The 136,359-nt window shown below is 38.7% G+C and overlaps 8 protein-coding genes and 1 long non-coding RNA gene across 17 annotated transcripts in view; 5 read left to right on the top strand and 4 right to left on the bottom strand.

The window, feature by feature from the left end:
- The first annotated feature begins 28,483 nt into the window (after positions 1-28,483).
- On the top strand, positions 28,484-44,171 carry LOC115427277 (endothelin receptor type B-like). 2 transcript variants are annotated; one of them, XM_030145779.1, is made up of 8 exons: positions 28,484-28,678; positions 32,670-33,188; positions 34,419-34,531; positions 35,459-35,663; positions 40,981-41,130; positions 41,229-41,362; positions 41,479-41,587; positions 42,622-42,768. In XM_030145779.1, the coding sequence occupies exons 2-8, from the start codon at positions 32,796-32,798 to the stop codon at positions 42,766-42,768; spliced, it is 1,251 nt and encodes a 416-aa protein (XP_030001639.1). In that variant the 5' UTR covers positions 28,484-28,678; positions 32,670-32,795. The 2 variants fall into 2 exon arrangements, with proteins under 2 accessions (XP_030001639.1, XP_030001640.1); XM_030145780.1 differs by lacking the exon at positions 28,484-28,678 and having other exon boundaries at positions 32,796-33,188; positions 42,622-44,171.
- A 5,824-nt stretch (positions 44,172-49,995) lies between these two features.
- Positions 49,996-58,155, bottom strand: polr1d (RNA polymerase I and III subunit D). Its single transcript, XM_030145720.1, has 5 exons — positions 57,654-58,155; positions 57,011-57,108; positions 56,555-56,631; positions 54,125-54,207; positions 49,996-50,256 (listed from the first exon to the last, which is right to left on the bottom strand). The coding sequence occupies exons 1-5, from the start codon at positions 57,837-57,839 to the stop codon at positions 50,209-50,211; spliced, it is 492 nt and encodes a 163-aa protein (XP_030001580.1). The 5' UTR covers positions 57,840-58,155; the 3' UTR covers positions 49,996-50,208.
- Positions 58,156-58,267: 112 nt separating this feature from the next.
- On the top strand, positions 58,268-63,049 carry sybl1 (synaptobrevin-like 1). 2 transcript variants are annotated; one of them, XM_030145718.1, is made up of 8 exons: positions 58,268-58,415; positions 58,772-58,952; positions 59,435-59,492; positions 59,710-59,847; positions 59,958-60,048; positions 61,485-61,552; positions 61,738-61,830; positions 62,039-63,049. In XM_030145718.1, the coding sequence occupies exons 2-8, from the start codon at positions 58,807-58,809 to the stop codon at positions 62,105-62,107; spliced, it is 663 nt and encodes a 220-aa protein (XP_030001578.1). In that variant the 5' UTR covers positions 58,268-58,415; positions 58,772-58,806; the 3' UTR covers positions 62,108-63,049. The 2 variants fall into 2 exon arrangements, with proteins under 2 accessions (XP_030001578.1, XP_030001579.1); XM_030145719.1 differs by having other exon boundaries at positions 58,314-58,420; positions 58,770-58,952.
- Positions 63,050-67,456: 4,407 nt separating this feature from the next.
- Positions 67,457-71,891, top strand: LOC115426635 (uncharacterized). Its single transcript, XM_030144756.1, has 2 exons — positions 67,457-67,978; positions 69,706-71,891. The coding sequence occupies exon 2, from the start codon at positions 69,794-69,796 to the stop codon at positions 71,795-71,797; it is 2,004 nt and encodes a 667-aa protein (XP_030000616.1). The 5' UTR covers positions 67,457-67,978; positions 69,706-69,793; the 3' UTR covers positions 71,798-71,891.
- LOC115426640 (uncharacterized) lies at positions 70,142-74,926 on the bottom strand. 2 transcript variants are annotated; one of them, XR_003936376.1, is made up of 3 exons: positions 74,851-74,926; positions 72,782-72,866; positions 70,142-70,461 (listed from the first exon to the last, which is right to left on the bottom strand). It is a non-coding gene; the product is annotated as an uncharacterized LOC115426640 (long non-coding RNA). The 2 variants fall into 2 exon arrangements; XR_003936375.1 differs by lacking the exon at positions 70,142-70,461 and having other exon boundaries at positions 72,587-72,866.
- mtus1a (microtubule associated tumor suppressor 1a) lies at positions 73,062-94,041 on the top strand. Of its 4 annotated transcripts, XM_030144761.1 has the most exons (13): positions 73,062-73,083; positions 73,298-73,525; positions 76,137-76,229; positions 76,637-76,750; positions 81,311-81,528; positions 86,911-86,977; positions 89,683-89,897; positions 90,158-90,263; positions 90,365-90,438; positions 90,541-90,633; positions 91,363-91,482; positions 91,563-91,660; positions 92,960-94,041. In XM_030144761.1, exons 1-13 carry the CDS (start codon positions 73,077-73,079, stop codon positions 93,186-93,188), a joined length of 1,662 nt encoding a protein of 553 aa, XP_030000621.1. In that variant the 5' UTR covers positions 73,062-73,076; the 3' UTR covers positions 93,189-94,041. The 4 variants fall into 4 exon arrangements, with proteins under 4 accessions (XP_030000621.1, XP_030000622.1, XP_030000623.1 ...); XM_030144762.1 differs by lacking the exons at positions 73,062-73,083; positions 73,298-73,525 and adding an exon at positions 75,403-75,682; XM_030144763.1 differs by lacking the exons at positions 73,062-73,083; positions 73,298-73,525; positions 76,137-76,229; positions 76,637-76,750 and adding an exon at positions 77,188-77,782.
- A 2,695-nt stretch (positions 94,042-96,736) lies between these two features.
- Positions 96,737-103,191, bottom strand: pdgfrl (platelet-derived growth factor receptor-like). The gene is made up of 6 exons (XM_030144765.1): positions 102,941-103,191; positions 100,540-100,813; positions 100,321-100,472; positions 99,413-99,706; positions 98,199-98,335; positions 96,737-97,009 (listed from the first exon to the last, which is right to left on the bottom strand). Exons 1-6 carry the CDS (start codon positions 102,993-102,995, stop codon positions 96,821-96,823), a joined length of 1,101 nt encoding a protein of 366 aa, XP_030000625.1. The 5' UTR covers positions 102,996-103,191; the 3' UTR covers positions 96,737-96,820.
- Positions 103,192-105,295: 2,104 nt separating this feature from the next.
- On the bottom strand, positions 105,296-119,965 carry slc7a2 (solute carrier family 7 member 2). 3 transcript variants are annotated; one of them, XM_030144759.1, is made up of 12 exons: positions 119,703-119,965; positions 118,163-118,543; positions 117,911-118,066; positions 116,449-116,614; positions 114,949-115,085; positions 114,647-114,869; positions 112,619-112,755; positions 110,546-110,648; positions 108,908-109,116; positions 108,661-108,827; positions 108,435-108,543; positions 105,296-106,925 (listed from the first exon to the last, which is right to left on the bottom strand). In XM_030144759.1, the coding sequence occupies exons 2-12, from the start codon at positions 118,530-118,532 to the stop codon at positions 106,747-106,749; spliced, it is 1,956 nt and encodes a 651-aa protein (XP_030000619.1). In that variant the 5' UTR covers positions 118,533-118,543; positions 119,703-119,965; the 3' UTR covers positions 105,296-106,746. The 3 variants fall into 3 exon arrangements, with proteins under 3 accessions (XP_030000619.1, XP_030000618.1, XP_030000617.1); XM_030144758.1 differs by lacking the exon at positions 112,619-112,755 and adding an exon at positions 113,010-113,149 and having other exon boundaries at positions 119,703-119,964; XM_030144757.1 differs by lacking the exon at positions 112,619-112,755 and adding an exon at positions 113,010-113,149 and having other exon boundaries at positions 106,747-106,925; positions 118,163-118,540.
- A 5,726-nt stretch (positions 119,966-125,691) lies between these two features.
- mtmr7a (myotubularin related protein 7a) overlaps positions 125,692-136,359 on the top strand; it is an 11,890-nt gene continuing 1,222 nt past the window's right edge. Inside the window, exons 1-14 of the mRNA XM_030144760.1 lie at positions 125,692-125,856; positions 126,116-126,238; positions 126,910-127,072; positions 127,153-127,310; positions 127,389-127,517; positions 130,201-130,335; positions 130,526-130,658; positions 132,123-132,232; positions 133,213-133,338; positions 134,997-135,046; positions 135,131-135,331; positions 135,467-135,601; positions 135,696-135,822; positions 135,908-136,359. The exon at positions 135,908-136,359 is cut by the window's right edge and continues 1,222 nt beyond it. Of these exons, the coding sequence (XP_030000620.1) occupies positions 125,833-125,856; positions 126,116-126,238; positions 126,910-127,072; positions 127,153-127,310; positions 127,389-127,517; positions 130,201-130,335; positions 130,526-130,658; positions 132,123-132,232; positions 133,213-133,338; positions 134,997-135,046; positions 135,131-135,331; positions 135,467-135,601; positions 135,696-135,822; positions 135,908-136,252 (1,959 nt within the window). The 5' untranslated portion in view covers positions 125,692-125,832 and the 3' untranslated portion in view covers positions 136,253-136,359. The remainder of the gene's footprint in view (positions 125,857-126,115; positions 126,239-126,909; positions 127,073-127,152; positions 127,311-127,388; positions 127,518-130,200; positions 130,336-130,525; positions 130,659-132,122; positions 132,233-133,212; positions 133,339-134,996; positions 135,047-135,130; positions 135,332-135,466; positions 135,602-135,695; positions 135,823-135,907) is intronic.

Raw genomic sequence — 136,359 nt, 5'->3', positions numbered from 1 at the left:
AGTGTACTGCAGCTACCACCAGGTGCACATTGGGACATTTTGGATTCACTTTTGTGGTCTGTCACGATCTCCATCTCTTGGTGTCCATCATAACAGATGGCAGGGCGTCGACATGATGGTATCTGTGGTGGTGACAGGAAAGGGGCGTGGTCAGCAGCAGCTGGTTTACATTTAAGGCACAGACACTGGAACAGTCTGTTTGGAACAGAACTGAAAACCAGGAGTAAACAGGCCTGGTACAATGAACAGTCAGAGTGTTTCAGTTTCAGTCCTAAAACAGTATTTAGGACTGAAACACCGCATTCATCTGGAGAGATTTTCCTGTGAGATTTACTAACCCTGAAAGACATAGAAAAGTTTTTTTTGGCAACATTCAAATTCATTTTTATTTATGTCTAACATTTTCAGAGTGATTAATCACTATTTATTATTTTAGCATCTGCATTTTTCATAACAAATACAAGTATCTACAGCCACTGTCATTTGTCAAACTACAGGGGTTTTACCTCTGAACATCCAAATAGGTCATATCTGATGCTGATGAAACTACATTTTATCTTAACTTTTTTTTTTTTTTTGTATTGATAGGATTAGTGGTTCAGAAGTTATTTGACATTTTATATTAGTTGATGCTTTTGGTCACAGGCAGCTGTTAGGTCTTTTAAGGGTTACAGTGGGTGCAGTATATACAATAGTGATGTCCTGCATTGTCTAGTGCCAATAATTACATCATCATAGTTGCAACATATCTTAATCAGTTAAAAGAAAACATCAAAATACACAGTGTATAAATCTGTTAATGTATTTATGTATGTATTCTATAATAGATATTTCAAATATATGTCTTTGTCTTTTTATGTAACTAAACCACTGTTATTATAGATCCTGTATTTTAGAGAATTCATCAGACAAGGCTCTGCATTAAGCACATGATGGTATTGTTCACATGTATGAGGTTGGAACTGTATTGTTCCCTTTCATTTTGGTGAGCCCCAGACCAACATAAAGTACAAGTTACAAAGGTAACAATTACATCCACCTGACCACCAGTGAACTATTTTAGCATTAGAGCTTTGTAAGAATGTAGTTTAGGTTGTAGCTGTTTCAACCATGTGTTGAACACAGAAACTAGTAGAACTGAAGTCTAAAACATATATTTTGGACTCATATTACTTCTGTTATGACCCTAAATTTCCTGAGGGCTCTGCCCAAGGGATTGGTAAAATTCAATCTAATCTAATCTAATCTAATCCTAGTATAAAAATACATCTTTAGGAGGTTTCAGTGAATCTTGTAATTGGGGTTGAATGGAGAAAAAAATTAATTAATTATTAACTAATGACCAACTGGCACAAACTGATGATTTATACCACAGTGACACTTGGCGACAAAAAGAAGGAAAACGTATAAACTGTGTTTCAATAATATTATGGAAGGAGATGAAGTGGACTACTGGTCTTTACAGAGAGTGAGAGTATTGTTCTAGTTATTATCATTCTATTTATTATCGTGTCCTACATGTATAGAGTAATAAAATATATATATGTATATATATATATATATATATATATATATATATATATATATATATATATATATATATATATATATATATATATATATATATATATATATATATATCATTTAACCTGGTGATAGAAATTCATCCATGTGACCTACAGTGAACTGAGAGGAAATCTGATCAGTTCTTAGTACACAAAGATGACTGCAGAGCTGAACTTACATATGTGTGTGTATCCCGCTGTATTATACAAACTGTATTTCATGTCAAGCATGGTCATTCACTGAATAAATCATTTAATTTGGTTTCCATTAAGTACGATCGTGTGTTTCCCCACTTTCTCCACTAGCTGTTCTCACTCTGTCCACTGGGTGTCATACCACCACAAATATTGTACATTCTACTCTGTCTCAGTGGGACTTTTATCATTTTACAGCTTTGCTCACTCCTTACCTATATACACACATTTGTTCATATACAAGAAAAGAATAAGTTGCAGCAAATTAATGCAAAATGTACAGGTCATAAAACACTGATGCCCAGTATGAACTTAACTAAATAAACATGTTATACTCCCAGGAAAAGGAAAGTTTCTATATTCCATGATGTTTGGACCTAAGTTTAGTTTACAGGTTAATTGGAATAGAAACACACAATAATACAAGAGAAAAATCTCCTGAGACCAACCCTGATGATTAGAACATAGAAGGCCATTGTATTAGCGCTTCATAAACAGATAATATCAGCACATGATCCGCTCCCTTGAACATTTGCACAAAAAGATGTTTGTTTCAGTCAGCCAAGCAGGGCAATCTTAGAGTTGGGACAGTGAAAGTGTACCTCACGGGGGAGATAATGCTGTCTGGTTTGGCTGAATAGGAAATAAGGAAAGTCCCTGCTATATTCCTCCTAATTTCTTTCCAAGGAGGACACTAATAACAGTCCAGCTGCACAGACGAAATGCAGGAAGTCACATAAGACATTTAAGTTCTTATTTGTGACTTCTTTAAAAAGGTTTGGATTGTTTTTCTAGGCTGGAGAACTGTGTCAGTTTTGCAGCATATGGTCACCATGTGAACTCAGGACCTCCATAAGTGATCTACTGTCAGTGAGGATCATCAGTTGCTCCATAATGCAGCGAAAGCATTTTTTTTCTTAAATTCTTCGTAATGCATGACAACCGTGGTGGGATCTTAAAGCCACTATACATGCCTTAAATTATTGGGGGGGTTGATTTTTATGTGTCAAAGTGACTCCAACTTCTGCAGTTCATAAAGTTTTGGTGAACTGGGGCAGATTATACATCAGTATGTGCTGGAGTATACTCAATTTACTGTATTTGATTTGTTTTAGCAATTATTGGTATATGTCAGACTTCCTAAATGCTTTATTCTACATCTCCCATGAGGTTATCTGATAACATCTGCTGGAGCCTCCCTGACTGATGTATGTCTACATTCTTCAAATGCACTGCCCCTTGTATGTGCTGATACTTGGGTCATTAGCTCCACGACGGAGGTCATATGACCACTCCATTTTCCCATCCATCTGCCAGCAGGACTGATGGATATCCAGATGGACTCCTGCGCTGATTTTCATTAAACTTGGTGGACGGTATAGGGCAAGGGTCAAAGACAAACCCAGATCTGTCTTTGAGCAGATGAATTAAGGAGTCTGAAATTATTTTGCACTTTAATTTGTAGATAAGAGAGAACTAAAAGTGGTAAGAGGAAAATTGTAATACATAATCTAACCACCAACAGATGCCAACAGTCAATTTACAATCAGCTTTAAATCTTTCATCTATTAAGCTAAAGAAAAAAGAAAGCTGCTGATGTGTAGGTGGGAACACATCACAGCTTAGGGATCTCTGAAATGAGAGGAAGTGGCTCAGTTCCTTCATTCAGCCATTCATTTTCCAAATCACTTAGTACTCCAGAAGGTCACAGGGGTGCCTAAGGTAGGATATACACAGGACATGTCAGTAGGAGCAGCTCAGTTCTATGACAATCAGACAACCTCAAATATTTAACATATGATCCATGTAAATTACATAAAAACACCAGCTGATAAAATCTGAAATGAAAAAAAATATTTTGTGAGACAAGTGGGTGTTTGAAGTGGGTTCCCTGTTTGGCGGTTCCACAGATTGTCATATACCAACCCCACACCTACTTTTATTTGTCTTTTCTTCATTTAAAAATCAAAGCCAACGTTAAAAAGTCACTAAACACATCATAAACCTCTCACAATGACTGAGAAATCTGCCCCGCTGTTGAACTGATGCCTTGGCTCCGTGACTGAGGTTAAACCTCATTAGATGCAGGTTAGACATTTAGTGAAATGGCTAAGATTGGATTTCTTTCTCTATTTAGATCTTTCTTTCATTTTTGTCAAATTGACTTTTACCACCAGACTATTTTGTCTGTCTGGAATGTAGCTTCCACAACTTTTTGAGTGACTTCAGTGACTACTTATGATTACATTTTGTCTGTTCTAAGTCTAAGGAATCTACAACAACAACAACAACAACAACACACACAGCTTATTACAGTACACACAGTACAGTACAGTAACATAGAAGGGCAGCAGCAGGAGGAGTTTTTCTGAGGAAGTATTGGAGGAGTTAGTGGAGGAATGTTACTTATTTTAAAATAGTGGCATAAAATACTTTAAAGGGGTCATATTTTGCTAAACCCACCTTTATTAGTCTTTGGTACATTTATTTGCGTATTTGGACCTTAATAGTTCAAAAAGTTTGAATTCGAGTCCTACAGGTGCTGCAAAGCTATCTTTATATTCATCATTTCCAACCCCTTTCAATTCCTGCTTAATTTGTCACGTTTTACAACTAGTCACGACATTTGCACATATAAGGTCGAGACTTCCAACGAACATTTCTCTAAGTACACCATAATTGTTTATCAGCAGCAGCGGTTGTAGTAAAAACTGAAAATATGTCCAAACTTCAAGCCAATTACCTAAAATGTTCAGTTGTTGGTTGTATTAATGAGCACAAGTGGCTGAATGGGACAGAAACCATGGTCAACAACCTGGAGGGGGTGGGGCGTAGAGTGGCTCAAAACAACCTTCCTGATGTCATTAGTCAGAAATAGGGTTGAAGATGGACCTGTGGAGTTGAATTAATGAAGAATTCAGACCCAAGCATAGCATTTACAGTTTATGTAGACCACAGGGAAATGTTTTAAAATGCATAATTCCATTTAAAAAAGCAAAATATCGTTTCTTTAAATTAACAATATCCAAACTGTTTATAAAGGACGATCTGGATCATCAATGGAAAGTAAATGGGAACAGGAGGGAAAAGGTGCATGCCATACAGGAAGTAAAAGAAGATGGCACAAAGCAGATGCACAGAGAAGTGACATTCTGACATTCTGCACTGGATTCTGACTTCCATAATTCATAACACTGTGGTCAAACCTGAGTTGCAGATACATTTATTCTGTTCTTAGAATCAGTAATACAAAGGAAACATGGAGCACTGTCTGTATCAGCTACAGACCTAGAAAAAACACATGGGAATTTGATTGTCATTGAGATTTACTGAATTTCATTTAAGTTTTTTGGCATGAAGCCCCACTGCTTTATGTGAAAGTAAATCCTGTTTGTCTACTTCCTGATGAATGGGTAACATTATATTGGTGTCTCTTTCCAGTAATAGTTTAAGCACCAGGGACAACACAGGTGAGAATGTGACCTGTTTTGTTGTCGATCTGCTTTGATAACTCCTTCATCTGTAATTCTACATAAAATAAAACGAGTAGAGAAAGTTCTGCCTCTTTTTCTGCCTGTTCTTTGTTCTAAGTAGCGCCTCATGGTCATAAGAGCTAGAAAAATATAAAACCTGCTTTTCTTCTGTGTTAAATAATGGTCACAAATCTGAGTAAATCATATTGTGCAACTTGTGTAAATCTCCAAAATGTATGCCTTGAAATGGAAACTCCAACAAATACATATGCAACATAGGTCAGGTGCAAAGGTCTGTGTCTGTGCTTTTTCAATGCTAATTTTGTAAACTGCAACAGTAGTTTTTCAGCACTGGACTTAAAAGTCAAAGGTCAGTGTCACAGTATTGATCATACATTCATCTGCTGGAGTTGTTTATTGTTACAGAGAATAAAGCTGTTGTAGCAGATATTCGCACGCTCTCTGGGGTTGCTTTTTCTTGTATGTGTGGTTGAAAAATACTCTGGAACCAAAGAAAGAGTGGACTATTGGTCTGGTTCTGATGTTAGTTAAAGTTCATCCAGGTCCACAGGTGACATTACTAAACTAAAATATTTCAACAGAGAAGGAGCCACATCAAGAGTTTGCCTTAATGTTTTCTAGCAATTCTCACCTCTACACCAAATGGAAACATTTCACTCTCAAATGTGAGGAAAAAAGCAGGCCTAGGGTTAAACTGCATAACTTCATGCCCATAACTTCACGCCTGTCACAGTTCATAGTTGACTTGCAGTTAAGCTCTATTACAACCCTGACATTTAGCAAGACCAGACTTGATTTGCCACACAGCCCGGTTACCCTTAATAGCAACAAGCAGCCTGCAAACCCTAAATGCCAGTCAGGCTTAAACTGGTATGTGCACACAGTAATAAGAAATCCAAACTGTCAGTCAACATGAGCAGCATCACCTACATTAGAGCTTCAGGAATAAAGCAATCAGAAGTTAGTGCGGTCAGTAAACATAAGCCTGCTTTGTGCAGTTTATTGATGCTACATCACATGAGTTGTGTCTACTGGAGCTTGGATTGATCACATTGCTCTTTCAAATTACCTCCAAAATACATGAAGAAGCTCACATGCAAACAGATGATGGAAATGAGCATGTGTGTGCATATCTACATGTGACACATACATACTTAGTATATAACCATAGAGCTCAGATCAAAGACAACACACGGACTGCATTTTCTTGACTTCTATAGTGTGAGGTCAAAGGTCAGACCAAGGGGGGTTACGGTGGTTTTTGAGCTGCAGTTAGAACAAAGTAAAGCAGACAAACAGCTCACAGTTAATAGCAGCCCGACGCCTGAAGACCTGCAGAAGATGAGTCATGAGTGGCTTTTACTAAGATGTACGTCAATCACCGGTCGTTTCACTTCTCCAGCTGCTTGTTAGAAAGACTTCTGTCACATCATCTGTTGCAAACACACAACATCTTTGTTCTGATTTTCTCAATTTCTCTAATTTGATAATTGTGAACAGAGAAGCAGTATCGTTTGGGTCCTTGAGGTATTTTTATCAATTCTGTGACGCACACAGAGTGAAAGGACATAGTTTGTTTGACTGGTAAAATGTAACACCTCATCACTGTTCAAATCATATAAAGCCATCTGGCACTTGTAAAACTGATGTTTTTCTTCAAAACAAGTCAACATGAATGCATGTTTCAGATTTCATCATCTGGAGATATCACATTTCTAAAACATTTGAGGGTGGTTTTAGGAGAAGATCATTTATCATCATCATTTATCTAACACTGCCCACCGTGGGGATTCAAAATGCATCAGAATGGGGTTTTTATTGGATCAGACCTTATCAGACTGAAATAAATGATACTGACATGTGAATTCACTCTCACAATTAAGATGGAAGAATAGTGCTGTATTTTATTTCCTCTATTTTTTTTTTGTTTATAAATATCAGCCTCTACAAAGCAATCTGACATGTAAAAAAGAGGAATCAGTGGTACAGATGCAACAAACTGATGTGATGATGTAAAAGATGAAAACTTACATAACAAGAAGAAAGTTATGTAAGAGACACAACAAGAAGCAACATTGTTTTGATGATAGCTAAGCCACTCACAATTTAGACAGTTTGGCAAATTATGATGGATTTTTGTAATTTTGGTTCAGATGAGACATGAAATTGATTTTTTGGGGCTCAAAAAGTTTTAGAACAAGTGATTTGACATAGTTGCAAAAGCGATGAAAGAAGATAAAATACATTATTCATTGTTCATTAGTCCACTGAGCTTTAAATAAGCCTCTGCTCATTTAATTCTGTTCTTGTAATGGATAATCTGTACATTCATTTAACTTATTAGATGCTGTCTGTTTTAAATACTGTGCAGATGTTCTTTAAAGTAGCCATGAACCTGTCATTCTGCTTCCTGACCAGCTTGCCAGAAACACAGATTATACAATCACATCTTATCTCTGAGGTCAACAGGAACCCTCTTGAGAACTGATCTACATTTGCATAACATCAATGTCAAGTCTAAATCAGCCTGTGGAGATTTTCTAAGAGGAACTGATTTTGTGATTTTGTTTCTGCTTCAGTCATATCCATCATCACTCCATTTTCAAAGCCAATGTAGTCGCAGAGGTTTAAGTTCAGACAAACAGAGTCCGCAGCTGCAGCGTTACAGTTCCCGTCTCCAGATCCTCAGTAGGAGAGGGGATTTAGCGCCAAAACTATAAATGGATGTTTGGCACAAACCTGAGTTTGAAAACAATTTATTCACATAGAAAACCTTTTGTTCAGGGTCAAAAGAAACAAGCGCTCTGCGGCTCACAGTTTGAGTCTTTCACTGTCAAGAGAGGCAGAAAATGTCTTTGTAAGTCAATGAGGTGCAAGAAAAGGGATTTGAGTGTTTTACTGGAGCAGGGAGCATGGAAATTAAACAGAAGGCCGTAACTAACCCAGTGATGTGCAGTAAAACTGGGTCATTCTGATTTTATCCCAGTTCGAGTGAGTAGGTCAGTAGTTTTTGTCTTGTAGAAATTCTTCAGTGCCCACAGTGAAACATATAGGCCTGTTTAAATACTTGTTTTGTCTAAATATAAATGAGTCTGGGGCTGTACATGGGCAATGTTTAGGAGGTCATCGTTTCATCGTGTCATCGTTTAGGTGGACTGAACAGAGCTCTGTAAACACATATTGTCCCCTCTGAGAATTAAGCCCAGGTTTTCTCTTACAAACCCAGCCTCATGGTGGAAACATCTAACAAAACAAATCTGTAAACATCTGGAGGACAATGTACCTTTATTTAAGCATAATCTAGAATGAAATATTTAGATAATTATCTTATTATTTTCCTCTTCGTGTATTTCCAAATTCCAAACTCATGATGAAAAATATAAACATCTTTGTTTAATTTTTTGTTGTTCAAGTTCAAATGGCACAAAAATGGAAAAGGAAGCCCAACAAATTATCTGGATAAAGTTAAAAATGATCATTTTTGATTCCAAAGACAGGCAGTGGGGTCACCTACAGAACTAAGATGCAAACAGATATTTAGGTACCAATGTTGACTTACATCCAATTTACTTGTTCATACTTAATTCATTCCTTATTGTGGAAGAGAAAAGACCACAGCAGAGAAATTAATGTCACTGTTTCACATTATAAATAATAGATCTCCAAGCTAAAATCCTTAGATATATAACAAATAAAACTGTCTAGTATAACAAAAAATCATGGGTTCAACTCCCATCCATGCCTTCAATGAGTTTATGAAGACTTTACTTTCATAAGTATCTGTCTTTAATCTACAATTTCCCACTTTGGGATCAATAAAATCTATCTATTATTATTTGTATCACAGTGGGACTTCCCTGACTAAACAGAGGATAAGTAAATATGGAAGCAGTGAACTGAAAACTATTTGTTGTTCCCCTGCATTTATACACCTTGAATAAAAAAGTACAACAAGAATTTCCCATGGGGAGATGTAAATGATATCAATGTCCATGTCTGTACGTAAGCATGACGTTCGAGGAAAATGGCTGCTGTCCCATATGAATGTAGTAGAAGAAGAATGAAGAAGCATGAGTGTTTTCTGAGAAAAAATAAACAAGTCATCAACATAAAACACTATAGAGGCAGTTATCATTGATATACTATAGGTGATGAAAACAGTCATTAGTTTAGACAGAGTTAACTAGAAGCACTCAGAGAGCACAGACCTCCGCCAAGGCAGATCAGTGGGCCCCCGTGGGCCCCCCACCCCCGATCACCACCAAAAATTAATCATTTGTTCTTTGTGCCAGTATCAACATTTCCTGAAATTTTCATCCAAATCCGTCCATAACTTTTAGAGTTATCTTGCACTCAGACAGACAAACCTACGGCGACAAAAACATAACCTCCTTGGCAGAGGTAATAAATGATCAGCACAATACAGACTCTTACACAAACTTCACAAAAGCACATGACCGCCCACAAACCTTACATATGAACTCTTTAAATGTTGTCGTAAACAGATGTCTGCTTTTGTAGTAACAGAGTGAAGTAGTCGGTCATCCCATGGCCTGTAGGCATGTGCGACTCTTTTCTGTGGGGGAGGTGGTGACCACAGCGACTGGACGCAGAAGATGATACCAACAGGGGTTAATGTTGTTTACTTTCGTCTTCAAGTGGCCATTGTGTTCACTTCCACTCATCACATGACACCTGGTCACAGTCTCCTCATCAGGGCCATCCTCAACCCTCCACTTCCACCGTCACAAAGATGCACAAACACACATTCACGCACTCAGACACACAATGGGCTACTTGTTATCCCCAGCGAGTGTACAGGAAGCCTCCGCTCCAGATGCAAGTTTACTGAAGAAACCAAAAATCATGATGCTGGCATGGACACACATGGGCCTATCTGTTTAATTTTCTCATCAATATGTACCATTGATACAGCACTCATTTCCTCCGTTTAGCTGACAACGGTACCTCTTACTTGCAGCCAAATCATGTCATTACGTAAATGCACTGAAAGTCAACACAGAACACAGAGCGGTCAGTACTTCTGCTGCCTTTTATGCGATAAATTGTTGATTAAAAGTAGTGATCGACATCAACAGTGGTTAAATATCAAGACATGACTTATAGATGTTACAGTTGTAGAGGCTGTAATCAGAAGGACACCATAAAACACACATTATGAGTTTGTTAACCTATTTCTGAGTTGACATTTTCTTTCCTGGTTTTCCCATAATTAGATTGGAATTTATCATAGAATTAAATTAAAAAGATATGCTTACGGTATCAGAGTCGCCACTTTTTATAAGTAAAGGGTTCATATAACTGGAGTTAATATTAGATTTACCGGTGAAGACTATTTATCCAAGACCGGAGACACAGAGTCTGCGAGTTTGATGACATTTTTCTCTTGTTTGATAAAAAGTCATCCAGCATCGGTGTCTTTTTTAAATTACTTCTGCTCTCATTGCAAAATACATGTGGGAAATTCAGCCCTGGATCAAAAATAAGACTTGACGACTTGCTCACATTTTGCTCATTAGGTTTACTAAGACACTAATGTCAAACAACAAAATGACCCAAAACCACAGAAGAACAAAAACTAACCAACGCTATGGAAAGCAGGCATCTAAAATATGACAAGAGAAACACCAACTCACATACTTCTTCCCAAGTTCTTTCTCTCCTAGATGATGGTGCCGATGATGCTGCACGTGATTGTCATGCACAAAGAAAAGGAAAAATGTGAAGCAGATGTCCAGCTGGGCTTGTACACTCAGCCAGGTCCCCAGTGTAGCATCCATGTTGAAAAATGGGAATATAAACTGTATCAGGGATGGGGTTGAGATTTCATAAGAGACGACATTTCTTTCGACTTGGCTTTGTTGCTCTAAAATCCCATTCGGTCACTTTGGAGATCGATATGCACTCATATTGTGAGTTAACCCATAAAGACTCAGTGATACTTTGTGGCAGTTCCTACATGACTTTTTCTTTATATTTAACCTTTCTTTAATTATTTATCACAATTTATTATAATATAACCTTTTATATTTTCATTCATTTTCAGAACCCACTTTATCCTCATTAGGGTCACGGGGGTCGCCAGTTCATCACAGGGCTGACAAAAAACCACTCTCACATTCACACCTATGGGTAACTTAGATTAACCTATTAGTGCATGTCTTTGGATGGTGGGAGGAAGCAGGAGTACCCGGAGAGAACCCATGCAGACATGAGGAGAACAAGCAAACTCCACACAGAAAGGTCCCACCCCCATCGACTGGTGTTGGAATCGAACCCAGGATCTTCTTGCTATGAGGCACGAGTGCTATCCACTGCACCACCGTGTTTCCCATATCAGTGAAAACCTGGTATTTTACAAGATAAAATGTACTGATCATACACATGTTCATAAAAGCTCAGATTAAAGTTAAGTTATTATACCAACAACAGAGAAAACTGAGGAAACAGTGACTTTTCTCACCAAAATCTAACATTAACTGTTCATAAAACAAGTGTCTCTATCCACTGTCATTGATCCAACTCCATGGGTTATCCTGGCGAATCAGTGTTGTAGAAGATGACGGTGTTTCCACATTCACTACGGAGCCTCTGAACGTCCAAATGGGTCATATCTGATGTCCATGAAAAGATGACAAACTGCATTTTACACCAATTATTCATATGTATTAATAGGATTAATGAATTAACAGGTATTATTGAATTTCCCTCGGGATTAAAAAAGAATCTATCTATCTATCTATCTATCTATCTATCTATCTATCTATCTATCTATCTATCTATCTATCTATCTATCTATCTATCTATCTATCTATCTATCTATCTATCTATCTATCCATCCATCCATCCATCCATCCATCCATCCATCCATCCATCCATCCATCCATCCATCCATCCATCCATCCATCTAGCTATCTAGCGATCTAATCTTTGTACATCAGTTGATGAATTGGGTTTCCAGAGGCTGTTTGGGTCTTTGTGGGTTAAAATGGGAAAAGTTTGAGCCACAGCAGGATTTCACAAGCTCACAGCCTCCAGACGAGTGCACAAGAGCTGTTGGTCTAAATACGAGTGTTGGGACTCATCAGAATTTAAAAACAAACTGGTTCTGCCTCAGGGCAGATGTCAGATCATGTAAAATGTGGTTTTAAATTGGACTCAGCTGTTGTATACATACAGACTACGTGCTCCTCTCCAGTCCATCTTACTTCCCTTTATCACCGTATCAAAGAATCAGTCACAGTAAAACATCTTTGCCACAGAGCTACAATGTAGTCATTGCTGACCCAACACAACTAGCAGCTTTGTGTCTCTAATTACGTCGTCTGGCAGGCCATAATGGGACACATGAGAGTTTCATTAGGAAACCTACGGCAAGACCCTCTCATGCATAAATGACCTGGGGATTTGCATGAGTATACAAATACACAAGAAGCCTCAGCAGACAAACAACTATTGGAACACAAATACTCGACATTCCACTGAGATTGCCACATATACACATTTGTGGGCTTCAGAGGGATGGTTGAGTAGGTTTCCATTTGAAAAGAATCCACACTATTAGAAAAAATATTCTTGTGAATACTGAGAAACAAAAGTGGGATATGTAGGTCAGTTAGGACAGTATATGATTTTCCAGAAAGCTTTTGCAAACCCAGATGAACAGATGAAAAATCCCCTCCATCACCCCAGGACGCTGGTCAGCTTCCCCATGTTGTTGTCAGAAAGAAAAACAAAACCAGTGCACTCATGCAACAGGTTCAAATCCCCAAGACAGTGTTACTCAACACACATGAGAGTTTTTGTCAGGTTGGTGTATTTGTCTTAGTGCAGCTGTGGATTAGCATGAACTACACAGCCGAGGGAATACAGCAGACATTAAAACACAGAAACAGACAGAAACAAACAGAGCCAGATCACTGTCTGGTTGCAGGAGCCTGAATGACATAGCAGCTATTTGTTCTTGAAGAGGAAAATAAGAAAATGTGGTGTGCGATTCATGAAATGCGAGTTGACAACCAAGTCTGAGTGTTGTGATGAATCACGTTGAGCTTAATTTGCACCAGGCAATTTGCAATTAGCATAAGGAAACACCCCAATAACAGCAACAGACTCGTGTGCCATGTGCAACAAGCAGCAAAACCACTGCAATTCCACTGGCAATGATGCACTTTACTTATCACTGAATAGTAAACAGAACTATCACCAGAATTAAATCAGGGTCGAAAATAATGATCAATATGATGCCAATTTTAACATGGCATGGGATTGTACCTATAGTTGTTGAACAGTTTGTAATCTGTAGCAGGATGAGATTAATTTCCAACTGAAAAAACTGTATAAAGACAGAACAATGAGATTATATGAGAAGTTTTTACATTTTGCTTTGTATTTGTTTTGCATCTTGTGACATATGTATTTACTTATTTTGGTATCATAATTGTTTTGCATCATTTCATCAGGTATATATTTAACTATGTTTTGTTTGTTTTGTACTTCCTGGACATGTAGTTTTGCACTTGGTTTTGTATTCATTTTGTATTATCTTTAGATGTATTTTGTTTGGTTTGTATGACTTTATACAGCATGATTTTATTGCTAGTTGCGTATAACTAACCATTAAGGCTATTATTATTTAGAAGGGGGCAAGAAATATAAGATTTTCTTCATCCTGCTCCTTTTTGAGCATGGGTGTGTACACGTTTGTTCACCTGATGATTATTGAATGTCTGCTGATGAAATGCACAACCATGAATGAAATAAATGAAAATGAAATGAAACTTAAAACCGACTTCCTTCAATGTGAATATTATCTCCAAAGGGAAACATGAAATGGGAAAGGCAGCAACAGGTTTTGATTTACAGAGAAAGAAATTTTATTTAATGAAGTTTTGTTTTTTTAAAAAAAAAAAAAAAAAAAAAAAAGTTCACATGAGAGCAATCGGGTTGGAAAAACACAAATCGTGGCCAAAGATCAGAACTGAAATTAAAGGGATATGTGCAGATAAATTGACTTTTATTCCATTAAGCGAAAAGAAAAAAGAAAGAAAAAACATCAGAAAGAAAATCACTGGTTGACCATCAGAAGCACTGTCCTATATTTGCACCCTACACTGTTATATTTGTTCCAAAGATGTATTAAATTATTCCCAATTGTCTGTTCTCTTTATTTAATAGCTTTTATCTTGGTCACACTGGTTCCACTAGTGTATGTGGATATTAGAGTGCTTGTCCAATCATATTTCACCACGCTCTTGTTGCCAGGTAAAATAAATCTTCCTTGAGGTCTTCATCAACAGTAGAGAATCTGTCTCTTCAAATAAATGGAAATAAACCTGTTGCTTTAGTCTGTCATATTTCATATTGGCCACATGGGGGGCGATCTAGCTGGTGTACAATTACGTCAAATAGCGACTAATCAGAACAAGATCAGATAGGAAACCGCATCTGGAGAGACTTGCATTAACTAAAATATGTAGGTTTAGTCAAGGGAGTAGGTTTGATTCTGACATTGGTGGGGACACAAAAGTGCTCCAAGGCAGCACTCCTGAAAGTTGATGTTTTTTTGCATTTGCGATCATAATTTCACATCATGTAGAGCTGATCAAACAAGCAAACAATCATAGTCAGTCAGTTCTAGCCATTTTGTGGGCAAGATATGAATTTGGTGCCCCCCTCCCTTAAAAAACACACACATACACACAAACACACACACACACATACATATGGGGAGGGGGGGGGGTACATGAAGCATGAGAGGAGATGCAACAAGCAGCCAGCAGTAAACCACATAGAAACATATATAAACCACATAGACATAAATATATATATAAAACAGCCAACTAGAAGTAAACCATATAGAAACATATATAAACCACATAGAAACATATATAAACCACATAGACACATATATAAAACAGCCAACTAGCAGTAAACCATATAGAAACATAAATAAATCAGATAGAACCATTTATAACCCAGTCCATCAGCAGTGAACCACGCACCTTAGCAGATATGTCGTAATCTCTTATCTCTTAATCATCTACAGTTCCATTATTAGCCAACTTTGCTTCATTTCCATTCAGCTAGCTGTTGCTAATAACATCAAACATTTCTTAACATTATAAAAGGTTACACACCTCTATAATTGGATTACTTTTCTGCCTCCTCTTTTCTCCTCTTCTAAACTGTGCAGGTAAGGCCTTGGAAGGCCTTTTCATGGTGATAAAAAGTCTCATAATCTAATATTTAATCACATCACCCTTAGCTTGGATGATGACATTGTTTAGATTAATCTGTGCAATGTCAAAATATATATTTATGTCATTGTTATAGACACATAACATGACTGAACCTATAGCTGACCAACTGACGCTACCCCAGATCATAACATTGCCCCCACATGCTTGTACTGTAGGCACTAGGCATGATGGGTAATAACTTCATCACTCTGGAACAGGGTCAGTCTGGATTCATCGGACCACATGACCTTTTCTATTGAAACACAGTCCAGTCTTTATGCTCTCTATCAAACCTACAGTTTAAGAAATGAGACATTACTCACTGCATCTGTTAAAGAACTTGTTGCAGCTGAAACATTTTCATCACTGCATTAATTATCTAATGGATGGATCTGATTTATTTACTCAGTTTCATCTCAGTGGTAACTTTTATGACCAGGCTGTGTATAAATCTAAATATCAATTCATGTATAGAAATAGACTATGCCTATAAGTGGATGTTTATCAAATGAAGTCCACACTGTGAGATGTGCTTCTGTTTTATGGACTTGTTCATCATTCTGATAGAGGCCTGTTTGTTCTTGATTTCATCTTTATGTAACCACTTCCTGATTGCAGAAGAATGAAAGGGCTGTGTATTGGATAGAAATAATACGTCCCCTTTAAGCAATCCAACCACCAAAACATGTTTTAATATTAGTTTTGATTAGATTAGCTTTTGCAATAAATTAAAAGTATAATGACATTCACCGAAACACCAGCAAACCAGTCCCTTTATCTTCTTCCATCTATCCCTCCAGATGTCTTTGTGTATCAGTGGTTTCCTGAACAGGGACTTGGAGCAGAGGAAGTACCCACCTATCCTGGCTCTGACACAAGCTTTCTTTACATTCATATTGTTGCTAAATTCAGAGAAAAAAAAGGACCTTTTGCCCTGACACTAACATTGTGCTCCTTGAAAATGTTGACCCGCAAAAAACCGGATGCATGCTGCAGGTTTCCGAGTTGTTAATGTCAGCTGAGAGTCAGTGTTCCTGTTCCCAGGGTAGAACCGGGCAGGGCTGGTGGGAATTGTTATGTTGCAAAGTAGGATATAAAGTAAAATGATATGCTGCAACATTATGTTTCCTCTGTATGTTTCAATGATAAGTGGCTTTGGGTTATCACGAGACTGCAAAGGGAAACCATGTGAATTCTGCATTTAAAAAAAAAAGGTCTGTAATTTTGTGTGAAGTCACTTTCTCCTCAGATCAGTCATTGCAACACCAGCCCCCTCTACATCTGTCAGACCTCATAGACTTACAATAATTGCTGTAGACAAGTGTGGAAAGAAAAAGGAGGAGAGATGGCTGAGTCACAACGAATTTAGTGTTTTTTTCTTTTTACCCCACCTACCATGATAGCCCCCAGGTAATTTCTACTCTTCAGTAATGTATGATGTAGCCAAAAAGCTGAAACTAATGTATAGCAGATTGTGCCAGGGAACTGACTGCTACCAGATGTTGCTTTGCTCCATATCTACAGGAGATGATTTAAAATATCACTAAATCATAGTTAACTATAGTGTTTTGTCAACATTTGGCACAGACCTTCCATTATCTGAAAGTGCAAAATATTTATTATAAACAGCTGAGTCCGGAAACTTTCTCAAGTATAATTGACTTAAAAGATTTTGAGGTTAGGGAAATCGGGTTTTTGGTGCATGTGTAATATTTTCCTTACCTGCCAAAGGCGACACTTACAAAGTCAGTTAAAGAATTGGAAACTGAGATTTGTAGCCGAATAGCACTAGTCCAACAGTCCATCGGCACCTAAGTAAACAGGACTTGCATAACCAAGCTCCTTTGCAGCACTCCCCACTGTCTCAACCTGCTGCCAAATGCAACAGAATTATCCTCTCAGATAGCAGACAGGAAGAATGGATTTACTGGAGTGAAGTAAGAACATTAATGATGTTTTCTTAGACAGACCTATGATAATGTTGCAGGTTTTTCCATCACTGTGGTCCTTCATCTTTATGTATTTTTATAAATTTGGCTAACATTCAGGTTTATTAATTTATTTCTCAATTGATCCATTTTATGTACACATTTATAGCCTGGTCTATGATGACAAAGAGCTGTGGAGGACAGATCATACATCACTATTAAGGAGTGCACAGGTTGAACCAGTTGTTTTGGAACTACTGCTGCACACTACATCAAACTGTTAAAGGCTCAATGAGAAGATTTATGTGTATTTTTTCATGCTTCTGTTGTGGGCTGAAAGCTGGTCGTTTGTTGACTTTAGCTGACTCCTTTTTTAAGGAGTGATTGGAGTTGAATTCTGATGATAGTGAGGAACTAAAGCGAGGCAGTGAAGATCTTAGGGACAACTTAGAGGATTTTCACAATAAGTCGTCTACGCTGAAATTAGTGTTCAGGATCATGGATGTAGAGGGCAGGGGCAGCTTTGGAAAGAGAGAAATTGTTGGCTGATGTACCCCTGAGCAAGGCACTTAACCCCCCATTTGCATCATGGCAGCCCCTCCTAATCTGCAGTGTGTGGTGTGTTCCTGCATGTTCAGCTCGTCATGGGTTAAAAACAGCAGTTTAATTTCGGTGTGTAGTTCACGTCCATATGTACAATATAAGGACGAACCAAGATTCTTCTCCAGACAAACAAGACCGTTATTAACTTTGAAATAGAGTTTGCAAACATCAACAAATTACCAGCAGCTTGTAACACAAAAAGACTACAACAAACTTGACATGAGCATATGCTGATTTTTTTACACCATTTTTTACAGACAGAGATAAGGAGAAATGATGCCAGCATCTGAAAATACAGCCCTTCCTTCTGCAGTTCTAAACTCTAAGTGGAAAATTTAAAAAGACAAAATATGCTCTTCTTTTAATTAAATGCACACAATTCAGAAAACTTTTTGTGTAAATCCTCAAAAATGTCCAACTGACACTATTTAGGTATTTATTAGATTCTGACCTTTTCTTATCAACAAATTAATCTGCTCTCATCTTGTACAAACTCCAGTAATTCTAATGCTGCCTTCATGTGCTATGGGCCACATGGTAAATACTAGTTGTGAAAATTGCACATGAACACCCCCTCATGTTTTAAACTGGGGAACAAGGAAAACATTTTGATGGACGAGTTGCAGAGATGAAATTAACCTTTGAACTTTTCAACATGGCAGACAGCACTGAGGAATTAATCCCAAATGATAAACATTGCTTTTATTAGCTTACCAGCCGACAGGCCTTAAGCTATTGTCGTCATGTGGCATCCGGCGTCGTCGTCTGTCGTCGTCTGTCATCGTCTGTCATCATCTGTTGTCTGTCGTCCATTACAAAACTTTCAATCATCTTCTTTTCCGAAACTACAATTACGATTGACTTCAAACTTGGTATACAACTTCTTTACGATGATGTCAACAAAAGTTAGTGAAATTATTTGGATCTAGATCTGATTCTGGATTTGGTGCGACTTTGAAAAATTTCCCCATTATAAGTGATAGGAAGTGGATCGATACAATAACTCAGTAAATATAAATGACATCAAGTGTAAATTTCTCCAGTCCAGCCCTGATGGGGAGATGACCAAAACATAACAGCCACATGCTGATCAGGATCTTCTTCTGGATCCGGGAACTTACGGAAAATTTAACATGGGCTCTTATGGGGAAAAAATTTCAATCGTCTTCTTCTCCGAAACTACAGTTCTGATTGACTTCAAACTTGGTATACAGCTTCTGTATGATGATGTCAACACAAGGAACTGAAATTATTTCGATCCGGATCTGATTCTGGATTTGGTTTGACTTTGAAAAATGTCCCCATTATAACAGATAGGAAGTGGATTGATCCAATAAATCAGTAAGTATCACTGATATCAATTTGGAATTTGAATTTTTTACAGATCTGATTGGAATATGACCAAAACATGGGCTTTTTCTGTAATACAATAAATACACATAACTGGGAGATAATAAATGGCATCTGGATACATTTTCCAAAGCTTTTCATTTAGCCGGTAAGTTCCAGGGCCATTGGTCCTATTTTTAATGCTCTGCTGCTGTTTGCTGATGATTTTGCACATTTATACACTAAGCAACTGTAAAAACATACATTTAAAAATTTGTTAAAATTGTCATGAGATGTAGTCAGACACTTTAAACAGCTTCTCAGACACCATATACTGTTGTTCTTTCTGACTGATTGTACTTTCTCTCAACCACAGACCAGTTTATGAAAGCTGTACTCACAAACGTACAAACAGGGTAGGAGAGTGATGGGCTAAATTGTTAACCAAAAATGTGTAGGCTTTGTATACGTGACCCTCCCTTTAAAACCCCTGAAGTTAAAATAGGGAAAATGTCTGTAGCAAAAATGCCACACTCAAGTGCAGCCAACTGTGATCAAGCAGTTTGGATCCTGCATGCAGAAATGATGCAGACAAGATATTGCACATCACTTTGGTCTCCATCACTCCACCGTTCAAAATATTGTGTGTATGTCTCCCAGAATGTGTGCAATAAGAACAATAACTATGATTGGAAATATAGTCCATGAATTAAAAGTAAAGCATTCATGAATTTGATTATGCGTTTTTAACTTGTAAAGACCCAAACACCCACTGGTGACCAAAAATAATTTACTGCTAAAAACATTAAATAACTGTTGATCGACTAATCCTATCAATACATGCAAATAATTGGTGTAAAATGGAGTTTGTCATCTTTTCATAGTCATCAGATATGACCCATTTGGACGTTCAGAGGTTTTGCAGTGAACATGGAAACACCATCATTTTCTACATCGATTCATCAGTAAAACCCATGGAGTTTGATCAATAACAGTGGATGAAGAGACTTGTTTTTATGCTCAGTTAATATATTTTACTGAAAGTCACTTTTTCCTCCAATTTCTCTGTTTTTGATATAAAAACCCTAAACTTTAATTTGAGCTTTTATGGACATCAATCATGATCAGTAAATTAAATGTAGAAAAATACCTAATTTTCACTTAAAAATGCAAAATACAGACCATATGGATGATAAATCACTTGGAAAATCATTTGGAATCTGCCACGAAATAAGCACTGGGTCTTTATGGGTTAAAGCTACTTAGTGTAGTATACACAATTTGCAAAACAAAAAACAATTTTACAAAAAAAAAAAGAAAAAAAGAGTGGAGTTTGCATGTTCTTCCCATGTGTGTGGGTTCTGTCCATGTACTCTGGGTTCCAAAGACATGCATTAATAGTCTAGTTGGTTAAGCTAAATTGCCCATAGGTGTGAGAGTGATGGGTTGTTCGTCTGTATATGTCAGTGTATATATGTCCCTGCGACCTTCTCAAGGATAAATTTCAGAAGATGAATGAGTGAATGAATGGAAAAGAATGTTGGAGAAGATTAACTAATATGTCCAAAACTCTTTTACCCAAGTAGCAGGTCTCGATAAACTGTGTTAGCCATTATTTCATTTTGCCATAACAACATAAGCACTTGAACACAATGCATTGGTAATTTTGAATTCTCATGTGGAAAGGATTGTCTTCCTAATAGCATGGGCAGGCAGCATTAGAAAGACAGGTCTAAATGTTGTTGTTGTTTGTGAATTCAACACAGTGACCGCTGGCTATAAAAACCCAGATGAAAACACTTACTAGTCCAATGAGCAGCTTTCCATTGAAAATAACAATGGAAAACAGTAGATCCATGAACTATCCAGAGGTAAGCTCCAACATGTAACTCCAGCTAAAGGCTAGCACAAATTAGTGCCACAATTTCTGCTTCCTCTCAGTGCTAGAAGCCCGCATCAAGGGACTAGACACGCAGCAGGTAAGTCAGGTGTTGATCTGTCTAGAATGATGATAATTACTAACATCACTTTTCTGAATCACTCCATCCATGTAGAAACACTGGTCAAACTTTCCTGGTCCTGGCATTGCACATGGAGTCCACCTGTTTGACTTTATAATGCATGCTTTCCCAACAACTCCATAAGGTTCTGCAGAGGTTTTACTCCCTTTGGAACTCAGGAATGGGTGGTCCAGAGTGCAGCTGTTTCATGTCTTTATCAAAAGCTACAAAAAAACAGGTCAACATCTTATCTTTTATTGTATTTATGCACCAGATGCCTGTCTACTCTTATGGGAATGGTATTTGGCTCACAGACAGGTTGGATCTGTCTACATTTCTGTCATACGATATTAAATCTTTTTTTTTCTCTTTATTTTTTTTTTTTTATTGCGGGTAATAAGATATAAGACTTACAACTTTATCTTTTCAGAAACATTAGAAGCGCAGAACACTGTCTTTATAACGTGCAAACAGAATATTTTCAATGAGCTTGTTTCCGTTCTGCATACTGACATTGGTCATGAGGTTTTGGTGTCTGTTACTATGTGTAAATCCTTAGACATTGGAAATTTAAATTGCTCAGTATCTAAAAGTAACAGATTATGGAGCAGAAAAATCTGTTGTCATACACACAGAAGACCAGGGGTCGTGACCCTCTGTTTACAATTTCTTCCTTGGCCCTTTTTTTTTCTGACCCCAAGAAAATTGTTTTTATGCCTAAGTAGGAAATTACATCAAACCTGCACATCAAAAAATTATACCTAGGAGCTGGGGTGCCGTAAAGGGGAGGTAAACATGACAAATTCATGGGGCCCAGCATTCCAGGTGTAAGCGCCGGTGTACAACAGAGGCACAGAAGCCAGGAGTTGGACGTCCAAAGCGAGTTAAGTTTCACTTTCGGTTTACGCCAGTTACAGTAGTTACAGCAGTTATGGAATGCACCCCCATGTATACCCCCCCACACACACTCCAACAGATACTTTCTTGTAGCAAGGGCCCATAACGTTTACTTTCAGGGCGCCCACAATTGCTAGCAGCGCCCCAGCTTAGCAGTACACTTTTGCCATGTTTCCACTACGTGGAACTGGCTCAACTCGACTTGACTTGACTCTGGTACCAGGTAATATTCCTGGAGACCATTTCCATTACAGGATACTATTGACTTTAGAGTACCTGGACATCATAGCGATGCAGCACGCAACTTCCATGACGTCTACTCAGAGAGTTGCTGATAAACTCGGTGGTTGCGTGTTGTCCCATCGAGCTCATGCTGAATTTTTTCATCAGCCACCAAGGACAGAAATCTCTGAACCTCCTTGACCGACCACCGTGTAGTTTTGTGGGCTGCCATCATGTGGATTAACCTACCGGTATATTCACTGTAAACTACCAAATCTGTTTTTTTTAAATTGACAGGTTGCACACTGAAGACGCAATGATGCAGAGACAACTCTCTGACCAATCAGTGGTCTGCAGTGTTTACACATCACATTTTGGTATCTCTTCCCCGATATTAGAATCTCGGCAGAGCAGATACCAAAAAACTATCAGGTACCACATTCCAGGTCCTTTTATGTAATGGAAACACAAAAAGGCCGAGTCGAGTCGAGCTGGTACCACATAGTGGAAAAACGACATTTTTGTGTGGCCAAGTTGCATTGTGGGATGAGTTTAGATCGCAAACGCAGCATTGTAATCATTTAATAAGGAATCTCCTCACACTCCTGACAAGTTTTATTGTATGATAATAATAACAGAATAAACTGGTGAATCTTATCTACCAACAGCACACCTCATCTTGGACCAGAAAAAGAGAGAATCATCTCCTCCAACTTGAGTTCTGAGAACAATGAACTGCTGATAGATGCCAAAGCACAGCTAGTGAGCACTGCACCAGTGGAACTGTTATCAGCAGTGCCAAATTCCAGACACTAATAAAGGTGGCACAGAAAGCCCCACAAGGGAACAGTATTTTCAAAGCAGAATGCTATTAAATCTAAGCAGAGCAGTAATGATAATGAGGGAATACTTAGAGGAAAGCCACTGTTGTTTGAAAAAAGAATTCTGGACAATTCAAGAGGTTGGCAGTGTTTAATGTCCTTAAAGTCAACGAGGGCCGATCCAACTTTAATCTTAGATTTTATGAACATCAACATGATCAGGTGAATTAAATATAGGAAAATACATGATTTTCACTGAAAAAAAAGCAAAATGCACTGCATAATATTAGAGTAAAAGGTGATAAAACACTTAAGAAAAGTTAAAAAATAGGGAAAAATTCACCTGGGAACTGCCACAAAAGTAGCACTGGGTATTTATGGGTTAATGTATTCACCATGTGATGTATTTGTGACTATGAAGGCAGTAGCATATAATTCATCAAACCATTCATTTACCGTGTGGTACAGTGTCATGCTGAAAGAAATCCCTCATATCACAAGTGTTTTCCTTTGTCACCTGTCTGCATGCATTCTTTGGTGATTTAGGAAGATCCCATTTTAGCCATGGAATATAATTCAGAATTGATAATGACATAAAATCCACTGATAATAAGAATTGTGTTTTTTTCCCTGAAAATGACTTAGAGAATAGAGTCCATCATACTTCTAAAGTAGCTTAGAGCAGATTTCCTATTCTTCTGTTTCACAAAAGATAAAACATGCAAAATAAACAGTGGTTGTAACATTAATAAGTTAGCGTCCACTATTGGGCAGGACAAGCCAAGGGCAGAGAATCTGTAACTTCAACACAAAAGTTCATTAAATACTACACATTGAACCTGAAAGTGCTACTTTTTCACAGCCAGTATCTGTTCCTGGATCATCTCTGGACCTGCTGCTGTGGTCCTGCTTCTCTCATGCCTCTATCATCATTATTAATTTATCCATATAGTTATGGAAGTGATTATCATATACTTATATGGATGGTAGAGGTTTCTATTATTGGTACTAACAGTTGCAGTAGTAGTATATCCACTGATAGTACTTGTATTTGGAGTATTAGTGATAGCAGTTATGGGTATTTGTACTAGATATTGGTAGTTTTACTAGTAACAGCAATTCTAATTTTTAACAGTTATAGTTCACTTTGCTGTGCATCCATGTGTCTCTCCATATTTCCTCCCCTTTCCTCCCATCTCTCCCTCTCTCTCTTTTTCTCTCTCTTCCTTTATCCCTCTCTCTTTAACCCAACTGGTCATGTCAGACATCCATATTCCAGAGTCGGGTTCTGCTCCAGGTTTCTTCCTGTTTAAAGGAAGTTTTTCTTTCCACTGTCACCAAGTGTTTGCTCCTGAAGGATTCTGTTGGTGTCTGTGAACTGGCCTAAGAGTCTGGTTTAGACCAGCTCTAAATGTAAGGTGTCATGAGATAACGTTTGGTATGATGTGGCACTATATAATTTGATTGATTGATTGATTGATTGATTGATTGAATCCTTCCAGCATTTTTTCATGCATTAAAATGTGTTTTAGTTGATAGTGGAGATGTCATTATTTTTGAGATAGAAAACTCAAAACACAGGCACCAGATGAGAATAGAATATAAGACATAGAAGCAATACAAGGTTTAAGACACTCACTATTGCTTTTACAGAGCTTCAGGAGGGACAAATGCACACATTCCATAAACTGATCAGCTGAGTTCCCAACATCTGCCCTGAAATCTACAGCACTGTGCAAAAGTCCAAGGCCAACAGTAGGTTTATTGGTTTAATAAAGCTCTAATGACTACACATATGCATTTCTGAGTTTCTGTACTAAAATCCAATTTGGATTTAGGGGAAGTATGTAGAGCAGTGCTCCAGGACCTTCTCCAGGTTTCTGCCTGTTTAATGAACATTTTTCCTTCCACTGTCACCAGGTTTTTGCTCCAGGTCTGGTTTAGACCAGCTCTAAATGTAAAGTGCAAAGTGAGATAACTTTTGTTATGATGTGGCACTACATAAATACAGTTTGATCGATTGATTAATTGATGCATTCATTCATTCACTCATTAATTAATTAATTCATTCATTCATTCTACTTGCCAAGAGTATGCAGCATAGCCACGGCAGGTATAGTACTTGCTCAGATTTTCAGGGGAAAACAGTTTTGATCAATTTATCACTATAATTTGCTCAGGTGTTTTCAGAGAGTTTCCTCTTGACTTGATAAGTGACTATAGGTCATGACTAAAGGTTATGATTATAGTATCTCCCTCACCTGTTTGGAACCACAGTGAAGGTGGAACTAGAAATAGTATCCGACAGTCCTTGGTGGTCTCTGCTCCCATGCAGTGAAAACATCCTGAAACCCATGCTAAAAGGAGGGGAGTTGAGCTAATACTGTGGAAAAACAGCATTATTCCATCTGTTGACATTCTCCCAGTCGGTTTCAAAGGTTTTCTTAAGCCTCTTAAGAGTTCAGGGAATTTTTACAATGAATGTTCAACCATGTAATCCTATAAATGAGAGGGAAACATAAAAATCAGTCAAATATTAACTTCTAGGTTTTCACATGATGGAGTTCTGCACAGTTTTATCCAATATCCTTCATATAGTTGTACAAGCTATAGAGATTGGATTAGGCTTAAGGCAGGAGCACAAATACGAAGTAGAAAAGATTAAAATACCGTATTTCTGTTTGGTATAACTGTTGTGTGTAGCTATAGTGGGACTACATAAGAGTCAGTGGAATGTAAATTTTGTTGAAGTGTAAAAGGTCAGATAACTCAACGATGAAACAATGGGAGAAACAGATTTATGGGGAGTAACTAATAATTAACTGTGATGTTGTGTTGTTTTTGCACAGTCGATGGTTATTTTCAGCAGAAACAGTTGTAATGGTAAGTCAGTGGAAAAATAAATGAAGTGATAGAACTTTTGGTAATATTAGGTTTTTGTTGTTTTTTTTTTTAATCACTTCCAGAAAGTTCTGGGTTGGAACAGACACAGAGACTCTTTACAAATGTAAGAAGGGCATCTTTGTGACTCAGGGGCCATGTGGTGCAGAACAAAATGCCCTGTCCTAAAAATGTTCCTCAGCTTTGCCCGTGCCATGGACATCAGCCTAAAGATGTAGTGTTTTCTCATTCTGTAAGACGTTCTTTTTATAGTCACTTGTCTGGGTTATGAGATTCATAACGTCTACAGGCAGCGTACTGTAAAGTTCAAAGCCAACGTGTTTCCTGTGGAAAAGGATGAACTGTGTTTACGGACTGGGAAGAAGGTTTACAGTGACAATCCAACTGTGTCCTTCACCCAAGGCCACACAGACTACAGAGTAACGGGGATAACAGCACATCCTCTCCCTGTGTCCTTCTGTCAGACACACACATGTTTCACAGATTTACCACATACTTAAACTCTGACCTGAAGACAACTCTCAGTCCTTAAATTTAAGTGGGCATAAACTTCACAGCAGCTGATTTATATTCCCATAATGTAAGAAACGCACAGCCACAAACACAGGTGCAGAGCAACACAACATTGAACTGCATGTAACCATCAGCATAATGGTGATAATGCCTGATAATGATTTAATAATATGAGACTGTGATAATGACAGTAATGATGCACCAAGAATAGTCGCCTCCCAAAATAGAGCAGGGGATGGGTGTCATTAAACAGACTCAACTGAAAGCTTCTTTGTTTAGTGTGTGTGTGTTTTGTGTGAATTTGTGTGTGTCCATGTGTTTAATAGCAGCAGTGATGGTCATAATGTGAGGGGTAGGGGATTGTCCCTGTTTTGGATGTGTTTGGTATCTTTGTTTTCACATGTGCATACGTCTACTGGTACATTCATGTGTGGTTGTGTGTGTTACAAGTTTTGGATAATATAACTACTGTTCTTTGTATTATCAGTACAAGTTTAATGTAAAAGTATGTTATTGTCATTTTAATTTATCATTCAGACCGCTCTGCTGCACACTGCAAACTCCTTTTAAATGAACATACAGTGTGTTTTATATGTTGGCATGAGAGTGTGCTGTTCTCTGCACATCACATGACTTAAAGGTTGTCATTCTGAAGATACAAATCAAATGTAAGTTATTGAAAAGCTAGGTATAGCTCAATCAAAAGTTGACTATATGTTGAACCATGATTTTTTTTTTTTTTACCCCTTGACCAACTTTGGGCCGAAGGGGTATTGTAATCATTTTGTTGTCTGTCCGTTTGTCTGTTCGTCTGTCTGTCTAAACCTGGTCTAACCATCATTTTCATATAGAAATGTGTATATACAGCATGTGCAATGTCTTAAAAATGTAATGATGAAACAATACTAAAATAAGATTGAGTCAAAATATGCAAAAATATACAAAAAATGTATTAGATGTGGCAAGTTTTCTATCTTTACTTAATATCTAGGTGAAAATTGATTAAATTCGCTGAATAATTTTGGATAATTTTTCAAGAATATATTGATCCCAACTTTTTCGTATACATTTTTTATGTAACCTAAACCTACTTTTAGACTACATAACAAATGCATTATCTTTATTTTTCATTTTCCACATTATTAAAATGTTACTTTTTGTACTGATATTAAAATTCATGTTTAATTCAATTTAACTCGGGATATTTTTGTCACGTAAATGTTGCTTTAGTCTGAATTCAGCCCAGACTTGTGCTTTACAGTCTCTTGGGTGATCATTTGGCCTAAAAACTGCAGGAAGCAGATGTCGGTCTAGTGTGTTCAAGGCAGGAGACTGAAGGCTGAACTAAACTCCTGACAACATTTCATCACTGAAGTTTACAACATCTCAGACAGGACGGCCTCGCTCTGGCTCCACTCTGACCCCACGCTATTTTATTATTGAACTGTTGTAAAGTCTGAAAGTCTGAATCTGGAAAACTAATGTGTGGTTGCAGAAAGAAAGAAAGTGGAAAGAAAGAAAGGTGGAAAGAAAAGTGGAAAGAAAGAAAGAAAGAAAGAAAGAAAGAAAGAAAGAAAGAAAGAAAGAAAAGTAACCCTAACTTTGTGTCAGTGCAGTCTTACAGTGCAGGCTGTACAGAGGGAAGGATGCTGGTGTCTGGGATCTGATTGGCTGTCTGCGCAGCCTCCCGGCGCGTGCCTATAAAATGTCTGTGTTGTCCCAGGACGCGCTTCAGAACAGCGGGAGAGGCGGACGGGGCCGGGGCAAAACTTTAATACGGGTTGAAAACTCGACAAAGATACATTAGGGCCGGTTTTCAAAACAATCAGTAAAACAAAACAAAAACAAAATAAACAAACAAAACTAAAACTAAAAACAAACAAACAAAACCCAGCTGGATTACTAAATCGGGAAACTGTGGCTTTTACTTCAAGACAACCTAAGTCCGGTAAGTTTACTTTATTCTCATTTATTTTTAAATGTGTTTGAGCGTCGTTACGTACAGTGTATTATTATTATTATTATTATTATTATTATTATTAAGTTGATCTATGTCTGTCTGTCTTTGAGTCCAGCTGTTTTCAGATATCATAGAATTGTACAAAACTCATTCGTACTTTCCTCCAGTGACCAGATGTTTTACAGTCTACCTAAAGCAGCACAGTCTTGATCTATCTACCAGTCACAGGGTTTGCATACTTTTTCTAATTTCACGTACGGTGCAGCTTCGCGCAGCTTTGTGCATGAATTCGACATCAGGGCTCCACAGGCGCAAATAAATGTCGCACATGATGAATGTTCATACATTTTTTTTTTTTTTTTTTTTTTTTTTTTACAGTATAATATATTTGAGTTAAATCCATCCGAGGTTTTTTTTCTTTTGGGGGGGGGGGGGGGGGGCAGACATAATTCACGGGATCCTTTATGGTGCAGACGTCTAACTCTTGACCGAGAAACTATATTTTACACTTTTATGATGAATTTGAAATGATGTTCTAAAGTAAAACTGTCACAAACATGGAATCAGGTGCACTAAAGCTTAACTTGTTCGTATTTTGTTACATCTTTCTTCTTCCTAGAAAGAGAAATAAAGTAATGTGATGTGCAGAGGGTTTGCCTTTTGACCCACATACAGTGACTCCTGTTGTGAAGGTGAGGTGTTGCTATTATTGAACACCTTCTTATACTGTTTGTAGTAGTATTGTCAGATACACTGTTGCATTGGTGAATGGTGTGTGAGATACTGTATGTTACAGGCACATTGCATTTAATTGTACTGTTGTTTATTACTCTGCCCAATGTTAGAGTTCCAAGAGTTGCAATCATAACTGAACACGTTTTTCAGAACAAATAAGATTTGCATGTAGGCTATTTAAATGTCGAAATTAGTTTTAACAGTGATTTTTTTTTTTTTTTTTTTTAATCTTTTAGTAACCAGTCTTTAGAGAATTATAATCCGGCCAATATAACAACTATAACATGATTAAGACATGTTCAAAAAGCACTGATCTAAAATTCATGTAATTTCATGTAGTAATTTGAAAGAGCTGACCATCATATTATACTTTGTTGATTTAAAACTGCAGTTTATTCCCTTGGTTTTTGGGCCCTTATGTGAAGTGGTTGTGGATTGGAGTGTCAGGACAACATGTTATGTTATTAATCAAAAATGTACTACAGCATTTCCTAAATTTTTTTGGAAGATTTACACATTCTGGATAGCAGGGAGGTGTAAAAAAAAAGTTTTTGTAAGTAAATAATACATAATGTCGTATCATTTTGTGTCATTATTACAGTCCTATCAATGCACAAAACTGGGAAAAGTTATAGCAGATGATAAATACATGACAGCCCATTTAGTTTTAATCTGACATAGATTTTGCTGTATGTGTCCAGACAGAGTGTGCCTAAGCCTTTAAATGATAAGGAAAACCCTGCAAGTGTAAAACTTGAACTCCTCAAACAGGACATTCATTTAATCATATGTCCAAATTAAAGATTATCCATATTTATGTTTATTAAACAAAACATTTAATCCTGAGCTTTGGAGCAGAGTTCTCATTTATCTGCTGCACCTTCCTCATGTCTTCCTGTCATCCCTTTACTGCCTTCAGGTCACACTCACGGTTCCTGTTGTACTCTGAGGCGTCCAGAACTCAGCTCCACTTTCTCCCTCTTCTGACTTTCCTTTTCCCCCTATTGTTCTTCCAAACAGTACAGTAGATCAGGTTTTCTCTTATCTCAATCTTGACCTCTTTTGTTACCATTTGTTCGTCCACTTCTATGTTTTTAGCGCTTTTCAACGCTCCCTCCTCCTCCTCCTCGCCTTACTCCTCTTCCTGCTCTATCTTCTCACATGCAAACACAATGTTTGACCACTACTATCCCTTCCAGTTCAGATACCTCATTTGTCTGCCAACTTTCCATGTCTCTCTTTTTCTAAGATGTGGAGCCAACAGAGATGAGGGTTAGCAATGTTTCCTTGGAAAAGGCTATTGGATTAGGAGGATCAGCCCAATTAAAACTTAGCCTTCCAATTTAGTTTAGACAATCCTGTCTTACATAGCGTAATGAGCTGCCATCTTGTGCAGGGACTGGTTAAAACAAAGGGTTTATTCAGATGATGGAGGGGATGTGTATGGAAGTTGGCCAGACTTTTTCAAAAATGTATTTGTGTGCATGTTCATCCATGTGATTTTGCGTCTCTGTGCATGAACAGAAAGCATCTCTGTGCTTTCAAGCCACATGCAATCAGAAACTTCACATGTATTTCAGCATGAATGTGTGCATGTAGTGGGATTATTTCCATTCTTAGATGTGCTGTTGAATACTGTTTTGAGGATTTGTCCACAATCCTTTGCTTTTCTCAACCTCTGTGTCAAGAGGTTTAAGAGGTTCCCATGTTGTCCGGAGGGTGTGTGATTGTGTGTCCTGATGGCTCATCCAGACTGATACTGTTGCCATCATCAATCAGTTCATTTATCCCAAGAGTCGCCCCAGGGCATTCTGGGGGAGCACCACATGACTCTGTAGAGGCCCAGAGCCCAGCTAGAGTCTTCTGTGAGAGAAAGCATCTGTGTTAGATACACACACTAACACACATAGTGAAGCAATGGGCCTCATCTAACCTATAACCTCACGATTTCACATGTCCTGTCCTTGTCTGTCTCAACAGATCTCGCTTTTGTGCAAGTTACTTCATTCTTAGTAGTCTATGCAGTTATAATTCAAGTTTTAAAACTGTTCTCAACATACTTACTAGTATTTTACTGATGCTTATGCTATTTAGGTGCAGATTTTAAGTCATGTGCTGTCATTGTATGATATTCACAGTTAACGCAGACCAGCAGCCAATAGTGTATTCAGGACCACCTTAACTGAGACCAAGTCAAGACCAAGACTAGACCAGACAACCCTCAGGGTATTATGGTCGGCCTGTCATTGTTTACTAGGAACAAAAATGTGGCTTATGAACATTAATTTGTCTCCAATGTCGTGTCCCTACACCCCTAACAAAGCTAACAATGCATTAGCTACATCCCTGTATGCTAGCCACATCAGGGGTTTTCACTCCTGTTTAGGTGGCAAATAGCTGTGAAAAGTGAAAATAATGCCCTGAAGTATAAAGTATACAGTGGCAGAGGGCGATTATGAATAGGTGATATTTGCAAAATCTTTTGAGGAATCTCTGGGGAATGAAAACATTTCTGAAGAGTTTTGGTACTGTGGCAAACTGCTAGAAGTAGCTAACAAGCTTTGCTGGCACATATGTTTTAGTCTACGCTTAAAATGAGCCTTGTCTATGTATTTGGTAGGAGAAATGTAATTTTTTACTCTGACAAAAAACAGACATCTTTCCACTCCATTAAAATATTACAGATTCATTGTTGTTGTTTAATAAGATTTCAACAATAATGGCAGTGAGAAATTGTGTGTAATTTTTTTCTTTGTCTTTAACACAACTATGACTCAGTCAGAAAGTCAGATCACAGTGATGACGCTGACAAGTAACTCAGACAATACACAGGCAGTTTAGTGATAAGAGATGACTTCAAGACAAGATCTTCAAAGAGTGGTTTTAGACTGATTTCAAGACCAAGACTGTTCATGGGTATTTTTAACACAATTAAACAAACAAACACAAACCGACAAACACTACTGAATCACTATATACAGACTTCAATACTTTCAGTAGTCTAGAAACACAAATAGTACAAACAACCCATGATGCATTGCTCTCTGTAAAATACTATTTTGGTATCTGGACAATTTAAAGTCAGTGTGTGTATGTAAGAGATACTGTGTTTTTAAAGCATCCTTTGTGCAACAAGATGCAGCGATAAAGGGATAAAATGTCCAGCCAACTGAGACCAGACTCTAAAGTCTAGTAAGTTGTCTGTAGTTGGTCTGTAACAGTGTTTTGCTCTCTGTCTTTTCAGGTTGCAGACCCATGCTGCCAGGCCCAGACTGAGGCCCAGTGTGTGCATGTGTGCATGTGTTTTCGACCTCTGAGTATCTCTGAGTGAGTGATCATCTTCCCGTGTCAGTGCAAGGCTCGTGTCAGGATGAGGGTCGTCGCTCTGCTGTGTCTCCTGATGCTCGCCGAGGTCGGAGCCTCACGCATCATCCGTGACTCCCAGAGTGGACCTGAAGCTGCTGCCGAACTCCCCAAGAGCAACTCCTCCGCGCCGCTTCCACTCCCACCACAGCCAGGCCGACCCAGGGGCTCCTTCCCACCCATGTGCATAAAGCCCACAGAGATTAAGCATGCCTTCAAGTACGTCAACACCATCGTGTCCTGTCTGATCTTTGTAGTCGGGATCATCGGCAACTCAACTCTGCTCAGGATCATATATAAGAACAAGTGCATGAGGAACGGTCCTAATGTCCTGATTGGCAGCTTGGCACTAGGAGACCTGCTGTACATCATCATCGCCATTCCTATCAATGTTTTCAAGGTAATCACATCCTTTCCTCATGTCTGGTTTCACTTCCAGTCTGGTGTTTTTCTGAGTTATCAATGGTCTTTTCCAAGTCTTAAAAACCCACCACTTTTTGGAACAGATGACTGTGTCATAGTTTTGTTTTTCACTGGATCCAAAACATTCCTCTGTAACAGAGAGAAAATAAGATGCAGCCACAGTGCGTGTTACAACATGAAATCTTGGTTTAGCAAGTTACACTTAACAGCTTATGTAAACCATCAAATAAATCAAATCAATTACATGTTTTACTCCCACCTGGGCCTGCGTCTAATTCATTGTAGTATGACTTTAATTTGAAGCACTTTCATGGCTATAGCTGAGCCATCTGTGAACTCTTCTTGGCACATCCTGTGGTTAGCTTGAGTTTATTTCTAAGTTACTGCTGTGGTTTGTTTTTAGATTTAACATGTTATTTATGGGTCTATTCGTTTCCTGTTTTACTATAGAGAATAGGCTTAATTAGAAGACCTCGTTAAAACTAAAAACTATAAAACCAGAAACAAGAAAACAGCTATCGCAAGTTTCTGAGGAGAATCATGCCTTTGCTTTCCTCAACTATCTCGTGTTTGAGGTGAAAACTCCAAGCAGACATAAAGCAGAGCAAATACCACTCTGAGCCTCTATAAAACCAAGAGTTCAACATGTGAAATTTGTTTTATTTTCCAATCTGATGGAAGTTACATTGATTTAATGACACTGGAATGTTGCACTCTGTTATCCAGGCAAATCTGAGTAATAGTCACAACCAGTCTTTGCCTCCCAAGTCCTGTCCCACTGAGTAGAGTCAAAGAAATGGTACACGTGAAGGGAGTATTTTAAGTTGATAACGATGTGATGTAGAACAGCGTGTGTTGAATTTATAACAGGCGTGGTTTTGAAAGATGTAATCCCTGATTTTTGGCAAACACTACAGAAAACAGTGTTGTTTATGTTCACAGCTGACAAGTATAAATATCCCATGATAATCACATGTATAACATGACTGTTGATGGAGACACTGTCCTGAGAATGAACTGATATGATCCTCCTTGGAGATGGACTTTCACAGTGAGGAGTACCACTGTTATTGGTTTTGGCTTTGGCTGCTGTCATAATAATAAAAAGACATGAGGAAGAACCTCAAAGAGTCTGACCATGTGTTTACACAGGTGACATTTCTTCTATTTCTATTTTTCTCAAAATGGCTTTGGTCTCTGTCTGTAGCTCATAGCTGAGGACTGGCCGTTTGGAGTCTACATCTGTAAGTTGATGCCGTTCATTCAGAAGGCATCAGTGGGCATCACCGTGCTCAGCCTGTGTGCATTAAGTATTGACCGGTGAGTATCGCACATACAAAGAGGTGGAAAGAGCACACATATGTTTACTCACAAGTCAGTATGCATCTGATAAAGAATAAGTACTGATTTAACTTGTCTACTGCAATAGAAGTAAAAAAAAGTGCATGATCTGAAAGGTTATAAAAATATATTATGATGCCCTGTTTCTGTGATCCAGTCTACCTTTTATTCTGTTTCATCTAATGTTATTTACATTGTTTTTTATATTGTTGAATAAGAGCTCAGACTGCTCTCATTTTATGGTGCTCTCTGTACAAAATAGGCACTAAAGTATGTTTTGTTTTGTTTTTTTTGTTTATTTTAAATTTTCTGTCATTACCTCAGCCAGGAGGTATTGTGATCACTTTGCTTTGTGTGTTTGTTTGTTTGTTAGCAAGATACCTCAAAAAGTTATGGACGGATTTGGATTAAAATTTCAGGAAATGTTGATATTGGCACAAGGAACAAATGATTACATTTTGGTGGTGATCAGAGGGGTGACTGATCTGCCTTGGCGGAGGTCTGCGCTCTCCGAGTGCTTTTCTTGTATTGTTTTGTTAAATCTTTTTTCACCTTGTTATGTCTTTGATGTTATGGCATATCTCACCTTGTTTTGTTTGACATATGTGATATCCACTATGGGATTGTCTTTCCCATATGTTATTGTCCCATCCATTTAGGCTGAAATTGGTCTTGATGTTGGGAAAGTCAACAATGATGAAACACTAAAATAACTGATAATGAAGATGTAAGGAGTAGAAAGTACAAATATTAATATTATTAAAACATAGGAATTACAAGGAGAAATTGTGTATATATGACAGACAATAGTGGTTAAAAAGTGTGTGTGTGTGTGTGTGTGTGTGTGTGTGTGTGTGTGTGTGTGTGTGTGTGTGTGTGTGTGTGTGTGTGTGTGTGTGTGTGCAGTTACCATGCAGTGACATCGTGGAGCCGGGTGAAGGGAATGGGGATCCCTCTGTGGAAAGCAGTGGAGGTGACACTGATCTGGCTTGTTGCCGTGGTGCTGGCCGTCCCCGAGGCGCTGGCATTCGACATGTTGGAGATACCCTACAGAGGCAACAAGCTGCGTGTCTGCCTGCTGCATCCAGAACAGAGCACCAGCTTTATGAAGGTAGACCCTCTTTATTAGGTGGGAAATGCTTTAACGCCTAATTACTGCATTCCTGTGAGGCAGATGTCCTGCTGTGACTCCAAAAAAAACTATTGTGCATACAAAGCATGAAGAATTAATGAGGCTAAACTTTAAACAATATTAACTTGCCACTTTTATACATTTAGGAGACATCAAATGTAACGATCAAAACTTAAATAATATAATAAATTAATTAAAATGAATCAATCTAATGCAAAAAATCTGGATGCTATTTTAACACTAATCATTTTCAGATATGATAAATCATTTTTGTTTTGCAGAGTGGAGTCATTCAATCTATAACCCAATAGAGTATGTAAATACTTTTATTTTCCCAAAAGCATCTGGTCAAAATATTCTGCACGCTGATTTTGATCTCTTCATTAATCCTGAGCTAGAGGAAATACTTGGATTCTGTTCAGTCCACACCTGATGTTACTCAATATTCAGTGTCAACACAATGGTTCGCCTCAAAGCTCAATGCCTGAACGCCAACAAAGCAATTAGATAGTTGCTTTGATCAGGATGTCTTCCCTGTCCCCAAGCAATTAGAGATTCCAAACGACGTAATGCAGTAAAAATGCACTGCACACAAATCACTTGAATATGATTTTCATCAAGCTCTGTAATAAATCTGATTTTAGTCTGATCAGGTTCATACTGTCAACTGAGAATGTATACATTCCTTTTCTTTTTTGTCAGACAGATGAAAAAAAGTTGATTTTTCACCTTTACACATTGCACCAGTAGCCTTCTTCAGACGGGTCATGTGAATCTGATTTTAGCTTTGCTTTTGACACGATGGACAATTAATTATTAGTTCAAGGTTGAGAACATGGGGTGTTGTCAGTGGGGCTTCCCTCCAGTGATTTTATTCTTATTTTTGGGGTGCTGCAGGGCTCCATTCTTGGCCCACTTTATTTTACCTTTATAATATTCCCATTGGATCATCAGACAGTGAGATCAACTTGTCCTACAAACTTTCTGAACCAGGACAGGAAATGTTATTTCATTGTATATTCGTCTTTACTGCAGTTAAAGATAAGATGGTTTATAATAGGACCATATCAAACTTTGCTTGCTCTAGACGATTTATTCAAAGTCAGCTTTGTTGTTAGTTTTGCTGTATGTACAGCACATACAGAAGACTGAAATTCCAAAACCTTAAGGTGGAACAGGAACATAGTGAAAAAATGTTTTAAAACTAGAAGCACTCTGAGAGCGCAGACCTCTGCCAAGGCAGATCAGTGCCCCGGATTTGGATGAAAATTTCAGGAAATGTTGATACTGGCACAAGGAACAATTGATTAAATTTTGGCGGTGATCGGGGGTGGAGGGGCCACTGATCTGATTTGGCGGAGGTCTGTGCTCTATGAGTGCTTTTCTAGAAAAAAAACAGCGCAGACCTCCACCAAGGCAGAACAGTGCCCCCCCCCCCCCCACACACACACACACACACACACACACCACCACCACCACCACCCCTGATCACCACCAAAAATTAATCATCTGTTCCTTGTGCCAGTAACAACATTTCCTGAAATTTTCATCCAAATCTGTCCATAACTTTTTGAGTTATCTTGCACACAGACAGACAGACAAACGGACAAACAGACAAACCAATGCCGGCAAAAACATAACCTCCTTGGCGGAGGTATAAAGAAAATAAATAAAACACATGTTGCTGCACATGTTTTCTCGGGTAATAACCTTTGAGTACTTTTGCCTCAATCTCAAGTTCCATCTTAGGCGGCTGCTTTAGTTGTGGTTTTTCCACTTGTAAAGATCTCCAGAATTAGATCTTTTATTACTTATAATCTTCAAAGAGATCTTAATCTTTTTATCATTTGTCATTTGGATTATTATTTAAAGTTGTGCTTGCATGCCTTGGGCAAAATATGCTTGCACTGCTTCAGGGTGTCTTAAATGCAGCTGCTGTTCTTTTTTTAACCAAGTCAGAAAAACATGATCATACCCCACTTCATTTTTCTTTCCCTGAACTGTTTACTTTAGAACTGATTTTCAAAGTATTATCTTGATGTTTTAGGCTGTTGGTAGGCTCCTGGCTGAGTTTCTGCATCTTTACTCACTAGCACAGAGTTTTTGATTTTTGGATAAGGGACACTAGTTATTTCTTCAGGTTAAGGCTGTTGACCCAGAGCTTTTTTTTTTTTTTTGTCGGGTTTTTACTATTATGAAATCCTATCACTTCATTACCAACCCTTACATTAATTTTCACTGAAAGGGAGGGTCAATGTAAGGGACCTTTTCTTAAATACTTAATTGGTTACTAATTTTTTTCCTTTTATATTCTACTATTGTTCATCATTTTATCTTTTCTTTGACCTGTCCTGCTATTTTATTCATTCATTCTGTTTGAGTCCCTACTCAATAAATAGTGATTACAATCACTGTCACTATACATTCATTAAATTGCAAACATTCCCAGTATGTGGATTTCACCTCAGTTGAAATGCTGATATTTTAAAGCAGAATGTCCATCTATGTATAGTATTAAAGATTTGATGTGAAAGATGTAGGAGGATCCAAATGCAGAAATGGAATGCGATATCCATTACCACATTTGAGTTTCATTCAGTCTATCGTGCTGAGCTGTCGAATTTCTACAGTAGCTCAGAACAGATTGTGCATTTCATGTACAGCATCTGGCATCAGGGTACATTTACTGTCACCTGCTATGTCTGAGTGTAGAATTAACATTTCAACCACGAAAACACAGATTTTAGTATTTTTTAGCACCCATCAAAGGGGTGGGTGAGGTGAGGCGTACTCATTTGGTTGCAGTCTACATGTTCACTGCTAGATACCACTAAAATGTAGACATTAAGCCTTCAGTCAGTGAAGTTTAGCTTGATGTCATTAGAAAACAGATATAATTCAGACTTGACTGCTGGACTATCTTTACAAGAAGAATGAAAAAAAGAAAGAAGTGTATTGTGTACAATGGCCAAACCTAAATTGTATGAAGAAAGACAAATCTGGTTTTAACCCAATTCAAAGGTTCAGTGTGGAAGATTTGTGTATGCTTGTGTTGGAGCTAACAACCCATCCTACCTCCATGTTACCAGCCACAATTGTAATGGGGAGAATAGGACCCAAATGCAGAACTCCGGAACTCCGAATCAGTTCAAAAGAGTCTTTATTATAAACAGAAATAATAATAACAACCCAAGCAGACTGAATGGAATATAGTTCATTCTCCAGACTGGAGGCTTTAACACAGTCTCTGAGGCTTGAATGTGTGGTAAGGAGAAAACCAAATCCAGCTGAGTCCGCTGGCAGAGCTGGGGTGCTAACAAGAAACGTACGTGCAGTGTCTCGGTGACAGGCGAATAAGTCGTAACCAGGAATACAAACTGAAGCAGGGACAGGAAATGTGGCTGAAGACAGAAGGCAGGTGGGTTTACCAGGAGACAGGCGAAGAGATGTGGTCAGGCCAGGCAGAAGCAAAACCAAGCAGGCCCAGAGTCACAGAACTCAGGGTCATGGATAGAAAAACAGGTCAGGTTACCAGGACTGAGGCAAAGAGAGATGTGGTTAAAATCAGGTGGAGTCGGAAACAGGAAAGTGAGTTCAGGATAATGCTGGAAGGTCTGGCAGGTTCTGAAGATAATTTAGCAATGGGTGGATGAATCTGTGCTTCATAAATACAGGCCTTCTGATTAGGCACAGCTAGGAGAGACAGGTGGAATGGGTTTGGCTGATTAAGTGTGGAATGATGAGGCAGAGGACAACAGCAGGGAGTCCAAATCTCAAATCAGGTAATATAAGTGACAGGAATGATTTAGTATGTGAAATTTTAGTTATGTTAATCTAATTCAAAGTATTGAAATACATATAAGATTTGTTTGGGTGCCAGCTCATGTGGGAATGGTGGGAAATGAGCTTGCAGATAAATATGCTAAGAAAGCCTTAAAATAGGAAAGAATATTGGTACAGAGTAAAGCTGGTAAGGCAGAAGTTAAGTCAATTATTAAGAAGGAAATTACAAAGCTGTGGCAAGATAAATGGAATAAAGAAAGTAAAGGAAGAGAGTTTTTCATTATTAGTCCAAACGTTGGCTTGAGGCACTGGAGGAGCAGATGCAGAAGAGAAGAAGACTCAGATTAGGACATACGGAACTAAGTAAGACTTAATTTTTAATAGGAAAGCAAGAAACAGGAAACTGTGATAGATGTAATGTTCCAGAAACTGTAGAGCATGTGATTATGAAATGCACAAAATATAAAAGGCCAAGAAATAACATGAAGAGGAAAATAGAGGACATTTTTATAGACTTCATGTGATGATGTCTCTTTTTAATGTTTTTAATGTTGAATATTTAATTTTACCCTGTTTTGGTTATTCATTTATATTGACATACGTAATGTTGTTTTATTCCACTCCTTCATTTCACATTTGACAGCATCATGTTATGTTATTTCTGCCCTCTCCACTATGATAGATTCAAAGTTGGTTATTTGGTTAGTTGGATATTTGGTTTGTTCATCTCTTTTATTGTGTTGTGTTGTTTGCTATGTTTTTATTCTGCTGTTATGCACTTTTGCTTTGTCTGTCAAAGCACTTTGTAAACTCAACTTTTAAAGGTGCTATATAAATAGTTATTATTATTATTATTATTATTATTATTATTATTATTATTATTATTATTATTATTATTATTATTATTATTATAGGAGAAACTTTCAACATAAAAGATATTTTAAGCATATCATCAGGAGATAAAGTCAGTAAGTATCTGTTAGGGTATTTAAAAACAACAAAGATTAGCAATAGAATATAAGGAAGTTAATTATTAAGTTAATTATTATATATATATATTTTTTACATTTGATTTAATGTGTATTATTATAGCCTGTAAGCCATAAGAGGTCATCCACATCCAGATGTTTGTAGCCACTGTTAAAAAATAAAGAAGTAATAGTAGCAGGGAGTCCCAGATTAAACAAATGTTGCTGATGAGGTGACGGGGTCAGAGAGGAGACAGCAGTGAAGCAAAATGTAACAACAATAAATTGGTTCCTATGTAAAGGTTTCAGGTTAAAACTTGCACCTGAGTTTGTCATGGGCTTTCTTCTGCTAACCAACAACTTCAGAAAAAAAAACAAGATAGTTAGCTCAGACATATGAACAAATTATCAACTCTAAGCACAAAACAGGCAACACAAACTTTACAGAAGCACACACTCGTATATTTAGCTGTAATTATGTATTTAAATTTCATAGCTTAAATCATGTGACATCTGAAGATTGATTCTGTGTATTTATTTTCCAGTTCTACCAGGATGTAAAAGACTGGTGGCTCTTCGGCTTCTACTTCTGCTTTCCGTTGGCCTGCACAGGAATCTTCTACACACTCATGTCCTGTGAGATGCTCAGCCGTAAAAAAGGCATGCGCATCGCACTCAACGACCACATGAAGCAGGTAACGCATGTGACTGGCTGCCCCGCTGTTTCACAAACCTGTAACATTAGACCTTGGGGGCGTTCGGACACATCAATATTTGTCTTTTCTGTGCTCAGCGGAGGGAAGTGGCCAAGACGGTGTTCTGCCTTGTGTTGATTTTCGCTCTCTGCTGGCTGCCCCTTCATCTCAGTCGCATTCTGAAAAAAACAATCTATGACGAAAATGACCCCAACCGCTGTGAACTGCTCAGGTAAGCACGCAGATAGGTGACGCAACTGCATTTCATACTTCATGAGAACCCATTGTTCTCCAGTCTGTGACTTCCTGTGGTCTTTACTGTAAACTTTGCCCTCTTTGCCTTACCAGCTTCCTGCTAGTGATGGATTACATTGGGATCAACATGGCCTCCTTAAACTCCTGCATTAACCCGATTGCCCTCTACTTTGTCAGTCAGAAGTTTAAAAACTGCTTCCAGGTAAGAGGGCGAGTACACCGCTGATAAAACAGTGCTATTCACAGTCGACATAATGATAAAGATAAACTTTATTTACAACATAAGTAGGAATAAAATACAAAGGTGAACAAAAGGCAAAGAGAAACTACAAATTTCAACAGAACACTCCAGAATATCAAAGGCAACATGAGCCAAACAAAAAATAGAATGTACAACTATTTCATTGTGGCTCCTCAACAACACTTCATGTTCAAAATGGAGTAAGAAGAAGCAGAGCTTATATTGTCCTACCCCAGTTTTAGATGAGTAATATATACAGTCCATAAAAAAGAACAGGTCAGCACTCAGTAACTGAAAAAGTTATAACAAACCACAGAGAACAGAACAGAACAAAACGTACAGCTGTATTTCCTTCTTCAACACTTCCATTACCATCCTGGGTTAAACTGCTGTTCCTCATCCTTATATTTCTTTAAAAATTGTATTTTATATATTCCTTTAAACTGATTTATGTTTTTACTTTACCTATTAAATTGGGAAATAGTAGTACAGACAGACAGGATCCCAAACAGGGAAATAGTAGTGCAGCATGACAGACAGGATAAATACAATATAAGAAAAACAATACAAGAGCAAACACACAATATATAATAAATTAGTATAAAAAAACAGAACTGGTAAAAAAAAAATGTGGGCAATCACCCAGTAAGATGGAATAATAAACCATTAACAAACTAAATAAACTGTGCAAAGTATAATGGAATTTTCAGTAATATGGACAGTAAAGTGCATAGCTAAAATATGTCTAAAGGGTGGAGTTTATTATACAGTAAAATGGCATGTGGCAGGAAAGATTTCCTGTGTCTGTTTTTGTATCTGTATTCTTTTACAGTTGTTTTGACACCATGTATTTATAAATTCAGTTTCCCTCTTAGGTTATATCCCTCTTCTCTCTCTGAGACCAATTTCTGTATTTCATTTGGAAGTAATTTATGTCTTGCTTTAAGGATTTGTTGTTCCATAAACCCATTAATAACTGTGTTGTTGTCTTGCAGTCCTGCCTGTGCTGCTGGTGCTATAGAACATCTCCTCTGGACAAGCGAGGTTCAAGCAGAAGCTGGAAGGGCTCGTGTCATGGGAACGGACTAGACCGCTCCAGCTCCCGCTCCAGCACCAGTCAGAAATACACAAGCTCGTCATAAATGTAGACATCAAACCAGCCAAACCCGGTTTTCCATTCGTTCTCATAATGAAGAAACAACACACCAGTGGGGGGATAAACAAAGCGAGGTAGAAGTCACCCTACATTTATACAGGACTGGCAGCTGCCTGAAGGACTATGACAGAAGGATCAACCCAAACAGATGAAAGACAACAGGAATGTACCTATTCAGGCTGAATACGAACTACAAAACAATGACAAAACCATCATTACATTACATTTATACTCTGACGCTGAGGACTGAGTAGAGGACTTAAAGTATCTCAGTGGACCATTATGGTAAATAGTATACATTCATAGACATTGTTTATTCAAGCCACATGTATATTTATGTACAGTATTATTTACATGCAGTTTGCAGACTTATGATTATATCCGGCCCAAGGACTTTATGTATGAACAGCACTGATAAGTACTAACTGTTGTTGCTTTGATACCTCATGGGGAAAGACAGTGAGAAAATGTTCTTGTCTCAAAGGTTAGAGTACTTGGTACTAATTTACAATAAGAAAACCCTCATAAAGGACTAATAAATGGGTTATGATTAGGTTACAAAGTGGTTGTAAACACTTCATAAACCATTTTTATGCTGTTGTAACGCATTGAAACACTGATTCAGCCTTTAGTGTTAAGCCTCAGATATCATTGGTTACTGAGTTGCCGTCGTCTCCATCTGCAGCATCTGATATTTATTAATAAGTTATGACAATTTAACCACCACCAACACACCTTAATACTGAAGAAGTTTCATTTGGCATATTTCATTGTGGCATATCAAATGAATAACTCATGCCATAAAGCTCTGGCAGTATAGTTTTTCATATTTTACAAAAGTAATTGTACTAATTTGGATTAATAAAATACAGTTTAATGTAAGGGTAGGGCTGTGCAGTCAAGAATATGACATTTCATATTATCCTCTATGGATCATGTTGTTGTGTTATATGTAACTGTCCTTACTGCAGTGTTTGAGGTAATTTGGACACATTGTTCAACATGGATATTTGTACAAAATAAAACACACTGACAAAGGAAAATGAAGATAACAGAAATCATAAAGAAAACTAAATATTTTAAGTTTCTCATAAAATAATATAGTTATCAAAGGACACAAAGGACTGTATGGTCTTTTAACTTTACATGTTGTATTGTGATCTGTTCAGTTACCATGATATAAAATGACATACAGCAGATCTTGACCATATTGCCCATTCCTACTTATTAAGTTTCTTTCTGCCTATTATAAATATAATAACTCATTACTAAATAATTTCACATGCTGACAGATAAAGGGGTTAAAATAAGCAGTAACTTAATGTTGCCTAAACTACTGTATGAACACTGTTATTATAATTATAACTTCTTGTTTATTAATAACTTCTTGTATAATGATGATAATAATAATAATAATGGACTAGATTTCTTTCGCGCTTATCAAGGCACCCAAAGCGCTTTACATTATTGATCTATTATTCATTCATTCTCACATTCACACTCTGGTGGTGGTAAACTACATTTGTATCCACAGCTGCCCTGGGGTAGGCTGACAAAAGCATGACTGCCAATTTGCGCCAAACGGCCCCTCCGACCACCACCAAACATTCATACGCATTCATACACCAGTGTGAGTGACACTGGAGGCAAGGAGGGTGAAGTGTCTTGCCCAAAGACACAACAGACTGACTAGGACAGAGCGGGATTCAAACTGCCAACCCCTCAGTTATTGGACAACCCACTCTACCTCCTGAGCCATGGCTGATTAAACCACTTAGACTAACTAACAGCCAAATAATAAACCATTTACTAATCCTTTGTTAGCATACTCTTACTGTAAATCGGTACCAAGTGCTTACATGTTAAAGGACCAAACCTGTTGTTTTGCACAACCAGCCTGATGAATTGTAAGTGCTTACAACATGCAGCTATAATGTTGTAATGGTGACTGATTCACAAGCAAAATTGTGATGGCAATGCTGTGTCTTTTATGAGGTGAAGCAGTGATGTTTATGTAGTTTTTGTTACATGAAGTCATAGATTATAATGAAGTTTGTGTAAAGCGTTGAAGGCGGTAAAATATGGATGTATGTTCTGAGAAATCACTGGCACTAACGGAAGGGCTTTGATCATGAAAAATCATGTTAATGAAATCGTTATGGTCCTTAAAGAAAAGCATGTGTTGACCACTGCATAGAACCATAATCAGTAGCTGGTTTTCTGAACTGCATGCTGTTGCTGAGCTCCTGAGTAACCATACGCCCTGGTGATGTCACACAGGAGGGTAGAATGGGCCCCACTGTACGTCTTACAGTCACATGGACGCACCATCATCAGAAATTTTTTATCTGGAAATCACTGCTGCTTTAAGTCATGTGGAGGGCAGCTGTTGTCCGAGAACACTGACGAATCCCAGATGATTCGCATCCTGCTTCACAGAGGAGGTCATTATTAGTACTGTTATTATTGCAGCATTCATGCTGTGGTTAGTGTTCTCCGTTCCCCTATGGATGAAGTCCTGTCAATGTAGCTTCTATTTTTCTAGGAAAGTATAGCGGATTAAGTGGACTCCTTTAAGTGGGACTTAAAAAGAGGACTGATTTGGTGTAGTATTTTCATAATATAAGATACCTTTAGTTAGAATATCTGTTTGAAGTGTTACTCTTAAGCTACATATTTTTAACAAGTTAAAAATGAAAAAAAAAAAAAAAAACTTCTTGGCACAAAGAGAAAGTGCAGATAGTGCAGACTGATGTTAAATCTGTACCTGTGAATACACTGATTTGTTATTGATAATATAGAAAACACTACAGATTACAACTCATTTTCATCCAGACATATAAAGTTTTAAAGTGCTTGCCGTAGTAAAAGTAGATAAGGATCTACAACAAACATCCTCACTCTTAATGTTATTCCAATGATGTGCTATAAGAAACTTCCCTCCTTCACTATTAATTATTTTTCTAATATGCCTAACTACTGTGTTCAATTCCAACACCAAAGTAAGAGCCTTTTAGATGATCAGACTGATGTTAAGTGTCAGGACACGGTGTTTTCTTTTGGATGTTGTGGTAGAGTTTCATCAGCTGCACTCAGATCAGCAGATCTTGCAGTATTTGACTCATTAACTTGTTTTATTCATTTATGGTGTCTTTATTTCCCTTTTAGCCACATCTGAAAGTGACTCTGTACTGGAAAGTAGAGTAAATTTATAGAAGGACCACCGAGCTAGACATTATGAAGTACTATGAGGTTGGAAGATAAAAGACAATGTGAATACTGGCCATGTTTTTTTAATTACATGTATATGTACTTTTATGTTTGCAGTAATAAATATTATTTTATAGCAACTTTGTTGTTTGTTTCATTTACTCACTACTTACTGCACTACGGTCATTCCTGAGACTGTAATTCATTACAGAGGCGAGACAGTTCTCAGAAGTAGAGTGCTATCTAAGAGTTTCTCCTTTAAGTGTAGATCCTAGTAAAAGATAGAAGCCATTCACAAACATCTTAACCTTTCTGAAGGTTCCCATGGTGAAAAACTGCCATAAATAGGATAGAGAACGTACAAGAAGATGGGTTATTATAATTAATGAAAAAGGAAAAAATTATTTTGTTCACTGAAATATGAGAAAGTTTTAAAATATTACAATTAAATAAAAACTTACAAAGAACAATACAAGAATCAGCTTCATTTGCCTCAAATGTTAATGATTCATGAATATAGTGGCTTTGCACAATATATGACCTTACATAAACTGGTTTTGTAAATCATATTTGATGTCATGAATTTTATTGATCCAATCTTTTTCATATCATCATTCAAGCTGAAAAAAAGTAAAACAAATGAACACTTGTAAAGTTCACCAGGTTTGTTATTTTACCAGTGACGCATTTCTGTCTCCGGTTCAAGCAATTTTTTGTCATATGAACAGAGTCTACACTAATACTGACCTCTACATGTGGAAAACACGAGGTTCTGATCTTTTTGTGTCCATTTATTTCCAGTATTTTCCAGTTATCACAAAGACACAGATAACATAGGTCTACTATTTAAAACCCATGAAAAAAAAAAAACAAGCCAAAGGTGACTTTTGTACAGTATTGTCAAACAGTAGATCATATTTATAGACATTAAATTCTATGGATAGGCCTCTGGATTCCCCATCATTCTCTGTGTTTCATAGTTGCTCTGACAGTTTTCCTAAATCCTTGCTAAACTATAACTCCTTACTGGAAGTTTCTAGGCTGAGGAAGGATCTGTGTGAGGAACCTCTTGTCAAATGTTACTAATGGAGTCTCAGAGGCGATATATTTATATAATATATCTGCCAGAGGAGGTTAGGTATTTGTAAAGTACAAAGTTTACGCAAGAGGATGTAATGTACCATAAATATGTCAAATAACTCTTCAGAATACATGTTGTCAGTGGCTAAAACTAAGATTATTACAAATTCCTGAACTTCCTGTTTGACTTAAAGTACATGATAGTACAGAGCAGTGACTCTTGACAGGGGGAAAATAAACACTTATCTGTGTTATTAACAGTCTGTCAGAGGTTAAAAATGATGAGATGGGATTCATGTTTTTCCTTTTTTTTTTTTTTTTTTTGTTGAGGGAAAAGTTACACTTGGCTTACATCTGATTTCAGAGCAATTCTATCATAACAAAACATGTGACTTTGTTAGCTCCTACAAGACTTGAAATGATTAGTCCAGACATGAGGCTCCAGTAGGTTTACGCTGCTAATTGAAACTTTTGCATCAGTTCAGGTTAACAGATTTGTGTGAGTTCTGCTGTACACACTGAGACACTGCTTCATGGAAACAGTTTGTATTTCCACAGGGAACCGAAGCCTGTTATCATCTGTCAAAGTTTATTTAATTTACAGATTTTGCCTCAGACTGATTAATAAAGTTGTTGGCTCTGGGGTGTACACAGAGAACTGTTTAGCAGTGCTGGAGAGAACTTTGGTGGGTTTTTCGTGACCTTTCTTAAACCACACAGAACTGGCTGTGGTCAGCAAAGTCAGGCTGAATCTGTGCAGAACCTGAGCTCAAAAACACAAACTTCTGCATTAATAAGAAACAGAAATGATCCATAGTCCACATGGAATTAGAGCGCCAGATCTTCAACTGACATGTTCAATTATACTTCAGTGTAAATAAGGAGAGACGGGGGTTAAAAGAAGAAAACCTCACTGATGTTAATACAGTTTGGAGATGTTCTGCATCCAATCAAAGCAAACAAGTTGTCATGTCATCACCAAATGTTTCAAATCTAATTCTTGAACTGGATCCCATTCATCATCCTAAACCTAAAGCTACATGATAGTCTGGAAAACCACATCAAGAATGGCTCAACAATTATTTTTTGTTTGTTTGTTTGTTAAGGAAGAGTAACACTTCCCTATCCAGTTGTCACTGTGGACAAATAACTTGGGACAAAATATTTTAAGAATGAAACCAGGATTGATGTGGTTTTGCACAAATATTGGGGTTTTTTTGGGGGGAATTTCCCTCCTACAGGCTTCATCCTCAAATGTGGGGAAATTATAAACCCACTGAACTACGTGCTCCCATAACCAAGGACTCCAAGTTACATGATATATTGAGTAACATTAATATTTCATACAGTAATAAAGGGGATAGACAGTATATTTTGACTCCCATCTGTATGAGACAACTGGGATTTTTTTTAGGCCAAGTATGTTGGCTTGAAATACTAAAAATACATGAATATATCAAGCTTGATGAAATAAATATGTATAGCTATTAAAAAATATGGTTTAAAATCAATTCATTCCATATTTTGACCATTTTTCAACACTAGATGTAGTAGATCACATTTATATTGGTATTTTGCTAGCATGGAACATTAGCTACACAACCACCACGGCTACATGTGTTTATCCAAAAGTTAGTAACTTTAATTAGTCTAATAATACACAAATAAGTCATTTAGATATATACAGCCAGAAGTCACCTTCTGGATTTAACATTTCAGCTGAAAAAGTTAATAAACCATAACTGATACAGGGAGTGGCTTCTCATTTCTTAAAGTCATTACCACAACTAAAATTGGGTTATAAACTGTCAATGTATCATTAAAACTAGGAAGGATAAAGAAAAGTGGAAAAAGACAATCTTGAATGACTGTGATCAGAGATATGAAACAGTATATAAAAATCAAAATGTTTATGTAGTATGTGCATGTAGACATTGGTGACCTTGACTTTGACCCCTCAAGGTCACTCGAGGTCAAAGGCCATGGACCCAAATGAAAGTCCATATGTGACTTTCTATCAGTGCTCAGTGGGAACTATACTGATATCTGTAACCATTTCCATGTTATAACCCATCAAAAATGTGGACCATTATAAGTAAAGGGAAAATTTTTATATTCCAAAAATCGAAATATCTCAAAACTGTGAACAACCTTTGTAGATATTGTCCCAAAGGAAGAAATACATGAAATTTTAAATGAATCCACCTAGTAGTTTTTTCAGAAAACAAAAAAACAAACCTGTGGAGTTCTTTGAGAACCATTTTCAGTCCTTAACATATTTGTTACTATTCTGTCACAAGAGGATGTTCTTATCAAAACAAGTTTTTTGTTCCTAATACATTTCCTTGTTTGCCATTATGCACATTATTTATTACAGTTACAACTGTGTATTTTGATTTCCAGTTTTATTTACTCAACATTAAATAATGAAAGTATGATTTAGCCAAACACATCTCATTAGGTACAGTCAAAACAGCTCCATTTACTATTCTGCACAGTTCCTCTAACAGAAGTAATGACCTGCAGCTTTCCATCCAAATTCTACTCTGTACCCACAGAGGTAGCAGAGCATGAACATGTGACTGACAGAGGGATATGATTAACCTCAAATAACTTTAACCTCATTATTTACACTTCCCAACCCTCGTTTTCCTTCACTGACTTCTTGGCACTGTATGAAGTCCCTTTCACTGCATTCCTCTGCTAATAAGGACATGACATCCAAGCTCCCTGCTTTTCCATCACTCGTCAAAACATGGCTTCAAAGGACAGATGAGAACGATTTACTGCGAGATGCATCACTTTAGGTTTGGGCGTCCTTCAAACGCTGTTACATGAGTAGTTATGAAAATAAATGTTACAGAGCACATCAAATTATTCATGTTATATAATAGTTCCAGGAATTTAGAAATAAGACAGAAAATAAAAGTGTTTGTAAAGTTTATTCTTTTCTAATCAATCATATGCATCAAATAAACTTATAATACATTAATGATCATTTTCAACATAATACAAAAAGAAAACTGTACACATGAGATATTCAACTTGATTCATACACATTTGTCTCATTCTATACGCTGTATAAAAATAACATTTTTACATATTTTATCACAGCCCCCTGCTCAGGTGATGCTCTTCATTCCATTGGTTGCTCCTGTTCCTCTTTGAACTCACTTACTCTTGCCTGAAAAGTGAGATAAAACACAACAGACACAAAGTTAAGATAGAGTTGCTTTACATGAATGCTGACTTTTACTCTCCTTTCACTATAACAGGGGTTTTGCTACCACTGCCAAAAAGGCTGTGTGTCTATCAACAGTATTACGCAAAACTAACTGCGCTGATTTTCATGGGACGTGATGGGAGGATAATGCACGGGCCAGGGACAAACCCATCCAATTCTGGTGAAGATCCATAAAAAAGGGGGCAGAGGTTAGAGATTTTCTATTTCTGCAGCAACTAGAGACTAGTTCACCTCCAGTCTAAGGATACATCCACACTAACATCATTTCCTATTCAAACATGCTGTAACAAGTGTGTACAAGTGAAAAAGTAAACAGAGGTTACTAATACCCCCCATCCCGTCACTTTACCCCTCCTGATCACTGATACCCTGCCAGTCCTTGGAGTCTTAACTTTCAATCTTTTCAAAGACTTTGCAAAAATTTGTTGAAAAAAAAAGAGCAAAAATTGAGAGAAGCACTTGTAAAGAACATGTGTCAAATTTGAAAACAATTGGGTGAATAGTGTCTGAGAAATCCGTTTAGGGTGTAATGGTACAGAAAAATTTCGATTCAATACATTTTCAATACGTTTTCGGAACAATGAAGGGGATCAATTTCACAAATTTGACGTGTTACCAGAAATATAACCGATCTTCACGAAACAATGCCAGCACACCGCTTTTGTTTTGCTGACTTGTCTCTCTCCAGTGACATAACTGACCAGGAATCTGAAATGCTCCCAAATCGGAGACCTTAGAGAATACAGAGGGTCTTCCAACTCTGGCTTTGTACCTGTGACACTGCTCTGAGCTGCCATACTGGTTCACTTACAGCATGTGGATGGTCTGTGTACCACTTAGACGTCCATCTAGGATATCAAGCATTGTACATGGGTTCTGCTTGCAGCCACCCTGGTCTTACTGTGTGCATTCTGCTTCAAGGTTTGTGTGGAAATTTAAGGCGAGTTTTTGCGTTCTTCACATAGGCCACATGTATTCGTTCGGTACGCCTCCATATTGTATTGAAGGCCCCCAAACTGAAACGGTTCAGTACAAATGAGTGCACCATTACACCCCTAATCAACATCCACATGAGCATTTTAGTTTCAGAACTCATCTCCATCCATTCCAACCTGCCTCAGATACACACATCACAGGAATCAGAGGTTAAAAAACGCTGGATGAAGGAATTGCTGCGACAGTTATGAATGTAGACAGTGGGAGGGTGACCTGCAGCTGTTAGAAAAGATACAATCACATGCAATTTGGTTTTAATGGTAAATAACAGCTGGTTCTCAAGGACAGGGTCTTGTTTTGGTCCAGAAAGGGTGAGTGACAAGGGCATTAAGACAAGTAGTTAAGACAAGGACGGGTAGTTAAGACAGGGATGGGTAGTTATTGATGACCCACTCAGGCCAATGCCTCTGTGACCATTACACACCACATGTGTAGTCCAGGGGTGTCGAACTCATGTTAGTTCAGCACCCACATACAGCCCAATATGATCTCAAACAGGCCAGACCGGTAAAATAACAGCATAAGTTATAATGTAATAATATAACAATGACAAGTCCACATTTTTCTCTTTGTGTTAGTGCAAAAAAGTAAATTAAATTAAGAAAATGTTTACATCTAGAAACTGTTTTTCACAAAAAACATGTGAAAACCAATAAATAAGTGCAATTTTAACAATATTAAGCCTAAACTCAACATTTATATATCTGTATTACAGATTGCAGTGGATCTACAAAAGCGCAAAACATTTAGTAACAGGCTTTGGAATTTGTATTTGTAATTATTTAGACATTTTTACTGTGTTATTTTACTGGTCTGACCCACTTGAGATCACATTGGGCTGCATGTGTCCCCTAAACTAAAATGAGTTTGACACCTTTAACCATTAACGTCTTCAATGGAATTTTAGTATTTCACAAATTCATCCCGTGGACCGTATTGGAATATTTGGAGTCATCATCATCACCTACATTTCACCCTCCTTGCCTCCAGTGCCACTCACACTGGTGTATGAATGTTTGGTGGTGGTCAGGTGTGTAGGTGCGAATTGGCAGCCACGCTTCTGTCAGTCTGCCCCAGGGCAGCTGTGGCTACATATGTAGTTCACCACCACCAGAGGGAGAATGTGAGAGCGAATGAATAATGGGTCAATAATGCAAAGCGCTTTGAGTGACCAAAAAAGTGCTATAGAAATCTAATCCATTATTATTATTATTATTATTATTATTATTATTATTATTATTATTATTATTATTATTATTATTTACAATGAAACCCAACTAAAATAAGTATTACAGATAAAGACACTTTTATGTGCACATACAGTGTTTAAAATCTGTGTTGTTGCTGAGTGAATAAAACGTCAGACAGCCACATGGGAGATCAGGTTTGATTCCCACGAGCACGCTCTGTTTTTTGTTATTTTAACGTAGTTAGTTATTTTTTTACATTTAGAAATCAAGCATACATGGTTAGATTTTTGCATGTTTTTTAGGACAGAGCACCACATTGTCCTCAGGCCACAAACAGGTCGGAAGCTCAAGTGTCTGCAACATCGTTTGCAAAAGTCTGGACACAACCTATGATGTTTCTTACCACTGTAGTAGTCAGTAGCCCCTTTTACACAGCAGTTCTGCTACGGGAATATTTTGCCTTCATTCCAGAACAATGTCTGTGTAAACAAAATGGTGGGATCATTTGGTCCCACCTTAATCGCGGCTCTGTAACGCCTCTGGAGGTAGAAACAGAGCCATGATAAAGGTGGAATCATGATTCCGGAATGCTATGTAAAAGGAACACCTCGTTATGCAACCGAGGTTTGACGTTTTGATGACGTATTGCGTGTGCAACCCCTGCGCAAGCTGTGTACAGTAAACAAACATATCAACGCGACCAGAAAGATGTCGAACTGGGGAGATGCCGAGATCCGTAAGCTGTTGTCACTTCGGGCGGAGGAGTCTATCCATGCTAACATTTGTGGAACAATGAAAGACAGGCTGACTGGAGACATTTGCAACACCACTATGCTCGGGGTATTTCCTACACGCAAGTTATACATCACACTATACAGTGCGCTGCGTCACCGCCCCTTAGATTCCCGGAACGCAGGTCCGCTGTGTAAAGTTCCAGCCTGTCTCACCTCTGTTAGTCCTTTGGTTTGGCTGTGGAAATTGGTCAGTGGTGAAAAAAAGTGGGATCACCATCTCGCCTTTTTCCTGGATCTCCGTGTAAAAGTGGCTAGCGAAATGACCCAGCCACACCATTTTCCTCCAACACGAAGGGAAACGTGGGTAATAGCTTGTGGTTCGATAATATTGTGGGATCAGACCTGGACTGGACTACTGGTTTCGGTGGAGGTTTGTGAAGTCTGTGCTGTTCTGGTTACATCTGTGGTAGTTAAGTTTCACTCCTTGTTATTTTTCCCCCTCACATAGAATCAAATCCATCAGGTCAGCTTCCTGGCAGAACCGCCCTGGTGGGCAAAGACTAGGAGGGCAGACGAAGCCCAGCTGAAACATGAGGATGACTGAGGATACCACAATGGCATAGAGCTCCCTCAGTGTTAAAACAGAAAATGTAACCATTTCCATTACTGAGTATCCACATCAGAGGCAGCATGAGTCTTATGTAAGCATTCCTTTCACTCAATCTTCACCATATCTGCCTCCAACCAAACCTCAACTCAGTCAGCTGCAGGACAGTGTAGTTCATTAAAATATTAAATAAAAAGAGACGTCAGTCCTCTGTGTGTGCAGTGAAAGATTTGCTTCTGCACTCATTCTGTTTAACATAATAAATTACTAACAATGCTTACCTGAAAAGTGTTGAGAACATGTTGACATACATCATTGAGCTCATTCAGGCCCCGTCGTAGTGGCTCTGTGGCTGGAACAGACCCTGAAACCCACCAACCACAAATGAGACAAAAACAGGGCCAATTCTCCCTGTTCCCACATTCAATTAAATTAAATGGTCCTCTAAGCTCACAAACTTCACACCTAAACCTCAGCTCTGTACTTTTACTGATGTCGCAGGGCAGTAATGACGATGCTTCAAGTGAGCAAAAAAAACAGAGACAGGTTCTGCCTGAGGGCCCATTTCACCACATTTACAACTGTGCGTCAATCTTTATTTTCCATTGACATTTTATGTTGATTAAAAATAACCACCATAGTTGCAACCCTGTAGTATCCACATTTTATTAGCAACTTGAGAACTGCCATGACATGACGATATCTGCTATCTTTTATATCAGAATTATAGTTTTCTTACATCAAAATTCCAGACTTTTTTAAAACTGCTATTTTTCCCCCAAGACATTGACTTTATGTACTTTTATACTTGTGTGTCTACTTTTTTGGTTATATTTTGTACCTGTTGTGTGTAGTAGAAAAGTTCATTTTAATAAATGCATGACTGAATGAATGCATAATTTGCAGTAAATTATGTTTTACTGACGGAAAAATTTTCAAAACAAATGAAAATCACAAAAGAGCATGGATATCACACAAACAAGTTTCACTAGAACCATTCCAGTACTGACAGGTTAATGAAATCATATCCAGTTTTTTACATGCTTTCCTCATATATTTCTTATCTTACAAAATTATGTGCCTTTGAGCATACTCTAAAAACTTTTTTCCATACTTTATTAAGACTTTCATACAAAACTCCAAACTTTTCAAGGTCTGGAAAACAGTGTTTCAAAATTCCAAACTTTTTAAGACTTTCAAGCACCCTGGTCTTGGTTTCCATGACTGGAAGGGTCAAGTCCCCAATACATTTAATACATTTCTTCTATTGTTCATATTACCCCTTTGGCACCAGAGGTTTTTATTTTGTTTTTTCAAATATTCAGTTTTGATATCAAGATTTCAAAAGGCTGTCTGTTTCATTCAGTTATGTTGCTTGTTGCAATATTGCAACTTTGGCACTTAAAGGGTTAATAAATCCTCTACAGAGAGGTGTGGTCCTGTGCCCTCAGTTGTGCCCCGTGGAACTTTATTTTAGAAAAAAAAATGTATTACAGTCTGTGGAAGGAGAGAAGTAATTTTTTTTATCCTGTTTTAATTATACACTCATTTACACATATGATATTTGTCAGTTCAAAAGACCTTTTTAAAAATCAGGAAAGTCACAATTTGTTGCAAAACTGTTGGTTTCAAACTGTGAAAATCCGTAAATACAAACACTACACACTAATGAAGTAACGTCATCAAAACTGTCTCTATGATGTTCAAAGCTGATGTAGACGTCTTTGCAGCTTCAATACGACCAAACTTGTAAAGACTTTTCCCTCTTTAATATTTTTTTTTATCTTCCTCCCAAACATTGAGGTGAAAAATGCCAAAGTAACAGCTGTTCTGGTGTTAATGAGAACATATCGCACCACAATCTTTACCACAAACTGCTGCTTCCTTGTAAAATTAAACTTTAAACCCACAAACAAACTCCATATGTGCAAATGGAGCCACATCTCAAACAGGATCTAAAAATGATTCGTCTCTCTCACCACTGACATCGTTCATATTTGGTGCCATGGGGAACGCTAGAAGGGGCGGGACTTAATCTCTCCATGTACTTTGTTGATCTAAATGTCAGTACACTCAACACCTTGGGCACTGTTGGTCTGCTCTGGAAGATGGTTCCCTCCTCTGTGGCTCTGACAAATCTGATTTGTGATATTGGACCATATAAACTGAAGTGGGTGAGACAGAAGTCACACAGACTACTGGGAGACAATACAAGGGTTAATGTTTCCCTGATCCCGAGAGAATCAAACTGCCCCTTTCTGTGATGAAGCCATGAGGACAGATCCTCCAGGCATCTGCAACCATAGTACAAGAACAAAACCAAGTTGTTTTCCTCAGTCTTGCAGAATCCTTTCATGTGACGGGGCTGCTGTTATCTGTTGGCATTTGTGTGAATCTGCTGATGGACAATCCCCACCCCAGCCCACACACACACACACACACACACACACACACACAAGCAAAGTGATCATTCTTTGTGAGGGACAAGAAGTGGGGGGAAGGTTGTGCATTTTTCTAAAAGTCAGTGGCACGCCTCATTCAACTGAGTGGACAAAGTGAATGCATCAGACTCCAATCAACATGTTTACTCTGTAAGAGCAGTCCGAGTGTTTACTCTGTGGCTCCTATGCATAGGCACACATAAACAAAGATAGACTGTCAGAGGCAAAAAAAGAGCATGAACTGATGAAGGTTCAAGGGCTGTCACTCACCTCGTGTCTGAATGCGAAAGTTGATCTTACTCTCAGATGGATGGGTAATAGTGTAGCCGCAAAACTCCACATCCACACTGATGAAGAAAAGGAAAAAGAAAATAAGATCTATTAATATGTGGTATAAAATGGTGGGAAAATGGGACAGTCAATTTATTTTTTGAACAACTGACTCCAGCTGGCCTGGTCTGCCTAGGGACACAAACACATAAGGCCATAAAAACACAAACACCCCTTGAATATGACTTCTGAGAACTGCCAAAATGATGCCCCTCAGGTGTGAGAAAAATCCCTCCATTCTATTTTGTGTTAGACCACAAATGACACACAGTAAGAATCAGTCACTATGCTGTACTTCAAACTGTCCTGCAAATGTCATATGTTTTAAACACCTATAAAGTTCAAAACCCATGACTAAGTCACATTGAGTTTATAGCAGCAGTGAAAAACAATTACTTCTTCATGATCATATATCGCAAGGAGTTTCCCAGCGTATGGTCTTCATCATGGAGCACAAATGTCACACAGCCCTCATCGGCCCCATCGGCCTGGACCTGAAATACAGCAGAAGTCATAAGTCATGACAGGCCTCCATGTACAGCCCTAAACAAAATAATACATCCCATGGAGACTGATGAGAGGGAAGATCAGTCAATAAGAAACAAACCCATTATACACTGCCAGTACATCTATTACTATTTATCCACTTATGACCCCACAGTTTGAGCTGCTGGAAAAATAAGGAGTAAATACTGCCCCCTAGTGGACGAGCTGTGTATAAGTTAGAGGGATATCTACACAGCCTGCTATTTCAAAGGTCTACAAAGATAATGTGCTCTAAGTTACATATAACGCTGGGTTGATGTAATATTTCTCACTACACATATCTATAGTTCACACTGTTTCACACAGAAGAGCTTTTCAGTTTTTTCTCATGGCTTCAGCTGCTAACAACCCACGTGAGGAGTTCACAGCCTGTCAAAACGTAGCCTTCAGTGATTTTTACAAAATATTTTTCTTAATATTCAACTTCGAAACAGCATGCTTGTGTGTATGTGTAACAGATTTTAAAGAATAAAGATTTTTTTTTGCCTCTTACCGTCTCGAGGACTCGTTTCTTTTCGCCTTCGCCGGCCATGCTGAAGCATTCGGATGCATCCGACTTAAAGGCAAGGCTAATGCCCTCAGCGTTGTCTGACAGGGCACATGTTTTTGTTATTCCTAAACCTGATTTTACAACTGCGTACAACTGTGTGCTGTCTGAGCGACGAATTCGTATTATCATTGAAATCACTGTTTGTCATTTAGCAGTCACACAAAAGTATGTAAAATATATCGGAGCACGTAGGTAAACTAAGCAAAATTGACCCCATATTAAACATAACTAATATAAATTGACTGTTAAAACCGGAATGTGTGTGTATAAATCCATCAATAATGTGTCGAAACGTTCATCTTTATTCACCACTATGTTATGTCGATAATATGTTCATTTTCGTACAATATTTGAAGAGTGTGTGGTCCAAACACCCGTACCGTAAATCGCCTGTTAGACCTTGCAGAGGGTTTCATTTGCTCCCTAATCTTAAGGCTATCGCCGTAACGTGACGCAGCATAAAAACAAGTGACGTAAAATGTAGTTCAACGCACTAAATAATGCAATACAATAGGAGGGTAGAACGTAAGGTAAGGACTACATCAACCAGCAGGAGAGAATTGCTGTTTCCTGTCTGGAGGTTTCGGTGATTTGCAAAGCAGAAGTCACTCGAAAAGGATTAGCTAGCTTGCTAGCAGCCGAAATCCCTTTAGATGTTGGAATTCGCCGTAAATGAGCCACTTTGATCACCGCTGACCCGTCGAGGTATAAGCTTTATTTTATATTTAAAACTATTAACTGTGCTCGGCGTGTTAGTAGAGACGCTTTTTATGATTGTTTTGTCTACATGCCAATTGTGTACATATAGCTAAGCCAATAAGAGTCTTAGCTAGTTAGCTTGTTATTTTCATTCCACCGTCTAGCTTTCGTTTTCATATGTCGTGACACCTCCCTTATGTTTCCTCTCGAACACATCTCGCAGTAACTGTTTCTTCATTTTCTCTTTGTAACATTCAGGCACCCTCGGCCGCCCTCAGTTTCCCCTCCCTCAACCCTCTAAGGTGTAACGTTACCCTCAGACATTTCAAAACAATATGTTAATCAACATCCTGTTTCAACAGCCCATCCTGCTGAGCTGAAACACAGTACTGGTACCATGGCAATCCTGTTTGCTGTGGTGGCTCGTGGAACCACCATCCTGGCCAAGCATGCATGGTGTGGAGGCAACTTCCTGGAAGTTACGGAGCAGATTTTAGCCAAAATCCCCTCAGAAAACAACAAATTAACCTACAGCCACGGCAGGTACTCGTTTCCACCAAGTACTCCTCCCACGTTGTGACTATTACCTGTTCGTAATGTTAAAATTCTATAATAATGTAACGTAGTCTGTATTCTTAATACTAGAGCAAAATTTTTTTTACATTTAGAGACATGTAGTGAAATTAGACAGCTGCCAAAAGTAGGCAGTAAGGATGTGTCTACAGTGCCTTTTTTATTGGAGTCGCAAGAACGTGTGACAAACTTTATAGCACCAAACCATAAAATATATTATTAAAAGAGAGCACAACCTCAACAGGTGGTATCACAAGACAGTATGCAGCGTCTCCTCCTACAAAGATCTCAGCAGTGAAGACCACTATTAAACATTTCCACTTCTTCATTATTGTTACTACATAAAGTTTAGTCTTCTGTTCCATTTTGCAACCTGTTTAATTTAATAGAAGTACTATAAAATACAGTTTTCTATTTCTGTCATACTGACACTTTTTCTCTTGTGTTTCCAGCTATCTTTTTCACTATATCTGCCATGACCGAATCATATACCTGTGTATTACTGATGATGTAAGTACTGACTGTAAACAGTGTTTTTAACTGTTTGGTGTGTTATTATTACAGCTCATTTTAAATGTCAATGATTGTAACATTTGAAAGGTTCCATCTGGAGATTTGTACATGTAAACAACTTATTGCACACTAACACCTGAATGACGAGTTTTTGTTAATATGGTGGTTTAAATGAGTAAAAATCTAATATTTAATTTATTATGTTGCCATAAAGGATTTTGAGAGATCACGTGCATTCAGCTTCCTCAGTGAGGTGAAGAAGCGCTTCCAGACAACATATGGGTCTAGAGCACAAACAGCCCTGCCATACGCCATGAACAGTGAATTCTCCTCAACGCTGGCGGCCCAGATGGTTAGTATGATTATGGTTTTTAGACTAAATGGATACATACAGAGTATTCACAAATCTTATACCTCCTTTTAATTCCTTCCTACTTATTCTGTCATAATTTGTTTACATAGAAACATCACTCAGATCCACGAGGATCAGATCGTATCACTGAAACTCAGATGCAAGTGGATGACCTGAAGGGCATTATGGTCCGCAACATAGGTGAGTTTCACACCAGATTTCCCATCAGATAATGCTGATAAATACATCACTGTTATATGAAAGTTTAAGTTGAGCTGTCAATATAACACATTTCAGTTAACAATTAATTGACAGTACTTTAAATAATTTGACTTTTATGTTTATTTTTTTGCCATCATCAACCCAAATAATTCTTTATTTATACACACATATTTGCATACATACATCTAATGACAAAGGAGAGACATTTGTTGCTACTGAGCACTGAAACACATAAACTTATTTTTGTTTGTCTTTTGGGCTTTTTGACATAAATAACATAAAAATAGCCTGTTATTTAAATATACAGAGAAATTCTGATTATAACAAGAAACAGTGTGAGTCTCAAATGGTGGGAAAAATGTGGAAATGAAGATCAAATGTGACATTTCTCTTTACTGCAGTAATTTCATATAGTTGAATAAAGACAGTTGTTATGATTTTGCTAAATAATTGCAGTTAATTCAATCACACAACACACTGGTTATGTAGCTGCAACAAGCCTAGATACAAGATAATCATCAAATTTTCCATTGTTATCCTTTAAACCAGAAAAGGCATGGGAGAGTTTCCAGTTTTAAATATTTCGGTGTTGTAGCAGTGACTTATTCACTCTGTTTGCGGTAATTTCAGTCCATCAGTCAGTTTTATTAACAATTAAAAATAAATCTATATCCCTGTTCTGAGTGTAAGTGCACCTGCTGCATGATTCTGGAAACTGCCAGTCAGCCAGAAAGACAATGAGAGTGGATGGGGGGGTTAGAGGCAGGGGTAGATCCAAGTGTTGGACAGGGAGACACTTATACCAAATTATATTAGAGTTTCAGTTTTTATATTCCTTTACCACCTAAAGAAGCCCAGATAAAAAAAAATCACTTGAAGTGTCTGTGACATGTTAAATTGGCTGTGCCAAAGCCCTGAAACAGTCTGTTAGTCTTCTGTGGCCTCCTTGACCGACCAACCCGTTAATTCAGGTTCAAACTGAGAGCAGACAGAGGCAGCAGTAAACCTGTGATGTTCCAAATACAGCAATCCAATTATGGCCTCAGTTCCCAATCAGAAAATGACTGAAGATTAACAGATACAGAGCATTAATATCAGTACATTTTAGTTCCAAATTTCATGAAGTCAAAAATAGCTAACTCTATCAGCATCAAGGTGAGAGAGCTTAAGATGATTTTAAAACAGGAAATGACAAGTTGAGGCCTTTTCAGAGATTTTTATCTGTTTTATCAACAGCACTGACACATTTCATCACAGTTAATTCATTATTAACTGTGTGTGTTTTAGTTTTTGCTTTGACTTTAATGTCAATAAGATAAGATATGCCTTCATTAGTCCCACAAGATGAAATTCCAGAATACCTTATCTTGGACCTTTGAGTATTCACTTATCTTTTTCTCTCCATGTTTTTACAGACCTGGTAGCTCAAAGAGGAGAAAAGCTGGAGTTACTGATTGACAAGACAGAAAATCTGGTTGATTCTGTGAGTTTCAAGACAGCTTGCACTATAAACCAAATTGTTCATTATTTATTTTATATAATCATGACTTTTTTTTAATTGATATTGAAGCACACTTGTCTATATCCTTGTGTATTTTGATGTCCTGAATGACTTTCACAAATAGATATTGTGAGTGATGTTTTTTTTTTTCTCCATTCTACTTTCAGTCAGTTACATTTAAGACCACGAGTCGTAACTTGGCACGAGCCATGTGTATGAAGAACCTCAAACTGACAATTGTCATTGTGCTGGTTTGCCTGGTGAGTGATGAGCCATGTGTTATTAATGCAGCAGGACTAAGCCAAGCATGATGAATTATTACTTATCGTTAAGAACATAGATGTAGATTGTATGCAGAGTATTGTAATTTTGTTGTGTATTTATTAAAATAAATTTGTAGTTTTGAAACTTTCTGATTATTCACACAGTAAACCACACTGTTGAACATCTCTTTTGTACCCCTTTTAGGTGGTCATTTACATCATCGTCTCTGCTGCCTGTGGGGGCCTCAGCTGGCCAAATTGTGTCAAAAAATGAGAGGAGCATGGAGAAAATAGAGAGGGAGATAAAGGATAAATGGACAAGGGGGAGAAGAGACTGATTAACCTTACTTGCCAGCGGACTCAAAAATAAAAACAACTTTCCTTGCTTACATCTTTGTCTCTAAAATCCATGGATGATACACGCTGCTGCTCCTCCTGCCTATTTCCGCACGCCCCCTCCCCTTGATGATGTGCACATTATCAACTTGCCTTCTGGACCGTGAGTCCCACCTCATACCCACAGTAATGGACAGCATCCATGTGGCCTAAAACTGAAGTGGAACAATAATCTTGTCTTATTCTAGCCTGGTACATTAATCCTACTAGTGGCCTGATGTATCAGTTTGTCAATCAGTCCTCCATCTATCTGTGTAATTAATCCATTCAGACTGATGCCACAATGATAAAGATAGCAAAATACTTTTTCTGTCTTGCTTCTCTTTGATGTAAAAAGAGACTCATGATTTGCAAAAGTAGGTAGCATCCACTGTGTGTTGCAGATTCACCACATGACAGAGTCTGGCCCTACATTAAAATCACTGACTCTACTAATGCAGTATGTCTCAAGTGGCACATGACTCTGAGGAATTTTTTTTTTTTTTTTGCATTTTCATCACCAAGCACAGATGTATCTTATACAGTAGATGTTGTAAAATACCAGATATGCTCTTACAAATAAATACTGTAAATTTGATTGCTATTGTCGATTCAGATGACACAGTTCTTTTAAATCAACGGAAACTATTTTCCTCTTGATTGGATGCTTCCCGTATCCTTTTATCTCATAGGATGTCTAGTGTGTCTGTTTTGTTCTGTTAACACAATGCACTTTTTACATTGTAAATATATTTGCTTCCTGGCCTCATGGTTTATATATCATGTAATTATTTAATTATTGTACATTCAGATTTGAATTAATAAAAGCTCATAGTACAGAGTGGTTGATTTCTACAGCAGGAAAACAGGTTTCTGCGTTGTGAAATGTTTTGTTTAGAGACTGAACACAGGTCTTGTTCATTTATTAACTCTTGGGCCGATTCTATTAATAGTCACACTTGTACCGCTAAACATAAAACATAAGCTTGATTAAAAGCTAGCTCTAAAAAGTATTATATTCTACTTTCATTGGGCTAATTTTTCACCTACACCTGACCTATTTATATGAAATACTAATGGATTTTTAAAGCTTTTAACCCTTTTAATATGTTTTTGTCATGATGCCGCCATGTTTTTGAATGAAAAACAATGAATAATTTTGAATATACTAAATGCAAAGTAAATGATTAGCAGCAACATTTTATTTGTTTTTTGTATTTTGCAGTGTCAAATACTTATACAAAACTCTGCCCTTCAGTTATACATTGATATGAATGGGTTTCAATGTTTGTTTATTTTGAATATAACGTTAAAACCAAACCACAAAATGATTTATATATAAAGAAAGGAAAACATTTGTAAAGGAGCAGGATGAAGTTTAATTTATAATCTTCCGCCCTCTTACCCCATCTTTCTACCTACCCTCAATTCCTGTCAGATCCCATAAATAACTCAAAAATCCTTCACATATCAGACTAAATTCTGACTAAGCACAAAACACAAAAATACTATACATATCAAGGATAGACTGTCCATTTTGCAGCAGCATTTTACATCAAAATAAACTGTCTCTTTCGTGACAGTAATAATACCCATATCAAAAATAAACTGTCTATTTCATAACATTAATATACAAATTAGAATAAACTGTCCATTTCTCAGCAGTAATATACTTATCTAAAATAAACTCTGTCCTTTTCGTCATATTTACTCAACATTTTGGATTTCATTGTCTTTTTAAATGTGTTATTTGATTTAATTGCCTTTGTTTCATCATTTAAGTTGTTCCATAAGTTGATTCCCTTCACAGAGAGACAACCTTTCATCATTCTCGTCACATTTTTTTTTTTGCAGTTTGAGTTAACTTTTGCTTGCAGTGTATTTTTAAACGTACTATAGGAGCTGAGCTGGGAATAATGAGCTAAAATTTAATCTCTTCACATTCAAAATTCGTGCAATTATAGGTTGCAATTATCAAAAAAGTGAAAAATGAATGGTAAATGCGTAAAACGCACACACTAGACCCTCAGGGTTAATTTATCAATAGTTGTCCAGTAACTCACTTTTAGCGGTAAAGGTACGGAAGTGTATTGCATTCATATGGGAAAATGATAGTTGACTCTTTTTTTCTGAAACCGAGAGCCAATTTTTATATTTTCATAGTCCTTATGATCAATGTGTGTACAGAAGAGGATTAGGGCCACTGGGAAAAAAAAAGGTTGAAAATATATTTTTAGCATTAGTCTGAGATAAAAGTCAGCATTCTGAGAAAAATGTCAGAATTCTGAGATTAAAGTCAGAATTCTGAGAGAAAAAAGTCAGAATTCTGAGAAAAATAATAATAAAAAAATATATATATTGGACCTTTTTTTTTTTTTTTTTCAGTGGCCCTAATCCTCTTCCGTATCGGGCTGTAAGAAAATATTGGTTCTGCAATATATCGCCATATTTCATTTCACAATACTGTATTGATATTTTCAGGTATTTATTCAAATGCAGATATTGTGGAGGTTGTTTTTTTCTTTTTTCTTTATATTTTAATTACTATTGTTTAATACTGTTTTATTAAATAATGTTAGTTCCTTTGTTGGGATTGCACAGAAATAATGTTCTGATGTTAGTTATGAACTAATAGAATATGAACATTTGAGCAGGATCTTAAACTGTAATGTCTGTAAAACATAATTCAAGTTTTAACACAGGAACATTTTGTGATATACCATTAGATCCTGTTCTGATCAAATAAAAATGTCGTCAGTATTTGTGCATATTTCTGGTGCAATTCAATTCTTACAGGAAAAAATCTTTTAAACAAGAAACAAAAAAAATGCCTTTTTAAAAGTATCATGATATATCATGATATATCGTATTGTGATCCCAGTATTGTGATTTGTATCGTATCGCCAGATTCTTGCCAATACATACCCCTACTTCCGTATAGTGTTTGTTCTGTGAAGTGTAACACTTTTTCATGTGAAAACGGAATTTCCTACATTTACTGTCAACAACACTGCTCATATTTGGAAGAGGATATTGATTATTTTGCTGCTGAATTAATGGAATAATTATCTCATAATTATGAGAAATGGCTTTATGAAAAAGAAAAAAAAAATCGGGTCTGTTTTCATGAGATAATTATCTGGTTAATTCAGAAAAAACAGCCGACTTATTTTTTCAAGTGAATGCAATACTTCAGTAGTTAATGTGTGCCAGCTCATCCCTTTGCATCTCCAAAGTGTCAAAGTTCAACTAAACAACACTTGTCCGTCGGTTGTGACACAGTGTGATTCAGAGTGTAGTGTGTGCGGCCTGTGTTCATGTCCAGGTGACAGTGAGCTGGAAGGGATGAGAAAAGCCCCTGAAAACAAACAGGTGAAACGAATGCATCATCAGGCCTCGGTAACGGAGCTGCTTAACGGTTGACAGGTCCAACAGCTCCATGTCGGACTTCAGTTTAACACGTATGTACTTTTATTACCTGCCTTCACCTACTATTTTAAGTGTTAAGTAAATTCATTTTCCCCTTTTAGTTTGTAACTTCATATATTAACTCTCCTGTTTGTTGTAGTTTAGCAGCTAACGTTAGCACGAAGCTACAAACTAACAGTCACCGGCCGTTTGTTTCGGTCCTAGTATCAGTTTATCGTGTGTCACCTTGAAATATATAATGAGTACAACTACTAACCAGGCTTTTTAACACAGCACTAACTAGCTTATACCCCCGTCAGTCGTTAAGTGTATTTTAAACCATTTATGGACAGTATTTTCTTTGCTATTTGTGGCCGCCCCCTTGTTTACCCCAGGGCTAAGTATAGGTCAAGGGGCTGGAGGAGGAGGAGGCCTCACACAGAGATAAGCCTTCCATCAGGTGCAAGAGTCCAGTTGTGTTGATCAGAAATGTGCACATGCACTCATATTTACAGGAGTCCACGAAGGATGTGCTTCCTGTAATTCACCTAACTGCATTATATCTTTAAGGTAAATGTATTTTGATCAACTAACTACAAATCACCGCCTAAGCAAATGTGTAGCCACTGTAGAAAGTAGTTTTATTATGCTGTCATTCCATTCAAGAGGCTTCACTGATGTTTATTCAGAGTGTGCACAGGTGTTACTTTCTATTTCTTTCATTTCCTATGGTGATGTGTGACTATGGGGATACACTTGCACAGCTGTGGACTTGTGTAACATGCAGTATCTCAGGTTTTCACTAGATGGCAGATGCTCACAGCCTAATTGCCTTGATAATCCTCTCACCAGACTGAATGATTTTCTGTTTTAAGGGACAGTGCACTGTTATTCTTCTAACCCTGCTCATTGGTGTGTTGTTCATTTGTGCTTTACAGAGGACTGCCTTGTCCCTGTGGTATGCCTGCTGGAACCCCCAGCTTGACCTGCTGCTCTGATATAGTGTGGGGCTGCTTTGTGCCTGGACTTTTGGTGGCTGTCCCTGCTCACACTCACTGTGTTATGGATATGTCCAGCCACGCATGCATAGGCTACCAAAGGCCATTTGAGAATTTTTGCATGGTGCCTTAGGGGCTTTAGCAACAGAGTCACATTGTTTTATTCCTCTGTCTTAGAATTTTTAAACATTTTGTGCAAAGTAAAGGCATTTGATTTTTCTAACACAACTTGTAATGCTTTACCAAATCCTTAGATTTTTTTGCCGAGGTGTTGTTTGGTCTAAATCTCAAAATTTTAAGTGTATAATAACAGTTTTGTCATGTTGTTGTTGGAGCTAGTTAGCTCATGTATACCATGTTTTTAACATGTTGTCCTTAGTCAAGATTAGACTGTAGTTCCCAGGGTCAGGCGCCTTGTATAGATTATGCAGAAATAGCGTGGGTCTTAGAGGTCTTAGAATCAGGTGTCACACTATAGCCCTAGTGGCCAGATCAAGTGTTGGGCTGTTTGTTTTCATTATGGGGCTGTGTTATCAGACAGTTACATTGTCACAAGAGGACTTTGGAAACCTTTATAAGCTGACCAGCTGTGGAACATGCCTTAAATAAAGCTTTAGTGCAAATTCTGGTTGAGAAACTTGTCACAACAACATTCTGAAAAATTCTCCAGCACCCCGGCCTCTAGTCTGTTTGGTCCCCTTTCTACTTATCCCTTACTACCCGTTCGCTCATAAAAGAGGGACTTTGGCTGCTTAGCAACAGTGAATGGCAAATCAGCCTGGCAGGCCATGGCCACTCCCCCTACGCTGGGCTCGGCATGGATAAGGTAACATGTTGCTTTCTTTTAGTCTGGCTTCCTCTGTAAAGTTGGGAGTGGAGCGTTCTACAGTCCTATACTGGACCTTGACATGCCTGTACTGACAAGCAGCGTGAAGCAAGTCAGTGATTGAACTGACGGGAGGGACTGCTGATCCACCGGTGCAGCAGAACCACTGGAATTAATCACGTCACTATGGAGGGAAAAAAAACAAGTTAATGCTTGCACGGGGGCCACCCTCATTCGGCCTATGATGTTACTGATGCGCCGTTGACTATGAACACAAGGAGGGAGGAGTAGTGGGACCAAGGCTGCTGGTGTGTCTGGCTGAAGCCAATTCCAAACTATTGCTTGTCTGGTTGGCTGGATTTAGTACGTAAAAAGAAAAGCAGTAATGGGATTGTCTCTGACAGGGTAAAATTAGCTGGGAGAACCTGCAAAAACTGAGTGATCTCTGGCTTCATCGCAGGCAACACCACACACTGCAGAGACATTTTCTTCATATTTAAAGTTACTTCATGTTCAGATGATAGCACTTTAGTTAAAGGTAAGTGTTGTAAACTTTAATAGAGTTTTGTTTTTTTTTCCTCAGTGCACTCTTCTGATAGATGGTCCAGTGTTTGTAGCATAATCTTATGGTTTTGTTTTCTATAAACACTGTAAGGTCATTTCGTCAGGTGTAGTTGAACTTTACATAACATACCCAATGACATTTCCAGCAGTGTCATTGCTTTATCTTTTTACTTTACTGCAGTGGACTTGGAGTGTCAGTTTTTGCCAAGGTTCAGTTTGCACTGTAGTTTGAAATGGCTATATTTTTTGTGACAGCACAGATTTAAATGCACATTGGGTTGTGTTGTTCCTCTGCCAAACTTTAACATAACACAACAACGTAAATTCATTTAAATTGGGACTGCTGGCAGTGTTGAAAAGTAGATCTGCTTTGATAGAGTATATCTTATCAGTAAAATGTAGTCACACACTGTATGTTTTAGTCAGAGCTGAAGGCACCGTCAGCATACGTGGCTCTGGATGTGACTCTTATCTGGTCTTGTTCTTTGAAAATTAGCTGAAGATGCAGATTACATTTGCATAATGGAACATTCTGTATTAAAAATATCTGGATATTTATTATACTTTGATTTCATCTGACTCTCACAGTCATGTGTTTGTAAATTGTGTTAAGTTATGGTATAGGGTTTCACATTGCATGTTAAAATTAACCTTCTCAGCCTTAAATATTTCTCTTTAAAGATGGGATATTTTAAGTAAGTATAATAATCTGAAAATCTTTGTTAATGTTGTGCATATAAGTAGTTTCTGCAGGACGTTTTGTTTATCAACATACATGAAGATGAGCACATGGTACCACTGATCCTTTGAGTATTCTCCCTATGTGACTGAAACTGACAGAAGTTCAGCAGACCATGCACATTTTTACTCCCAACAATCATAATGTATATGTGGTGATGTGTTACTCACAATCTTGGGGTGATTACTGCCGGGACCTAACTGCTTATAGAAATATCAGTTGTTTACGTATAATACAAAACATCTGTGTGTCTATTGGAGATTTGAAATATGTATTTGATATAGTACATTAAGCATTTTACTGAAGTCTTTGAGCAGGGGGACAGCAGTGGCATGACTGTGCTGTAATGACATAACTGTACACCTTGCTGGAGTGTGTTTTCATAGGTACTGTAGTGGATGATGCTTATAAAATATGATTGTGACTTCAGAAGCCTGAGATTTAACAGGTGTTAGAACTTGTTCCACTTCATAGAGTTGAAGATAATTTAGGTAGACAATTGTACCAGTATTCCCTAGTCATTGTCTTAATGAATGAATGAATTTTTCATTGAACTAGGTCATAAATAATTTGCGTTTTCAGCTACTGTTACAGTGGTCAGTGGCTTCAATGACTTAACAGTGAGAGGCCAAATGTAGGCTTTTTGTTTTTACAGTGACATGGCATTATTGGGAAAACACAAAACAAGTTGTGGTTGTCAAAACTAGTCTACCTGTCATGGTGTATGTCCCTGTTAAGATTGTCCTCACAAAATAAACTTTTACACAATTTTCCCAAGCAGTGAGAGGACTGGACTGCTGTTTTGGTAAAATTTCAAGTTGGGAGCATACATACATAAGCCAGTGTGACCGTTGGGTTCATTTTCAAAATTTTAGTATTATAGAGAGCAGCACAGAATTTACAGAATATGTGCATTGCATATTATTATTTTATTTCATATCGTCATTTTCCTCTTCTTACAGATCAGAGGCCTGATCAGCTGAAAAAACTGGATATACACAAGGTAACCGCTGTAAAATCCTGTCAAAAACATCACGAAAGTCATTTAATATGTCCACCGAGGACCAAGTTGACACCGCAATGCCCCATAGAGGTCGGCAGCAGGGCCTCTCTACTGAGAGTCACTACGGCAACTCAACGCTCCCCCTGTCACCTGACTCTCTCAGTAGTATTTGCAACCTGAATGACAGGGAAGCCAATACTTCCCCTGACATCAGCATGCTGGAGTGTTGCCTCAGTGAAGGTGTGCCTGTGATCAACCCAGACAATGGCACCTTATCACAGGGAAACATGCTCCATTGTACAAGCACAAATCTAAACGAAACTTTTATTGCCACACCTGTCAATGGCAGCATGAATTTCTGGAATGAAAATTTGAGTCTGTTGGGCAACCAAGAGTCAGGAACAAAAAAGTACCACACTTTTAATAAGAACATTGATAAGAACATTGTGGGTGAAAGAAACCATGGACTAATGTCTCCAGACTCGACTGGGAGGGATAGCCAGCTGAGCTCATATGAGACGTCTCGCAGAGGATCCACTGAGAATGACTGCTGCTCCCTCAGCTCTGGAGAAATGGTGCTAAGAAGCAACAGTTTTTGCCTGGAAGATCAATCACTCTTGGTAATTTCCTCCCTTGAAGAGTCATCCATCTCCCCAGCGGCAGGCCATCCATCTTCACCTGCTGACTCTCACATACTATTAACGCTACCAGACATCTGTGAAAAAATCACACATAGCATGGATGAAAATAGAGGCCATCCCTGCCTTGGCATGACTTTTACTCAAGCAGACAAATGGGAGCTTCCCACTGAAGATGATTTAGCAACATCCAATTCTTCTGTAGCTTTGCAAAGTGAGAAAGAAGGTCTTTTGATGACGTTTGTCTATGAAAACTCTCCTTCAGATGGTGGAAATGAGGCTCAGATTGCTTGTCCTGAAGAAGCACATTTTTCTTATTTGTCTGAAGCTGTTACACCAAAACAGGGCACAACTGTAGTGTCCACACAGCCTACTGTGCAAGATACTGATAGAGATATTCATACTTCCACTCCAGTGCAAAATATTGGGAACAAAACTTCCATTCCTCTGTCATTATCAGTCTCACCCTTTGCTGAAAGTGCTGGCAGTCCTCAACCCCACCTAGTAAAAAAGCAACAAGTCTCTGTCACCCCCAAACAAGTCACTGCAGGACTACCAATGTCAGGTAGGAAAGTCAGTAAAATGGAAATGAATACATTTCCAAAGACAGACAACACCATAAAATCTAAAATCATAACAAGAGCTGCACCACTAGGCACTGCTTTACAACACAAGCCATCACAAGTTAACGTGCACAGTAAACAGGTGACTGCACATAAAGGTGGACCTATTAGAATGAGTCCTTCCAAGGTAAAAAATAATCCTGTCTCTGTCAGCAATATTACTCCAAGAAGACAACATACAGGAGCTGCTTCCTTGATAAAGTCATCTGGACATAATGTTGATGAACAGCGCCTGACTTGTTCTGCAGTTACTGCAGAAGAACAGGGCAAGAGCAGAGCTTCAGTGTCTGAACAGCACAGTAATGCAAGTAAGTGTGTTTCAGCAGTCCAGGGCAGCGGTGGCAGCTCTGACACAGAGCAGGCAGCCTCAAGCCAAGTACATGCCTCAGTGCAGCATGCTGGCAACCACACCTTCAGTTTCTCAGAAAAATCCCCTGATAGAAGTGGCCAAATGGATCCTAAACCAACTCCAAAGAAGGATATATCCAACAAAATTGAGGTCAAATCAGGCTCAGTTTTAGGTCAGTACAAGCCTCCTGTACTCGAGATCCGACCTCGCTGCTTGTCAGAAAGCTCATCATCTTTGTCTAGGCCTCCCAAGGAGAAGAGAGCAACTCTGAAGTCCTCAACTAGCTTTATCATTTCCAAAGCTGACAACCACCCAGGTCAGACCAAACCAGGGGATCAGAACAGCTCTTCCCAGTGTAAACGTGCCATTCAAGCACAGAATACAAATGGGATTAGTGAAAACTCCAATAGAAAGGTTAAGAAGATCGTCTTGGTAAGTTAATACTGAAATGATAACTATTACGTATTGGCTAAAAGATTTATCAGGATGTCAGAAATGAGGGCTACTCATGAAGATGTGAGAAAACTAACAAATTGCTTTCTTCACAGACAGAGACAAGCAAATTGACAACTACTGCATCCTCATCAGATGAGAGCAAGGGCAGGTTTCGGGGACGAACCCCCTCCATTGGAACAGGTGGCGTGCTGTTTTCTAAACCTCCTGCTGCCAGTCCCAGACCAGCTTCTCTGATAACCAAGCAGAGACAGGGAATCTTGGATAGAGATGGCTTGAGGACCTCCACACCTGCAAGCACACCACAGTCCAAGCTGAGAAACACTGCAGGTACAACTCATCTTCAGTAGTCTTTAAGAAGTTCTGTTTTCCTTATTATCCACCTCAAATGAACCGTAGATAACCCTGAGGGCAACACTGTGGTGTGAACTATTGGTTTTAGAACTAAGAGAAAGAGACAGTAAATACAAGTCACAATAACAAAAGTATAACTATTTGTTTATTTTACACCAAAATTATAAGCCTAAAATACCATTAGAGTACATTTAACATAGTAATACACAAATAGAAAACGCATTTCTGTTTGCCTTTTAGTCTTTATAAGCTAAAATTGCATTTGACCCTGAAAATTTTGCACGAGAGGTCTGTAAATTACTGATAACAAGCATTATTATCATTATTTTTGACACGACTGCATCATTTAAACAGTGCCAGTGCTTCATCTAGCTATCTTTGTATAGGTCAATAGAAATAGTCAACAAGAACAAATACGTTTCAATTTATTTATTTATTTTTTTTGTTCATTTTAGCTTAAAAATGCTAATACTGTTCAGGTTGTACTAGATACCCCCAGCAGAGGGTGACATTGAGCAGTTTCTCTGCCAGACCTCCTGTCTTCCTCCTGATGAGCTCAGTCAGACCCCACAGGAATAGTGGTGGTTACAGATGTCACCTCCGGTTTCTTGTTCAGACCTTAGGGATCAACAGGCTACTGCAACTGCATAAGTGAGAGAGGTCTGGGGGAAGGAGGGCCGGTCTTCCTCTGATAGGAAACCATCTGGAAAGTGGAAAGAGAAGGGGAAGGAAAGGGAGGTTTTGAGCTCACCAGTACAGTATGAGTGAGAAAACAGTGTTTAAAACAAGCGTTCAAAGAACAGTTGTGAAAAGCTTTAACTTAATAATCCAGTAACACAAAGGCTCCACGGGGCTACATTACTTAACTCCCACTGCATGAGTTTCTTTTGTTGAAATGTTTGCTGTTGTGAGTATGATAGGTAAGTGTTGTCTATTTTTATTCAGTCATCTTTTGTTCCAGACAGTTAACCATATGCACAGCTGTTTTGTGTTTTGAATTATCCTTCCTTTATACCAATTTAGCTTTGTAACAGGTACAATTATTTTAATGAAGGGAAAAATTCTCTATATTATAATTTGTGCATTTCCACTGTTATTCCAGTGTTTTGTTTTGTTTTTTGTGCTCCATCCCAGGAGGTCGAAAAGGGCAGACAACTGGAGAATTACCCTTTGGAACATCCTCAACAGCTAGTACTAAGCGCCAGCTGAATGTATCCCAGACTCCATCTCGTCCTTCTCTTATGGGACCTCCACCTACTCCTGCCTCTTCTAGAGTACTACGCAAGACCCTGGGCCCATCTAGGAACCTTACAGAGGTTGGAGTTCATGGTGGGCTGAGTGAAGGTGCTGGGAGTGCACAAGGTGAGCTGAACAAGGATGCTACTGCATTACTACAATGCATTCTTGCATAGGGCAATAAAACAAAGATTATTAAGAATGAATATTAGATGTATTCTTATCGGACATTGGCTTGTGATGATGGCATACATTGTTCCATGTAGCCTAAATTCCTCTCTCTGTGGTTTTGAGTCAGCTTAAACACTTAGAAAATGCATCATTGTTTTGTTGTTTTTACTTCATTTAAATTTCCTTTTTTTCCCTTAAGTTTTAAAAATATTTTTTTCATTATAATAGTTTTGAATGTTCTTAATTTATATTTATGAAATGTTACTAAGGACCTAAGTTCAGCTTTTAAACCTGACAGAAATAATGATTTGACATTTAATGTAGTAATTAGCAACATCAGCTGCTATGAAAGTTCCTGAGAGCATATGACCTACACCTAAATTTATGTAAATCTTAAGACTAGCGCGTTGACCCATGGGGAACCACAGGTTCTAGATGTGGTAGTTTTTATGCTGAGGAGAGCTGACTTTTGGGAAAAGATGTTAGTCTATATTTTGTAAGTACTGACATAAAAATTGTTTGGAAAATCATGATATTTATTATTTTACATATGATGCTTGATGTATTTAGATTACAACTGTTTGAATTGTGATAGTTATCGTAATACCTCCCAGGTAGATATAAAGCTAACGGTAGGATCATACAGGTTTAAATTTCACATTTCAAACACTGCCGGTGACAAATTCCCATATCAATTTTAATTCATTACACAAATGAATGAGTATAAATATTGGAGTAATAAACTTACCTCTGATGCAGTTCATTTCTTTACTTTCTTGGAAAATTCCACTGGCATTTTCAATTGAATGACCTCTCAGCTGGCATGTCTGTTTCTGCCCATGAAATTTGACTTGTTTATGTCACATAACGCCATGGCAATGTGGCCCTATTGTTTAACTGTTGTCATGATGTTGCCAGGGTGTTATTGTTCACTTCAAAGAGGTCTGAAAATGTCACTCCACCCGTTGTTCACTCCAAGAAGGTCATGTCACACCTTAGTTAGTTACCTCATTGTTCTAAGTGTAGGCAACATGATTCTGGGCATAGCAACATGATTGTAAGGCTATTGTATTCCAAAATTACTAATATCTCCCAAAATATTGGTTGTATCGACTTGCCATTATTGCTAGTCTCTTCCTTGAACAAAAATACATTAGTATGCTTAACTGCAGCAGTCCGCTCTTTCTGGATTTTGTGTGATGCCCAAGACACACACACACACACACACAGAGTCCACTTCCCTTTTAAAATATAATAATGTAGGATTTTCCTTACCTTACCATAATATGCAAAGGTGTCAGAACTAAACAGGCTGTTGTCCAGGGTAAAGTTGTAGCTTTCAGTGAGGTAAAAGTCTAGACCTAGAGGGGAGGAGCTTCTGTTCTGAATGGCGACCCAATTCAGACTACAATTCAGACTACACCTCGGGGCAAATCATTCCCTGATTTTATTGAGTTTGGTTTACATTTGCCAAGGTGAATGACATATTAAGATAAGAGTGAAATATTGTATGCATTTCTTTTAATCTTTTTACAATCAGTAAAATATTTCTTATATCATTAAAATGAATGAACTAAACTCAGCAGATTCCATGTTGCAAGTTGAGCTTGGCATGTTTATAAGGGGAACTTTGTGGTGGAATTTGTTTTCTGACTGGTGTATTGAATAAGGGGTTACACAGAGATCTCTTGTCCTTAACAGCATTCAGGCCTGTGATTGGCTAAGAGGATCAGTTTTCCAAAGTGGGGACCCCCCCTCATGTGTGTTGTCATGGCAACCTGCTCTGTTCCACTCTAGTTCACACACTGTATTGCCTAGAGCTGTAAGCGAATAGACATACAACAACTAATGTCGTCTGAGGTGGAGAAAAGGAGTGTTTTTCCATTTTTATCAGACTTGAAAACCACATGGCTGGTTACACAGGACTCCGCAGCTGCACTATGATTGAATCTCCAGCTCATGTTTTCACTAACTCTTCTTTAATGGCACAAAGCAGTGCAGGATCCAGCTGTGATCTCACCCTGTTGACATGTCTGCTTATTGGATCTTATCGTTTTTGTATCATTCCTTTGTTAGCTGCCTTGAATGGAAATTATAGAAAGCTCTGGAGAAGTAAGTGTCAAATTAGGTAGAATTTGTCTTTTTTTCTCTTGGTTAAGTGTTATAATTTAAATATGTTATAAATACTTCATTATAGCTCACAGGACTTTGTTGTGTTAGAATATAAAGATAAGATGTTGTAGTTGTGATCTATGTATTTTCCCTCTACTTGGATGTAAGCTTCAGTAATATAGAAATCAGTACTTTAATGTAGATTGAACCATATAGTATTGTTCCCTTTTGTTACAGAGAAGTGGTCTGTCAGAGTACTTGGCAGTTTGAAATGGCCTTTGTTGCTCACTTAATGGTAGTTACTGGATGAATATTGATTAGCTGTAATGATGGCTGTAAAAACAGATGTGTTGGAATGGCCAGAGAATGTCAGATACTCTAAAATCATTGTTGAGTTTCACACCATGCTGTGATGTTCCGTATTTATGCAAACTGTTTTTTTATCTGTTCCCAGATTCTGGAGTAACCTCACGTCGTGCAACCCCATTCAAAGCGGTGGTACTGAAAGCAAGACTCACCGCAACCCCTGGGAAAAACACTGGACCAAGTGAGACCCCTCCTGACCACACACACACAATGATCCTATTTGTAATCTTGTATGTAGATGACTTAATGAGATTATGCCCATTTATGGCTTTCATTCAATCATTTATAATGATTAAGAAATGGCCCTGTTTATCTGATTTGTGATGAAAGTGAGCAAAACATAAGAAAGTACTATTGTTAGCTGGTACTGCTGTTTATATTGTGTGAAAGGCTGATTGGATATGGTTTGACTGATGTTGATTGATTTAAATCACTCTTTGTTGGCCAGTTAAACAGTTTCTTTGATTACATCTCTGAAACTGACTTTGAAACAGTGTGCATTTCAGTGGTTGTGGTCATTTGCCATTATGGGTCAGTTTAACTCCAGCCTCTTGTTTCATCTGGATGTTTTGCTTGTTCCCATTTTAGCCACAACATGCAAGTCTGCAACATCGATCAACAAAGGCCTACCAAATTCTACTGCCACTCCACTGAAAAGGACTGCTTCAGCAAGGCTTGTTCATCCAACACTAAGTGGAAATGGTAAGAGTCTGATTTTTTTGATCATCAACACAAGATGCACTCTCCCTAAAGCTTTCTTTTTTTGTTGAAAATATATTCATTATTCAATTTTATCAAAGGCTTTATTTTAGCTAAAAATGTACTATATTATTTTGCAATGTATATAGTAAATAATAATGATAAATAAATGCTATAATTTAACAGCCTACCTCAGCCTACTTATATGAGCATCGAATTGGAAGCGTAAAATTAACTGCCACAGACAAGCTTCTAGAAGGGGAGGGGGGTTTGGTCCTTGTCCATCATCTTTTGTCGTCCTATCGCTGATGAAGAGGAAAGAGAGTAAATAAAGGGTAGCGCCAGACCTGGATTTGTCTCCCATTGGCTGCAGTTGATGCTCTTTGCCCCTCCCACTCCTTTTCCCTCCTCCCCACCCCCTACTCTTGTCCTTGCATCCTTGCTTTGCTACAGCACCGCCATCATCAAGCCTAGAGATGCTGCTTAGCTCTACTGTGCGATTCATGTGTTTGGTGTGTGAGTGAAGCCTGTTTTGCCAGGAGGATTAAGGGATTTTTTTCCTCTGTCCTATTTTATCTGCTGGACTGTGCCACAAACTGCTGGGCGGCCTTAAATCGTCTTTGGATATTCCAGCATTCACAGCTGGAGATTAAATTTTGGAGTTGGGAGTCCTGCCATGCTGAACTGGGTGCCTTCACATTTTTCTAGATCATCTCAGCAGTCAGATCGTATCCATTTGTTTTTATTGATTTATTCATCTTCTGCTAGTGCTGGTCAGTGCTGCTTTCACCTGAGGCATAACACAGTGAAGCACAGCATGGCATGTGGGTCATAGCCAGCGTTACGCTTCTACAGTAGGACATTTTTGTTTTTTTGCCCAAAACAGAGGCTGTTTTGATTTTCTTTTTTAAGAGATGTTATGGTCTCCGAAGGTCGGTCTCTCAATCATCCACGTGCGTCTGACAGCCAAGGGGTTACTCCGAAATATCCAGCTGCTATCAGGATGCAGGAAGAACACAGTGGTTTTCCAAACAGGTCTGTCGTTTCTCTCTGTGTTGAAAAATTTGCTGACTTTGCTATCATTTTTGAGTCTTTGCTTTAAAATATTTATACACAGCGTATCAGTACATGCTTCTTGCGTTGACCTGTGCTCTTAGCTGTTTGCCAAATCTATTTTTAGTGTGGCTATTTACTAGTCTGCAGGGCAGGAGGTTCATCTTTCATTTTACCTACCTTGGTCACCAAAACCTATGGCGTTGGATAGAAATATAATAGGATATGAATCTTGATTTAAGAAACATTTAATCTAAAAAAAAAAAAAAAAAAAAAAAAAGCAAAATTTTTGAAAATATTTTTATTTCCAAATATTTTTCATTAGTTAGGAGGGAAACAAATGTGAATGAGCTCCAAAACACATCTCATCCTGGCCAGCAAGAGACCCAGTGCTCCTGTTTCAGCCTAAGATGTACCTGGGTTATTTTGGTTCTTGGTCTCTGGGTTACACCAGGAAAACCTTGTTGTGATTGCTGAACAGCACAGAGGGAATAGCTTCAGTTGGTTCAGTGTGTATTTATAGCATCATGCACCTCCAAAATAAAATAATTTGTTACTAAACAGAGAAAAGCTCTCCTGTTGTTGTACCACTTTATCTTCACTTTAAAGTGCCCAATAAATGTTACACAAATACTGAAGTGCATGTAACCACAGTCACTTAGAATTATTGTCTTGTTTCAACCAAGCGTTATAACAAGTGCCTGATTGTTGTGGGCGTCATCGCTCATCATGGTGTGTACTATGGTGTGATATCTCCTTAAACCAGTAGAGCAGTATGCTACACAGTTAGTACATGACTGTCAGCATTGGCTATAAGAACATTATTTAACTGATAACATCTTTTTCTATCTTTTTTTCTTTTTATAAATAACAGGTGTATTTAGCCAGTGTCATAATAAAACAAGTAATAGCCTGGTAGGCCTGACCGGTTTGATGAAAGTCACATTGTTGGACAATTTTGAGATTTGTGATTATGATAAACAAATGGTATCAGCCCTTTACTTGTTTGGTTATCAAGGTCTGTATGAGTGCATCTAAAATCACCAAGCAACAGAGGCTGTGTTTGTTCCTTCTTGGCATATGCTTCACCTGGTCTGCCTGAAGAATGATAGGTCATTTGTATTAGATAATGAGTAGACAGCACACAAAGACAATAGGTTGTCATGTCAACGCAGATTTTTTTTTTGTTGTAATTAAATTGCAGCCCTACATGTAATTGCGCAGGGTGACATGGTGAAAATATCCTAGTAATCCACATAGATTACTAGGCCACTGTTCCCTATTTGATGTGCTGTGCAGCTGTTGACAGAAGTTCAGAGAAACAGGCTGCTTCTTCGGACAGATGTGAATTATTTATGTGTAGGTAACGGCATGAATTTTTTAATTTTAGTGGAAAGCTCTTGCATAATGTTCCCTCTCTGGGTTAGACACAAGAAAATGCTTGATGAAGCTTTAAAATGTCGTGACACTACCACCTCACATAGGTTATAAATGTGGTGTCTGTAAACATGGCTATGATTGTCTGTTTTAGTTTTAATACAACCCAGAAAAACACAAAAAGCATAAAATACATTAAACTGATTTCTTTTCCATTTTAATTAATACATGTACTTTTTATTATTTAAAAAATGTATACAAAATGATGCAGATTAAATACTATATAAATGAATGCATTTCAAAAGGGACAACCTAACAAATTTTTAGAATGGTAAATCTCAATTTCCACTAACCATCAAGGGAAGGTTTTTTTTTCTGTTATTTTGAGTGGTGTTTGGTCAACCAGCAGATGGAGCCCTGATTTAAAAAAAAAAACTCTTTCAGACATAATGAAATGCAGACCTATTAAAACAACTGACATCAGAACAGAACAGCTCAACAGTTGTTTGCATCTGCTGCCAGAAAGGTTCTCCATTTTGAAATTTTATAATGCTGTATATGTGACATATGATGCAAATTAGAATGATGGTATAAAAGACATTTTCTATATAGATCATGGAAGGTGACTTTAACTTAGTTGCTCTTGTAGTCAAGACATTGAAATGTAATGATTTCTTTTGGCCTTAAATGATTTCCTCTTTGTTATAGGTAGCTTCATTTTGAACATTTCTTTAAATAGTAAATGAACTTGCCAGTTGTATCAGCTTTTCTGGTGCACCATGACATGTAATTTGTCTTGAGGGTGGTGCATGTCATAATGTTGTAATGTTTACTTTGGGTGTGAAAGCAAAAGTCTCCTTTGAGGTAATCTGAACATCCGCATACAGAACTGTATAAACTGAAGTTAGCCTGTGGCCAGAGTGTAGCATACAATAATGGATGTGAGATGCGTCTGGCTTTCCGTCATCCTCTAATCTCATTTGTTCCCTTTTAGTCTGCCAGTGCTCCACTGGTCTGAGTATTAATATTCTCATTTTAGTATTGTGCTGCCTCAATTATAGCTAAAGACCAGTGAGCTGTCTGCTCATCAGCTGTAGGATCAGGTATCCACAGTTGTCAGGGAGTCACTTACACTTGTAAGAGTCAACACTTGTCTTTGAACCTAGGTGCTCAAATATCTTTTGTAAAATAATAAGCTATATAAATCCAAACACAGCAGCACTACCTCATTCATATGTCTACATCTTCTGGTTGCATGCTGTCATTCAAGCACGTTATGATTTCCTCATATGCTGCCTAGCGCATCTAAATTTAACTTGGGGGTGCAGGTTTTTATGGGTCATAAGGGGAATGAATATAAGCACTTTATGGGCATAGGGTAGATTATTTACTATTAAAGGAGCTTTCAACTGTATTGATGTAGCTTTGCCAAATATTAATGTATTGGTATTAGTCTATTAGCTTTTGGCTCTCACCACTGACATCTATAATTCTTGCTGTCCATAAATCAGATAGGGTTTAGAGAATGAGTATCCCCATGGGCTACTGGTAGTTCAGTGTTTTCCACTCATTAAAGCTGGTATTCCTAATATGTCACAGGCTGTCCACACTGCCATATTACGCAACTCCACCACACTGTGTTTATACACACTGTGAAGATTGGTATCATTGATCAGATCTTTGTTTCTCTGCACTACTAAATTTTTAAGTCAGTTATCCTAATATAGAGACATTTCAGTTTTCTGGTAGAGTAAACAAAGTGTTCTTAAGTTTGATTGATGGCAGCTGTTATATTGAGGTATTTATAAAGCTGATGTAAATCAAAACTACAGTAGCATGTTCCTGCTATATTAAGCTGTCCTTGGTGACCAGTGTCTGCAGAGCCCCAGATTGAATTAGAATATGGAAAACAAATTGCATTCAGTGGCTCCATTTGTATGTCACGGCTGGATGAAAAGCAGCAGAGGGGGAATCACCGTAGTTCTGGATTCTAGTCATCCAGGACTTGACCATGGAGCAAACTGACAGGAGTGCATCAAGGGGGTGGTGCTGCTGACAGACCAAATGCAGCAGAAATGGAGTTGGGGATGATGATGAATATTGTCACATCACTCAATACGTGTTCTTTTACAGTGGACAAGACCAAACCCAAGACGAGCTCCCGCCAGCAGCAACCTGATCGGCACACATCCCAACCGAACCAGAGTACCAGACCTCCAGATGTGGTGCCAGCAAGTGTTGCCGAAAGTGAGACGAAGGACAAAACCATCCAGGAGCTCAGGGAACACCTGGCAGCCAGTAACTGCAGATTTGAGGCATTCACTATCGTCTTGCAGCATGCTCTGGCTGAGGTATGGGACATCTTTATTATTGGAAGTAGCGCTGAGTCCTCGTTCAGTATTTCACTGCTGCTAGTTTACATAATATTACAGTCAGAAGTGTGTTACTCAAAAAACAGTATAATCTCAGTAGTGGTTACATTGTGCTGTGACTCATCACAATTACAGCAGCAACTACCAATTATTTTTGTAATCGATTAATCTATTGGTTATTGTCTTCAAGTCGATTAAACAATTCTTTAAATAAGGGGAAAAAATAGTACAAACATGAAAAAGACATGTCTGAAAATGACAACTTGTCCTTTATTCCAGAACCAGCTGAAACAACAAACACATAAAAGTATAAAAGTAAAAGGATACATAAAAAAATCTATATACTGTGTGTATAAACAACAAACAGCTCAAATGACAACTACAACCATCAATGCACTGCAGTCTTAAATATATGTACAACTTACTAACAACTTGAGCTGTAACTAACACACAACTTTGTGGCGTCATGTGCATCACAATAAGCATCTGTGTGAAACACAACAGCAGAACCAGTTTTTACTGGCAACAAAATTAAGGAAATTAAGCTTTGATTCAGGGAAATTGTAATCAAATATTTTTTTTAATTGAGTCGAGTCGATTCATTGTTTCAGCTCTAATCACAATGAAGGCAGTTACACAAAACAGTTATCAGACATGAAAATATGTGACCAAGTAAAGACAAAAGCCTTGCACTTAAAAACTGTAAATAAAAAGCAAGTCAGTTAATTAGTTTACCATGTACATTTTCCAATGCATTTTGGAAAAGTAATCAAAAAAGGAGGAGCCCACCAATGACAGAAGTGTCAAGATTGTTACACACAGTATCAAAAGATCAGATGCATCACACACCTCCTAAATAAGATGTTCTAGTGAAACAGTGTTACTAGATGTTACTAGACCTCACGAGTGATCATTTTTGACTGTGATAATGAGGATTATAGCTTCAGAAGCCATGCATCACATGGTAAAACAACATACATTATTACTTAGATCAGCAGCATGAGGAAGGACTCTTAAGGGTCTGAGAGTTAAGCACACGCACACAGATGTACCTGGAAATTCTCCAACATAAAACAAACCTGTTATGTCATCTGCTGAGCAGCTGTTGTGCATGAAAGAAAGCTTTAAGAGTTGTACTGACTTCTATAACATCCCTCCACTAGGGTAACGCTATCCCATTAATAATGTTGTAACTACTTAACAAAATAGCTGAACTCAAGTCTAATCACTAATTGCATATTGCACAATAATTTTTCATAGATTTTTCATAATGGGTTGTGATGACCATGGGAGCTTTTTAATGTGACCTTTTAAGGTTAATTTTAGTTATGGATTTGTTTTAATAGCAGAGCCACGTGTTTGGTTTTCTGGAACCAGACGGCCCAAGGGAATTTTTCTTCTCAAAGTGTAATATCCTATTAGCTACCCTCTTCTTAACCCCCAGCATCATACTCAACCATTTAGGTGTTGTGAAGGCAAATATAATGGTGATCTATTAAGTATCTTTACAACACATTGACTAAAGCCTTAAACTAGTAAAGCTAAATTAAATTGGTGCGGATTCTAGATTAACAGGAAAAATTAACCAAATGTTATTTGAATCCATTGTCCTACACTGAATTGGTTCACTTCCATTCGTGGCTGTAAGTCTGATGCAGATCTGTCGAAACAGATCAGAATTCATAGGACTTTTACACTCCTCACATTTGGGATTTGTGATTTTTCACTGGATGAGTCGGTTGCATGCTATAAAATGAGCTCAGCCTTAACATTTACAGAAATAAAATATAACATAGAAGCAAATACAGCAGTAAAATTAATCCATAAACATTACATGTAATAGTATAACATTGACTGACATATTTGTTAAGTTCACAATTACTTGTTGTGAAGTATTTGGACAATACGTGATTAGTATTTGTACCAAAGAAATAAATATGAACTCCTCTAACATCACTGTGCATGGTCTGTCAGGTCTAATAGTGACCACATCTGTTGAGCAGTAGGGCTGACAGTATGAACGTAGTCTTGGTTACCATGTTTGCGTGTGTAAAATGCCACATGCTATTTCAGTCTCTCTGGTTAACTTTAGAAATTCCCTTGTGTAATATTTTCACACTGTATGTGTAGTCAGTGAGATATGAAAAGCAGAGGAAGAGGACTGACTGAAACAACTGGACTGTACAAATCAAATATATACACCCTGTTGTCCCTCATGGGGACACTCCACCGCAGAATGAGACCTTTTGTTAAAGTCATATTGAGCTCTCTGCAGCTGTTAAAAATGGACCACTGCTCCTCTTTTGCTGCACCACAGAGTCACTGGTGCTTTTTTCCTCTTTTGGCCTAGATTACTGTAACTCCTCTTACTCCACTCTTACTTGAGAGTTTGACACCAAACAGAGACCTAGTGGCAGCGTTCTGGATATCTAAGTTCGTGTCAGTCCAATTACAGCCTCAGTGAGGTTCACTGCAGACTGTCCCTTGCTGGTGCTTTCAGTGCATCACCTATCAAAAATGTGAGAAAAAATAATGATGTTCTGATTATTTATTTTGATACTCCACTGTTCCATCTTGGGAACATTTCTGTTTGTTGAAACTTGATGGCTCATTTCTGATATTTAGAATCCAGTGGTTGGGAGCCTATTTCCACAGCACAATCTAGAGAAAATCAATTCTAAGAGATTATTTGGAAATGTATGACAATAGATACTGGGCAGAAGTCATCTTTGGTGATTAGACCCATGCAGCATTTTGAGCAATTGTTGGCTCATATGTGATCAGCTGTTAATGTATGGCAGCTGTGTATGATCACCAGTCACTGACGTTTGACTCATGGCTCTGTGTTTTTTGGGGGCAGTTGTGAAACTGATTGTATTACACAACACATGGTGTTTGTTCTTTTAGGTTGGAAACACAGTTGTCTGAGCCTGCTTCCACTTCTCCATTTTGATCCCTCGCTCCTGCAGAAGCTGATTACAGAGGAGATACTTGCAATACACAGTACATTTGTAGAAATAATACAGGTCTTTTGCATATAAGATGCATTTAGTGTTTAAAGTTACTAGATTGTGTATGAAGTGTCTAAATGAGCCAGTCTGTATTCATGTAATCTACAGTAATGGATCTGGACTCTTAATACCCAGAGTAAGAGGCAGCACCTTTGCTAATGTGAGAACGTCCCAGTTGTTGACTTGATATGGTTATAAACAGCAGCCAAACACTAAGCAGAGACGGCACTCTGCTGTTTCTTATCAGCCAGAGTATAAGCACTGGTTTGGTGTTTCATACCTTCTCTTTAAGAAACAAGAAACAAGTTAAATGAAGTGAAGGAATTCAAACAACTCCTTTATACTCACAAAAAAATATAGTATCACCATCTCTGACAATATTTCCAGGAAACTGGAACCTGATCTGTGGCAATTATTCATTGATCTTAACCCATCACCAAATGTTACTCTACACCTGAAGTGGTATCATCTTTATGTTCACCGGAGACGCATACCCTTTGTACGTGGCTACATGTTCCTTATATTTGCATAAGCTTCACCATCTGAGAAACTGGAGATAAAATTAACAACAATGACTGGAGAAGCAGGTTTTATTTAATGTCTCAGCATTTGTAATATATGATATACTAATGCTTTATCCCTATAATACAAATAATGGTTTCAGCTGCAATTACAACAAGTAGACAAAAGTAAAGAATGTACAAAAAAAATGAATCTGTGTTCAGGGAGGGAAATATTCTTTTACTTAACAGTCAAAACCAAAAACATCACAGTTTTTGTTAACAGATTATGCAGTAACAGATTATGTCATTAGTAACCCATACAATATGCTTTTTATTTTATAACATTTGGTTAAAATATGCTGTGTTTTGCTTTCTTTCTAGGATAGGAAGATTGATTACTAAGGCAGTCTGTACTTAGTCAACATGTGACACATTATTTCCCCTAATTTTACATATTGACTGCACAGACTCTTAGTCACACAGACTCTGGAAACTCGATCTGTCATAGCATTATATCATTTAATAGCATGAATGCACCTACAGATGTAGAGCATGTTGAAAAGCAGTGGTGCACAGGGAAGAGGTGATGATTTAATGTACGTTTGGATAAGTAGTGGGGGATGGTGGTAATGAAGCCTGTCCATGCATCCCCTGGGAAGGTCAGTGCACAGCACAAGTCCTGCTCTATCAGCCTGGTGTCAGACAGCACCTTACAATTTATCTGCTTGCTCCTCTCTGGCTGCCTTTAGTGCTGTCTTAAAGTGACCTCCCCTCATTGGTGGGAAGGCTGTTCTTAGCATACTGTGGCCGGCCCCTTTTTGTTTTGTTTTTTTTAGGTGGAATACGGTAATGCACTCTGCAGTCACTTTAACACAGACAGTGAAGCGGCTTTTTCAGTCCTGCCTCCAATGTAGTGAGAGCAGTCGGAGAGGTGGTGTGTGGAGGTGGTGCGTCCACCTGGACCACTGTTTGTCCTGGCGTACTGGGTCTCCATAGCTGTGGGGGGAGACACTCCAGCATCGAAGCCTCACGCTGAGGCTGGATCATGGGCTGTGCTGGCAGCAGAGCGTGCCTTAGTGCTCCCTACACTGCAGAGAGGGTAACTGCCTTTTACATTGTTCTGCTGTGCAGTAAGGAATAGGTCTATGGCTGGTCTAAGGAACAGTAGGAGTATTTGTTATTGATGCATGATCACAAAGTCATGTTTGTCTGCTACTATTTTACTTGCCTATTTAGTCTTATTTTAATAATTACCAAACATACAGGCTCTGTCGATAACTGCTGTCTGTCAGGGATTTTTACATGACTCATTAAGAGTAAGATTAAGAGTAAGACAACATAGAATGACTCGTAGTTTTCAGGTCATCATTGCATCAGTTGGAAGTCGGGCAGCAGCACTGCAGCTACTGTACAGTTACACTCTGACTCACTTTTGCAGTAGACAGAAAGCTACAAAGGATGAAAATCCTGTAAGTTATGGTATTTCAAGACCTTTTGTTTTACTAAAAACATGAGCTCAGTGTCATTTCTTCTTTTAATCTCCTTCTCCTTCTATTTTTTTTTTTTTTAAATGAGCTGCTACATGTATTGTTGGTGTTGAGTCTGCCATTGGTAGTTAAACAGTCAAAAGTCTTCATCAGATGGTGATATGGCACTATCTCCTTATATGAGTTACTTTTCCTCTACTTCAGAATGACCTTTCATAATTTACTAATGGACTGATTATCTGTGATCTTTGGTTTACTTACTCAAGCTTTCAGTTGTGAAAGCAGAAATAAGACGTTAAAGAGTGCACTAATATTGACATTGAGTTGAGCATCTGCATGACTGTTTATTTTTTTCTGCAGCGTGATGAATCTATCCGGCAGTGCAGGAGGCTGTCCCAGGAGCTGGTCGACCTTCGAGGAGAGCTGGGTATGTTGGGTCATCTTGGTTTCAAACTAGTTTTGTTTACAGAGGTTACCATAAGAACACATCCTGATGGATGGCCTGATATTAGTACCTCTGGGTTTCATGTTTATGAAACACATTTGTGCAGTATGTCCATCAGTTGTTTTGTTTACATTACAAGGTGAAATATTTTGGATGTGTATATGTACTGTACTGTATGGAACAGCTGACAGTTGTAAATACTACAGCCCCTATATTCAACAGGGTTCTTATGGTATTTGTAAACAGCACCTATTCCCTTCACGTGTTAATTGCTTTCCTGAAAATCAGATCTGACAGGATATGGTATTAGTAGACTGGTGTCAGCCCATTCCCCAGGGAGCGGCATGCTGGCCTCTGACCTCCCACAGTAGAGATCCCAGTGGTGGAATGCTAGACCACCTGAGGCCTTGTGAAGACTAGGTGCAATAACCCATGCTTGATGTCCACCCTAAGTGCTGTCACACAGAACAGCCTTGCTTTACACACCAGCTTTCATCTCTTACTTAAAGCGGCTGTAGTGTCGTGGCTCCTCCCCTTCCCCATGTTTGTACCTTGACATACCACTGCCTCGGGACTCACACATGACTGCTCTCTAACATTGAGCACTGTTATATCTGCTCCTTCACATTCTTCTCCTCCTCAGGCAGGGTGACTGACCTCAGATGGACTTTGTATTATGTAAAATTGTGTTTATTATGTAAAATAGTGAAATACATCCAGAGGCATTCTTAAAACATCCTCCTCCTCACACTGTGCCCTTTTCCTGTTTCCTCTGTGAGTTTGATTCCATACAATTCAATTTTCAACTCAATTTTATTTATAGAGCCCAATATCACAACACAGTCACTTTACAGAAATTGTTGAATTGATAAAAGAACACAATGAAAATGAACAAACAGTGAAGTAAGCAGTTAGTAAATAGTCGATGAAGCAAACTGATCAATGTCCCAGGCAACCCCCATCCTTAGACCCTCCTTCTCTGCAAGGAAAAACTCCAAAAAACCCAGTGGGAAACAGAAACTTCGGGGAGAACTAGAGTGAAGGAGAGATCCACTCCCATGGACGGACAGGCTGTAGATGAGACCAGGACTGACGGACAACCATTTGCTGATGTAATTCTAGTCTGTAAGGATGCAGTAGGGTGGGGACACATGCAGACAGCAATAAATGATAGTTTCCAATCACAGACACTCCTGTGATACAGCCACACCCCTTTGGTGTCATTTCATCTGAACTTAAAATAAGTTGCGTGTGTCAGCATCTGTAGTATGTGTGAAGCTTAAAGACCCCTCATCCCACTGACTGTTACCCAGAACCTTTAGATGGAATATAAAGTTTGTCTGTTTATATATGAGCCATGAGGTGTTTTTGTGGGGTGGATTTAGACTGAAAAGGCTCATATGACCAGATCTTTTACACATGGTTGCGGAATGCTGGGCTCTGTTCAAGCCGTATATGCCAAAGCCTGATAGATTGACCCAATGTTATTTTGGCCTCTGTTCCTGCCTCTGCTGCCATCATTCCACTCTACGTAAGGTGAATCTTCTTGCTCATGCTGTGCAGCATTAATCCTTCATGGCTAAAAACACAGACTCTGGAGCTTCATTTACATCCACAGAGCACCTGGACTACACATTACCTCTATGCAAACAAACACAAGGCATGGAACAGTTTGAGGAATCTTTCCAACATTTGAACTTTCTCGGCACAAGTAACTCAATGCACTATGTTCTTTTGTGTGCACAAGTTTACTGGCAACACATGCAGCTTGTTGCTCTAATGGGACATCTAATAGGACACATATGTGACATCTACATAGAAAATACTAAGAAGAGGTTTTCATGACTGTTTTCTGATGATATGACACCGTTGTACCAGTCTATAATTTAAGACGATATGTCATATTATATTAGATATCAGGTAGCAGATATATCAAGTGTTGTGCTGAATGTGACATGTACCTGCCACACATGTGATGGCATTGGAGAGCAACATCTGGATTTATTATTGTTTGATTCTCACAAATGAAATCATCTATAGTCTCAGGGTGTTGGTTGTCACACTGTGTATTTGAGTCCTTTAACATGAAATACGCTGTTAAAACTGACAGTACAGGCTGTTTCGATCTCTCTGGGGTATAATAATGAGTCCGTAGCGGATTCAACAGCTATGTATCAGTAGTGTTTGTGCACAGGCACTTCTGCTGGAGACAGCTTATGGAGCCTGTCACTGTCACCCACTCCACAGCAGATATAAACACTTAATGATGGAAACTGTTGGGAAATAGTGGCACTGGTGGACTGTACAAGAACAAAAAGACTCAGTTGCTCAAGCTAATAACTGTCAGCTGTTGACAGAGGTGAAAATCTTTAACCCATGATTCCCATTTGAAGATGTTTTGAATGAATCAGTAGAAACCAGAAAAGAAACTGTGTTTTTGTCTGCTCTTAAATAACTGCAGTGAAGTTGGCATACACAGTCAAGTGTAAGAGGCCCCTCCTCTTGAATTTTTCCATTCCTCTTTTGAGAGCCTTGACATACATTTGCTTCAAGGAAGATTTTATAAACAAAAGTTCTTATCTTACACAAACTTTTCCAAATACAATTTTTGACAGATAGATGTGTGGTATTAGATGTGTTTAGAGTCCCTGAATGTGGTGCTAAATCCTCTTTGTTTTCTTCTACAGAGAGTTCAGCTAATTCCTCCGCACGTCTGGAGAAGGAAAAAGAAGAGCTGCGTTTTGCTCTGGATGATGCACTGCAGAAGCTCCAGGAGCAGCATCAGAAGGACCTGGTCGAGCTGGAGCACAGACTACAGGCCTTCTACCAGGCGGAGTGGGACAAGGTCCACCAAACCTACCAGGAGGAGGCTGACAAGTGCAAGAGTCTCATGCAGCAGCAGGTCTGTCCATAGTCCACCTTTGATTATGAGCAGGTGGATTCACTGCAGCCACTGTGTTTATTTAAGAATTCAGTCCATTTAACAGAATGTCGTTCTCTGTAAACATTCAGACACAAGCAGAGGGTTGGGTGATCTGTCAATGTTTACTCATTCTTCAACATGCCAAACAGCATTAAAATGTTAATATTTGTTTTAATGTTGGCCAGTTTCACCGCTCCATTAATTTAATAATAATTAACCTACTTTTTTTCTTTTTCAAGATGAGAGAGCTTAAAGCTAATCATGATGCCATGAAGCTGGACCTAGAGAATAGCCATGCTGAACAGTTGCAGTGTGTAAAACAGCAATATGATCAGTCACTGGAAGGTGAGTGAACAGTTAATTCTCTGATCAATCCTGACATCTGTGGCTCAGATAAAGTTTAATATTGAAATATTTAAATGTTGTTACACATTTGAATTCTTCAGAGCTCAGGAAAGTCCACACTGAGGAGCTGGATTCTCTGGACAAATCTTTGAAAAATGCAGAAGCAACTTTATCTGTAAGCTTTACTTTTTGTGGTGTTTTTTTTTTTTTTTGGATTTAAATTGTTACCGAGTGTGTATGTTGCTTTGTAACACTCTTGTGCCGCATACATCGACAGGGAAAGATTCAAGAGCTGACTGTGGAGAACAATGCCCTAATTGAGAAGCTAACAGCAGAGGACCAGAGGAAGGAGCTGGCTGAAAAGAGTCAGGTACTCTTATCTGTGTGCTGTTTATAGTAGAGTTCCACTTCACAAACACCTCATGACACCACTGCTGTTCGCCTTGAAGCAGAAGAGGTGGGATACCATGGACACACAGATTACCAGACAGATACATTCGATAAACTGGTTACATGTTTTCCAAGAAAAGCCAACAATGAGTGTGTGCTTCATCTGAGTCGACTACAGCGGTGCCATCCGCTCTGCTCAGATTGTAGATTTTAATTTCCTAGAGTTTTGTGCTAACGTGAGGCTGCCACTAGTCATCAGTGTTAAGTGGTGGCTCTATGTGCTCAGCAGTCTGTCCTGGCACAGCAGAGTAATTAAAGTAACTACCTCATATTACCCTGCCACTCTGCATCTGCTATTCATAGACGCTGTAAATAATAACACCACCATTGGAAATAAAGCAGTATTATTTATTAACTATTATTTATAACACCACCATTGGAAATAAAGCAGTATTATTTATTAACTGTGTATTTAATAGAACAGGAGTGGTGAAAACACACATTTCTTCTTCATGATTGTGTCTAATATCTAAACACTGTCAGTTTCATGGTCCCTGAGAGAACAGTGCAGTGAATTCTTCTATAAGGGACGTACAGCGCCCTCTGTTGTGTTGTTGGCTTTATGACCACCTGACACTGCTGTACTCATGTACTGGATTCTGGAGTCTAAACCGTCCCTCAACGTCTTGGCACTCCTTCCTTCTCCCAGCAGAAGGACTCCCACACGTTGTATCTGGAGCAGGAGCTGGAAAGCCTCAAAGTCGTGCTGGATATCAAAAACAAACAGCTGCATCAGCAGGAGAAGAAGCTGATGGAGATAGACAAACTGGTGAGACCTGATGCTAAACGTTACTGGATAAAAACACACACTAGAAGCCATCATTCATCATGTTTACTCTGGGTTTCTAGACGGAGAAAAATGTGAAGCTGGATGAGAGTCTTCGGAAGGTCCAACAGGAGAATGAGGATCTCAAAGCCCGTATGGAAAGACACGCTGCTCTGTCAAGGTAAGAGTTCACCGTGTCCAGTGGTTTGATGAAAACCAGATTCTGAAGAGTCTTACCACCTGTCTCTGTTCAGACTCTTTATGTCTGTTAAATGTCCTGTGTGGCTGTGATCTGATCTTTAATATTATGTAATGGAAGGAAAGAAATCAGCAAGATGGTGTTGAACATATGAATAAATGAAGTTGGGCAAGAGTTTTGATCCTTCTGACCTCCAACAAAGTGGTGGTTGTTTGTTTCAGCTGTCAAAATGTGACTTTGTGGTATTAATCTACAATGGACATCATCTCAATTTAACATACTAATTTAACTTGTCTTGACTATATTGCAGTTTGAATTTTGCTTAGCACAAAAAATAATATGTAATTTATACTTAAAGAGCTCGTATTTGTGTATTTGGCACAATATTTAATGTGTAATTTTTTCAAGTAGAGAATTTTTATCCCCAAGTTTAAACTGTACAACAGCCAGCCTAAAGTGCCTCATAATACGATCTGCCTCATAAATAGAACTTGCCAGAGTCTGGTGAAAATCTGCATTTTTCAGTGCATCTATAAAAAGCTGCAGCAGTGCACTGTGGTCTGAGTTTTAGGACAGGACACACAGCGCTACACAACACACCTCAGTGATACACAACCCGTCATCCGTCACACTTTAATGACTCATCAGCATGTTTTGTATATTTCACTGATTCTTAAATAGTGTAACTTTATTTACGCCGTCTGCAGAGATCAAGCTTTTATTCTCCTTTCCACTTTTTATTAGACCCTCCTCCTGTGGCAGATGTGTCCCCATTTTCTAATGTGTTCATTCTAATTTTCTGTAAACACTTTCCTCTGTAACTGTTGAACATTTCAGTAACATTGTCTTCAACTCTTACTTTAGTTCTTCGTTTAAGTCTCTGTATTTTATATTTGAGTCTTAAGTCTTTGGGTTCAGAACAGTGTTTATGATGTGACTGTTGCATTAAAGGACTTTATTCTGTGGAAATGTACATAATAATGAACTAACCTTTGTATTATAGTTGATCTTCATGTGGGTCAGTGTCACCTTCAGTTTGTCATTGTATTCTTGTCATTTCAATTTCAGATATGAGTTACATGTTACACATAGTTTAATTATAAATAGATAAATAAATAAATTTATTATATATTAAATAGATTTTTTTTAATTACAGTATTTTTGTACATCATATCAACAAGTTTTCTCAGTTTGATCACAGTACTTTTTGATGTATTTGGGGCCATCTATGATACTACCATTTTCATGTCGATGACCGTGTGTTGTTTTGACGCTCCACAGACAGCTGTCCACAGAGCAGGCTGTGCTGCAGGAATCCCTCCAGAAGGAATCCAAAGTGAACAAGCGTCTGTCCATGGAGAACGAGGAGCTGCTGTGGAAGCTCCACAACGGAGACCTGAGCAGTCCCCGCAAAGTGTCTCCCACCTCCACGTCCCCCTCCCACTCCTTCAGCCTCCAGTCCCCTCGCAGCTCAGCCTACTTCTCTAGCCCCCCGGTCTCACCCAGATAACGATGGGCCCCTGCTTCCAGGAAGCAGACCCTCCTGTCTTTGGAGTTATCCCTCTGGAATGAAGAGCCATGTCTGGGCCTCGGCTCTTCAGGATCGGATCTGCTCGGACCCTTGTTTGGAGATTCTACAGACTGTAATAAAGGATTGTTGCACAGAAGCACTTAATCAGCAGAGTTGTTTGCCTTTCACTGCGGATACTGTGGATGGGGAAATAGGAAATCTCAGGAGTTCTATGTGTTCACTATCTTTGTCACTTGTAGTTGTCAGAGGCTTTTCTTTCCTGAAGCTCAGCGCTCACACTCATGCAGTAAACACACAGGCCTGAACACATGCAGATACAGCCCTGTGGTGTGGACAGTGTTGCACATCTTGGATTCCTGCATTACTGCTCAGAAGAGTCAGGACTGCTGTGCTGCTCCACTATCACCTACACCAAAAGAGTCAGATTAAAAAACCCTCCTATTCAGGCTCCTCTGGTCCAGAGCACCTATGGGCATGGTTACTACATTTTACATTTAGTTCACAGTTAAAATGGCCTCCAGTGTTTTTTCTACTTTGACATTTCTGTGTTTGTTTGACCAAGGGACCAATTCCAGTCATTTGTGCATGTTGTTGAGTCTCTGTTGTGTAATCACCCCTTAGTGACTCTCCTAATGCAGCTTTAAACCTGGGGTCTTTACAAAGAGTTGAACCATAAGAAGCTTTACTTGTACATGTCTGACACGTTGCATCTTGGAAATGTGTCAAAATGAGTATTTGTGTGGAATTTATACCATTGGTGTGTTGACCCCGTTTTGAAATATGCAATTAATAAAGTCTTGTATTAAACTTGAAGTTGGCAGCTAAATGATGAGTATGGATCAACGTTGTCGTCTTATTTCAACTGGGTCACAACAGACGACGCTCTGGTTATGGTCGGTTAAGTCTCAGCTGGTGGGTCCTGAAGTGAATATGTTGTCAGATTAAAATCTAAAGATCTAAATGCTTGGCTATACAGTGGTCTACAATTTTTTTTTTTTTTTTTTTTTTTGTTACTGCAGCAGAGATTAAAAGTGCTAAATATTACATACTTTAATAATGAAACTTCTGTTTAAATGAGAAGCTGAGGCATAGTATTGTTAAAATGACACTTATTTTTCTTACAAAAGTTCAGTTTTTTTGAGAGTTCATGTTATTCACATTTTTTTAAAGGTTAGTTTGTAGATGTAAACATTTTCATCTGGTAATTTTACTTTTTTTCACTCAATCAGAAAAGTTTGGAGTTTACATTATGTATATATTATGTTATTATTTTACTGACCCACTTCAGATCATATTGGGAATGATCATATTTGAATGTGGCCCCTGAACTAAAATGATCTACAACCACTGTCATTTGTCAAAATTCATGGGTTTTATGTGTGAATTGATGTTTCAGAAGAAGATAGTGTTTCCACGTTCACTACTGAGTCACTGAATGTCCCAACTGCTTATATCTGGTGTCACTGAAAAGCTGAGAAATTGCATTTTACCTGAGTTATTAAAATGTATTGGTATGATTAGCGCTTGAACATTTGAAATCATCAAATGCTTTTGGTCTTTAAGGGTTAACACACGTCAGCTCAGCGTAACCAGTGGATGTGATTTGTTTTGCTTGAGTCAGATATCATTTAAACGTCCTGTTCACCCACAGACATAAATATCCTGAGCTCTCGTATATTTCAACATCATAACAGCAAGTGACTGTTCAACAGATTATTGTTGAGACAGAAAAGAGGAAAATGAAGCAAGTGCTCAAGGCAGAGAAATGAGTTGTGGGCCTGCAGATCACATTCCACATGTGGATCGCATTAGGACGTCAGCCTGGCACAAGCCTGAGCCTCACAGCACATTCTCAACTTCACGACAAGCTGCAGTCGGAGTGAGTTTCCGAAGGCCGCCGCTCCTTTTACCGCCTCCTTCTGTCGCTGTGATGAATCAGAGATGTTTTAGGACGTGTCTGAAGAGGCTGTGATAGGAGGGACCACAAATCTGACACCGATTTCATCTGTTGTGCAACATATGGGTTTGGTTTTATTGACATTTTTTACAGAGTTGGACATCATTCTAATGATTCATTTCACTGTCCTGCAGCTTAAGGCTTAGGGATTGTCAAGGCTGTGTACAATATCAAAACACACATTTGGTTACTTTGACTTTTTTGTTTGCTTTTTGAGCTCCCTTCACTCAGATCCAACATTGTGATTAATAGATACATATAAGGTTACGTTTACACTGCAGCTCTTAATGCACAATTCAGAATATTTCCTTAAATCTGATTTATGTGTGTGGTTGTTCACATTATAATTTAAATGCAACTGTCATTTACGGCCTTGAAGTGTGTGTTTATGGAAATAAATGTGGATCTCAGTGGGTCCCACCTCCTCCAGAGCAGAATTGTGATGTCTGTCACATTTCAAAGAAGTAAAATTTGTAAATAAAATGAAATGAAATGAAGTCACATCGCAAAATATCAGATATGTATTCGATTTAGGACCACATATGACGTGGTCTTGGACTGATTGGAAAAAATCTGATTTGTGCTGTTCAGACTCATTAAAACAGCAGATATGGGATATGGGGAAAGTCAGATTTGGGTCTGCAGTGTGAACGTAGCCTAACAGTAATGAAGGCAAAGACTTCATACAATTAGGCTAAGCATAAAACTAAACTTCCCTCCACTGTGGTCCAGCCATTTCATCACATTTAAGTATGTAAAGATCCCACTTGGTGGTCAGTGTGGACGTTAGGTGAATTCATTTGTTTCTTTGTAGTTGTATTTTATGATGATCTATTAAATGAAATACAAAGCAAACTTCTATTTCTGCCTCATTCTACAGTTTTCACATACACAGGGTGTCCACAAAGTCTCTTTACAACTTAAAAAATGTATTATAGAAGCAGTTGATCAGATATGTTCATCAGATTTGTTCTATGTACTCAGTGGTTTTCAGAGTTTTTAATCACATAGTGGGATCATGTGCAGTCGAATCATTGGTCCACCAGATCAATTACTGCAAATGTTGACCTTTGACCTTTTGACTGAATATGTGTCACCACAACTGGATGACCTTCAACCAACCATCATTTTCTGGGCAGATGGTGCACCACCACATCGGGTTCTGCATGTTGGTGGGTTCCTAAATTAAACATTTCCAGACCAGTGGATTGGAAGGGATGGTCCAATTCCCTGGACACCTCATTTACCAGATATCACTGCCCTGGATTTATTTCTATGAGGTTATGTTAAAGATACAGGACATCAAGGACCTGAAGGAAAAGGTCACTGATACCGTTGAAACCATTGATGAGTCTATGATACAGCCAACATGGAAACAAATCCTGTACCATCTGGATGTGCTTCATGTAACTAACGGTGTCCACATAGAGGTGGATTAAATGAGGCAAAAAAACTTTAATATCTACTTTTCATTTTGTAACAATTTCCACAGCTTTTTTTATTCATACACTTTTGTAATAATTTGTTAAATAGTAGAGACTTTATGGACACCCTTTATATCACTTTTTGCTGTTTATATACATTCAGATTTCTGCTTCTGATAAGACCGATGAATATCCACTGATCGTACAACATTAAACATGTTCTTATTTCTCTATTTGGAGATGATGCTGGCTGCCACGAAGGTCTCACCATACTGGTTCTTGGCTTTACAGATGTAGTTTCCAAAGTCGATTGTCTCCATGTCTTCGACCATCAGGATGCTCTGGGAGACCCGTGTGGTGTGGCCCATTCCTCTGTTAACCAGCCTCCATGACGTCTGGATGTGAATAGGACGATGGTGCTTCATGGTAACAAACAGAGTCAAACATCAGCCACCGCATTATTCACAGAAGCGTGAAGCGTTCCATTAAAAACATGTCCTCCTGTTAGATACATTAAAGGTACAATTTTATACATATGTCATGCCACAAGTATTAGCTTAAAGAAGAATGTGTATATCAGTGGTTCTCAACTGGTCTGGCTTCGGGACCCACTATCACCCCTCAATGACAAGCCGCGACCAAAATTAATAAAAGTTAAACTTCTGAAATTTATTTAGTAAAATTATGGTGTGTTTTGAACCCAGAGGTGGGTAATCCCAGGTTCATCAAGTCAAAGTCCTGTCATGTACTGGTTCCAACCTGTTCACTTAACACAGCTGATTCCACTAGCACTGGTCTACAATTTTTTAGAAATGATTTGCTTCAGACATTAAATGTGTTAAATGTTACGTATTTTAATAAGATTAATTGGAAAATAAATGGCAAAAGTGCCGGTTTGCTGATATTGCTGTTGGGTCTTCTTTTATGCTATGAAGTGTCAGGACTTCCTATTTTTTTGAGGCATTTCGCACTGGGGGCGGGGTTACGTACTACATCATTGATGTGTTTGATGCTGGTTCTTGGGTCGGCGAGGTGTCATATTGTGGTTATCCCCTAAACCAGGGGTGGGCAATCCTGTTCCTCGAGGGCCGGTATCCTGCATGTTTTAGATGTGTCCCTCTTCCAACACACCTGGTTCACATAAGTCTGTCATCAAGCTCTGCAGAAGCCTGATAATGACCTTCAGGTGTCTTGGAAGAGGGAAACATCTAAAACATGCAGGATACCAGCCCTCGAGGACCAGGATTGCCCACCCCTGCCCTAAACCTAAACCTAAACCACGCCCCCGACAAAGCACATACGGTAAAATGCCCTGAAAAATAGGAGTACTGTGAAATGTCTGGTGTTAATTACGATCACAGTGCATTACCACCATCTACTGTTGGGGAGTGTGAATGGTCGGTGCACGGCTCCATAAAAAATAAAGCACAGGAGTTGTTTCTTCACATTATTTTTTGTCCGGACAAAGGTCGACGACCCACTGAAAACAGGTTTACAACCCACTTTAGGGTCCTGACCCATCAGTTTTGAATCACTGGTGTAGATGCTAATGAGTGTTGAAGTAGTTTTACTTGTTATAAAATGCACCTTTAATCCCATTCGTCCTACCTGACCCGGGTAAGTCCAGGTGAATCCCACGTCCACCTCTGGCTCCCCCAGGACAGTGCATGTTACGTTGACATTATCGCCTCCTCTGACAGAGTCTGGAGAAACTTCCACACCCACAAACGGTGGCCCGCTAGGAACTGTCAACAAAAAAAAGTGTGATTTATCAAACACATGTCCTGTACACTCATCACACAGGTGGGTCAGTGTTGGAATGTAAGTGATTTATCCATAAAGAATGACTGCTGAGTGTGTACGACTGACGTGTGTGTTTGCTTATGTGAAGTTTGCATTTGAGTTTGTGTTGTACTGGGAGCACAGACCGTTGAAGTGGGTTTACACAAAAGCCTTGTTTATTCTTGGCAAATATACTCAGGTTAGGTAGCTAGTGGTCTCTGCTAGCTAATGGATTAAACGGCCTCTCAACTTAATTCACAACGAATTAACGACAATTCACTTCATCACATGCACGCTTACAACAATGGAAAATGTACCTTTATGTTTTTTACTCTGTTAAACACTGTTTGAGGCTGGTCTTTGTTTTTTCCTTTTCTTTCATTGTGGTTGAACTTTAAATGGCTCCATGTGCAGACAGGTTGTGCACATGTATGGTTTTACCTGTGACCACAACTTGGCTGTAGTTTTTCTGATTTTTCTTTCAATTTTATTTTACATAATTAGAACTTTATCTTCATTTTACAGTAAAATGCTGGTCTCGGTTGAATGAGATTGAAGGGCAGTTTAACTTTCTCTGATTACATGAACACGGTGGGTCATGTAACGTAATGTAAGCTTTGTAAAATGGCTTAAAGTACACCATAAAAATGAATAATTGATAAGTTATTATATCATAACATGGTCCTGAAGCCTCAATCTGTCTTCTCCATCTGCCTGTGAAACAAACTAAAGCTAAACTCTTTCTAAACCTCCACACCATTTCCATTTCTAAAATTCCTCTCATCCTCCTCCCGTCTGAACAATCCAGGCGGTGTTTCCATCTCAGTCGGCGAGTGTTGTCAGCAGTAAGAGGAGCAGGCTTTGACAGCTCTGAAAATACAACCTTTTCCTGGAAGCAAAATAACCAGCGTTTGATTCATGACTTTGTTAAAATGCTTTCAGCGTGGTTCCCCATACTCAGTACGGTGGAAAGCTGTTTGACAGATAAAAGAGCAGGAAAACGGTTTCTGATCCTTAACCATGTGTTATTTACGACCTACCCTCCACATAAAGCAGCTGGTACTTTATGGAGATCTGAGGGTTGCCTCTGGTCACCGCTTTGCAGTAGAAGACCCCCTGATACTCTGGGCTGGGGTTCTGCAGGACAAAGCCTTTGGTGGGGTCATAGGTCATCAGGGTGCTGTTGGCTGGGATCTCCTCTGGTGGGACCTCCCTGTGCAGCGACACAGTGGCCTGTGGGTTAGTGACGCGACAGGGAACCACAGCAGGTCGATCTGGACGCAGGTACACGATCTCAAAGTGGATGGCAGACGGGATGAAGATGTTGTCTTTGTCTGGACACAGAAAAACACTCGTCAGCAGTGACTTTTAACAGAAATAACACTCAATTATGTAAAAGCAAACCTAGTTAATTTAATATTCAGGTGGATCATCTGGTATCAGGATTGGATGTACAGTATGAGATGTTGTTTCGCCAATGGCACTGACTGATACGGATCTGTTTTCTAAATCATAGTCAACCAAATCAACTAATATAACAAAATAATGTCTTATTACCTGAAATTAATGACTTGTTATGAAGAAATGATGACTTATTATCTCTAAAGTATTTCAAAATAATTACCCAGTATCTCAACATTAATGAAAAACTCATGAATTTTTTAAATGAAAGACAACATAATGTAAAGATGGGAGAGTTTGAGCCCTTTTTTTGCCCAATCGCTGTCATTTTTTCCCCCAAACTAACTCATTATCTTTAAATATTAACTGCTTTTTGTGACTTACAAATCTATTTTTCAAGTCGGTGGAAATGGTCACCCATAACACACATTAGTCTTTTTATAGTTAAAACTACATCCTCACTTGCTTCATATTAATAAGACATGTTATTAATGATGTAATAATCATATACTGTAATTATTTACGAATAGAATGTCAACATGATGACCTGTGAAGTAGACGTATGAGGAGTAGACTCTCTCATGGTCCTTCTCACACTCGACGCCGTCACAGACGATGACCCAGCAGCTGTACAACCCTGTGTCGGCAGCAGAGGGCGACGTCAGCAGCAGTTGACCGTACTTGTCACTTTGCTTGATGCTGGAGGCGGGAAACAAAGGTTAAACACACACATTAAAGACAAACAGCTCACATGAATGTCCAGTACCTGAGGCGAGAGTCGTTGAAGGTGTCCAGGTAAGTCGGGTACGACCAGCCGATGTTGGTACCTTTGCAACGCAGTTCGATATTCCTCCCAGGCGTCAGAGTCGTGGTTTCACCCAGACGCAGGAAGCGTCCTTTATCTAAGACTTGGGTGAGCAGAGACTGGCCTTTTCCTCCACTGTCTTTAAGCTTGGGGTGACGCATCTTCACCCGTTTCCCTCCAGGCCGGATACGGTTTTCTCCAACATCTTTTCTGCGTTTTGGCTGTTGGCAGGAACCTAGATGCACAGAGGAGAGGGACGAACCAATAACAACAAATCATAGCATCATCTGGTGTTAAAGTCTGTGTTCAGGATTCAGTCTTTTCAGTAGCCCCTTTTACACAGCGCTTCTGCTACGGGAATATTTCACCTTCACTCCGAAACGCCGTTTGTGTAAATTAAATGGTGGGATCATTTGGTCCCACCTCTGTCACAGCTCTGTAACACCTCTGGAGGTATTAAGAGAACCGTGATAAAGGTGGAATCATGATTCCCGAAAGCTATGTAAAAGGATTACCTCCTGTTCCGCAACCAAGGTGTTGTATTACGTGTGACCCCCACAATGGGGGGATTAAAAAATAAGCATGGGCCATGTACAGTAAACTAACATATCAACGCGACCAGAAAGATATTGAACTGGGGAGACGCTGAGATCCACCAGCTGTTGTCCCTTTGGGAGGAGGACTCTATCCATGCTAACATTTGTGGAACAGTGAAATATGGGCCGACTCAAGAGAGGATAGCAACACCGCTATGCTCGGGGTATTTCTGACACAGAGGTTATATGTCACACTATACACTGTGCTGCATCACCACCCCTTTGATTCCAGAACACAGGTCCGCTGTGTAAAAGTCCAGCCTGTCTCACCTCTGTTACTCCTTTGGTTTGGCTGTGGAAATCATTCAGTGGTGGAAAAAGGTGGGATCACCATCTCGCCTTTTTTCCGGGATCTCTGTGTAAAAGTGACTATAGACACTTGGCTGCACAATATTGGAAAAAAACTGAGATTGCATTTTTTTTCAACCCTGCGATATATATTGCAATATGAAAAAATACTGAGAAGTATATAATAGCTGTGTGGTGTCGACGTAAATGGTCAAACAAACTAGTGGTGTTACCTCTCGTTGTGGCAACAGATGTGAGGCACTCATGACACAGAACACATGCTTTAATATCATCTTTCTTGTAGCCGAAATAATTCTAGATAAATAACATTGGTTTTCTTTTTTGTACCAAGTATTCGTTTACGGTGTTTTTCTCTTGTTCGTTGCTCATTTTTCAATGTTGTTACCAGTGACTCACTCCAAACTGATTAAGAACAATTGTGACTGGTGGATTGCTCCCTGCAGTGTGTGTCACATACCCTTGAAATTAGATGAAAACACACTGAGTTCATTTGCCTCCTACATTGCAGGACCTGTGATGTGACTATTGCACACACGTACACCACAATGGCGATGCTCAAACGATATATTGTGCATCTCTAATAGACACCAGTGTCAGATCAGAAGCTGCTCTTTGTGTTTGTCCACCAGCTGTGACAACACTTACACAGGAAGTACAATTCTTATTACCGGCACAAAGTGTCCAGAACCCAGTGTTATTCTCTCAGTGGGCACAGGCAGAGAACACAAACCATTAAAGAAAAAGAAATACACAAAGTAGGCTTGTATAGACTTTCAGGACCTGTTGTTTTATTCTTCCATGCAGAATTAAGGAGAGCTGCAGAAAAGGTCAGCAGTAAAGGCTAGTTAATTAGAAACGTCTGTTTTCGTGGCTCAGAGGCAGCTGGTTTGAGTTGGTGTGCAGAAACGCTCTGCAGGACAACTCACTGCATACAAAATTCAGCTATTTACATGCAAACGTGTAAAGTTCAGTTAACGGTCCTGGTCCCCAGTGACCCATTTTAGGATCAGGGTCACATTAGAGCCACATTACATTTGTCTAAGCTGATTGTGTTAAAACCACATGTTACACACAGAAACAATAAGGTGTCTTTCCAATGAGGTCTGATGCATGTGTACATGCATTTTACACATTTTGTGTCATAACCCCAGTTTAAGGTGAGGGTTCTGTGAAAGGAGTGGATGTTAAAAGGTTAAAGTAGACTGGTGCCATTGGACTGCATGTTAGAGGATGGATTAACTGTTCACAAATGTGTTATTTAAGGAACATTTACTCATTCACAAATGCACCTCCCATCCTACGCTTGGTTCCTCCAGCCAATATTTACACAGTCTTAGATTATCTAATCTAATCCTCCCATTCTTTCCAGGTTGCAATCCAAGTTCTGATGAAATCAATAGTACTTCTGCATAACTCGTCGTAACTCATAAATGACACACGTAAAGACGGAGACTTACCATTTTGCAGCTCCACCCAGAACAGTGCCAGACAGAGCACAATGCAGAGCTTCATGGTGTGATGGTAAGGTGGTGGTGGTGTTGGTGGTCAGAGGGGTGAGTTCTCTGCTGGGTCAGTAAGAACAAGGGTGTTTGGTTCAGATGTGGAGCTTCACTGGGACTCTGCAGGATCCAGATGCCCAGTTTAGATTTCCTGCTCCATCCTCCTCACACAAGGAGTGAGAAAGGGGGAAAATAAGTTCAGACCTTCTGTGTTTACTCCCTTTACTTTGTGCAGAGAAGAAACACAGACTCCAGAGCCCTCTGCTGGACCACAGGCTGAATTATACAGTATTTACAATTAGAAGTGTGAACCCACAGGCCCACATTTTTAAAAGTATAGAGAAATTTGAGGTCAGAACATTTTTTTACATTATACTCTTACATTGTCATGAAATACTTAATATATAGTATTATATTAGTTGGAAACACTAACAGGAACTAAAGTGTGTAAAACCTTTATTAGAAATGGAAAGTAATTTTCACAATTTTATTTTTTATTCTATGCTACCTTTGAATTATTTTCTCCTTTTTTCTGTTTTGTCGTGGTTGTTTCATTACTGTGACCTACAGTGTATAAGTGTTAAACTGAAAACCCTAGAATGGACTAATTAAACAAACACAGACTGTAATGAAGGACTTCTGTGTTTTCAGCAGCCACTGTAAGGGAGGGTGCAATCTGCAACTTCACCCTAGAGATGACTAAACACTCCCACTGAAATTACAACCATATAAACTTACTCTGATAATCTACACAACAGTCTGCTCATCTGTGGAACTATACACTGAACAAGCAAATATAAAATAAAACAAAAGTGTTTTGAGAATACTGCCAAAAACATCACAGTATTCTTAATTTGTTTCTGTAAAACCTATCAATATTTAGTGTTTTCTTATGAAAAGCATGTGTTTCAGGTCAGAAGTGAAAACATGAGGTCCTCTCTAAATGTCCACTGAAGGGCTCTGTCTTCAGTTTCCCTTGGTTTATGGACAAGCTGTTCACTATACTGCATCTACCAAGGCCAGACAGTCCTGGAAATAAATCCAAGAAGTTGGCACTTTTGTGATGTGGTCGTTTAGCAAGGATCTAATTTGTACAAACTTTAAATAATAGAATCAATATTGTTATATTTTAATTATTATTATACTTTTAAAGGGGAATATTATTGTAAGACCATGGCTTAGAAGTCATTTACATTGGTTAAAATAATAAACCACCAAGACAAAGGAAGTGATGTGACAGAAAGTTATGGTATTATGTGTTGAGATGGACATTTAAGTGTTAAACATGGAACTTGTAGAGGAACCTCTGTCTTATTGTAGGGTTCCAGTCAGATGTGTTCCATGTTCTACAGCTGCCTTCCCCACATTTTAGAGTGGAGACACGAAAGTTGTGATGCTAAAGTACATAATGAGAACATGATATGACTTCATTTTTATGGCTAAAACAGAACAAGAGAATTTTCTGGACAAGGTTATAAATCTTGACCTCATCAAACAGGCCTGAGTTATAAGATGCACCATGATGAAAATGATGTAAATGACACAAGATCAAAAACATAGTAAAGGATGCCAAATGATATTAAAAACGTGTCAAATCTTGTAAATGATGCAACAGGAGGAAAATGAAACAACACAACAGACACAAAATGATATATAAGACAGACATAAATTGTGTAAAACATGCATCATGACAAAAATGTAAAAGATGCAACAAGATGAAAAAGTTAAAAATGCAAAGTAATATAACACAACATAACAAGTCTTTGTAAAGGACGAAACAAGCCAGATATGAAACAGAGCAATGGACGCCAAATGATGTAAAAGACACAACACATAAATTATATAAAACATGCATCACGACAAAAATGAAAAGATTCAGCAAGATGAAAACATACAAAGATGCAAAGACAAAAAAAAAGACGATGACATAAAAGACAACATGACAGAAGTTATGTAAGAGATGCAACATGATGAAAATGTGAATGGATTTCAACAGTTTTCACAATTGAATTGTCAGTAAAAATGCAAACATTATTGGAATTAGTTTATTTTCAGTCATATATCCATTTCGAAACAACAGAGGAAGAGAGAAATAATACGATTTTGACTGAAAAAAGGCTCAGGCAGAAGCAAAGCTTATTAATGCCTGCCTAATTTATGATGTAATTTTGAAGAAACAAGAGGTTCATTTTCAGGATTTCAAGCTGAAAAGTTTGGGAAACACCGTCTTATTCTTCCTCTGAGTTTCATAAATGTAGGTGCTGCTGTGTTCACATAAACTCCATGTAATGAACGACGCCTTCAACACCACCGTCTTACTGGAAAATACATTTATTGTGTTTATCTTTACAGTTTGTAACAAGTGACATGACACCATTCATTCATTACACCATGTCATTAATCCTGTAACTTCACTGAAGGCTCTACTCTGTACAGACATAGAGGTTCTAACCCTTTAATTTGTTCCACAGTTTCTGAGACCCCTGAACTCACCTTGATCAGTCACCAAACATCCCCCAGCCTCAGTATCTGGCCTCGTCATCTATGTAAATAAAACACTGACACTAGAGCTCACTGAGCCGTACACTTCATAGCACAAATGAGGCGCACATTTGGCCCCAAAAACCTCTGAAGAATAAATGTAAGTACTGAATATTTAGGCGTCTCAGCAACACAGACTCCAGTCTTAAAGGTACAGAGTCGAGACACAAGAATAAGTGAAGAAAGCTGGAAAATGTCCATATGTTATCGATATAATACTTCAACTTACATGTAATAGTTGTGCTTTTGTTAGCTTGAAAGGTACGGGTAATTTCATCAAAGTTATATTTACATCATTTCTGCAAATATATCTACACAGCACAAAAAATGGCAATACATAGTTTCTGTAAGAGAATGAAATAAAGGGAATTAGAAATATTTTTTGAGTAAAATGTCATCTAAAATCACAATCTTCGTATCCAGATTGTAACAGTTTATAGATATAACACGTGAGTCTAAATAAAAAAAGTAAACCTGTGCTTCACGCAAACCACAACTACAACAGCGACTACAACAAAGATATCTAAGAAATCTTACATAATACCTGCAGAAGCCTGAAATTTTCATGTGTAAGTGCCTAAAACATATTTGACATACTGTGCATTGGTCTAAATATGGGTGAGTATTTCTGATCTTGAAACATCTGCATGAATTCTGCACTGAACAGTCACAACACCTTTTAAACCCATCCATTATTTAGTGCTGTAAACTTATATCAGAGTGCTTCTCCCCCATAATTCAATACTAGCACATAATCGACATGTAAAAATCTCTCTTTAAATTGACATATTTAAAGGCTACATTTTTACAAAGCTGTAAAAACTGAACAGGAAAGACAAAAAAGTGAGGCATGAACTAAACACGTTAGTCCATAATGAAACTAAAGGTTTGTCGTAGCCTCGTATCGGCTGCGTCATCGATAAAGGAAATGAACATTACTCTCCAGTGTGTTACCTGTCCTTTCAATTCTGCCCCCTGCTGTCCAGAAAGCACATAGTGACCTACAGGATGTGGTCCTGTCACAGAGACAGACACCAGGAGATGGCAGCTCCGAGTCATGTGACCACAGATACAGAGACGCTGACGCTGCCATGGCAACGGTACAGGTGGTGAAGCTGTATGTACAGGTGCATCAATGGTATAGCTGCTGTGTGCGTTTACGCATTCGTGGCAGGCCGCTGTGTCACTGGGTGACCTGGTGGAGTCTGTGAATGAGCTGCTGGTTAACACTGGCTGGTCTTCTCTGGGCAGATGAAACGCTCCTGGTCCTTTCCTCCTGCCTCCAGGCCTCCATGTTTCTCTCTGTCGCCCTCACTGTGGTCCTGGCCTCGGTGAGGACCGTGGAGCTGCCGCCGGTACTCCACACTGTGCCACATGCCGTAACCGAAGTAGATCAAGAAACCTGGGGAGGAGTTGGAAGATACATTAGATTAAAAAAAAGGGGTTTCAACTCTACTTGGACAGGGTTACACTTTATAACAAGGATGTGTTTATGGTTTGTAAACACTAAACTATTAATAAGCATCATTACACACTGAACTTTTTAGCCTTCTTATCATTTCATACTTATGTGTATTCATGGGATAAAACTACACGTCACCAATTTTCTCCCTAATTTGTTGAGAAAAAAGAGGGGGTGAAGTTTAGTCTAGTAGAAACAAAATGTGCAATGTTCTCGTGGAATATCCTTAAGTGCAATTTGTGGATAGTATTTAGATATATATAACAAGTCACTGTGCTATTGTCTTTTAATTGTTGTTATACTGATTTCTATACTTTTATACTGCTTCTATCTATCTATCTATCTATCTATCTATCTATCTATCTATCTATCTATCTATCTATCTATCTATCTATCTATCTATCTTTCTATCTATCTATCTATCTATCTATCTATATATCTATATATCTATCTGTCTGCAGTAGAAACATGTTGGTGCGACATGGCTATAAACACCTCAAAATAAAGGGAAAACAGGGATTATCATTTTATACACTTTAATACACTAATGAAAATATGAATGGAAATTACATTCAATTTCTGCAATTAAATTGTCTTGAATCTTAACAGAATAGAAAGAACAGCAGTGACTTTTTTGCCAAATAGAGAGTTTGGGAGAATACTATACTTCTTTGTTATAGTTTACAAATAAGTGTTTACAACTCATAAATACACTACAAGGATTATCTTAGAATAGGGATGTCCAACTCATTTTCTTTCAGGGGCCACATTCAGCCCAATTTGATCTCCAGTGGGCTGGACCAGTAAAGTAATAGCATAATAGCCTATAAATAATGAAAGTCTAAATTTTTCTCTTTGTTTTAGTGCAAAAGAATTTTACATTAAATAATTTAAAATATTTACATTTCTATCCAAACAAAAATGATGTGGATAACCTAAAAGAACTGAAATTTCTTAAGATAATAAGTACAATTTTATCAATATTATGCCTCAATTTAACATTTATACATGTGCATTGCAGATCAGATCTACAAAGGCACAAAACAGGCAGAATATTCTTAAAGTTGTATTTCATTTTCTTTAGACATTTTAAGTTATTTGTATTTGCTCCAGGTTATTGATGTTTTACTGTTAAAGGATAGTTTGTTAATGTAAATATTTTCAGAATTTTATGTTTTTTGCACTAAAACAGAGAAAAATTTAGTGTTGTCATTATTTACAGGTATAATGTCATAATTTTTTTTTTCACATTAAACCAAGAGTAAAATTTGGAGTCATTACTTATAGGTTATCATGCTATTATTTTTGAGTTTGACACCCTTTACTGTTAATATCTTCTTTTGGCACTTTGCACATTCATCCCGTGGGCCTGACTGGAACCTTTGGTGGGCCAGTTTTGGCCCGCAGGCCGTATGTTTGACACCCATGTCTTAGAAAGTAGTCACTCACCAACAGCCATCCACACAGAAAACCGTATCCATGTGTCTCCACTCAGCTGAACCATGAGGTAAATGTTGACGAATATGCTGAGAATGGGCAGAAATGGCAGAAGAGGAACCTGCAGCAGCAACAAGAGAAAAACAGTCATTTTGTTTGGTTTGATCAGCTTTGGTCATCCCATGGTTCAGGATGTGGTTAAAGGACTATCTGGAGTATTCACTGAGCGTTTACACACCATGAAGGACACTTTCTTGTTTGTCTGAGGCTGCCTGCTGATCATGAAGACACTTCCACCGAATATGAGGAGGCACACGCACAGAAGTGCCAGGATCCACACCTCCATATTGATGATGGGACCGGTGTGATATGTGGTGAAATAACTGATAACACACACCATCAGCACTGGGGAGTAAACACACATATTAGACCAAACAACTGGAGCTGACAGAGGTTGGAGAAGGGTTTTGACGTGGTCTGCGTACCTATTACACCAACTGAAATGTTGACCACGCTGGAGGAATGCTCTGATGGTGTAACAGGGGGGTGCATGACGGTCTGCAGGGTGGAGCCTCCGCCTTTCAGCATGTTGAGGTGAGACTCGGACTCCGTCAGGTCGGACTCCCCTTCAGATGACAGGTAATCCCTCTCACCTGTACCCGCCCGCCTCTCCAGAGCCCCATCTGGCTGATACCTGGAAGAACAGGTCAAAGGTCAAAGCACCTCTTCAGTGTTTCTTATTTCTACCTTTGGGTTTTATTCTCAAGATCGTTCCATTTCTTTCTGCATTTTTGTCAGTTTCAGACAAAAACAACTCAGCATTTTACTTCAAGACCACAACACTGGTATATCACTAAATTGCCTGTGCGCTATCTGAGTTACATGTTGAGACAATAACTGTGACTTTCTGAATGAGTGAGCTGCAGCTATCGACTATTTTTGTAATTGATTCATCTATCAAGTATTTTCTCCAATTTGATTCAATTCAATGATTATTTGAATAGGCAAAAAAAACAACTGCACAGTAAAAGCGTGAAAAAGACATGTCTGAAAATGACAACTTGTCCTTTATTCCAGAACCAGCTGAAAACAAAAAAAAACACACACACACACACACACACACACACACACACACACATATATATATATATATATATATATATATATAAAAAAGATTTTGCCATTATATCAACCAAGAGTGTATGTACATTTTTGCAGATTTTCCTTGTGTTTTTTGACAAAGCCACAGGGAGCCACACAGAGAGACTAAAGAGCCACATTTGGCCCAGGAGCCATGGGTTCCAGACCCCTGGTCTGGGTGGTTTACTTTAGGTGGTCTTCACTACTATATGAGCCTGCTGTTTTATTTATTCTGCTGAAAGTTCCTTTGATAATATTGCCATTTTTAGTGTTGTTGTCTGCTTTTGTTGTTTACTGTTTTCTATGTTGTTACCTTCGGCCACACTGGCCGCAGGCTGTTGTCATCAGTTGGTCATCCGTCTGTCTGACTGTCTAAAAACTTTGCCATGCACTGATAAATCAGGCCACTGGGGGCAGTAGTGTACCTGATAAGCCAGGCCAAGGGTTTTTAAATGTGCACGCCTTATATTTTTTATTATGTTACTAAAGGTACATTGGCTGCTGGAATGAAAGGTATGAAACGTGGTACTGTGTACAAATAAACCTGAGTTCGGTTAGAGGTTACATAGTTTTAGAGCATTTACCACAAAGTGCTCCATTTGTCAAACAGTAAGGTGTTTGGTCATACGTAACAAGTAATGTCTATAAATCTTGACTAAATGAGGTTGAGACGATGAGTCACTTTAACTGAACAGAAGGTCCAGAGTTTAGAAAGTACAGAAACTTGAGTAAACACCTTCATTTACTCAAGCAGCCACTTCACATTCATACAATGGGCGCATTCATAGCTCTTACATCACCAATATGAAGCAATGGCATGAGGTGTATATTAGACGACCACTGGCATACCTGTGGGCTTTTATTTTAGAAAAGCTATAAGCTCTGTAAGTAGCATTATTTGTTCCATAAGCTGTTCCCCAATGTTGCACATAAAGTGTGTCTCTGTGTGATTATTTCTTATCTTTATCTACAAATGTACATACCTGAGAATCAGTACACACACAGCAACAAGTGAGTAGGCCAAAAGTGTTCCAATGGACATCATGTCGACCAGCGCTTTTAGGTCAAACAGGAAAGCCATGATGGCTACAGCAAGCAAAGAAAACACAGTTAACATATTTAGCCTTAACATGTAAACATGACCGGTCATCTCTAATTAATATCACTGGAACAAGTAAAGGTGTCCACAGCACAACTGATTGCTCTGATTCACATAATACATACAATAATGCAAAAACAGAATATTTGCAATCCAAAATGAAAAGCTGTACAACTCTGATGCACCATCAAATAAACACACATGATCAGATGCAAATATGATTTCATGCAGACATGTTTTCACAATTAAAGACACAATGGAGCTCAGTGTTTCCCTGGACTGGTGCAGCAGCTGTAATCGTTTCCATGCCGAGAGGCGTTTGATGTGAGATATACTGTGGTGATTCCTCTCTTGTGTCTCAGCACCTGCCTCCAGTATGGATCTGATCTCAGCAGCACAGTCCAAACACAGAGCTGCTCCTCACACCAATATATATATACATATATCGTAACAAAAATAAAAAAGACAAGAGAGAACAAAGAAAGCCCCCCTGCCCAGTGCTGTCAGGTGCTCAGTGCATGACCTGTGAACTCTTCCCTGGGATTCACATCCGATCGTACATCTGCCGCCTCAAGGTCATTCCCCATAATCCTGAAACTTTAGTAATAATAGAAACAACTGAGCAGGAAAGCTTTCAAGACATGGAAAAGCTGTATAAGCACCATACCAGTCCCCAAACTCCACACCGCCACAAATCTGAGTATTAACACTATTACAAAACCTGTTACATAAACAGCTCCTTCTGTTCTTCAGACATTTTTTCAAGGCTTCATACAGCAAGCTAGTAAAATGGTAGTTACATCATGACTAGAGGTACATATATTGGCTGGTTAGATAACCTTAAATATAATCTATATCCTGCTAATAAGTCAGTTATATACAGACTAACCTGACATTAGCAGCTAGATAGTTTGCATGTAGTAGCTAATGGTAGCTATGGAATTTGGGAGGGAAAATGGACTGTGATCTTTCTATGACTGGTTTGCAGAATTAATTTCCCAAAAGAGAAAATTTATAACTACATTTCTAATATTTTTTGCATGACATTTGTTGTAGATTGGTTTACCGCCAGTATATACATTCAAGGTTCATCTTATCATTATGCCAGTGGTATAAGATAAATAAAGCTGCCCAATATTATGATACACACTGTATTATAAGGTAGTTGAAACAATGAGTATAGTTTTTCATAGTATGTTCTGTTGCTTATGTCAAGTATCTCTGGTTGGAGACTCTCTGTGCAGTTAACTCTGCTTGTCATTAGTGTTAGCATTTCAGTTGTTTCTTATGTCAGTGAGGTAGCGGCAACTAGGTTATTAGCTATACAATATTACTTGCTAGCATCTAAGTTTCTGAGGTGCTTTGATGTGTCTTTGTTGACTTCTCTGACTTCTCCTTAATGCAAATTAAATACCAACAAAGACTCTTTGTCCAACACTGTTTGGATAGTGGAGTTAGTAAAAATGTAGATGTTACTGCTATTAAATAATGTATTTTTTATTATTTTGGCACCTTGAGAACCACTCAAATTGGGTATTTGTCTGCATGTAAAGTGATGTAAAATGGTATATATTGTGATATAAGATTTTGGTCATATCACACACCCCAAATTCCAACATAACACACCTACTACATACTTAAACACCCCACTATTTTATTGATTAATGACAATGTCCAAACTCATGAAGTTTTGAGCTACTTTTAGCATCTTGTTTCTTCTTGTTTTTTTTTTATATGTTAGATATTTGAAGCTACTTGGACTTGTGGACTGATATGGTAAACACAGCAAAAATTAGATAAAAAGTATCCAAGAATAACCTCAATTAGGTTTTTTTCACATGCTTTGGAAAACACCACCACAATACTTTACATGCAGTCATTCCCCACCACCTGGAAAAAAAACATTCCCAAACAAGTCCACGATACAACCCCACGTTCAGGTGTCTGTGGAGCTTACCCGCGGTGGTACCTGCTGCCATGGTGGCAGCCACAGGGGACTGGCGCTTACTCACTTTGGACATAAATTTGAACAGAATACCATCCCGCGCCATGGCAAAGAGAATGCGTGGCAGAGGGAACATGGAGCCCAACAGGCTAGGGAGAAGAAGGTTCATGGTTAAGTTGAGGGAATTCTGGGAAAGAAAACATGACACCTGCACAACTGTGAAAAAACAACAAGTGCATATATGGAGGAGAGACTGTATGAGTGGCTGCATTTCATTGACATTTTTGGGCCAAAAGAGTGTGTTAATGCTAATCATCTGCATCTTGGGTGTTTTTTTCACAGTTGATGGGTGGAGAAAGGTTAGCAGGAGTGATCTCAGAGGACGCTCCCTCTTGGCTCTCACCTGCTACTATACCGGAGGTCATAGTGGCAATAAGTGGGGTCTTCGTCTTAGGATTGATTCGGGCTAAGGCTTTGAAAAGCACCCCATCCTCTGCCATAGCATAGATTACACGAGGCATAGGGAAAATGGAGCCCAGCAGACTGCATGAGACAGCAGAGACATGCAAGGCCAACACGTTAGTCGAGAGACACACACACACACAAACAAACAAACACCCACAGACAGTCACATCATCAAAGCTTTAGAGTGTGATTACAGTCAATACGTGTCTTTCTCTTTTTTAGCCACTAGTCCCATAGTAGCATTATTTGTTCCATTAATTTCCATCAACTTTAGATGCATGAAGCACTATAAACTGGAGTTGTCGAAGGTAAATCATGTATCACTACTACATGTCACACAGTGTTAATACCTTCAATTGGACAGTTTTCATGTTTGAGAATATTTTTGTTTTTCACACACTGGAGGTTGGATGGGTCTGAAGGGGTTTCCTTAAGTCATGCCTTACCCCAGGGGCACAAACATTCAGTTCAAACATACAAAAACACCAAAATGTGTGTTACAGGGTTTTCACAACTTGCAAAAACAACTGGCTGCATTGCATAACAGCCTGTAGTACTGCCAAAGGGCGGAACCCAAAGTAACAGCGTACAGTAAATAGCAATAGCAAGCATTTACTTATCCAAAATGTAATCAGTTCAAGGAAAATGACATAATAAGTACAAGAATGTAACTCATTAGATATGCATGTGCCTGACATCTTGTAGGATATGTGGATGGGACAGTGATATAAAAGGAAGAAAGACAGAATTGATAAAACATTTGTTGTTTTGAGACACTGCAAAACCTTTCTTATCAGGTGGGCAATATATTTATTATAAATACATGGATCTCAAAAGATTCTGAAATTCAGAAGCATTTGATTTTCTAGCAAATGAAATGTAAGCATCTGAACTTTTGCCTTTGTATTCAACCTTTCTTACTTATTGTTAATGTTTCATGTTCACAAATTCAGTCACAAATGTTTCAAAAAAGTCAGACAATATAGATTTAGGATGCTCAAATTCAATTCAAGTTCCACAATTCAGAGAATAAAACTTCAGATTAGCCGTAACTCAATTAACCAGTTCATTTGAAGACAGTAGTTTTGTTATTGTTTGTGTCCTAATTTTATTCTGAATTTAATCAAAAATGAGCAACTTAAATAATATTGCTGTGATTTTTAAAAGATGGACTGAATTTGTAACCTGTTAAATATAAAAATGAAATAAGTTGTTGAAATTGTTAATTGTTGAATTTAGAGGCAAAAAAAAAGCAGATACATCATTTCAATGCACAAATATTCAATGCTAGAAATCAAAGGCCTTGAAGTATTCAGGATATCTGAGACATGCAAGTATCTCAAAACAGAGAAAATTAGGCTCTGCACCCAGTATGTCCCACTAAGCAACAGGAATCAATCCAATACACAGACAGAAATATCTGGTGAAACCTTCTGACCAAAACTAAATCACCATTATCGCCCATTAACAGCATGCACATGAATCACAAACTGCAGTCAGATGTATTGAGTCTAAATGGGTCATGTCCTCAAATGACTTTACAAAAGCACGACAATGAACTAAATGGTTGGTTACCTGGTTGACAGGGCACACAGTGAACCCACAGCAACAACATATTTGGCGGGACCCCAGCCCACATATTCAAAGGCCATTGGCAGTGGGCTCTTCTCGTCCAGCAGGTAGTAGGGCATCATCAGTGTGAGCGCAGCCGACACGCCGAAATACGCCAGGAAGCACACGGTCAGCGACACCACGATACCAATGGGAATGGCTCTCTGTGGGTTCTTCACTTCCTCACCTGTTTCACACAAATATCTGTACCTTTAGCCTGCGATAGAGACTCAACCCAAAAGGAGATTGATCTAGAAGACCCTCACCTGTTGTTGCGATGCAGTCAAATCCCACAAAAGCGTAGAAGCAGGTGGCAGCTCCAGCCAATGTCCCACTGAAACCGTAGGGCATAAATCCTCCGACTCCATAATCACTGGTCACGTTGGCCGTCACCGACAGGTTCCTGAAACATGTCAAATGAGACTTCAGCCATGTGGACCAAAAATGGAGGGGATATTTACAAATGTTTGGCCACGGCTGCACAGTGTGTAACAGAGACAAAACAAACCCAAGTCTGTGTTGAGGAGACAGCTTTAACCCATAAAGACCCAGTCCTACTTAGATGTCAGTTCCCAAATGAAATTTTCTCTATATTTAACCTTTCTTAAGTAATTTATCACCATTTTTATAATATTATCCTCTGTATTTTGAATTTTAACAGTATAAATATATTTTTCTGTATTGAATTTACTGATCATGTAGATGTTCATTAAATCTCATTAAAGTTGAGGGTTATTATATCCTAAACAGAGAAAACTGCAGAAAAAGTTACTTTTTCAGTAAAATATATCAACTGAACATAAACCAAGCGTCTCCATTCACTGTCATTGATCAGACTCCATGGGTTTTACTGGTGAATCAATGCTGTAGAACACAGGTGTCAAACATGCGGCCCGGGGGCCAAATCCGGCCTGCCAAAGGGTCCAATCCGGCCCACGGGATGAATTTGTGAAATGCAAAAATTACACTGAAGATACTAACAATCAGTGGTGTCAGAATCATTTTAATTCAGGTTCCACATACAGACACATACAGTCCAGTTAGATTTCAACTGGGTCAGACCAGTAAAATATTATCATAATAATAACCTATAAATAATGATAACCCCAAATTTTCTCTTTGTTTTTTTGGTGTAAAAAAATAAAATTACATGAAAATGTTTACATTACCAAACTGAACTTATATAAAAAATGTGAATAACCTGAATAAATACGAACAAACGTAAATGTCTTAAGAAAAGTAGATGCAATTTTACCAATATTCTGCCTGTTACTAAATGTTTCGTGCAATTGTAATGCACATGTGTAAATGATAAACTGAGGCAGAATATTGTTAAAATTACACTTGTTTTTCTTAAGACAATTTAAGTTGTTCGTGTAATTCAGATTTTTAAGGAAACTTTGTAGATGTAAACCTGATCATAATATAATTTTACTTTTTTCACTGTTATTATTTTACTGGTCCGGCCCACTTGAGATCAAATTGGGCTGAATGTGGCCTCTGAACTAAAACGACCTTGACACCCCTGTTGTAGAAGATGATAGTGTTTCCACGTTCACTACAGAGTCTCTGAACATCTAAATGGGTCATATCTGATGACCATGAAAAGATGAGACACTGCATTTTACACCAATTATTTGCATGTATTGATAGGATTAGTGGATCAATAGTTATTAAACAGTTTACATCAGTAGATGACTTTGGTTGATGGTGGATGTTTGTGTCTTTATGGGTTAATTTTACACACAGCCAGAAGAGTGATTTACCTTGTAACTATGGTAACATTTATCAGGGATTCTTCAGTTATATTCCAATTGTGTGCATCTCCTTTGACGAAGCCAGAGATGATGACGAACAAGAGTACCAGGACATTGATTAAAGTGAAGACCTTATTGACCCAGGCTGATTCCTTCACCCCGAATGACAGGAGACCTAGACAAGCACAAACACAGCAGAACTCAGCTCACCACTGTGCTGGGATGTTTGACGTAATTACAGGAAAAGTTTAAAGAGCACAGGCTTAATCTGCTAGGGTCCTTATATGCCCCTTCATTTATTGCATAAAGTGCTGGACCAACTGAAGGACATACAGACTATGTACATTCACAGTGATGATAAAATAGCTGTGGGTGCATGATTTGTACACACAAAGCTGTAACTCAACTTACCATATGGTTGCACAATTGTTTGAGCCAATTTAACCTAATATCATGGACTAGGGAAGCACTGTAACACCAAAATGCATGCATGACACTTAACTGGAACGTCTGATCATCTATTTTCTGTGTTTAACACATGGCTAAAAGAACAACCTGAACAACATGGTTCAAATCTATCCAAAACTTTAACCCTTAAATGGGCTAATACGCTCAAACAGTCATAAATACAACAATGTGACAAACTGTAAGCACTTTTCCAAGAAATGTTTTGTGTCATTTTACAGTAAGCTAAAAAAAAAAAATCGTAAGTAGGTCTTCTTGTATACAGTGTTTTTCTGACAGTTTGTTACATTGGGTTCAAATCTGTAGTCCCTATAAAAATATTCCAACACTAGAGTCTTGTCTCTGGGTCATGCTGGTCTAATTGTTCCATTGGCATGCCAAGAAATAAAACACATGATATGGTTTTGAACACAGAAGACTCTTTTTGATTACATCCATCCATTTCCTGTGACCTCTGGTCCTTTGCCGTCTATCTCAGCTGACACTTGGCAAAGGCAGAGTAAACCATGGACAGGTCGCCAGCTCCCCACAGAGTACACCTTAAAGAGTACACCTTTATATGTAGACGACGAAGCCCCTGAAATCAGATTTACTCAGAGAGAAGTAACGCTGCTGATCAGCCTGGTTTTCATATTTTTTTGTGTTTCCTAACGACATGCAGGTCACACAGGAGGATTTGGCCCAAAACATTGTACGTTTCTGGACTGTCATGAGTACGACCAGACAAAATTAATCTTTTAGAGCGCTGGGCTTTTCCCCGCAGTGGAGAGAGGAGACAGGGTGCTGCTGTGGACTCACATTGGGGAATTTTATAAAGAAAGGGAGGAAATGTTAGCACAACCCTGTCCTCAAGGGTGAATGAGTTATGCTTTATTAACCACTTCTCAGACCACATCCTGCCATCTTTTTATTTGATTAAGTCAGCTGTGGTTTGCTAAATAACAAAATACATCAATACAATTTATTTTCCAAACTCATAACTATCAACCAACATTTACTGCCTTACCAGAGAGCAGCAGTATAAGGCAGACAGCAAAGAAGTCAGGGTACTGAGCCAAACCAGGGGAGTTCATGCTGAAGTATGTTTTACAGAAGATCTCGATGTGTCCTCCTATCATTTCATCAAACGTGCCACTCCAAGCCCTGGCAACAGAGGAGGTACCTGTGAGAACACAAAGGACAGACACTGTAGAGAAACTGAATCTGCCTTAAAAGACATGATATGACATAAAAAACATGAAAGACAGTAAAAACACACCAATCACATAGGACAGAATGAGGTTCCAGCCAGTGATGAAAGCCCAGATCTCTCCTACAGTCACATAACTGTAAAGGTAAGCAGAACCTGTCTTGGGGACACGTGCCCCAAATTCGGCGTAACACAGGCCGGCCATGACAGATGCCAGGGCAGCAATCAGGAAGGAGATGACGATGCTGGGACCTGAATCACCCTTGGCCACTTCTCCAGCCAACACATAGACACCGGCGCCCAGAGTGCTGCCCACTCCCAGGGCAATGAGGTCGACGGTTCCCAGGCAGCGGCATAGCTTAGAGTCCTCGAGGCTGCTCAGGTCGACTACTTTCCTTCGCACCAGGGAGCGGCCAAAAGAAAGAACCTGCTCCAGCATGTTAACACCTGCTGAAAGAGAGAACAAAGTCTGAGAATACTTGAGCAGTGATTGTGTTCATAAGCTTAGTGTGTCTATAAAAACACTTTGACAAATGCAAAGTGTCAACCGTAACCTTAAATATGCATAGAAATATGTATTTATCGTCTGGGTGTTTCATTTGGTTGGATGCAATATACTCTGTGAAGTGCAAGGAAACAAATTAAAAAGAATATATATAGTATTCTAAACTTTACACCAAACAATCAGAAGTTGATCTCACCTGATCATTAGTACAATTCTGGACCCTACTATCAACATTTGTACTAGAGTTTACACTTGAAACATTCAGTAGAAAGTGTGACAATTATGCAACCACAAGTCGGTCAGTACAGTTGGGTTTGCACCTGCTTTGCATGTGAACTACCTAAATTCTCTGAAATGCTGAAAAGCCAGTTGCAATTGCATAATGTGAAGATGAAACAAAGGTGGTGGGATGTTAACCCTACAAACTCACATTCTAGGAACGATGCCAAGTGCATAGTGTGGTAAAGTTCATACAGTAAGTATCCTATTAAAATCTTTTGTTTGGGGTTATGGTGCAGACCTAAGCCCTCAAAGAGCTGCATTCATAAGCAGAGCATGAATGCAGCAGTATGACACAAAAAGGACATTTGTTTTCATTGTTTTGTAGCTAAAAAGACTCTCTTTTCATTAATATCACTGGTGGAAAACCGCTGCCTAAAATATTTACATGAATACAATACTGTATGATAAATGGGGACTGAAATGTTCCTGCTGTCTATGAATAGTTCTTAGTTTGCTTCTGAAGTGGAGGCTACTTCTTAGAACCCAAACTTTGATTATCTGCATTGTAAATTAACACTGACGACCGTCCATTTCAGACCAAAGAAAATGAGTTTTAGATGTGACAGCTCATTTCCATAACAATGCAATCCTTTAGAAGACAGTAAAAAAATCCTAAATCACATTTTTACAAGTTTAAATTCAGATTTGGAAACATGTCAAAAGGTGCAAATGTCAATAACTGAATATGTCAGTTCATGCACTCATGTCTAAAACTGGACATATTGGATTACTCTGCACAGGCTGCTGATTCAGCACTTCATGACTACTGGATTAATTTGACTGCTTAAGTCTTTTCTAACCACTTTTGCATACATTTCCTACCTGTAAGATGATGGTCCAAGTTCAGTTACAGAAACTCTCTTCAAAGTATGTTTCTCCTGCAGGGTAGCCTCAGCAGATCAGCTGCACATGGAAAACTTAAAAAAAAAAAAAAAAAAGTTAAATGGCATGCACTGATCCCATGGACTGCAGCCTCAATACTATGCCTTTCCACTGCGCTCATTCACCATGCAGGCATGTTAACTGCAGAGCCGTATTTTTACTCCTCCCCTCTGTCTCGAGTATTTCTTCATAGGATCTGCCCTCGCCTTGCCCCTAAACCCAGCCTCCAGTCCTGTAGCAGCCAGGGGAATGACGTCCCCAACAGCAGGGAGGTGAGAGGGGAGGAGGGGACCCCGCGGAATGAGGGTGGGGGGCGTTTCATGTCTATGCTTGTGGTTTGGGGGAGTATTACTACGTAGAGGCAACATTGCACAGCCTACGCTCCCCTCCTGGTGTCACAGAGCAGCACAGAGAGGATCTTTACAGCAGAAATTGTGATTCCTGATGCACACTTAGGTCAAATAGATCCCAGCTGCCCAGATACTTACTGGCTGCTGATAAATGGTTAGGCAACTGGCGTTGACAAACATTGAAGCAGACACTTCTGTTTGCCCAGTGCAGTCTACAGGAGTGCTGCTAAAAGCATGGATGCTGATTGGTCAGTGAAGGGTGGACTACAGTACTGGGGGGTTAAGTCCTCCTAATGGAAGACAGGTATTGCTCAATGTTCCCTGAGCTATTGGACCCATGGTGCACATTACAAAATCAATAGCACAGTGCATTGTGGTGTACCACTGAGAGACTGGCACCTCCAAAACAAAGTTAAAGCTATTGGGGGGGGTATTTCATTTTTTTTCCCATCAAGGACTGTATATTAACAGCAGCTAAGCCAGAGTTTGCAGTGGTATTATTGCTTGTGTGTTTCTGCCAAGACCAGCTCAAACCAGCTTAAGACCTCAGTGGGAAGGTGGCAGCTGGCCCCTGAAACACTGTCCAACCCACAGACCAGGGACTTGACGGTTTGACAACAGGCAGGGCTCTCTTAGTTTGTCCATCCAGCCAAGCAGCTAAATATCATGGACGATCGCCCACCAAACCCTGGTTGCAGGGGCAGATGATCTGACCTGCATGCTGATGGGAGAGCAAATACTTTTCTTTAAAAAATGGGCAGACTGGAGACACTACTGTTAATGCTGGCTGGCTGTCTTTACATAACAGTGCATGTTTATCTAGACTTGGACCTGCGTAAATAAGACTGTCAGAATCAACACTAATACAGACAAATCTGTACTGAGAGGACAGGATGACAAGACTACAATGATGAAATGAACTAAACAAGTTGCAGTTATAAGTGAAGCTGATGAGTGCTTGTTAGCGTTAGCAGGCACTTTTGGGTTGGCATTGGGCTAAAAAATGTACTATAATTTTTAATATAGTGGTCTGAGAGGAAAAGCGTGCTCTTGGATCTGCTTTGACACTTCAGAAAATTTAGACCATGCTTAAAGATTTTGAGAAAATTGTGGGAAAAGACCTCACCGTTAAAATGATGCCAGTGTGGAAGTATCTTAAAGTGTAATACCACTGACAGCCACTAGATGCTGGCTCTAAAAAAGGCCACACGTATTAAATTTATGTCTAAAGATGCTAAGTTGGCAATTTGTCCCAAGTGACATTTGCTTTATTTGGACCATCTAATCAATCTGGTGGCCCTTAACTAAAGTATTGTTCTGTTAGTAAGATTTTGTGCTAATAGAGAACCTTAATGTCAGACTGTTTGAGGTTCTGTTGACTGAAAAAAATGTTTTGTTTTTTTTTCCTGCCATGCAGCTCTATTTGTGGTTAATACTGTATGCTACTCTAACAAAATTACTTTATTCTGCAAATGATTGACCTTACCATTTTACAGTGTCCGTGAACTAGCATATAGCGTGGGTCCATTTGTGTCCAAATATGGTCACTTGTGGGTCCAAAGGGCCACCACTGAAAAGCAAGGGGTGATGACACAGCAGCCCTATCCAGAGAATAAGTTAGATATTTTAATGTTCTGTTTTGTTTTTTGAATATTTTTTATTTCTGTTAGAGCCCATTGTAAAAACAGATTTTTGTATATAACTTAATGTAAAAATTATGTAAATTTTATGTTAAGAGTGCTTACATTAGCACTGTTTTGTAGACATGTGATCATAGTCAATCATTTGTTAACATTAGCTAACACCATTCTTAAGGTGAAGTTACAAGTGTTGCACACTACACTGTAAATGACAGGCACTGAAAAACTCCGAAACAAACATAAGGATTTTCACAGATAAAAAACACCTGCTACAAAAAAAATCAGTGTACCAACAATCATTGTAGTAGGTTGTTAGCTTAGAAATAGAGTGCGCTAGGGCTTATAAACTGCAACAACCAGACACCAGCACAAACTTCACTGTGCTACATGCAAATGCACAAACTATACCAAACCTTTAATGTAGCAAGAGTGCAAACCTTTCTGGAACATTCAAAAAAAGCACAGATTTAACAAGTTATTGAAGTTGTTTACTTATTCACTACCCTAAAAGCATAAGAGCTAGTTTTAGTAAAGCTGACCAGCTCCCAACACAACACAGACTCCAATAAAAACTTCATGTACACAAGCATGGGTAAATGTCTATGTTTTGCACTTGATAACAGTCATAGATCTAATTTTGTGAAAAAATTAAAGTATTGAGTTTCTTTACATGCACGTAGTCACTGTAACCATGGAAAGGACTGAAAGCAGTCACTAGCTCACCCTGTTTCATTGTTGACATGCGCTAATTGTGTGAAGCCAATTGAATGCATTTGCCCTCCAATGGCTGGGTGACCTAGCTTCAAAAACGTGGATATGGTCAACAGATTGAGTGGTGTTTACCTTGCAGACACTGGTCCGCTCGCTCCAGTTAACACTCATGTCACCAGGAAATGTTAGAGTGAACAATTACTGATAAGTTGGACAACAGCTCTGAGAAGAAGCCTTACTTCAAGACAGTAAGAGTGATTTCCAAGGTAAAACAGCAGTGTTTGAGTCTAAGATGCCTCAAATAATAGTATGTGGATGTGCTACAGTCAAAAATAGACAATGACAACACCATACTCCCTTTTACAGTGTACAAATAATGTTAAAACAAATCATGAATCTAAGTTACAAAAACTACTTCAAAATATAAATAGAACCCCATAAAACAGTTATTGCTTGTCTGAGAGAGCAGAATGGACCATGTATAGACATTTAACCCCATTAATGTAGCATAAGTGGACAAAGCCTGTTCATATTACGTTTTAAGAACAGTCTGGGTACTGAAGCCTGGAGACATTACCTGCTCTTAGTCTGACTTAATACTCTTTTTATTAGGTAGAAGGATAAAGCTTTATCTATGGATGTGTGTGTCATCATAGAAGAGTACAATATGCTAAAAGTCATTTCCTGTCTATATCTGGGTCAGTGTTTGACCCTCAAACAGTCCTTGCAGCTTCTATACAAACACAATGTAATGGTTATATAAGAGATTTTCATCATAATTTGCAAAACTTGAATTTCATGGACAATGTACTTTGTGTTAATAATTTTTAACATGTCTGGCAACAGTAACAGATTCTTTAAAATATGATCTGTGATGTCCAAGGATCTTTTGGTCTGTGGGTTAATTGTGGCCTGAACCCGACTTTACTTCAAGACCCTCGGGACACAGACTTCCAAAAATGAATTCCACACAAAGATGTCTTAATGTGTCCTTTATGTGCTGTGAGCTACAACGTCTATATCAGCCTGTAAAGAAAGAGGGTTTTATTTGGTACTGGAATTCTGATAATTGTAACCCACTTTCAAACAAGATCACAAATAAGGTGGGTTGTACGCTGCACAAATAGGCTCCAAAACAACCGCCAATAATCCTGTCAGAATCAAACTAGTGTTTGAAACTAGTAAACTCATGTTTATCCTGAATCACTTCTAAAACGTTAGTTACAATATTACTGGCTGATATGGAGAATAGGGACTTTCACAGGTCTACAATCCTTAAATATTTGCCTTTAAACATCCAATCCACACAGCCATGATCTCTTCCCTATCCTGTGTTGGCCTTTAGTATGAGGCTCAGTTAGTCCTCTGGGAACTGCAGTGATAAAAGTGATCAGCCAGTGAGTATATAACTTGAGTCAAATTTGACTGTGATAATTAAAATAATAAGCAGAACCACATAATCAAATTTTCATCTTGAATCCTCATGCAAGAATGCAAAGCTGAAGAAGAAGGTATGCAGCCAGGCTGCCAGGCATTGGTAGTCAATCACTTCTGCTTAGTTTAACGAACTACTTTTATTGCTTTTCTTTGCAGCAATGTCTCACAACAGATGGCTGCTCTGATAAGCAGTTGGCTGTGGAAAACACTACAGAAAGACAAAAAATGTTGGCATGAGTTTGGTAAAAGTAAGAAGATTTCAGAAAAATGGAATCAATTTAGTGTTGATGCACAGTGCATACGCCCGGTTTCTTAACATATGGGACCCATCTGTGTTTGAGCTTCTCAAACAGCTTTATAATCTGTTCAATACAACAAAAATAACAAATAAAATCCTCACAGTTTATGCTAGGGGTCTGCATTCATTCTTTTTATTCACCTTTTAAATATCACATTAAATCTCCACTTTGACCTGTATTTCACCTGTGAGGCCAGTTTTGTTTCTTTCATACTTGTAGTGTGATGCAAGTTTTTGCAATTTACTGTTCACAGAAATAATTTTTTTTTAAAAAAGTATATGATGTGGACAACAAAGTAGGTCAAGATAACATATGAGTCTTTGAACAACTAAATTCCTAACATTGTTATAAAAATGGTTTTGTCATGTAGAAATTCCTCCAGAAAACACATTCTCACTGTAATGAAAAACCACACAGATGTTCTATACAGCTACATCACAGCTTATATGACAAGGTGAACACACTAAAAGCTGTATTGTACATTATGCTTTCAAGGACTAAAAACCAACTAAATATATCTTTACTCTAAAGCAGGGTTCACCAACCCTGGTCCACCAGAGCTAGCCTACTATCCTATATGTTTTAGATGTTTCCCTCTTCCAGCACAGCTGATGGTCATTATCAGGCTTCTGCAGAGCTTGATGATAGGCTTATCATTTGAATCAGGTATGTTGGAAGAGGGATACATCTAAAACATGCAGGGTAATAGCTCTCGAGGACCAGGGTTGGCCACCCTGCTCTAAAGTGTGCATTTAGTCACCTGATACACTTGGTTTAAACTGTTTTGTATAGACTCTAATGTGGATGACTTCCTGCCTAAAAATGTCCTTCCTGTCTAGGGCTATAGGTAGTGGATATTTTTATGTTCTTACAGAACAGCTTAGAGACAGATCATGTTTACCAAATCTAAAACGTAAGGGTTAAACCTGATTGGTGTCAGTGCATACAGTATACACACAGATTTTTATTGATGGTAATGTATATGTTTATGGACAACTAAATGGTTTTATTTTTTATTTATGCAACTGAAACTAGTGATGAGCTAAAGTATACTCTAATATGTCACCGAGATTACATTTCTTTGAGTTAAACCGTAAAATGGTACTGAACAACTGTCAAATTATGGAATTAATAAAAAAAATATTAGCAGTATAATAATTGGTAGAATACAGAACAAAACATTTTTGAGATATCCAACCATGTTGTAAAATCATACTGGGAGCAGCAGGTTTTAGCTAGCTTGTTAATTGCTAAATGTTTTGGGTTGGGTTTTTTTGTTTGTTTGTTTTGTTTTCTTTTTTTGGGGGGGGGGGGGGGGGCGGGGGGGTAGTATTTTGGCAAAGCTTCCAAAATACAGTACAAAATGCATTGAACTAACTAAGTTTTTGCGCATACTGTACGTTACATTTCATACAGTTAATGTGAGTCTTGAAGGCCGTGTTCCGGGTTGGATCCGTCGGGCTTTAGGACCCCGCGGTGCCGCTGTGGTGGAGGCGGCTGTAGGATATCATGGCTGAGTTTACCTGAGAACGGTTTAACGAGCTCTGAGATCTGTGTATTCACCTTCACTGTACACTCCACTGTTGTTTACTGTCAGTAGCTGACCTGTGACAGGCTCATCCTCCTGCTGCTGATGGAGTTCATCCGACTACCAAAGGTAACCGCAGTGATTAGCTCCAGTTTCCGCATGTAGCTCCAGTGTCACCTCAGGCCAACACTGCACATGCATCCACAATGACTGCACAGATTTAAGCCATGGAAGTACACAAACACATGGGCTCAGTTCATTAAATGCCGTGTGCTGTGTTGTCCACGCTGGCAGCCAGGCTCCTGCTGCTGTTATCAGACACTTTTGGACGGCTCTGTGGGTGTGTTAGTGTGTGTACAGCTGTCTGACACTGGTGTTGCTCTTCCAGGTGGAAAATGTCAAGCTGCTTGACAGAGTGTCCCCCAGGAGGAGCAGAGTGGGCACCCTGTACCTGACAGCCACGCACACTATCTTTGTGGAAAACGAGGCTGGAGTGCGCAATGAAACATGGGTAAGGAGCAGTAGAGTAAAACTGAAGGCATGAGAAACCAGCCTGAGTCCAAGGGTCCTCCAGTGATATGTGTCAGCCTGGGCACTGGAATACAGCTCATTTCAGGATTTGGATTTTGGTTTCATTTTGAGTACATTCATGCATCATGCTGTTTACTGTTGATGTAACATCCCTGGGCTGTGAGATTTTGGAGCTCTATAGTCATTTTCATTTTATTCATTTGTTTAGACAGGGACAATGCACAATATAAATTAACCTTGAAAAGGAGAGATGTAGTGTGCCAGGTTGAAGTGTTAGTGCTGATTTCCACCTGTAGTCCCTGGGCAGGCTGATGTTATCATTAACAAAACCAGACATTAATAAAAACTAAAACATACAAAAAGCAGTAAAAAATTTATTTCTATTACTCCATCTATATAAAAAAAATCATTCGCATCCATCCATTCACTCTAAGTCAATGTGTATTTCAAGCATTTCATTTAAAAACAACGCAGGAGATGACAAAAAACAGACCTGATTATTTCTGCCTAAATCCATGTGAGCTGGTTTGCCTCTTTCAGATATTATTAGTGATTTTAGAAGGGAAACACCCTTAAAATGGTCAGGAATGATGAGTGGGTCCCATGGAAACATTGCCTTACGTTATACTTGCCTCCCCTCTGTCTCATCAGGTGCTTCACAGTTTGGTGTGCAGTTTAGAGAAACAAGCTGCAACGTCTTCAGGTTATCCTCTGCTCATTCACTGTAAGAACTTCCAGGTTCTTCATTTTGCCATTCCCCGAGAGCAGGAATGTCAGGACGTCCACCTGTCCCTTCAGCGCCTCTCCCAGCCAGGTAAGCATGTGCCCCTCGACCTGCTTCTTCAGGACTTCAGCCTGTCAAACCCGTATGTCAGCTGCTGTCATGTCTTGCAGAGTCTTATGAGGAGCTGTACTGCTTCTCCTATAAGCCCAATGTTGACGATGAGGAGAGGCAGAATGAATGGGACTTCATGAACCTCAAGGCTGATTACAGCAGAATGGGACTCCCAAACGCCCACTGGAAACTCTCCCCGGCCAACCGAAACTACAAGGTCAGTGAGTTGACGTCTATGACCAGCTGTACTGTTTCAACCAAATATGGACATGTTGCTTTAATTTTATTTTCACAGGTTAGCGACACATACCCCGCTGACCTCTTTGTACCTGAGTCTGCCACACCCCCAGTCATAGTGGGGAGCTCCAAATTCAGAAGCAGAGGCCGATTTCCTACCCTGTCGTACTACTCCAAAGAAAATCATGTAAGTTGAATGTATTGTTTTCTTTCTGTGCTTCACAGTTTTACAACATTTATCTTTATTATTATTATAACCTTTATTAACCAGGAAAAAAGCTTATTGAGATTAAAAATCTGTTTTTTAAGAGTGTCCTGGCCAAGACAGCGGCAACAGAAGTTACACAAAATAAAAATCACAGCCGTACATCCACACTAAAACCATATATAAAACACAATAAAAGTCAGCTCTCAAACCATACATAAAACACTAAAATAAGAACATACATATAAAACACCACCATTATTTTAACAGGTACTAAAAGTACATTTCAACCACCTGCCTTGTCGGCAGGAGTTAGCATTCATTACAACATTGGCCCCTGTACAGCAACAGGAAAACATGTTATAGAGCAGACTGAAATTAAAACACACTATTAGAGCTCAGCGATATGGCCAAAAATGTTATTTATTCAGTATTGTTTATTATCATAATAAATGTTAATTCATTACTTCTTCCCAGTTTATTTATAAAACTTAGAAAGGTGGTAAAAGTTGCAAAAATCAGAGCGTTATTTGTAGTTTAAATGTTCCATTATAGTCAGTAAATGACACGTGAGGAGAGCAGTAAAAATAACCATAATGATAATGTGTTCAACAACAAAAATAACTGTTAACAAAAAGTCAAATGTTTTACCTGAAGCAATCCCTAAAGAATAGTTACTTCAATGTTAACTGTATCACCATAAGATTGTTGTCTTTACCAGCTCTACACACTAAATGTTATTAAAAAATGGAAATAAAATAAAACGCATGCGTATGTGAAATATGTGACCTAGTGTTGAAATAGTTTTGGTCTTTGAAGGTCTTCAACTCAACTCTACTTTTACTTTGCTTTTTCTTGGTCTTGATTAAACAAAACTCTTTTATTTCAAAACTGGTGGAGAAAACAATCTGGTTTACGTGATGACATCATTGAATGATGATTTTAAGGAAATCTTTTAAAGCTCTCATTTTGTCATCATTCTTATTTTAGCTCTTCAGTGGTCACCCAAAGCTTTGTCAATGTTAAATATATTAGCCATATATGTATAGAATTTATATTTCATGCCCAGTATTTTCCAACTAGTAAGGTGTACAAATCTACCTACATTTGTTATTTGAGTGATGAAGTAAATGCACCAGTTACTCTGTGAAAAATCAGGGGGTTCAGGACAAACTATTGTTCCCAAGTTATGTTTTTGCTCATGATAAACAATGAAAGGGCAGCGTAACCATGTAAAATTAATGTAAAGAAAGTTACATCAATATTAGCTATCAGCCATGTCACTACGGACAGTGGTGACATTCCCTCACTTGACAAGAAGCCCACAGTAGATATGACAGTGGAACATCCAGACCCAGAACTGCCATTTCTATGAAGATCATTGAGATTGAATACACAGCTGGAGATCAGATGGACCTGTATGACCTTTGACCCAGTCCTACCCTAGTGATGTGTGTTCTGATTTGACACTGTGGCTCCTTCAGTCACTCAGCCTTTCCACCAGTGGGTGTTTAGTGGGTGTTATACTTTCTGCAGAGGTTTAACCACCTGAAAAATGACGGGGTTTCAGTGTCACTTTCAGAAAATTAACTAGTTAATAATTCTACAATATCGATCATATTCTAGGGTGACACGGTGGCTCACTGTGGCCTCACAGTAAGAAGGTCCTGGGGTGTTTCCTGGATGCGGTGCGCTTTTCTGTGTGGAGTTTGCATGTTCTTCAGGGTCTGTCCACGTCCGGCTTCCTCCTACTATCAAAAGACATGCACTTAATTGGTTAATAGGTCAATTGAATTCACCCGTAGGTGTGAATGTGAGACTGAATGCTTGTTCCTTTTTTTATATGACAGTAATGAACTGGAAACCCTCTGAAGAATTAAGCATTTCAGAAAATAAATGAATAATGAACATGTCCTTGTGTGACTAATGGCCATTCTATGTGTATGATAAGGTGATTTGACTTGACCTTAACCCCTCAAAGCTCTGGTCTTGTCTTGGCCTTGATGCTCTCTGGTCTTGGTCATGACTAGGTCTCGACTACAACAATAGTATGAGCCAATGAGCTATGAGTTAATTGTGTCTATTTTAGTAAAATAACAAAGTCCTGATTGTCGTGTGTCCCTGAAAAAATGAGATTGACATAAAAACTCACATAAAACACAAACTCAAGTTAAAATAAATGTCCCATAGGACTTGTGGTTCTTTGATCAAATCAGTACATGAATCATGACTGCCATCAGCTGCAGTTTTTCATATTTGTCAAGGCTGAATCAGGAGTACGTTGATAAATGTCCCTTCCATTAATCCTGGACTGGACAGTTGGGAGTGCTTTATGTGTGTGAGGTCAGCTTCCCAGGGCTGAGGGTCCAGTGTGTGGAGCTCATAACAGGGTTCCACTCTGGTATATGAGCCAGAGGGGAGACACACACACACACACAGAGCGATCCCTGGCCTTTTCCCTTATGTCCCTTGTGGCATGGAGATATGAGAAATCATGTATTTGATTAATTTAAACACGCAAGTGAAGTAAAAGTACTGTGAATTTGTACTGACCTTGGTTTTCACATATTGGATTTGTATTCTAATGCACAATTTGGCTCAAAATCAGCTCTGGGCCTGGTAAAGATTCCTGTATGAAGCCTTAATTCCCCCCGCTTCTTCTCAGGCTGCTATCTGCCGCAGCAGCCAGCCTCTGTCAGGCTTCAGTGCTCGCTGCCTGGAGGATGAACAGATGCTAGAGGCCATCCTGAGGTCCAATCCCTGCAGCGACTTCATGTATGTGGTGGACACCAGGCCCAAGGTGAGCCTTTTGTGCCGGCCTGCAAAAATACAAGCCTTACAGTATTGCGCTGTATGTTCAGGTGGGCTTTATTTTCCATGCAGCGTTTTGGCAGCTGGATGTGTTCGTAGTAAATGCTTTGAAAACAATTGTGTAACAGGCATTTATGTAAAACAGAGAGTTTTGGTTTTATATTTATTTTGTCTCTTAGTTGAATGCAATTGCGAACAGAGCTGCAGGAAAAGGCTATGAAAATGAAGACAACTACTCCAACATAAAATTCCAATTCATCGGCATCGAGAATATCCATGTTATGAGGAACAGCCAACAGAAAATGCTGGAAGGTAATTATCACGTCTCCCCCGGAATGATTTCTCACACCAGTACTAGATTTATTTATTGCATAAAGACTTCTAGTGCATTCATGACTGTCAGCAATACTTCAGCGCATCAGTATTTATGGAACAAATGTACAGTGTCTGAGCTTGTCAAAACAGCATTGTGCGTTTAGGTCGGCTGTTTCTTCACATTACTAAAACAGAGTGGGACCCCATGCTTCTCCTGTGGCTTTCATATGTGCTCATGCAGACCAGGCCTGTGCTGCAATCAGCCCTCAAATGAGGCCACAGGAGAATTTCTGGGTATTGTGCAGGGGTGCTCCTAGGAAGACTTTGAATCCATCTGGATTTTATTTCGAAGCTATTTTGGTTTCCCGGAGTGGACAGTCCGGGACTTAATCCCCCAAAGAGAGACCGAGGGCGTGAGAATGATGCGATTTCAACTATGAAAAGTTATAGCTGTTCTTAGTTGTGATAACTCCTTGCCCCCTGGCAGCACAAGGGAAGTCTTTAAATTTTGGAGACAGCGCCTGCCCTTTGGAGACCGCCTGACTGTAATAAGATTTTGAAGACCCCCCCCTTCCCCTCCTCATCCTCCCTGCCGTCATGCAGCATTAACTCAAACAGTGGTTTTAGGTGGAAGTGCACTTTCCGAAGGTTATGTGAACCCGTTCACCTGCTCACTGTACGATCAGAACACAGTCGAGGAATCAGCAAAAAACACCAGCCTTTGTCAACAGTTTCATGGAAAGATGTTGTCATCGTCTGCTGAATTATGAGTGTTAACGTGTTAAACTATCCTCTGGAGAAATGGGTTCATGTCACTCTGCCCCCTCGAGTCAACTCTCAAGTATATTTATTGAACCCTGAAGTGGAAAAATATATTTGGATTAATTTTTTCAGATGAAGTGAAACTATGCAAGCCCATTTCCTCCAGTGTGTCACAGAAAAAAGATCCTGTAAATAAAAATAACAGTACAATATGTCAAAATATATAGAATATTTCTCAAAGCAATGATTTGGTATACCAAAATAATCAACAAAGTTTCTCAAAAAGAAGTCACAGTATCTCAAAATGTTGCCTTACTCCCAAAATAATACAATAAAGTATTTGTTTAAGTCAGAATGATTATTGTTATTTTGATTCACAGATTTTTTTTTTTTTGTCATCAGTGACAGAAATAGGGTGCTCTATAAACAATAAGCCTGAATTTAAGTTTATTTTTGTTGTTTTTTAGAAGATATTGTTTGATATTAATGTAAACTGAGGACAACGTGAACCATCACGTATGCTAAAGGAAATTTAAAATAAACAAACCATGGCAATGACCCATATTTTCTCATGGACAGATGTCACTTCACTGGCCTGGATGGAAGTTTCCTTTGTAGTAAATGTGAAGTTTAATAAAGTCTGCTGGTCAGGTATGCTCCATGTTTCCTGCTGCTGAGACAGCTGTGTTGTGGTTCCAGTGTGTGAGTTGCGTTCCCCCTCCATGTCTGACTTCCTGGAGGGTCTGGAGAGCTCAGGCTGGCTGAAGCACATCAAAGCTGTTTTGGATGCAGGCATCTTCATCACCAAGGTCAGTCTGGAGGTTAATCCCCGCTGTCTGCTTCACCACCACTCTTCTGTGTGTGTGTGTGTGTGTGTGTGTGTGCGTGTGTGTGTGCGTGTGTGTGTGTGTGTGTGCATGTGTGTGTGTGTGTGTGGACTCAGCTGCCGCTTTTAGGTACATCTCACTAATTAAACATAATGTCAGTTTGATGTGAAGGATATATGATCCCAATGTAACTCGACAACACCATAAACAAACAGTCTGAACAAACGCTATAAAGCAGGTTCACTTAAACATTAGAATTTGAAGTTGGAACATTTTGACACTACAGTGTTAGACAGATGAAAGGTCACTTCAGGCAAATGTATAATCTTAGATAAGATCCATCAGTCAGAAGATTTTGGCTCATTTACAACAATCTTTCAACCGTCAGATTCCTTAAAAACAGGTCGGTACATGTGTTTAACCCAGAAAAACCCCAAAGCATCTATTGATCTAAAATATTTAATAGCTTTCAAGCACTAATCTCATAAATACAGTGAAATAATTCAGGTAAAATGCAGTTTCTCAGCTTCAGCATCAGATGTCTTTTTTTGGATACATTCATAGTTTCTGTAGTGAACATAGAAACACCGTTGTCTTCTGGAACACTGGTTCACCTATAAAACCCATGTAGTTCAACAAACAGTAGTTGTAGACACTTTTTATATAGAATCAAGGATAGATTTTGCTGAAAACATCATGTTTTCTTCAATTTTCTCTGTTTTCATGTAATAACCTTTGAATGTACTGAGCTTTTATGAACATCTGCACAGTCGCTAAATTAAATATAGGAAAATACCTGATTTTCAAGGGCAAAATGCAGAGGACAATGTTTAAATATATGGTGATAAATGACTTGGTAATGGTTAAATGTAGAGAAAATGTCATTTGGAAACCACCACAGAAACAGCTGTGGGTCTTTATGGGTTAACATATTTTGTACGGTGTGTACTTTGTATGTTCAGGCTGTTGCAGAGGAAGGCGTCAGCGTCCTGGTTCACTGTTCAGATGGGTGGGACCGCACTGCTCAGGTGTGTTCAGTGGCCTGTGTGCTGCTGGATCCGTACTACAGGACCCTCCAAGGACTCATGGTAAATACTACAGTACCTCCTTAGTGAAGTGGTGAAAGGTCACTAAATACTTTGACTCAAGTACTGTACTTAAGTGTACTTTTTAGTTACTTTTGCTCAAGTATTTCCATTTTTTGCAGCTTTTATATCTACTCCACTACATCTCAGAGGCAACTATCATTCTTTTTCCTTCACTTTATTGACAACTTGAGTTACTTTTACTTTTTTTTTTCAGTGCAACTTGTATATCTCCAAATTTGTTTTTGATAAACTAAGGGATGAAGTGTTACCTCATGGGTTTAGTTTAAAAATCCCCTTGTTAATGTAAACTCACTTGGATTCACAGGAAAGTGCATCATCATAAAGTTGAAAAGGGACTTTTCTGAGCTGATTAAAAATGTAATCTTTATATATTTCTCACAGGACAGCGATGCTACAATGAATGATGATTTTAAATTCTGTAATACGATGCATTGCTTTAGATGAATTGACAGACTGTATAATCTACATCAAATATGCTCAACCTTAAATATGCACAGCAATAAAATGCAACATACATTTTAACACAGGAGTAAAACTAATCCAAAAACATCAGTAATAAATAATGGTGATAGCTGACACATTACTAAACAATAATTACTTTTACTTGAAGGACATTTTGCTTGTGATACTTTCATACTTTAAATAAATACTTAAGGGGTCATATTTTGCTAAACCCACTTTTATTAGTCTTTGGTACATTTATTTATGTATTTGGACCCTAATAGTTCAAAACGATTGAATTTGAACCCTCCAGGTGCTGCAAAGCTATTTTTATATTAATTCCGGCAAAAATCAAGTGGATTTCTACAACCCATTTCTATAACTAGTTACGTCACAACATTTGCACGTATAAGGTCAAGACTTCCGACGAACATTCCTCAGAGTACACCGTAATTGCTTTGCAGCAGCAGCGGTTGTAGTCCATACTGAAAATATGTCCAAACTTCAAGCCGATTACCTAAAATGTTCAGTTGTTGGTTGAACAGGACAGAGCAGCACAGCCAACAACCTGAAGGGGGTGGAGTGTGAAGTGGCTCATGTGCGTTTAAAGGGCCAGCGCTCAAAATTACCTTTCTGGTATCATTACTCAGAAATAGGGTTGAAGATGGACCTGTGGAGTTCAATTAATGAAGAATTCAGACCTAAGCAGAGCATTTACAGTTTATGCAGACCACAGGGAAATATATTAAAATGCATAATTCCATTTTAAAAAGCAAAATATCACTCCTTTAATACTTTTACTAAGGTAAGGATCCGAATACTTCTTCCACTGGTGCCTTCATGTGTACGTTGCATTGTGTAACAGTGTCTTTGACACAGCCCTGTGGGTTTTACGTACCCCTCTGGTGCTCTTTAGATCATATTACTATATACAGTTACATTCTGGCTTTAAGTGAGGGTCTTCGATGCTGGATGCATGAAATTTGTTTCTTTATTCAGAGGGTCTTGTTCAGCCTAACTTTAAATCCTCCAAGAGCCACAGTGGAAAATAAATGCAGTCGAAAGCCCAGCTTTGGAGAGTTGCCCCTCAAGTCACAGGAAAATGACTCCACATAGTGGGTGAAGAGTTCAGCCATTTTGCAGGATTAATTATGTAACCTCACAGTCTAGAACCTGAATATGTTTTTTGTACTCAGGTACTCATTGAGAAAGACTGGATCTCATTTGGCCACAAGTTCTCTCACAGGTTTGATTCAAATTTAACCTTCATAGCATCTTATACCAGTGTGTTTTTGTTGGTTTGATCCATCTGTACTCTCCTTCCCTCCAGATGCAATCACCTGGTTGGAGACCCAAAGGAGGTGTCTCCAGTCATCGATCAGTTTCTGGAATGCGTGTGGCAGCTGATGGAACAGTTCCCCTGTGCCTTTGAGTTCAATGAGAGGTTTCTCATCACCATTCACAGCCACATCTACTCCTGCCAGTATGGGAACTTCATTGGCAACAACCAGCGGGAGAGGATTCAGCTCGGGTCAGATTTAAATCTGCTGCCATCGTCACTTTGCTTTCCTGTTCACAGCGCAGACATGTGGTCACAGCCACCGCTCTGAATCAACACTGACTCGTCTTTTCCTGTCCTTATTTCTGAACTTCTACTTTCATACAGGGTTCATCAGAGGACTCACTCTTTGTGGAGTTATCTGTGGACAAACCGTACAGACTACATCAACCCTCTGTACAGACCCGACCACAGCCAAACACAGGGGCTGCTCCGTCCATCTACTGCCCCCTACTGCTTCAAGTAAGTTCACTCGTTTGCTATGATCACATGGAAAACATAATGTACATAAATGAAACGAAGTAGGAAAGATTCAAGGTGTAAAAAAACTTTGCAGATTTTGGCGAGGGCTTTACAACCGGTTTGACCAAGGGATACATCCTCGACAGTCCGTGGAGGATTATCTGAGGACCATTCAAGAGGAGACGCAGCAACTGGAGGAGCAGCTGGCCTCACACAAACAGGTTAACTTCAAATTACCTCTTATCATGTCTGTAGTTATAGATGACAAAATAAAATGAACATGACTGACCTGTTTTACGTTATCAGAAAATTGCCAAATTGGAGGAGGAGCAGGGGTGGAGTGTAGTCCAGGAGGCCGCCCCCTTTGATAAGAGCCCCACAGCGTGGACCCTCAGCCATGACCTCAGACTGGCAAACACACCTCAGGACTACACTGGTGGATTCATCACCAGCAGCCCCTCTCAGCCAAAAGCACCAGACAGCAGCGGCCTCATCCTCCTGCCCCAGGACTTGAACCAGACGTCCATCTTCAGCCTCTCCAACAGCAGCGACCCAGAGTCGGGGATTGCAGACTTGAGCTGTCGTTCACCCCTCAGTGAGGACAGCACAAGGGATCCAGACTCTGATGAAGCTGTCTACTCTGCAGCCTGAACAAAAGCATCAGACTGTGTGTGTGAGAGAGGCAGCAATGACCAAACACTACCTTTCCAAGCACCACCATGACATTGGCTCCTCCATTCAAAGCCATCTTCAAGCGC

The sequence above is a fragment of the Sphaeramia orbicularis genome, chromosome 10 (assembly GCF_902148855.1).
Source record: "Sphaeramia orbicularis chromosome 10, fSphaOr1.1, whole genome shotgun sequence".
NCBI lineage: Eukaryota > Metazoa > Chordata > Actinopteri > Kurtiformes > Apogonidae > Sphaeramia > Sphaeramia orbicularis.
Note: the sequence above shows the minus strand (reverse complement) of the source record. Positions and strands in the feature narration are given on the sequence as shown.

What these genes read in the sequence shown, in the direction of transcription:
- LOC115427277 (XM_030145780.1), top strand. Translation starts at nt 32,796, where the DNA reads ATGAGGGTCGTCGCTCTGCTGTGTCTCCTGATGCTCGCCGAGGTCGGA. An exon ending in AGAGCACCAGCTTTATGAAG is followed by an intron (nt 35,664 to 40,980) that starts GTAGACCCTCTT and finishes TTTATTTTCCAG; the next exon opens with TTCTACCAGGATGTAAAAGA. An exon ending in TCAACGACCACATGAAGCAG is followed by an intron (nt 41,131 to 41,228) that starts GTAACGCATGTG and finishes TTCTGTGCTCAG; the next exon opens with CGGAGGGAAGTGGCCAAGAC.
- polr1d (XM_030145720.1), bottom strand. Translation starts at nt 57,839, where the DNA reads ATGATAATACGAATTCGTCGCTCAGACAGCACACAGTTGTACGCAGTT. An exon ending in CGATATATGATCATGAAGAA is followed by an intron (nt 56,632 to 57,010) that starts GTAATTGTTTTT and finishes TTTCTTCATCAG; the next exon opens with TGTGGATGTGGAGTTTTGCG. An exon ending in ATGTTCTCAACACTTTTCAG is followed by an intron (nt 50,257 to 54,124) that starts GTAAGCATTGTT and finishes CTCACTTTTCAG; the next exon opens with GCAAGAGTAAGTGAGTTCAA.
- sybl1 (XM_030145718.1), top strand. Translation starts at nt 58,807, where the DNA reads ATGGCAATCCTGTTTGCTGTGGTGGCTCGTGGAACCACCATCCTGGCC. An exon ending in CATTATGGTCCGCAACATAG is followed by an intron (nt 60,049 to 61,484) that starts GTGAGTTTCACA and finishes ATGTTTTTACAG; the next exon opens with ACCTGGTAGCTCAAAGAGGA. An exon ending in CAGAAAATCTGGTTGATTCT is followed by an intron (nt 61,553 to 61,737) that starts GTGAGTTTCAAG and finishes TTCTACTTTCAG; the next exon opens with TCAGTTACATTTAAGACCAC.
- LOC115426635 (XM_030144756.1), top strand. Translation starts at nt 69,794, where the DNA reads ATGTCCACCGAGGACCAAGTTGACACCGCAATGCCCCATAGAGGTCGG.
- mtus1a (XM_030144761.1), top strand. An exon ending in ATGCAGAAGCAACTTTATCT is followed by an intron (nt 90,439 to 90,540) that starts GTAAGCTTTACT and finishes ATACATCGACAG; the next exon opens with GGAAAGATTCAAGAGCTGAC. An exon ending in AGACACGCTGCTCTGTCAAG is followed by an intron (nt 91,661 to 92,959) that starts GTAAGAGTTCAC and finishes GACGCTCCACAG; the next exon opens with ACAGCTGTCCACAGAGCAGG.
- pdgfrl (XM_030144765.1), bottom strand. Translation starts at nt 102,995, where the DNA reads ATGAAGCTCTGCATTGTGCTCTGTCTGGCACTGTTCTGGGTGGAGCTG. An exon ending in CTGGGTGGAGCTGCAAAATG is followed by an intron (nt 100,814 to 102,940) that starts GTAAGTCTCCGT and finishes CTGTGCATCTAG; the next exon opens with GTTCCTGCCAACAGCCAAAA. An exon ending in TTCAACGACTCTCGCCTCAG is followed by an intron (nt 100,473 to 100,539) that starts GTACTGGACATT and finishes TCCCGCCTCCAG; the next exon opens with CATCAAGCAAAGTGACAAGT.
- slc7a2 (XM_030144757.1), bottom strand. Translation starts at nt 118,532, where the DNA reads ATGCTGGAGCAGGTTCTTTCTTTTGGCCGCTCCCTGGTGCGAAGGAAA. An exon ending in GACCTCCGGTATAGTAGCAG is followed by an intron (nt 110,649 to 113,009) that starts GTGAGAGCCAAG and finishes TGCTTGCTGTAG; the next exon opens with CCATCATGGCTTTCCTGTTT. An exon ending in TTCTGTGTGGATGGCTGTTG is followed by an intron (nt 106,926 to 108,434) that starts GTGAGTGACTAC and finishes ACTCCTCCCCAG; the next exon opens with GTTTCTTGATCTACTTCGGT.